Source organism: Struthio camelus, chromosome 6 (assembly GCF_040807025.1).
Source record: "Struthio camelus isolate bStrCam1 chromosome 6, bStrCam1.hap1, whole genome shotgun sequence".
Taxonomy (NCBI): domain Eukaryota; kingdom Metazoa; phylum Chordata; class Aves; order Struthioniformes; family Struthionidae; genus Struthio; species Struthio camelus.
The window spans coordinates 43,899,749-44,017,645 of record NC_090947.1 but is presented as its reverse complement, the minus strand read 5'-3'; the positions used below and the strand labels follow the sequence as shown (position 1 = coordinate 44,017,645).

Here is a 117,897-nt window from a genome sequence, read left to right as displayed (position 1 = left end):
TTATTATTACAGCACGTGATCCAGTGCAATGAGCGTTGCACTGGCTTCTGTGGGTGCTGACATGATGTGAAATATAGCTCTGTATTGAAACATAGGGCGTTAGAAACCACTATCCCAAAACCGAACATCATGTAGATTTTCTATCAAATTGTCTAAGCCTGGTCCGGACAGACTTGCTTGTCCATAAGACAGAAAAGGCTCATTAGGAAACAGGAGGTGGTCACCTGAAACTACTCATCAAAGACAAGGGCTACTTGTATATTAGTGCATCTCCATGCCAAGGTTTTAAATACCACATATCTATGCATCTAAGAAGAATCTACAGCAAGAGTAAAAGGCAGAGGTGTTTGAAAAGTTAGCGAAACAAAATGCCTCTTGTTTCAAGTTTCATTCAAACAAACTTGAAATTCGTAAGAATAGCAGCAGTCAAAAGTTGCAGAATAATTCTTTAAGTTGTTGCCATTTTATTTGTTAATTTTAACCCACTGTTTACATAGGGTTTTTAGTGTCTTTGAGGCTAAAAAATAGACACTGCAAGTCAGTTTATGAGCCTTCTTTTTAGAGCCAAGCTAACACTTTTAATAATGGTGATGATGTGCAAATGAAGAAACTAAGGAAAGAGAGAGAGAGCTTGACTGCTCTCATGACAAATAAAAATGTAAGTGAAAAGAGCTTAATTCTGAAGCGCAAAAGTTTGAATGAGTTACAAAAGAAAAATCAAAATAAACCAAGTCCAAGCTGTTGACTTTTGCCAGTTGGAGGTTAAGCGCAGTGAGTTGCAGACGTCTCCCTCTCGGTAGCATAACTCCATTTCATGTGTAACCAAATTAGATTCTGGATTTAAAAGAGAACCTGGGAGGGAACAAAGGTCATCTTATTAGAAAGTTTGCAAAACTTAATGGAAAACCACATAAATAAAAGTAAATGTCATCTAACCTTGGCAGGAAAGAATCACAGAGAAATGTAACACAAAAAAAATTCAGTGCTGCCAATTTAAAAGAAACTGAAGCAAAAACTACTCATGCAAATGAGAGCAGCTTTACAGTAGTTTTGTCGGAGGCTTTCCCGTCCATGTGTCCAAACGCGCCAGAGCAGTATTTTCCTAGTGAAAAGCTATGGAAATCATTAATCTTCATGCCCACCTCAGTTGATATCTAGGGCAAAACACCACCAAATGTTTTACTGGATAACCTCCTATAGCACTTACCAGCTTGTAAAGCTATTTATATCTTGAAATCATTCTTTCTTTCATCCCTGCAATGAAGGTCGGTGTTACTGGGGTCATTTAGCACGGCTTGGCTGCCTCCCGCGGTGTGGATGGCACATGTCTGGGTGGCTGGAGAAACCTCGTCCACACGGCAGTAATAAAACCCCAGGGAGACCCGTCATATGTTTCACTCCAGCTGCCCACATACCTGTGGCTGAAAGAAAACAAAATGCTCCAGTAGGGAGGAATTGGCTGTAATTCACTCAGATTTTACAGGACAGCGTTTTCAGACGTGCTGCACTTAAGAGCTCTTGCTTTTTACTACCCATCAGTTTTTCTGCTTTACTTCTAAGCTGGGAAAATTGTGATGAACTGACCAAAAGCTTTCAAAAGAATTCCACTGCTGAAAGCAAATTCTTGCCTGAGTGCACTTTTACTGCTAAACTCTTATAGCCCAAGTCCAGAATTCATCTTCAATGGGTTTGGCCTCACTCCAGTAGCTCCATGTCTCTCTTGTACAGGGAAGCCCAGAACTGGACCCAGTACTCCAGGTGGGGCCTCACCAGGGCTGAGTAGAGGGGCAGGATCACCCCCCTTGACCTGCTGGCAACACTCTGCCTAATGCACCCCAGGATCCCATTGGCCTTCTTGGCCACAAGGGCACATTGCTGGCTCATGGTCAACTTGTTGTCCACCAGGACACCCAGGTCCTTCTCTGCAGAGCTGCTTTGCAGCAGGTCAACCCCCAGCCTGTACTGCTGCATGGGGTTATTCCTCACTAGGTGCAGGAGCCTGCACTTGCCTTTGTTGAACTCCATGAGGTTCCTCTCTGCCCCTCTCTCTAGCCTGCCGAGGTTCCTCTGAATGGCAGCACAGCCCTCTAGTGTCTGCGTCTTCTTGCTGAAGCCAAGGTAATCAACATCCACTGCTCTCTCCTCATCTGCCCAGCCAGCCATTCCATCATAGAAGGCAATCAGGTTGGTTAAGCATGATTTCCCTTTGGTGAATCCATGCTGACTGCTCCTGATCACCTTCTTATCCTTCACATGCTTGGAGATGGCGTCCAGGATGAGCTGCTCCATCCCCTTTCCAGGGATGGAGGTGAGGCTGACTGGCTTGTAGTTCCCTGGGTCCTTCTTCTTGCCCTTTTCAAAGACTGGAGGGACATTCACTTTCTTCTAGTCCTCAGGCACCTCTCCTTTCAAAGATGATGGAGAGTGGCCTAGCAATGACATCCATCAGCTCCCTCAGTCTGCTTTTGGTATTGAAATATTTTTTTGCCTAAAGAAGAGAAAAGCTGCCTTTCCAGGGGCCAAGACTGGAAGGTTTTTAGCAGACTACGCTCTCCAGGGGCTTTTCTCCTGGGCCACGGAGGTGCCGTGCTACTAGGGCGCAATGCCTATTGCTCACCCAGGACATTATCACAGCACTGGGGATGTCACTAGAGCTAAGCAACGCCACTTGCGCCATGGTGGTATTATAAATCATTTAGCTAAGGACCATTTAAAGCCTTGCCCCTTTTAATCCTGGCCAGCATGTTCCTGCCAGTGCTGTGTCCCTCACTGCACCTCCAGGTCCTCCTTTGATCCTGGCTGTTCTTCTAAGCTATAAAAATACTCTCTGTAGACCGGTAATAGCTGCACTTTGACAATTCAGGTTTTATATGCCCAGGTTAGAGTCTGAGAGGTTAAAAGCTGAATGCATGCTTTTATGGGAGCAGATACACTCCAGACAAAAACGCATCTGAGTCTGCTGGAGAAGGGGAAGAAAAGGAATAAGCCTGTTGCAAGGAGAAAGACAGAATCAGGCCAGAAGCACAGCCTGGGACACAAGCCCTGGAGACACGTCTTCAAAAGCAAATACAACTTGCCACTGGACAGGCTGCAGCAGCCAAAGGGAAGGAATGGGTTGCTGGACAGGAACATAACTCCAAAGGCACTGGGCTTGCAAGTGTGGTTTCTCCTGATTCAGGGCCAACATGAAGTCCAAAGATTTATAAAAAAGGGGATTAGAAAATTACTTTCAGACCTAAGAGGAGGAGAGGAATGCTCCAAGCTCCAAGTATAGCTTATTTAATAACTCATTTGATGTTTCAAGGCAGCTCATAACTTGCGGACTGATTTGGACTGTCCACTCCTCTGGGTGCAGGTTTTACAAAATGGCATGAGAAACTATGGGAGCACTTCAAGTTACCTCCTAAGCCAAGGGACTACCTGCTGTGAGAATTCGTTGGTGCACGTTCTGCTCGGGGTATTTTGCGCCAGGCTATTCAACTATCTGAGATCCAGGGAGCACTGTAGCAGATCCAGTTATAACTTACAGAAAATGATAGTATTAGCCTTCACTTTCTGAATTAGCTCTTACCAGTCTAAAGCTACAGATGAGTTTTTCTTGGACAACGGGACAAAGTCATTCTCCTTACAGATGGGAAACAAAAGGAAAGAAAATCTCCTACTGCATTCAACAAGTAGTAATGTGCTCGTCTCAGAAAGCAGCATTTAGTGCTGTGAAAGAAGAGTGATACCTTCAGCTATTACAAGGAAGAAATAATCTGGTTAAATATATTTGAGAAAGATTTCCAGCAACAGCAGTCAGTCACTCTTTTGATGAATTAACTGAAGTAATTAGAAAAGTGCCACAATACACGGGAAAATATTGAAGACCCTCCAAGCAGCCTGCATATCTGGACCTCTTCGTCTGCTTCACAGTCAGACTTAACCTTCACGTTCAAATGTTAAAGTATGCACTGCTGTTCTACCCACTTCAGAGGTCTTGCCACCTACCTGCTGCACGGTTTCATGGCCATTATAGAAGATGCTGCATTTGCACAGTCCTGCTTCTCTTTCAAAGCTTCAGTCACGGCTGGAAAAAGGACAACTGTTTTCTCCCTTTCAGAACGGTTCAAATAAAATGATGGATTACCTGCGTTTGGGAGGCTTATAAATGTGCTGCATCAGTCAGGTTTCTTCAGCGATCTTGACTCGCTTCACACAACTTTGTGTGCTTACAAATGAGCCCACTGACATTAGCTTGAAGGTGAGGAAGGACTTTTGCAGAAATAACCTGGGGAGCAGAGGAGAGCTATAGGAAAGAAAATCTTAGACAAAATTTTAATCATATTTACAATAAATTAAGAGCAGGTAGAGGTTGCACTGAACTTTGTCCATATGACATTATTTTAAAATGAAGCCATCACATGAGAATCCTTTTAATGCTTAACTATTTTGCTGGTTTTACAAGAAAAATGTACAAAATCAGGAAAAGTGGAAATGTATTGCTTACAAAATTAAATACATATGGGAAACATAAAAGAACCAGACTGAATAATAAACTGTGTACTCTAGGATTAGCTCTAATTGCGCAGAGACACCGGCCATATGTGTCTAAAAATGAAGACCATATTTGATCAGAGCTCTTTGGTTTGTCCCGATTTTATAGGCTACTCCAACTGTCACAAGCCACATAATTAACTGAGAAAATATAACCTATATTTTAAAGCATATTGTTTCATTGTCAGTTCATTTATGAGGTGAAGTGGTAAATTTGTTAGAATTTACAGAATCCACTACCAATATTTACCGAGAGAAGATGAAAGAAGTTCAGTCACTAAGCAAAGAAGCCAAGATATTTTTGAAATGACTTAATTGTAAATACTCTCCTTTTGGGGTCCACTTCATGAGCCACCTTAAAGGGGATTTGATTTCTGAATGTGTTGAGCATTTAATTTCTAAAATAACACTTCTCACCCTTGGCACTCAAAATGATGAGTCACTTGTCAAATCTTGGCCCACACTGCAAAATGCTGCAGCAAATAACTGCTTAAGAGTGTTTGTGAAAGAGAAAAGGCCAAAGAAGTGGCCACAATTTGAAAGAAGATCATCCTTTTTTTTTCCTCCGGTTCTTTCTTGTGTTAAGTGATATATGGAGCCCCAGTTTCCAAAGCTAATTTCAGACAGAAAGGAACCAAATCTTAACCCAATGGTCACAATCACTCACAATGCTGTAAACAGTCCAGCAGCATTTTAGCAACTGCAGGTTTGGGCAAGTGTGTGAATGGTGCTCCCGAAGAGGAGGAGATGGGGAAACCCTGCTATTAAAAGATACCCAGACCCTTCCCGGCCCCTCAGTTCCCTGCACCCCCAGGTACAAACGGTGGTTTTTGGATACCCCTGTTATTCACTGTGCTTCCCTGACAATATAAGACCGTCGCTCAAACACTAAAATGTGGAAAAAGCAAATCTTGTGAAGGATGTTCTTCAAAACATGTCCCACCAAGCACCCCAGAACTGCAAAATTCCCTGTAACAACTTTACCGGAACAGTCATTGCATCTGATCATTGCACAGTGAATAATTTTCTTCAGGCTTTCCTTCATAATATCATTTTTTCCAAAACTAAATATAGGAAAAAGTAAATAAATATAATTAAAGCATGAAGAATCTCTCAAGAAGTCTGAAGCTTCAATAAAATAGGTTCATTGCTTCACATGCCAGAATGGACAGAATCTTATATTACTATGAAATAATAACCTAGCATATATACTGTATATAGCAAAAAAACACACCCACAAAAATAGAGCTGGAAACTCAGCAGGACATAGAGTGAAGGTCACCTCCAAAGTGTTGACAGCAAAGGTTAACAAGCCGATCGGCACTGGCTGGAGGTACTCGAATTAGTCTTCTTGAACAAGTAAGATGAACTCTACCAATATTCTGCCACAATTACCATTGCCATGAGTTGAATATATGCCTATGTAAGGAGAAAAATATAAAGGAAAGGACCAAGACTAGACAGGGCATTCAGAGGACTGAATCCATGGAAGAGGGAAAGCAAGAGAGCTGCAGTGGTCTGGACTTCCAGGGGCTCCCTGCTGCAGCATGCCCCAGCCGGGGCTGGGTTTGTCGCAGGAGCGCTCCAGGGAGACCCTCGCTGGCTCTAGCTATTTCGGGACCTGCTTGTGATTTCCCACTCAAAGAAATGGCTTTTATGGAAAAAACACTAGCCTGATTTTTTTTTTTTTCCACGGGAAAATGTCAATTCTGATTTAAAAAATATGATTGCCCTATTGCATGGGAAACTTTGAAACCGAAACGTTTGCCTCACTTTAAAATGCCGTCTCTGGGCTTTCAGTTCAAGCAACTTTAAGAAGCTGAAACATCAGCCAATAAAAGACTTTGCGATATGTTTCAAGGGTTTTTAAAACTATAAAAAATTCTAAGTCAAAGCAAACTGGCAGCTCCAATCCTGTGGTGAAATAGTGCCTCAAAAAGGTCAATGCTCTTTTTAATGCATCTTAATGCGGTTTTAACCCATTTGAAACTTATTGCATAAAACTGTTTTTTCCTCTAACAAAGAAAGTGACTGGAGATTTGCTTCCCTCTGTTTGTTAGGCGCTTGCCTTGGTTCTGCTGAGGAAGAATGAGCCTATGTTTAGGAGCAACCAGCAGGTCTGGGGCCTGCCAGGTTTCCTAGGTGACCTTGGGGAATTCGTGTAGAGCCCGATTTTTTGGTTTTGGAAATGAGCAGCCGCTTTTTTTTTGAGCACTAAATTCCCGTTGCTTAATTGTTTCGGGGAACGCTAGCAGGTGGCTGCGGTGATTTTAGCCATCCACCTCCTTTGGAAATCTCTTCCTACGCCTTTTTTGTCCCCCCTCCCCTTTGTTAAAACGGCGATAAACGGCTCTTTCACACGGTTTGCCCCCGGGACTTTGAGTGCCCAGAGCACCCAGAGGAGGCGGCAGGTCGGCAAGGCGCAGGTTCGGTCTGTGCACGAAACCCCCGTGCATCAGGCAGCGGTCCCAGGGCGGCCGGCAGAGTTACTGCAGCGGCCAGGTCTCGCCGGGCTCCGGGGGTGTTAATCACAGCACTGCTCCGGCCTCTGGTCTACGTCTTCGCTTAGCTTTTATTACACCTTTATACTTACATAAAGTAAGTTTGAATGGCAAGAACTTTTCAGCTGGGCTAGATTTCCTGGGGGTCTTTTATAAAATGAACGAGGCAAGAACAATTTCAGAAAGGATCCTGCAGCAACGGTGGCTTCGCTCCAAATTTTTGCACTTTATGTATTCAAGCTTGGAGCAATAAATGGTGCTATAAAAGCACGGTCATTCATGCAGAAATCTAAGCAGATAATCCTAATCAGGAGACACTCGTTAAACCCTGTTTAATATTGTTCATTCTATGGATAATTAATAATGCAGCCAGCTTAAAAAACCCGTATGTGGTATGGATGGTACGATACAAACAACTGCTTCTGCATGACCTGTTGAAGAAGGCCCTCCCTGCTGGAAAATGGTAAGGAAGCAATAAATACCGCTTATTTATGCGGAAAGTGGACAGCCAGCCACCAATAAGCAAAAAACTCTAGTGGTGCCTAGGGGCCCCGGTGTGCTGCGATCTGCACGAGCCCGGCCACGGAAATCGGTGGGCGCAGGAGCGAACCCTTCCAGGGAGGCGATGCCTTTGGTCCCGCCCGCGCATCTCCTGCACGGACAACGCCAGCGTCTTCAATGCGCTGCAGCGGAAACCTCCGCAAAGGAGGCGGCACGCAGCGGGCACAACGCAGCAACACGCAATTCGTTACATTAAATCCGGAGAGGATAATGAATCATGCTAAAATATGTGACTAAGGGCCAAGGTTCAGTTTCCACGGAAACCATAACATTGTATTCACTAACTTTTGTTATTCAAAACTGTTACCCAGGGTATCTCACTGCTGCTGGCCGGCTAAGGAAAACAGCGTGGATGGCCCCGCGTTGCTGCTCACGGGTTGGTGTTGGCTTTGGCAAGGATCCGTGCCCCGCAGCCTCGGAGGCCCACGCCGTAGAGCCAGCGTCCCGACGGCCGGGGCACGAACAGCACAGCCGGGTCCCCGCGGAGCGAGCGGCCTCCCATCGCATCTCACACAATGGAGCAGTCGGTCCACGTACCATCTGCTAGCTTCTTTGGGACTGCTGGGGAAAAGTAAGCGCCCTCAGCGCTGCTGCACTGACGAGACTGGTGTTTGTCAGGAGGCACTTCCACACATTTCATTTACATTTTCACTGTAGTCCAGTTGGGGTATAAATCAAATAGATATCAACATCTTTCATCCCTTGTGGGACATCTTAATGTGGCTATTGTCACAAAAAAGGACGTAAGTGCGGTGAGATTTGTGCCCCTCTGTCTACTTTTGCCTTGGAGAGCTAAAGAGTTGCATCATCCCTGAAGGAAATGTTAACATTCAGGGAATATATCTGGAAAAAAGGTTTTGCACAAGGTAATAAATTACCTAACCAGACCACTCATATTGTCTAGTCACAATTTTCTGTCTTTTATCTTCATGTCTTCAACTAGCTAGGGAATTTCAGGGCTTTTTACACACTATTCTTCAAAGAAGACAAACTATTTACGGTGGCCAAGCTTTACAAGAGGGAGCACAGCACAGTCTCTGCAGCATTTTTAATGGCCTGCAACGCTCAGACCCGTGCCTGAGGCTGTGCAGCTCATCCAAGTGGCATGAGCCAGCCAAGCGCGAGGCGGCCGCTCGTACCCTGCCACCTTTGCTCCATCAGATGCACCGTGTGCACCAGCTCATCCCCGCCGGGTGGGAAAGAAGCATCGCTGTGATTTTTCCTGTGCTGTGTAGATAAAGAAGTGCCTGGGGCCCAGGGCCGCAGCTCAGCGCCCGGGGCCGGCACACATCCCCGCAGGCGCTCGGGAACCAGGGTTTCGCTCCCCGCACCTGACAGAATAGAGGTTACCGTTTCCCCACTCCTTCTCAGCTGTGTTTTTCTCCTTGTCGAACAAGAAAAGGCCCCAACGACATGCGGAGCGGGAGCCTCGGCGGTGCGCTCGAGAACAGAAAATGAAGATAAAACAATGTAAACATTAAGTGACGGACTCATATATTGCCACTTATTTAATCAGTGTTTTACAAGAATGCATACAAATATTTTCCAGAGCTTTTACTAAGCTGTTTTATTTTATATATTTCGTCTGCTAAATATTGTGCTTGACCATAAAGGCGATCAGCTGGTTGCAGCTGTAAAAACTGTCCAATGCATCTATATGCAACAAAGCCCAGTAGCACTGAAAAAAGTGAGAGTATATTTAGCATTCATCATCAGTGCCTGTTATTTCTTAACAGGAAGGAAAATCATGTCACTCCCACAGTGGTGGAGGCCAGAGACAGCACTGTGATGTGGCAAGCGCAGCACAAGCTCCCAGGTCCCCGCCGCTGGGGAGGCCCCACTTGCTTTTGCGCTGGGTGAGTTCATGCCGCTGCAAGGGTCCTACTGGCATTTAAAATGCAGCATCTACATAACAGCCAAAATATAAAAGCTTAGAAAAGTAAGAAAAACTGCCCGAAGCAGAGCTGCTTGTTCCAGCAGTGTCGACGAGTATAACCTGCCAGTGGCGCGCCAGCGGTGCTCTCACTCCTGGAGGCCACAGTGCCCACGGGCGTCCATCCATCCATCCGTCCGTCTGTCTGTCGCCCTCAGCAGCACCTGCTTTGTCACTGCACAGCTGTAATTGCCATCAACGTTAACAGCACCGAGCTACCAATGCAACCTGTAATGGGAAAGTTGTTCATGTGTTTGGTTTTATTTTCAAGCTTTCTCCTTTTGTCCCTCTCTTTCAGTGGGAGAAAAATCTAGGTGTTTTCCCACCCATAGCTCCCACTAGCATCTGCCAACCAACTCCGCTGGGGGAAAACAAGCCCTCCATGCAGCGGGGCTCAGGAAGGATAGGGTTATTTTTCCAAGCAAAGGAGTAGACGAGCCATGTTGTGGTTTCCCTCTTTGTTTAGATGTCCTTTGTCCCACTGCGTTCTCATTCTACTCTCCCACCGGTCCTACAGGCCTTGGCAGCACTTTGCTGGAGATCAGCCGCTGTTTTTCTCTCCAGTGATCACCAGGGATTTCACCAGCATATGTCCTTAGAGACCTTCTGGTCCTCATTTTTGTTTTTTTGATTATAAACAGTTGTCTGGAAGCCTGAATCTGAACTCTCTGGGCTTAATGCTCTATCCCTGCATGCACAAAACTCCTAGATACATGGGGTAACTCCTTTACTTTAAATCAGTGTACATGGCAAACTGATATGAGAGAGGTTCGTGGCTGCCCTGTAGCTCCAACGAGTGACATAGCTTCACCTTGAATACCCTCTCTGCCCAGCCACCCTTCCTCTCCCACAGGAGGACCCAGTACCTGCCCGAGATGTTGCAGGGCTTGGAGATACAGGCAAGGAGGCAATGCATATCCTTTCATTCCACCTATTTCTTAACTGTCGCAAGACTAAGGGAGCAAAAGGTGTGTAAGAGCCATGCTGAGGTCATAATATCCCAAATTTTGGATCTGGAGGACTTCTAGTCACCCCAAACACATTGCCCCAGCAGTGCTGCTAGGGCAGTCCCAGCTGAACGGGTTCTGCACCTGCCCCGGCCTGGGGTATGCAAAGGCATGGGTGAGAAAGGGTGGCAAGGGTCATACGGGCTGTGTGTACAACTCAAAAAAAGGCAAAAAAGCAGAGGTTGCATGCTCCATGCTCCACCTACCAATTTGTACAGGCTTTTCTGCTTCCTTTGGAGGACCTGAAACTACCGCTGTCAGACAGAGAGAATGCACAGACTAGACAAACAACTCTCATGATTCAGTGTCACAATTCTTTCTTCTCTGTGCTTAGCTCAGAATTTAGCTCCTAAAACAGCTTTTTCCCATTCTTTCCTCATAAGCACTTCATGATGGTAGCCAAAAAAAAAAAAAAAACTTCCCATCCTCTTTAATAAATCCTCCCATGAGCTTTAATTCGTTTTCAATGCAGACATTTTGAAGGCATTAACCCAGTGTCCTGCATGCATTTCAGACATTCTTGCAATTTGTTTGCCACTGGATTTTACCATGGATCATTGGAAAGTTTTATTCAGAAAGCAATAAAAGTGCCTATCAGATGGAAAACACCTAAGCTGCCACAGAAAAGAGCAAGTGCCCAGTATCAGCACAACTATGTACACTCACAGTGTTTTGTGGCAGAGGAGTTCAAGTCAGTCTGACCCACGCTGCAAGTGGTTCTGCCTCCGAATCACAGCTGGTTCATCTTATTCTGCTTAGCTAGGAAATCAAGTCAAATTAGAAACTGAAAACTTAGCCCAAATTTTCAAACTGAGAACTGAATTACACAAGTATCAAATGCCTCTTTGGCATTTTTCAGGAACCTTGATCCGTGCTACTTTTTGTGGATATAGAGAGCTTGCACAACCCTTAACAAGGCCAGGCTGGTACCAGCGCGCAGCCAACTCTGCAGGGACAGGGATCGGCCCCGTTTCCTTTGAAGCCGACACGTATGTTCATTGCTTTCTGCAGACACAGACATAGGTGGTGTTCCTATGAGCTAGTATCTGCATTTAATTGGCTTGTTCCCTTTCTCTTGTCTCTGCCCATTTTTTCTTTCATGCCTCTTCTGCTGTCGTGTCACATCGTCCCCCTTTCTCCCTCATTTGTCACATCTCCCTAGGCCTGAATCCCCTCCACCTTTCATTGCCATTTCAAATGCCCCAAATTGTTTTACTTTTATTCTACAATGCCTCTCTTCCCTGAATATCCTCCCCTAGGAATAATGCCAGGGTCTCTTCTTTCATTCATATTGTCTTCTGCGCTTAGTTAAAAGAAATTGGACGTTAAACCTGCACAAAGCCAATGGTGCATTTATTTCTTTTTGATCTTGACAATCACCAGCCATAATAGATTCAGAATCAAAACATTCAAGAAATTTGGCACAGCAAGGACTTGGAAGAACCAGTTAAAAGGAAGATTTCTGGATTTTTTTTTTCCTTTTAAAATCAAGGTTTCAGAGAAATTTTGCTTTGAAATGATGTCTTGCATGTAAACCTATTCCTCTCGGCCATGATTTCCAGTTTCTTGTAATAAGAAAGCCAGGTACCGGAAACTTATAGAAAATTGAGCCTTATTTACCATCACTCTGCTCGTGTAACTGGGCTGGAAACCTAGGTGTCCTTTCATTACAGTGTTCCCTCCGCTCGAATACAAAACGCTTTTGGTCCGTAATCTTGGTGCTCCATGGTTTAACTTCGCTAGACTATTTGAGATAATGACGCATCAGTGGATGACGGGAATATCTCCCCACCGCCCGTTTTCGCGTTTGATGCTTTGGCAGCGTGTTTATTGCCTAGATCATCTCTCTCACCTGCCTTGCTTTTCACTCGGAGAGATGAAACAAAAGGATAGTAGCGGGAGAGGGATTATTTTCATTCTATTTTCATTTTCATTTGTTCGAGCTGTTTGCACATCGCTCGCAGTATGGGTTGCCTTCCAAACACGAGGAATTTTGTCTCCGTTTTAATGTGTCTAACGAGACCGCCTTGGCACAGGCAGTCTGCACGGCTTTCATTCCTGCGGTCTATTAACATATGCACTCTTCGAGCTGTTTACAGCGTGTGTCCAGAGATATTTTTCTGATTAACCACCAGCAGTTATTCAAATTTTGTTTGCCCACATGCACAGCTGGGAAGAGAAAACATCAAATATGCTGAGCTGGGTAGGGCTGTAGATGGGAACTCGCTGCGCTTCCAAGGGTGTGAGACGTCAGGCTCCCGGGAAGCGGCTCCCTCGCTGCTCCTTGGCGCTCTGCGTCCACGGAGGGCTGAAGATGATGTGATCCTGCCTTTCTTAGCTCTATTTCATCACTTCTTAATCTATTATTGTAAATGCTTTGAAGAAAAGAACGCCTTTGTATCTGCCCTGACACTGTGCCTATCTGATTTAAAGCAGCGATTACTGGATATTCCCGCAGTACAATCAAGTATTTATTAGCAGCTCATCCTTCTGCATGGAAAATTAGATATTAAAGGGCACTTAGCTGCAAAAATCAGCACACATTAAATAACTTTAATTTCAAGCCCAAAAATATTCTGCAACACCTACCTCCAAGGCATGTATATTTATGTGTGCGCACAGTATTTTACTTAGATCACTGGTGCTGTCATTAGAAGAACGAAGGCTACGTGGTAGAGTCCCTGGCAACCATTAACTTTTCATTTAAAACATGTCCCTTAGTAATAAGAACATCAGATAATGATCAAAAGCCTAGTTCTCCGTTCAATAAAACCTCACTTGTTTCAATTTAAACACTTGTCAGCCTTGGCAGAGTTCACGTTCGGAGAAGGGCAAGGCAGATCCACCTCGGAGCTCATACCCGCTTTGCCCCTGCTCCCCCTTAGTTTCTGAGTCAGCTCAAGTCTGCAGCACAACGGGGCAGATTCCCTCCATTTCACAAAGAGCTAAATAGTTAACAAAACACAGCAGTGGGAACGGGCTGCGTAGCTCGCAAAGATCCCTTCGGTAGTATTTGTGCACCTCCCTCTAGTGCTGATATGAAGTATGAATGTGAATTTTGAATAAACGCTACAACGCCTCCCCCACCCCAGGGAATTTAGGCTGATGCTCGGCTTCACAGATGAGCAGGCACTTACAGGCGCCGGGAGACTGCTTCGCTTCTCTCTCTTAGGCTAACACAATTTTCCTTTAAAAAAAAAAAAAGTTAGAGGAGAGGGGGAGAAAAACCAGCTCAGCCAGCACCGAGCAATTGCCGAGAGCAGGCTCCCTGCCTTCCCAAACACATCGGCTACAGCTCGGCGGGGTTGTGACAGGTAACCGCTGAACTTTCCTGTTTTATATCTGAGCCACATAAAACGAGTTGATCAAAAATATCTCCCACCTCCACATTTTTGGGACGTTCTCAACTGTCAGGTTTTACAACTTGCCGCTCCGGCGCGGCAGAGCAGCGCTGGGCCGGGCGGGAAACCTCGCCGGCTGTCCTTTGTCGGAGGCTCCCGCTCCCCCCCGCCGGGGACACAATACATTTCCCTAATCGAATGCAAGCCCAAAGAAAAGGGGGTCGAGGCGGCGGCGGCGGCGGGGGGGGACAGGGCAAGCAGGCATCTCATCAGCTGCCCAACCCTGTGCCAAGAGCCCAGCGAGATATATAGCTGCTGGCAAATCGCCGCCGCGGCTCGCCACCTGAGTCCCGGGCCCGCCGGGAACCGCCTCCCCTCCCACCCGCTGCTCCTTATTTACGGCGGGGATATTCCTCCAAGACGTCGTGCCCCCGGGAGAGCGTTGCGCCGGCGGAGCTTGGAGCAGGGGGGCTGCGCGTGCCAGCCCTCGAGCCATCGCGCGCCTCCGCGGCCCCGAAACCCCCCGGCAGCGCACGGCGCCCAGCCGGCGTCTCCTCGCACCCCCTGGTCGAGCTGAGAAACAGCCACTGCCGCCACCGAGGCGCGATTAGTGTGACTTTGGAAGGCAGCTCCGGCGTCCGCCTCTGCTCCTCTACCCGCGAACCCCTCGTCTTCCCTCCCCTGCCTTATATTCTGCAGGATCATAAAAAGCTTTTGTTTGAACCCTATTGAATGAAGCCCTGTTTTTTCATCCCAGGATAGAAACCACACGGACAGCACGAAAGACAGAATAATCTAAGAAAAGACAGATGAGTTGTATTCACCTTCCAGATAACGCAAGAACCAGGGACCAGCGAGTTATCCAAGGAGAGTTTTGCAGTAGTTGAGAAAAGGGACAATACATCTATTAGACACACACCAGAATCAAGAACTAACTTGTATACAAATGTCTTAATCACTTATCTTCTACCCTTTGCCCTTGTGCTAATACTCATCTTGGTCAGTGCAGCGGCTCTGATGTGTACTGCCATTTACAGATGAGTAATTTCTTGCTTCTCATTCCTTTAATGCAAAGTCTTGGCAGAACGAGCGGTGCAATAAACCGTGCGAGTTCTGCACCTGAGCGCCCATGACATACAAGCCGTGCATAAGTCTTGCAGACAGACCATGGCCTAACTGCAGTAATTGGTTTTTCCTTGCTCTAAAATCTTTCTACATTAACCAGATCAATATTACGAGCCAGTTTCCTGCTTACATATTTTACCTTAAGTGTAAATCTATCTTTTTCTATGCTCTAGGCGTTTTCAGTACAGTCACATGATCTGAGAAACGCTAGGACGTGTTTGCATGGTAAACACGCTCTCCACGCAGCGCTTTCGTTAGCCTTGGCCAAGCAAACGAAGCCCACGAGCGGCCCCAGGACCGCGCTGGCGAGCGCGGCAGCCGGCCAGCTCCTCGCCCACCGGGCAGGCTGCGAGAGGCGCAAAGGGAACAGCGCAGCGTTTCTCATCCAACGGGCTCATTAACGGAGACATATCCTGAGCTGAGCAAGCGGGAAAGAAAAAGGCAAAAAAAGCCCCAATGAACGAACATCAGCTTTGCCTGGAAGGGTTAGCGCAGCGGACTTGGAGGGGGACAACGGCAACAGCAGCGGAGCCGGGCCCGGCTCGGACGTGTGCCTGCTCTGGAGAGCAGGTAACGCAGCTCCTCCGCGGCGCAGGCAGGAGACTGAGCAGCCCGTTTTGCCTCCGCAAACGGGGCCACGTTAAACACACGGCACGAGGCTGCGCCAGCTGTTCCGGAGGCCAGTTTGCCGTCACATTAAACTGGGCTCGTAACACGAGTCCCAGGAGTTTGCACAGGTTCAATTTGCCCTACGGGGTTGATTTAAGTTCTTCGCTGAAGTTCAAACGCTGACCAGAAAACCCAGGCACGCGTCCCAGGTTGTGTTAATCGCCGAGACGAGAAGCAGACGTCCCTCATGCTGATGAGCAGCTGCAGCTCATACGGCATTGCCACCGCACGGGTTTTGTAGACAGAGCGTTCAAGCAACCTGGCATTAGCCTGCCATTTTAGCAGCTGATTGCTGCAAAGCGTTTTAGATCACTTCTGTAGTTATGACTGATTTATTCGTTTAGGGGAGGTGCCATACCCAGAGAGAGCAGAGAGAAGACAGGCATTGACTAGTTATATCTAATTGACCACTCATAACTAATTCAATGCTTTTCCAGCTGTAACAGCGTCTCCAAATTATGGCCTGGTTACACTACGATTTCCAAAGCTTTAACCTCCCACGCAGGTTCCAGCACTGCCAGAGGGAGATTTTGCAGAACTTTGGTTCTTGCAGGCAGAATTCAACCCATGATAAGCATTAAATAAAGGAAACCAACAGCAAACCTACTACTGCCCGCTGCCAGCATCTCTTCCCAAATACACGTTTCCTACATGAGTGACCAATACATATTAGCAAGAGCCACTAATTACAAGAAATAATATTTTAATTTCAACCTTGTGCTACAGCAGGGGATTGCCCTCTTTTCCCCCGTACAAAATTGCTCAGGTTCTTGCCTGGTGTAATTCAGCATCATTCCACTGCTATTTTTAGTAGCTCCATTTCCAGGGAGGATCTAGCCCCATTTTCTTTATTTAAGATTCTTGCTCTCACCCACTGCCCTCTACAAGCAGGAAAACAGCACCATAAAGAGGAAGTACTTCACTCCCGCAGCCGTTAAGAAATGTGAGTCATTTGTCATTGACGTGTCCGGTTGTAGCAATCTGGGCACCTTGGGAGGAAAACTATTGTTTCTACTGTTAGACAATGCATATTCTCTTACCCTATTTGCCATGTTTTCATTGATAAAAGACTAAAGCGTACAAAATTCATAGCTCATGCATAATGCACAGAACAGTGATTAACTTTTCACTGTGATACCCTGCCTCCTACCGCGGGGATGCTGACTGATTACCAACGGACTGCTGTCTCTGTCTCCAGTGAGCTCTGCCAATTGTAATTATTGATCATACATCTTGCACCAGTTTAGCTTTCAAAGCTGCTCAAAGTGTCTCTTTTTGTTTTCCCCTTCACTTGGCTGGCAGACACACATGGAAGTAACTATGTGTCTGATTGCATTACGATCTAAAACTGCAACACTTATTGTGGGCGCTGTTTGCAAATCTTACCACTGATGCACAGGCCTGGAAGCTGAATCTTGCGAGATCTAATTTTACAAGCCCAGGCCTCATCTCAGTTTCTTCCCCCTTCATTTCCAAACGCTGCTTCAGCAGTTAGATCCTTTGTTAAGGGTTGCCAAACTCTACAAACGTCTCCAGAGCATCCTGGTTGTGGACATCATCCCCTCTCAACCTCCCACTGACAATCTGCCGGGAGCAAGGGCTGCACCGGAGCCAGACCCTGCTGCGCCAGCTCGTCACTCCCTGCGGCCCGAAGAGAGACGCTTCAGCACAAACCAAGTATGCTCAGTGCAAACTCCGGTTTTTGGGACTCCAAGGCAAAATGAAATTATCCCTGTTTAACACCTTGCTGCATGCATTGACCAGCGGGAACTGATTCTTCCCAGGCAACACTTATGAGCTCAGTGATGTTAGCAGAGCTCTCTTATTTATCCACATATTGGCCTATCAAGTAGCAATAAAAGAGACTACCTCTGTGCATAAAGTCTATCTTTTACCATTCACTAGACATAACAAGAAGTGGCTGTTTAGATGTTGTGATTGTACTGCCAATGGTTAAGTGAAATCAATGAAATAAAACATTAATAATAATAACAGTAGTAACAGCAATAAGCTGTAGCAGTATCAGTATTCCTGCAATGTGAGAGCCCTCGGAGCCGGGCAAACCCTTCAGCAGCCTGAACCGAAGGGGTTCCCGCAGGTGGGGTTCACAGCGGTGGGACAGGGAGTCACTCAGCCAAGAAATGGAGATGGGACCCAAATCCCCAGGTCTGATGCCTTGTGGCATTTCAGATTTATTGAGCCTTTTCCCAGTATTTTCTTTTCAGTTGCTGATTTGAGCCCTCCCAGACAAACAAGTATTGAAAAAATAAGAGGTCCTTTCCTCAAAGCTTGGTAGCTAATGATCAAGCTACTTTTGATGTGGTGGTGGAAGTACCGCATGCGAGTACTGCCCTTGTAGGCTGAACATTTTATGGTTATAAAATGGACTTGTCCAATATACACGGACTTGTCCCATTACAGCTATTTCACAGGTTGGCAAAAATTTGATCTTCACTAGACATCAGAGGAAAAATTCAGAATTTTGAGAATCCTGGTCCAGCTCCCCTGTGACATCAAAAAACCACACTCCAGTTTGTTTTGTGAAAGGCTGCAATAATTGTAAATGGGAAGGTGATGAGGCCCCTTTCACTAGATTAGACCCAGATGGCCTGCACAGATCTGGAAATAGCCTTTGCGTTCTTTATGACGAATGCACAAATCCATTTTGCAGCTATCTGAACCGTCATGTTGTGAAATGTATGGTGATTGATTAAGAGAGTATTAACCTTGTCATTTGTAATAGGCTATCTGGTGATTTTATCACATTTTAATCCATATTTTAATCCATATTTTTTCATACCAAGCTCCTTCCTATGGAAAACATATACATGGAAGAGCAGTGGAGAGAAGGTGACAGACAGGGTCAGTGTTTAGAGACTTTGACAATAATTTTTTAATGCTTGCCTTTTCTAAGTCAATTTTTGGTAGCTCTTACGGTGGGGTAAGATGACCATTTTCCAAGATTTATGTGATCAAATTAGTGAGGTATATTTACTGATGACCGTGTATTCCCTATGTCCTTGAGGTGCTGTTTAGACTGACTGGACAGGTTTAAAAGAGCAGACTATAGGCAGTTAAGTTTTTAGGATCTATGTTCTACCTGAAGTTGTGTGTGTCCCCTTGAAGTCATGTGATTACTATGTCTATCTGAGGGTAAAATCTGACACAGATTTATTTTGTGTTTTGTGAGGACGGTTATCATGTCTGGTTTACTCACTGTCTTATTTTAAGTGCGTGACGATCTGTAAATACCTAAGATAGACATTTAACTAACGAAAAAACAATTTTTCTTCAGAATAGTTTTATAAGCCGGCACCTAGTGAGGCTTTTGAAAGCGCTGAATACCAAATTTCCCAATCAATACTCCTTCAAGAATACTTAAAATCTGCCCTTCTTTGCTATCTTCTAATCTGAGACAGTTCAGGTCCCCTTTGTTTCCTGCTGCAGGTGCTGGGTTTTGGTTGTTTGACCAGACATGAGACTGAGCAGTTTCCGTGTATTAGGTTTTCCTAGTCATGGCTATACGTCCCGACGTGGTGCTCAGCTGGAGGGAAGGATGTTACCTCAGTTACCTTTACATGTACTTTTCTGGGTTGCATTGTCTGAAAAGGATGAGTATGGGTCTCAGATGCAGTTTTGGTACAAGAAGCAATGGCTCAGCTGGAACACAACATAAAATATATTCTTCTGGCTGGTGGGGATAACTGAATTTATTTCTCCAGATTCAGACCTAGGTTGAAGATGGTGTTTGTTCTGCCTAGTTGGAATGATTTAGGTTTGTAGCAAAAAGAGAGTGAACTGGGACAACCATCAAGTTTAAATTGCTGTGTCACTTCATGATGAAATTAAATTCAGATTGGATGGCTTATTAGCTGGAATTGTAGCCTTATAAAGTGTTTAGAAAGGGGTCAAGCATGATGATTGGGATTTGATGAAAGAAATAATTTAAAAACATGAAGAAGTACATTTTAAAGACAGAACACTGAAAAAGAGGATGTGAACGATTTAAAACATCACTCTCCTCCCTTCCCTTTCTTCGTCCCACCTCCAACCTGAAAACACGTGCACCGAAATACTGTAAGGTGTTAGCTCCAGGTGGACCATGTACAGCAATGCTGAGCGAGGACAGCGCAGCGAGCGCCCACCACCACTCTGGCCCCAGCCTCTCTGCTAGAGCCCACCAGTGAAGGTGCTAATTACTGCCATGAAATAACCAGCAGAGGGAAACTCACTGCCCTGAGCTGGAGAGAAGATTGTCACAGGAAGGCAGACAGTTCCCCAACCTGTTATTAATTCGCTGAGCTATGGAAGAGGTTTTTAATGCCTGCCCACAGCTCATAACAGAGAGGAGACGCATCATGCAATTTGAGGCTCTGTCTCGTGGTCGCCTGGTTATTACTATTATTTGCTGCTTGCTTGGCATCTACTTTAGAAAGTGAAATGTGCTGAAATATCCCCAGAAGGTTACATTTGTAATTACTGATATCTGTATTCCTGTGTTGATGGGGACGTTTCCATCATATTATATCATACTGTGCGTGAAAAGCACCATCACGTAAACATGACAGTATTGTTTCTACAGTGCTTTCCAGGCATGGATCTCAAATTGTCTTTATGCCTTAGGTGCCAGGCCGAGAAGCAGTGTATACTGCCTCATTTTTACAGGTTAGAAAGTTGAGACATTCTGAGATTAGTGGATTTCCTCGAGCCCAGGGAGGAAGTTTGTGTTGATACGATAACACACTTCATCCGTTAATGTGCTGCAAAGTCTTCCTATGACTTAGATTACTCCCTCCTTGGAGCAGAGCTTAAGGGATTATGTTTCTCCTACAGTGAATTGTACCCTGCACAGCGAACCCGCAAAATCAGGGTAGAGCAGACCAGCCAGGATGGCCATCACATCACCCTGGTTCCTCCCTCCCTCCTATTTCCCTACCATAAAATCTCCCGGAGCCGGAGACAGCCTCCAGCTGGTCCTGCAGCGGCGAGGACACGTGCTGAGGCAGAGATATCAACCCCGCAATCATCCCACGCGCAGCCTCTCCTCTGCCAGCACTACGCGGGCAAGCAGCAACTCCAGCCCTGAGGAGCTGCACTAACCACTCAGTGCACATCTGACGTTCAAGAAATACCTTTTTGTGGTGCTCATACGCTATCAAAATGATTTCAGCTACTTTCCGTTCTGTGGAGAAGAGAGGCTCGCACCCTCACAGCAGTTAGATGAGGAGCTAAATTTACCTTCGGGGGAAAAGAAAATACCAGCTTCTTTTCACAGATGGAGTTATCTTGGGTAACCACATTTAACCCAGGCTTTCACTTTGATTCAGTTCAAACAACACTGAAAAAAATGGCAGGTATTTACATATTGTTTATTTTTAGGTTTAAGCTTAATAGAGAAACAGGAACACAAACAAAAAATGAGGGGAAGTGTGCAAACACGTATCTGAGACATGCCTGAACCTGCTGCCCCTCTTAATAAGATTTAGACAGATCAATATGTTGATAGAAAATTCTCTGGCCTTGACTGGAACAAATATTCAGAGGGGAAACTGGGCCAAGGACAGCTGCAGGCTGTTCTTGCCTGGAGATTACCGCTGTAGCATTAGAAGACATTTACATTCCAAAAAAAAGGACTGAAAGCTTATGCTTACGATGAAAATTGGGCACACTTCAGGAATTTCAAATCCTTGATGGGATAATAAACTTGTGATGCTCTCTCTCTGATACAGCATTTGCTCTTCCTAAAGGCAGTTTTCTCATTTTTGTGGGTTTTATGCACAAAACTGGGGCAAGGCAGGCTGTCAGTGTCCTTCTGCAGGCCAGCATGCTGCTGCATGTGGGGGCTTCATTTTGCTGCTTTGTAGCAGCTGGTAGGTTTAAATGGATTTTTTAGTAGATACCACAGTGAATGCCAAAGGTTTAACACTTCTTTGGAATAATGCGTTATATTAAATATACATGTACATGTATAAATGTACCTAATATACAAAAGATAAAAGGCCTCCTGATGGTTGCTTACTTATTCTAGGAAGATCTGTAGTAACCCTGACAAAATAAACGAGTAGGTGTGAGCAAGATCAGGATTAGGCACCTTCAGTTTGAATCATCACTACATCCTCAGTGGATCAATAGCCAGTGTACATTAGAAAGCTTAAACACAAGAAATGCTGTTCTCCCGAAATGGCTAGGAGAAATTTTAGCACTAAAGCTACTCTGCCACTATCACAACAATTGAAAGATGAATTCAACTCAAATGAGCGACATTATTTTTGGGTTATTAGCAATGCACTTTGTTGAACACATATATTTAGAAAATACTTTCCAAAATATTTACTTCTAAATATTTTTCAACAATTCTATACTATTTCACAAAAGGGTGAATTTATCCTTTTATTATTGTTTTCCAGTATAGACTGACTCAGACTTTGCTAGTGCTAAGTCTAAATTGCTGTTGGGTTGTGTTTTAAGGTGACTGTGCTCATCTGATTCACACGTTCATAGTGAAGATGGAGATGTTATTAGCTATTCCTGGAAATGTTTTTTTTTCAAATGCATTTCATTCAAATAATTTTTGATATAATACAGAAGGTAATTTGCCTGAAATTGAACTAAGAAACCACCACCTTTAGAGTCCAGTAGAAGATAGGACTGAAGGAAGCCATTTCTGGTGTTGTATCCTCATTATTATTTTTGGTACTTTTGGGATGGATTGTGAAAAAGAGATTTTTAACCTGGCAAATAGAGGTCAGCCAGCTCAGCAGAGCTCCCCCAGCACCCCAGCCATAACAATGCTTCTGCCTTTTCCATAAGCCCTTTGCCTGCATTGCCTCCTGAGCCTTTCTCAGCACTTTTGACCTAATAGAAATAATTGCCCTCATATGAGAATACTACAACTTATAAGGCACATTAGAAAGTCTAGAACTGGAAATCCTGGGGAAAAAAATATAATTTACTCTAATAATAGTAGCTTTAATGTTGAGATATGATAATTTGACCAATTGCACTTATTTTGGCAACGAATACATTTTGTCAAGCTAAAAGTAGTAGTCATAAAAATATACTTGTCATTTCATTGTCAACCAAATATAGCCTGAACAGTAAAGGAGATTAAAAAATAGTATGTTAACTGCTAGGTCCAATGAGCATGAATTCTCTGCTAATAATACAAGTGATACACCATGTGACTGCAGATGTCTCATGCTTTGAAACCATTTTGAATTAGGCTGAAAAGAGCTTATGATAGGAAATTACCCAGCACTGCTGCGCGGGAGCACTGCCCTAGTGGACCAAAGGGTCATCTTAATGAAGATCTCACATTCTACCAAAATGTTCATGCAGGCCTGGACAGCAGGATTTTCTAGATCTCAAAACTTGGGAAAAAATAATGAAGAGCCACTCATCTGTTAACATCATGAATTATTTAAATGTAGTTTTAGCTATTGTATTACTGCACTGTTTGGAACGCTGTCTGTTTGTGGATTAGTGGTAAAAACGGCTCATTTATCATAAAAAACTCTCTTCTTACGATATAGTCCTGCTTAGTGCTTCACATCTTTTTCTTTCCTGAGGATCCTATCCTACCTATTGGCTGTGCTACTGCATGTCCAGCCTCTAATGAACACCTGCTGGACTGTCCTCTCCGCAACTCCGTTCTAGCAAGAGATGTTGAGTTTTAGAGATCGGCTAAGAAAAGATGTGTCAGAAACAACTTGGGCATTGCCAATTTTCCTTTATGGCAAAGAATGGACTAGGTGACCTCTCAAAGTCCTTTGCCTTATGTTTCTGGTTTGCTGCAAAATGGATGAAATGGAGTTCATCTGAACATACAGTGCCTGTGCACTTATTATAACACTGTTATTTGTGCCTATCTGGTGATATGGTCACACTGCAGAAGGCCAGGCGCCGCATGGATTCAGCCTCCATGTAGGAAGTTAGCAAAATTGAAGGCTTTTGAAATTGGACCCCACACCTGCAAGTGATCAAGACAGGAAACCCAATCCAGGCATTTCTGACCTGCCCAAAACTAAGATCTGAATCTTAACCCAGGTTTGAAATCTGTGGCTTCAGTCCTTTCATGTTTGCTATAACAAAAATTGTTTGAAAAAAAGAACAAATAAACTTGTTAAGAGAGATGTTTAGGGTCACTGCACAAGGCTGTCACACTCAGTGAGCTCAGACATGTTATAAGGCATATTTGTAGTCTAGCATGAATCTAGAGGTTAGGACAAGGTACTTTGCAAGGAGTGATGGATGCTTAAATTTTTTCTTGAACCTAAATACAAACTAAGTTCATTAGAACTTAAAAATAACACAGCTAACAAAGGAAGAAATTGATACAGGAAACAGCTGAAATTTAGCTTTTAAAGAGTATATATTGGAGAGAAATAGATATATTGCCCAGCACTGTTACAGACAGTAACATTACAACAGTAACATTATGGCACTGATTGCTCCAGCCATTTTTCACTTCAGCCTTTCTCATCTGGAGCTGGCCTTTGTCAGGAGCTCAGAGCAGGGCTCGCACAGATGATCAGGCTCCCCTGGCATTGTACCCCATACCACCCGCCTACCCGGTAGCCCTGTCTCAGGTACGGCAGAGCACAGAGTATCCTCATAACACGCATCGACAGCAATCTCCGCACAGGAGATCTCAAGACCTAGGCTTACTCTCACTTAACACTCACACAAGTCAGGATCGAACTCCATAGAGTTAGCGGTGGAAAGGAGAGCAGAGACACATCTCGTTTTTCCAGTGCTCACTTCAATTCCCTTTTATTCAGCTTTTTGAAACTACTGCTTTTTTTCCCATTATTTTCTCATCTTGATGAGTCCACGTCCCATTACTGTTCCTGTCTCCAGTTACCATTTGTGAGCAATCTATATTCTTAACCTCATCATTAATTTGTGTCATTTCTTGAAAACTGCACAATCTTTTTCTAGCAACAGATGCTTCACTCTGATTCAGGAGTGCTTGAAATGCCTCCACGTGTGTGCACCAGCATTGGTGTGCACACACACCTGAGTGTCACCAGAGTGCCTGTCCCTTTCTTCTTTAGACAAACTTTTATGAAAAAGAGCCAGAAAACAGATCAGGGAGGCAGGACATTGGTGATGTGTTGGGTTAGATATGGTTGCTCCTCCCGCTTCAAGGTTTGCTCTTAGGCACATAGTGCAAAATTAGTAACCGACATAAACCTACAGACCCAACCACAACATATCCTTCCCTCCTTTACATCCCATAGCACTACACAAGCTGATTTGGCAATTTTCATCTAAACAAATTGTCAGTGGACTTTTGTTGCCCATAACGGTAACTATTTTTCATGAAATAAAATGTACAGTGTTTAATGGCATAGAAAAAAATTGAAATAATTTTCTTTTGGAAATTTTCCTTTTGGAAAAAAGTAATGCTTTCAAAATTTTTCTTTTTTGCCTTTCATGTGGAAGTTTGAAAATAACTGGTTTTATTTCAAATGGAATTGAAACAATTTTTGAAACATCAAAATTACCAGTAAAATAGACGTTGCAGACTTCATACAGCTCTGGATCCAGAAGGTCCTTAGAACAGTTAGGGGAATCCACTTTAGCGGCATTAAGCCAAGCGGACTACACTACTGCAAGTGGCAAAACAGGGACTTTCCTTGGGCATCTTTTTGCCTCCAAAGCCACAGTGTTTGCTAGGACACAGCAAACAATGGATCCATCAAATACAGAGCCCACTCTATACCTCTTTCGGTATTTCTCTTTCTAGAGCCTTCTCTATATCTCTTGGAGAAAGATGAAGGCAACCCTAATGGGCCTATGCCACCAGCAAATACAGTAAAGGAAGGGGAAAGTCTGTGCTGAGCTAAGCAAAATGAGCATATAAGTTGGAGAATCCGATTTTAGGTAAGTTTTACTGAAGAGCCGTTTCTGCAGAAAAACTTCAGTCTCCATTTGTACAATGGGGCACAGAACAATTTCTAAGGAAAAAGACCTCACTAGAAAGTACACAAGTTATTCATCTAGCTAAAAGAAGTACTAAAGGCTTCTGTCCCTCCTCTTCAAGAAATTCATATAAAATAGAAACAGAGGGGTGTGCTGCTGTCTTTGACACACATCCGTATGTGCCACATGCCTCTCACATTAGCATAATTAACTTAATTTGACTAACTGCATCAAGCAACAGGCACAGTTGTCTCAGAGCCTAGTCACTCTGTACGGTGAATACTCCTAAAACCATCAAACATGACAGAAGAACTGTGTCTAATTAACACTTCCTTAATACCTCAACAAATAACAAACCTGCTGTTGGGAAAAATAGTTTCACACTTCCTTATCAAATTAGGGCAAAATCACTCCTAATGAGCTAAAATCAATTAGTGCAACACTAAAATGAATGTATTTATGCTGTCAGCAAAACATATTTGCATAACAGTTTGCAAGGGCAAAGAAGATGCTATAGCTTTTTAGTGTTGCTAATGAGGAGCTGCTGCTGGAAGGTGTTACCAGAGAGAAAACTGGGTGTGGCAGAGATTTATGCTGGTGGCCACCTCAGGATAGCACCAGCTCGCACTCAGGGCCAGAAACATCAAAGGGGATTCTTTAGGATTTTATATTAAATAAAAAAACAGGTAAATAGGAGAAGCCCATATGCTCCCTTCCTACACAAATGAATGTGGAAGAAAACCAGCCTGTAGCCCCAAGAGAAAAAGGGACGCCAGGACCTCCTGCCACGCAGCAGGAGCCCAAGGGGATGATGGCCTGGAGCAGGGTGGCCGCTCTGGTCTGGAGGCTCCAAGCACAGAGGGGTTGGTTGCTGCATCCCCCCAAGGCTTGCTCACTCCTAACACGAAAGCCGTAGAGCCCACCTCTTGACTTGCTTGCATTTTCCCAGCCATATGTGATGAAGCATCCATTAAGTTCAGCCAACAGAGCTCAGAACTTTAAAAATACAAATATTCATTCTGAGGCATTTTTACTGCTTTAATTGAACCCATAAAGGCAAAAATAAACAGATGCAAGCGATACTCAACAAGACAAAAAACCTTAATGAAAATCAATCTTACTTTTTTGTTATTGTTGTTAAAACCTTTAATCAAACTAGAGGACTAGTTCACTAGCAAACAGAACAGAGATCGACGGCAATAGATTTTAATTGTATTTATATTTTAGAGCTACTTTGAACATTTTATTGCAATTCCAGCATACACAAATGTATTCTTGACCTTGGAATGAATCGCTTAAAAGCTTTACTTGATTACTATAACAATGTATATGTGTACATGTGTCTGTGCTCCTCTCTCTGTATCTCAATATCGGCATATTCATAAAAGTATAAATAAATGTATCAGACGGAGAATGACATAACATAGGTTGAAATAACTACATGTAAGCTCATGCAGCTGAAATCTTTACTGATAATGGAAGGACGGCAAAGAAACTTGTAGCTAATTAAATCATTTTAATTCTGAAATTGGAATATCAGGAAGACAATAGCTGGATGGAAGAATAACTTAGAGATTTTTTTCCTCAAACAAGGTCAAAAAAGTTGTAGGAAAAGACACAAGCTTTAGCTAACTGGATTTACCATTTCAAGTAAGATATTAGCAGCAGGCAGATAATTAACAGGGAAAGAAGATTTGCAAATAAGACTTGCAGTTAGAAAGTGTTGGGATAAGCACAGAATTAACTAAAGTCAAACTCACTTAGACTTTGCACTGAACAGTAAAACAAATAGCAAAAGCTGGTTTAGTCACACAGACGAGGAAATAAAAAATAAATAAAAGAAGAGTTTCATTGTGAAGTGAAATTGGACAGAAACTAAGAAGAATTCAGAAGTAGTCCCAAAACAGAACAAGTATTTTTGTTTCATGAAGGTTTTCATGAAGGCAGCACTGATGTGACACTAAAGGTGGGATAATGGATGGAAATAAACATAGGGAAAGAAAAATTCACATATCTGAAACAGAGACGAGTGTCAAGGACGTTAACACACTAGAAGTGGTGAGGGAGAAAAGGAATGAGCACAGACGTCCTGCATCTTTCTCTGTCAGGAAAAATGACGCATGAATCTGCCTGCAGAAAAAGAATACAAAGAGAGACAAATGCAGAAAGGTGCTAGTAGGCTATCGCAATATTAGGAGGCGAGCATATTTTATGAGACAAACCTAAAACACCGTAGCCTGCCTGCCCAAGCAGAGCAAGGACTTAGATTATTCTCAGTAACTACATCAGCAGCATAAACACCAGGGAATCGTGCTGCTTAGCAAAAGGGCAATGCTGGCACTGTAACAAATAGGCATAAACGCGCCAGGCACACAATGCAGCTGGAAACTACAACAGGCTCAACAACAGAATAGAGCTCCAAAATAAACACTTGGGAGTACACAAAGTGGAGGGGGGCACAGAAGAGGGGGACACAAAATGGCCCGCTAATTCCAACGAAGAGCTTGCAGAGCTGATGAACGGGGTTTTACAGCACGGGAGCGTGCAGCAGAAAGGGGCTGTAGTCCACTCGCGATCCAGACAGTGAAACCTACTCACTTTCACTGCCAGGAGGTTCTTCATGCGTGGAGGAGTCAGGCAGCAATTAATGGCCATAATATGCATTATATAGTATAATATAATGCCTATACTGCTCTTGTGTTAGCCATGGTTGCTACCATGCAGAAAAAAGGTCTAGTGTGTCTTCACAGCAACCTGCAGTATAACTTCTGAATGACTTCAGCATCTAACCAGTCCAATGTAGACAATATTAAGCAAGGAAAGCTAATCCCAAGAAACACTCCACATTTGGTACTTTCTGGAACCTCAGTGATTCTCCAAAAAGCATAAATTTCAGACAGCTACACTTTGAAGAAGCTAATCCACAAAAAAAAAAAAAAAACCAGAGTCAAGATGTATTTGTTTCTAAAATAGACTTTCATGGGGTTCCTGAATGGAAAAAAAGTCTAAAAGTGGCAGTCTGAAAGTGGTAAATCTACAACTCCAATGTACTTCAGTTTCCCCTGGCTGTAAAACGAGAGTTACAAAGACCTTACAAGGACTAACTTGTTGTAAGCCATCCTCATCCTTTGTTGAAAGACTTAATAGGATGCAATACCACTTAGACCAGGGACTGCAGTGATCAGGTGTCTGCACGAGCGGACGCTGACAAGGTCTAATATAAAATGCCATGTCACCTTTAAAAAGAAGAATCAAGTTCATCTCAGCTGAATCAAGCTGTTTTCAGCTGTAAGATCTATTTACTTTTTAATATGTTTTCTTCTTTAAAATACAAACGGCTGAGTCTACAACTTGGGAGAAACTAGTCAGTAAAGGAGAGGACTTTCTCCCTGTAAAATAAAAACAAGTTTTAAAATACTTGGGGGCAGTGTGATGCTCCGTGATGATCCTGAGCTTTTCAGATTTCCAAATACATTTTCCTAGGACATAAATATTTGTATTTACAGACAACCCACCAGGCACTCACTTTTTCGGATTCTCTTTTAGTATTCAGGCATTCACTGCTGGTTTCCTCAGAGTTCATTTTACTTAGTCTATTAAAAAAAGGTGTGGGGGGAGACCTTTTAATCTTGACGAACTGAAGGGAACAGTCCCCACTTATTTAATATCCTCAAAAAACAATAGGAAAGGTTAGTCAGGCTCTACAGCAGAAGACACACCCACATGGCCAGCTTTGTAAAAGCAACGGGATTCAGCACATTGGGCTGAAAATATACCTAAGCAAGAAACATTGCCTGGGTTGTGGGTACACTGCTTCAGTGCCGCTGGGCATTCATGAGCCCTGAACATCGACATACACTTCCCCCCGGCTCGGGGAGCAGTTTATTACAAAGCAGTATCGCACCCCTCCCTGTTTGGATTTGGCCAAAGTCCACCACAATCCACTGGAAACTGCAACCAACGGCCAGGGACCTCACAGTGGCCTTAAATCTCACCTCCTTTTTTACTCTATTTTCTGTAGTTTTCTCAACAAACAAAGGAAACATTTTATTGTACCAGCTGTACAGTTTCCAGGAGTGTTTCACATGCCTGCTCTTGCAAGGGTCTGCACATGGATCACTTAAGCACCAAACATTCATAGTGTGCTTGGACTGCAGACCATCCACTTAAAATATCTTCATGCATTCCCCATGTATCATACATCACTGCTCACTGCATTACCAACAATTTAAATGGCCTTACGGGAGTTACGCTGCTGAAAATGGCAAATCCTTTCTGCATCCAGGAAACACATTAATCACGCAGGAAGCACACAGATAATGGGCAGCAGATCAGAAAGCAGCAAGGGATGGTTCTGTGGCGTTCAAACAGCAAATGGCAAAACAAAAGCCTCAATATTTTAACTCCACTGGTTTCCAAGGTGCTAAGCACCGAATCTGTTTCTTATCTTTGCTTTTTATCTGGAGGTTGTGGTGAAAGCATTTACTAACACAATCAATGCACTCAGAAAATTTTTCAACAGACGTTCTGGCTTTCTGAAGAAAACATAAAGATTTTGTCACGTTTCATCAGAATCTGCAACTATGCACAGCATTGCGCACAAGTGCATTTGGGGAAATCATGAAATTATGGATTCTCATAAAAATGGCTAAAAAACTGACTGGCAGTTGCAGCTCTCATTAAAGATTTTTGGGCAAGAAGATGATGTCTGTGTCTGGGATATGTTGGCCAGGACCCCAGAAAGCACACACGCGGTAAAGCGGACACCACCGCACCGCACGGCTAGTCTGCATCTGAGCACTGAATACCAGTGATCAAACCTCACCGCACTTCCAGCACTCGAGTTTTGAAATGGATCTGTGTAAAGGCTGTGGATGTGTCCAAGACATCTAGCTCCATCTGGGCTATCATACAACTGGAGGATTTCGGAAAAAATGTGGAAAATCCTCAAACTCTTCATAAACAAAATTTTGAAATGGAAAAGGAGAAAGAAAGCCGAGTCCAAGAAAGCAAAAGCCTACGGTAGTTTATTTTAGGACTTTATGTAAAATAAAGAAAATTTGATGAAAACTGCTCTTCTCTCTCACATAACTTCCCAGTTTGTTGAAAGCTATTTTCCCCTGGAAAAAAAAAATGTTCTCATTATCATAGCTGAGTCTAGTGTATAATTTTTACATTACGACTGGGATCTTCAAAAGATCATCTGAAATAAGGTTACAATGTAATCTTCTGGAAATCGTGGGAGTCTGGAAGGACAGTGAGTAAATGAGGTGAGAGCATATAAGCAACTAATGAAGCAATCAAATATGAGCAAGAAGTGGAAGAAAATGAATGGGAAAATACCCAAATAAATCAAAGCAGAGAGTTAGGCAGCTCCGGTCGCCTGGGGCTCTGCTGTGGAGCAAAGCTCCCTGAAGCTATGGCTGGCACCATGCACTCTTGGGACATGCCTGTCTTTTGGGGGATCCTAGAAAATTTCCATTAGATGCTTCCCAGTGTTGCCCACACACCTTCAGAGTAATTTCGCTTTATATGCTGAAAAATTGGCAGAAGGCAGCTCCTTGGCTTGTGCAAATTAGTGTGGCTCCTGTGGATTTACCCAGGGCAGGACCTGATCACAGAATAAATAGCTGGAGAAATCACCGTGTTGTCTGAGACAATGTGATATTAATGGAAGTGAGCAGCTCGTGTTATAGAGGCATTACTTTCCACAGTAATTAATGCAGGGCAAGGATGTTGTGCTCTTGTAGGCGCAGTCATTCTTCAAATGAGTGGTTTATATGGGTAGGTTGAAGTATATTGCTTGTAATTTCTCACCTATTACCATCTGAAGAGAGCGCATTAACCTAGTTTACAAGGAAGTGCTAGATACCCCCTTATTAATAGTAGAATTTTTAGATTTTCAGTTGTTAAATAATTCTACAGAATTATTCTATAGAAATAGTCTATAAGTAAAAACAAGAGAAAACACTGTTGTCTTGTTTTCCAGTGACAGTGCTTTGAGATGGTGAGCATGTGCAATTTTTAATGATTTTATAATGCACATACCCATTTTTACAGAAAACTGCAAATATCTTCTCAAAACTCACAGCACTTTGAACATACTTTCAGTAAATACAGCTTTATTGTTAAAGATTAGGAATTTCTATAAAAGTTAATATCCACAGAAATGTAATCACAATAGGCTGGAAGCTGGATTGTTCCTCTGGTAGCTTAATGCTTTTTTCATTAATTTAATTTCTGTACATAGTTCTGAAGATGTTTGCATAAATGTTATTAACTTTTTCTGACAAGTCTACAAGTTTTAAAGATACTGCTTGGACCCATATTCTATTTGGATAAGAAGTTGAGGGCTACTTTGCACGATCTCAGAAATCCCACAATTGCCTGTACTACTGCAGTAAGGAAAGTAAACCAAAGGAGAAGAAATAAAACCTTGGACAACTTAAATGTTGAAGGAAAAGCTCAGCCAATCCATCAGCAAAGGCCAGGCTGCAGGTGACAGCAGCCAGCTTTTCTGTAACTAGAGGGAACATAGAAATGAAGGATAAATCCTGCTAACCCTTACGTAAATGTTCCCATCACAGAGGCCTGGGCAAGTGTCACCATCTCCCTGTTTGCAACACCCACGCGCCACCCCTGGCAATCGGCATGCAGTCCTGCGGCATTTGTCACTCCGCGTGTGCGGATCAGGGCTTGTGCCCCATTAGAAAGGTACTAGGTTATTAGATCAGTTTGGGGATCTGTCTATAACCACAAGCCAACTTTTGGCCCCATTAAAGCTAAAACTCCCACCGACTTAAATCACCTGGTTCCTATTTAGGCAAAGAGCATATGGTTAAGTTTAAGCCATCAGACAAAATGGGCACAAGATATCTCCTAGGAATTATTATTTTTCTGAACAACAAACTCGCCAGCAGCTCCATGAGCCCAGGTATTCGGTGCTACATTTTCCTAAACTTCACCTTGTTGAAACGCAAAGCACTCTGCAAGCATCACCCAGGGACACAGCGAAGCACGCAGACAAAGGGCAGGAAATGGGCCATAATTTCCAGCTGACACCAGCTAAGATACATTCAGACAGCCTGGGGGAGGTCACAGCCTCATGGCTTTCGCTTTTCAGGGTGCCTGCAAATACCAATGTGCTTTTGTGGAAATGGAATCATTCTGGCACTTTTTGACAGAGGAAGTCACCTTGACACTCCCACGTGCACCCTTTCCTCTTGGAAAGCTCATCTGCACTTTGTTTATTCAGCTAAGAGTTAATTTAGTTTAATTTATCTTAGGACAGTACATCATGTCTGCCCATACCCAGATGTTCTCATATTCAGTCATGTCGCTTTATCTTTCCCTCCACTGTTCCTCTGGGTAAGGAGCTGGTGCCTATGGAAGGGTGTCCTGTCTTCTTTGGGTCTCCAGCTGCTGGAAAGAGGCTGTTTTCCTCTCCTTGGTGCAAGCTGGGGAGCAGGGGAGATCACTGGCAGCTTGGTGAGGGGCACCAATGACGGTGGTGGGGCAGGGAGCAGACAGAAGACGCTGAGCCGTCCTGCTGGCTGTACCCATGCGCCGGCAGGATCAGCAACGCTACTCCCGGGCAGGAGAGCCCTGAGTCGCTAGTGGGTCATTGTCACGGACGTACTTGGCCAGGGCTGCAAGGAAAACCAACTGCTCCTCCTCCACCGTCCCCTTCCTCTTTCCAAGCAGTGGAGACATGAAGATTCCCAGGAGAGGAGGAGAGGTGAAACTCTGCTGCAGGCTGGGAACGCTCCAGCAGAAGAAGTCACCAGTGACTCTGTAACACGGGGATATGTGACATAACAAAAAATCAAACTGCTCTGTTCTTGTCTCTTCTCTCCTTACATAGATTACTCAAAGGCTCATTATATAGGCACCACACTATTTTTCCCCACAACTTAGGCCCTTTTTCAATGAAAAGCATTAATCTGGAGTCCACTGTACATTTACCCAAGGTCCCTACCTGTTTTCCTTTGACTGTGTCAAGAGTGCTCCTGTACCTATTAATTCTGCACAGATAATTCTATAGTCTATTGTTTCAGCCTCCTGTCATTCCTATGGCTGTTCAAAAAAATCTGAATTTCTGACATACGGTGAAACAGAACATTCTATTTTGATCAGCCTTATGAGTCTGTGATGCGCAGCAGCAGTCATGGTTATGGTCAAAGGGGATCATGAACCCCTAAAGTGTCAAGAAACAAGTACAATGTGACTAAGTCTTAGCCCCAGAGGGAAGAAGGAAGAAGAAACGTAATTGCAGCTATACACCCCACGTTCAGTTTTGGGGAAAGGCTTTTTTTCTCACCAGCTCTAAAAGAGAACTGAGTCAGTACAAATGCTATGTCTACAAAACAGAAGGACACGGAGGACCCAAGTCAGAATCTGAGTCAGAGTAACTAGTAAATATATTTAATATTACTCATTAACATCTACTTGCCAACACTGCAGCCTCAGAGAGGTATCGCATTTGTTATATTGATGCACATTCAGAATGAGAACAACAGAACGAGGCAAAATGTTACTTTTGATGAGCTTTCTGCTTTTCTAAGCTCTTGGGAAATATAGCAGTGAAGCTCCTTTAAGAAGTTGCAATCTTACATCACATTGAAATGTCATGGACTACCACAGGACAAATATATCTTTTGTACAATTTAAATGGCAATCAGGGAGCTATTTTTTCTGATTAATATAGGGAAAGTTGGCGGTCACAGCAGGGGACTGATGAGGCTAATCCGTCAATGTCCTTGATAGTTGTACGCTTGATTGCTTCAAGTCAGTGGAAGTGCATAATCATGAGAAAACCCAGTGATCAGAAGGAGAACACACAAGCAATTGTTCTTAAGTCATTTGGATGTTTGTGCCTCATCCACCACTATGTGTGATATTTGGATGGCATCTCAAGAGGGCACTGCTAATGAAATTAGAAGCAGGAAAAGATCTACATTCATGGGAGATCAGATGCAGTTCAGAAACCTGAGAAACAAAATGTATGATACTTACATATCTTTAGTAACACCTCTCTGTATGACCCAGAGACGGACCTAAAGAACCTGAAAAGCCAAACAGCTCTCCAGATGAACTTGTCACTTTGCTACATTTGCGGCAGCTACCTGCCACAACCAAGTAATCAGAATTAACTCCATAAGCAACTGACCTCCTCCACTATTCTCTTATCAGAGAATCCAAACCTTCATTGAGAAGGAGGAGAGGGAGTTTTGAAATGTCACCACCTACTGCCTTCATGGGGCAGTACTACTAGTACTGCCTTCTTACGCTTCATGGGGGCTGGCGCTCATGGTCCAAAGCAGCGTTCGCCCGCTGCCAGGCCCGGAGCTGGCAGAGCGCGGCAGTACAGTGTGCCAGCGCACAGCAATAGCTGCTCACAGGAAGAGGCAAACCCTGTCTCAGGGCCTAACTTGTATTTTGTTCCCTTCATTTGAAGCTAGTCTCATTTCCTATACGGTCTTCCCCGTTCTTGTAAAGGTATCAACAGCGCATGCAAGATAGTTTTGCTCAGTTTTGGGAAGCAGGACACATACGTGCAGTCTCTGCACCATGACAGTGGTATGTAGACACTCACGGAGGCACCTCAACAAGAGAAAGCCCACTGGGAGATGTCCCCGCAGTACGTCATGCTGCAATTGCCCATCGCACTGGTACTGCGCAATGAGAAATTTCACGGCTTATTGAACACTGCAAATAGTCACAGCAGAGAAGACACAGCACAAAATATTCAATATATTTTTAATTGTTATGCATTGAGAAATTCAAATTGTTCAACAGTCTACAAACCCATACGTGTTTTGCTCTTCTAGGAAATACATCTGGCTCAGTGCTTCGTGTTGATTTTAAACAAACACCAAGGCTTCCCATGCCTACAAACCAGCACTGCAATACAGCTGACTCGGCCTGTAACTCCCGAAAGTTTCCTCACCTTAAATTTCAAAAGATATATACATATGTCCTATCATTTGTAGGTTTGCTTGCCTACTCTTTTTTTTTACCCCCTTTATAAAGGCAGGGATTCGGCCCACAGTTTCTTTAAGGTAGCACTTAATATTGCTGCATTAGTAGTATGTATGATGGATGTATCCATGTTACTTCCCAGAGGGTGGAGAGAAGGAATCGTAACTAAAAGAGGGCTACTGCTAATTTTTGCTCTTTATAACGTAAAACTTTTGTTCACAAATATTCTCACTTCTGCTTTACATTCTGACTGCCTAAGAGCAAGTCAGACACGTTCAGATTATGTTCTCTTTTTACGGACTGTATAAACAAGTGAGGAGCAGTCAACCTTGAACGAATCCTGATTTTGAGCTCACTAAGAGCTAGATAATAAATTCAAATGACTTCAGCTAACTTGTGTAAAATTTCTACTGTTTGAAATAATATGTAGCAAGTAATTACAGCAATGCAACAAATAGTAATGATGTGATTCAATCTCATTTTCTCTTTAGAAAATAGAATGTTTCAGGATTCAGACATCTGACCTGCTCTGGTGAGCACATGAGAGGGAGTGAAGGGAAAGCAACTGCCCTCAAGTGCATCCAGGCAGCCTGACAGACATTAAAGCAGCTTGGCTGCAATTTTAAACTAATTTTCCAGTGTTGCATTGAAATGATGCAATTCAATTCAATTTTTCAGCAACTAAGATTGCAAGATGATTATTGGGAAATCGGTCGTGACTAATGGCGTCGCCTCCCCTATCTCCACAGCATAGCACCACTGACTTTGTGTTGGACCTGGCTGCATAGCTTGCTATGAATGAACAGCAAGTGCATTTCCCCTAAGCGGCGGGGAGGCCGGGGAGGCCGTGCCAGCAGCCCCCGCACCCCACGCTTCCCACGTGCCCGCCTCCCCAGCCCTGCTTTTTGTGGCCTCTTGCTGCACCCGCAGGATGCCAGAAGGAGTCCACAGGATGCCAGAAGGAGTGAGCAACCAGTGGCATAGCCCTCCCAGGGCCTGCTGGAAAGGGTCTGGGGTGGCGGGGGGACACTCTGCTACTGAGTTACAACAGCACAACATCCCTCGAACTGCAGGGCAGGCAGGAACTCCCATCTGAATATGGCACATGCCAAAAGTTAGGCCTGCACGGCTGGGGTGTGAGGCACAGTCCAGTTATTTGCCAGCTCTGAATGATTCAAAGGGAGCCACAAATCTGTAATGACTTGAATATTTCAATACTAGCATATTTCTAACTGGTACAGGCCAATTTGCTTTCATTTTTCTTCTCTCTATGAGGCTCAGCCTTCTTTACAAGACAAATCATCGCTATGATTAAACACGCTTGGTCCCTTTGGATTGCACAAGAACCAACAGTAGGACTTGGGCTCCACCTGCCACCTTAAGATAGCTCCAGAAAGTTGCAGACTCACGCCAGCAAAGCCAGATCCCCGAAACCGCTCCGCATGCACTGCCGCTGCGCCTTCCCCCTGCCTGGCTGAGCCTCATTAAGATGTGCACCGCTGCACACCCATCAGCTGGTTTCTGCCTGCAAATTATAACAAGGAGCTTTCTACTGGCGGGGGGACCTCTTCCCCAGCACGCCCCAAGCAGGCACTCTTGGTGGAGCGCAGAGGAGCGGCGATAACCTGGCAGAGGGGAGGCAAACCACTGCCACCGCTCACTGCCGGCCAGCTTTGAGCGCACGGCATTTCCTTGCTGCCTCGTCACCCCAAATACACCCAGCCTTGTCTCAGCCCCCTGTGATTTCACATCTTTTAGATGGCAATTTTCCTCAAACACTATCATTTGCTCTGCGCGTTCCCAGTGCTGGGCAGAGCGGACTGACACCGGCGCGACCTTTCCTTCCTAACCAAGCATCAACGGTGAATAATGGCAAGTGGTGAATAATGCAGCCCAGGGGAGAGGAATACGGCAATATAGCTATATTAACTATTAAAAGCCAAATCCTCCCGTCCCTCCCCAGCCGTGGAAGAGGCTGGAGCGCAGGGAGGGGTACTTATTTCTGCAGCCGTGAGTCATTGTAAAATATGTGCGAGCAAGCTGAGAAGGTCACGCGTGACTCCTCACCCCGCTGCTCAATCAAGAAATAAAAAGTAGTTACCAAGTTACTGTATCATAGGAACTGTCAAACCACATGTATTTATGCCTCCTCAGAGATACCAACGCCTTCTCTGAGGTGGAGCACAGTATGGCATGCCAGCTGCAGCACTGCACAGTTAAAAAGGGGTTTTACAAGGAAAATGTACCGCTGTGTGCTGGCCCACCTCACCCGGGCGAGTGTTTTGTTTCCCCGCTTGGAGTTGGCCAGGACGTGGTGTGGGGCAGAGCCGCCGGGGTGTGCAGAGCCAGTGCGCGGCCGGGCGCTGCCGGGCCCTGCTGTGCCGTCAGAGCCCAGGCAGTCCCCAGGGCGGTTTGTGCCCGAATCCTGCCCTTCGCCCAGCTCCTCCTGTGCACACCACACAGACACCTTTTTTACTGCTTCTCTACAATTTTCCTACCTGCAGCTCTCCCATGAGCACAGACAGGGGACATGGCCACAGTGGGAGTGTTTCAGTATCCCACGGGCTCTCCATGGAGATGCTGGCATTTTATGGGGCATGGGCAAGACCTCCTTTAGTCACTGTATTCAAGAGCTGTGAATCTGCACTGATTTCATAGATGCCAACAGATATCCATCAAGGTACTAAAGAGTTGGCACAGGTCAACTAGATAAATAAAGCCTGAGAGAAGACAGAACCGGGGTGGAAGTTTATCAGGAGAAAGGAAAGAGCAAGAGAGTGGAAAAAGCTTTTATCGGGCGAGCAGTACAGCACAGAATAAACAGGAATACACTGGCCAGGGACACCCTGGCTGGCGGAGGAGGAGTTCTGGCGCGGCATCCCAACAGCAACAGCCCCACACAATGATCCTTGTCCTGTCGGTCCTGATCTTTAGCACTCGTTGCAGTAGGGCAGCCACTGCCCCATCAGTACATAACTACTGTTACCATTTTAAAAAGACAGGAAATTCGTATGCTTGTGGTACCTGTGGATTTGCCTTTTACTCATGGTGCTGTTATTGTCGATGTCCAGAAGCCCACCAAACTGTCTGTATCTGTATTTATTTCTTGAATTCTACCCCTCGGCTTCAAACTAGAGCCACGGTAAGGAAAGCCACCCCGTGCAGCGCCTCTGGCAGTTGGGGCAGGGCAGAGGTGACCACAGCATGTGTCACACCTGGACTGAGAAGAAATGAAGTTGCTGGTCCAGGCACTAATTCTCTGAGCCAGAGTCCTTTTCCTTCTGTGAGGGCACAGCTGAGCCAAATAGCAAGCAGGTGACAGATCATACAAAATCGAAAGACCACTAAGACTCTCAAGGTCATTGAGGTATTGTGCGCAGGTAAGTGCAGTGTCCTCAGACAGCCGCCGATCCTTCAAACAAAGCGCAGAGCTCCTGCAGCGTTCCCATTTAATGCAGCATGATAGGGCGCTGTGAGCTGTAATGGATCACAGCACAGGATGGGGCATCTGTGCTGCCGAGAGCCTTATATAGACTCCTAAATCATTGCAAAAGGCTAAAAACTTTAAATGATCTATTTCTTTCTACTTCTCTGCTCTTAGCAGAAGTCTGAATAAAGGATGTTGCACTAATCTGTTCAGTCGTATAGCCTGGACAGACATCAGGTCAGCAAGCAGTGCTAACACAACTTGCATGGTATTGCTAAATAAGCTCTTACTGAATTATTGCTGCCTTTAAGCTACAGTGGTTTAACAGGACCTTCACTTCTGAGCATTTTTCAAAGCTCCCTTTTTTCTCCTCTGTAGTTGTGCTCTGAAGGGCACGCAGCCACCTCCAGAAAGGCAGCCGCACCGTGGGAGCCCTGCTTTTCCGTGCACGACCTCCCCAGCCGCCAGCAGACTCGCCCACCGGGACTAGCAGAAGGAAATCTTTCCCGAGGAAAAACCCCGCTTGAGCGCCCCAGGCAGAGCCTGCAACGGCCTTAAAGGAAAATGGCTGCTAGTCTCTGCAGATGGCAGTGTCCTTAGAGTTTCAAGCTGTAATATAAGAAACAGTCGTAATCGCTCTGTAGACCATAAATATGAGCCTAAGGAGCCATAATTAAGCATATGACTGATCAGAAAATATTTAATGCTTGCAACAGGTTTTCCTTCTCAGCTCCATTAGATAAAGAGATACGGGTGGGAAAATTCAGGGAGGCTATTACTTGAGTTCAGCAAAAGGGCTAATGAGATGGCAAACAATGTTCCTTTTAGGCCTTGGGCTTCAGGAGTCCCAAATTCCCAACATTAGAGCTAACACATTTTAAATTACTTCCCAAGTCCCAGCACTGAAGTATGTTTACATTTTGGAGAGCAGCCAAGAGGTAGCTTAATGTTTGTAACAAATACATGCTGAAATACTATACCTTCCTCGCGGAGCTGCCCAGGGGGTTATACGCTGGTGCTCCAACCCATACGCGAGAGCTAGCAGGGCAATAAGCTCTGCCGCTCGAATACTCAAAACCGGCTGGCCGTTTCCCCTGCAGTGAATACCTGCCACGGATATCCAGGCAACCCATGCTCTTGACACCAGCACGCTCGTAAAACGGATGCAGGGCATAATAAAACAGCGCATCAAGTGCCTTAGGAGAGGCCACAGTCCTTCAAACAGAGACACGTAAGGAGGCAAACAAGGGCATACGGCAGGGGCTGCTGCTGAAAGATTGCTATGCTCCTCAGGAAGGTCCTGCCTATGCAGGTGAAAATTAAATACAAGTTTGGGGGTTGATCATTTTTTCCCTAGAGGAGTTTATGATCAGCAAATCTTTCCCTCACTGATGGTGGTGAAATCTGACTGCACTGAGAACTAAGTTAGGTCACCTTCACAATCACATCGTCTCGTCTAAGGAAGAGAATGAAGATGCTGGTAATACCTTCAGAAACAGAGCAAGAGAAAATCCAGTCAAAAAAGTGGGGAAAAAGCTCCACACACAAAATAATTCAAATTGATGGAGTTCCTTCCATTTTCCACATATTCCTGACATTTTAATCCCCTTTATGGATATTTTATCAGAATATGAATTTGGATCATTTTGAGTACTTACAGAAATGCTTTGTTTATTAAACCACATTTTTACTGGTGGCCAAGTAAATGATAACTAGAAACCTTGCTAAAATTGCAGGTGAGATATAGACAAAAATATGGCAGAAATTCTTGCAATTCACCAAACGTAAAGGTCATTTTTGTAGAAAAATGTCCAATGACTATTTAACAAAACCAAGATTGCATACAAAAAATTCAGCTCTGAACACTGTGGAAACCCTAAAAGCAAATGCGTTGGTGGAAGTTGTGCCTGCTGCTCTTTGGCTTCTCACATTGCATTTTTGCTTCCGACTGAATTCTGCAAGCCCGTAAGATGAGAGGCTCCAAGTGGAACCCTTAACAACAGTTGATGCATCCTGCCAATCACCTCCCCAACCACGCAGATCGGACTCCAGTTATAACTGGCACCATAATCCATACTGATGCAAAATTTACATAGGTTTCCACCATGGACCCCAGGTTGTCAGAACGGCACCCTGAAACGTAACAGCTTCAGAAAACAAAATTGTCAATGCGTTGCATAACGAAGGGAATTGATCAAACCGCTGTGAGGCTGGAAGCAGTATGTATTCCTTCAGGGCTGCAGGGTGACAAGGAGCAGGGAATGGCAGACCCTGCCATCTCGCTGAGGTCCTGGGGGAAATGGCGTGCCTTTGAAGCAATCTGCTAGTGCACCTACCCTCCGCCTCCATCGCACAGCTCAGAGTAGCTGCGTCAGCTCCCCTGCACCCCGGGGAGCACTGAAACCCCTGGTGCAGCAGCCCGCTGCAGGGTGCTGTTTAATATCACCACTCGTGCCAGGCGCAAGGCACGCGGGGCAAGCCGCCCGGACAGGATGCAGGGCAGGGCTGGCAGGTGGCCCCACTCCTGGCACTGTGGGTTGCATGCTCCATACAAAGCCGTGTTTCTGTCTTAGCACAGAGCCTCCCAGCTGACTGCCTTTTTGGAGGGATGAGCAAGGCAACAATTAACTTGTAGCATGCTAAGAAGAATTTGGCTGATTTTTTTTGCTCCTGTCTACCTTTGTGCCTTTGCTAATCCAGTTCTGAACAGCAGCAGGGGGCAAGGACTGAGCTCTCAAGGAACTCTGTTGTTTTACAGGTTTGTCACTGAACAACATAGGGTGACAAACTGGTCCTCACGTTGGTATGGATGACATGGAATAAGAGGAAGAGCTCACACACCTTTTTATATACATCCCCTGAAAGGGACTTGGTCAAATGTTTAGATCACATGGCAAAGCCGAATGCTTTTAGGGAATGCCATATTTCCAGACCAGATCATGTTGCTGCTGCTGCCAGTTTCAGCTGCTCTTCTGCAGCTCCACCAAAAGTTGTGCTGGCCATTTCAGAGAAAAGAAAAAATAAAATAAGTAATCCTTTAGCTACTACTGCAAAGCACATCCATGAGAAAATATCCATCAGGGGTCCTGACGAGTTATGAGCTGTTGTCATCAATTCAGAAGTGAATTCTGAAGTTTACCTGAAGAAGTCTGAAGAAGTTTACCCTAATGTGACCCTGAGGCTGAGTCTAAACCTTTCTAAACCACCAGGCAGTGATTAGGGCACATGCAATCTGCGTCTAGCCTTGGCCAGTCCTTGCATATTCCCTACGTTTTCCCTGTTTAAGGGAGGGATTCTCCCCAGTGACCCTTTCTGGGTAACTCCTTCAGCTGCAGCCAGAAACGGGGCTGCCTTAGCACAGCCCTGACTTCATTCATAATAGGGTGTCCTACATACCTCAATTTCTTTTTCCAGGTAACACCAGAGATAAAGCAACTGCTGGACCCCAACAAATCCTGGCACTTCTTAGAAATCCTGTCCATTTCACACATCGTCGTTTTCCAAGGTATCTGTTTCTGAAGGCTTGCAGACCTCTGTTGGGTTTGTGGTGCCTTTCCAGTTTTTTGATTTCACATATAAAGATAGAAATAAGGAGGACTGACAGTCAAGATTCATCATTCGGTCCTCAAGACGTAGAGGATCTATTAACGAACCTTCTTTAAGCCGGTAAATGCAATTGCCATTTTGCCAATTCACAGCACTATTTCTTTTGCCATGGGATTGTGCACCGCTGGCAAGCAATGCAAATTGATTCCATTCTCAGTTCCTCACACAGTTCCACATACCCTCCTGCACCCAGTATTGATTTCTGTGACCTAAACCACAGAGTATCTGAAATCTATTCAATTTGAAATTTCTGTTCTAATATGTGGTCTCTCGATCTTTTACATCAATTTTCTTGTGTTTCTGTCTGAGGAAGGAGAGCTGCTTCTCACGAACCTTATCAGCTGCCACACACTTAAATAATGGTCGTGGCCAATGTCAGTTTTTCAATAGGCTTTGACACCTCTTCAATCCACATTTCCTTTTGATACACAGAGGTTCATATGTTTTCAACACAAGAATTTATGTATTATCTTTGTGCAGAAACATTGTTCCAGCATTTACTTACCGCAGCAACACGCACAGTTTAACCAGCTGCTCACTGTTTGCACCTTGGGAATTGGGGCCACATCACCCATCACTTTTATACTTCACTGTTCTTAATTCTCTTCTTCATGTACAGTAGCTCAGACAAAGCATGAAGCAAATGGCTATGTCGGGGCTTCCTGTGCATAGGCCATCTCTTGCACTGCAAGCCACAACTAATGCTTCTGCCTCCAAGAGGCATCGCTCCTTCCCTCCTGACTTTGTGTGTGGCTTTGTTCTTATTCTTGAACCACTTTTTATCAGCTTCAGCCGCTGACATTTGCTTACTCCAGGGATTTCAAGCTTTTAAGCCTTTTGTCACTGCATAGCTTCTGTTCATGCAGCCATTGCCGTTAGCTTGCTTGTGGGCCTTGCTTCACACGCAGCAGAAACTGCTCCAGGTCTCGGCATGCCAATGGCTTTCAACAAGAATCTGCTAAGAGCAAGCCCACTACTTAGACTCTGCAACTTGACTTTTTCATGAAGAAAAAAAATGTTGTATGGCTCAAGCCCTGTCCTGGATGACTGCTGGACAGCCTTTCCGTTTAATCCCTGCCTCTGACCCATTACGGCTCCTACCAAGGGTAAAGCTGCCCCTGCCCTGCCTCATTAGGTAGCTGAGAAGCAGCAGCTCTCCCTCCACAGCAAGCAGAGCTCTCAAGGATGCTATGGGATTATCATCACTTTCAAAGTTATTCAATTACAGTGCCTTTTTCTGTAGCTCTCCAAAACAGCTAATTCCGCATGCCGATGTGACAGCATGCTGCAAGACCAACTGGCTGCTCTTAGCATCCAAAGAAACAGCAGCATTTCTGGAAGAGCTTGGAGGAGAGATCGCTGCCTGCAGTGCTACCTGAGCTGATTGAGTCTGCGCTGTTCTCCAGAGTGGCATTTCACAGGAACTTGCCTGCACACAAATCAGATTAAAAAAGAGGTTTCCTCCAGACCTGAGTTATGTTTCAGCTTTCTTCCTTATGTATTCAGCATGTATTAAAGAAGGTATTTGTTTACTTTTGTTCTATGGTCTTGTTTTCACCAGTGGATATCAGCAGTAAATCCACTGAGTTCAGGTCACTCAGAGGAGTGTTTTAGGCTGTTTTTAAACAAGAGAACTAAAAGGTCTATATATTTGTCATTCAAGGTTCTCATCAGAGACATCAAAATATCTTCTCAAATGTATTTAAAAAAAACTTAGTATCTAGAAGGTATATAGGTACACTTCCAAAGCCTCACATGGAACTTAGAGAGAAAAAGGTACATGTTAGCAGCTATTTTTTTCCTGGACAATTCAGGGTAAAAGAGTTTGTTAAGATTCAGTATGAATCTCCAGGACAGGAAGCTGACAGAGCAATGTGAAATCTCATACTTTAGAGAATTAGGTCATCTAATTCATTCCTGCTGTCAGTGCAGAATGGCTTCTTATATTTTTGAGTGCTTCCTCCAGTGTACCACTAAATAATTCTGTTAATTGAGGCTGTATGCAAAGATATCAGGGAGCCGGTTTTGGGACATTCATAAGCGAGAATAATTTCTCCCTTCTCTCACACTTACTGATAAAAGACTAGTTTCTAGGCACCAGAATGAAAGGTACCCTCTATCCCACCAACTCACCATCAACGGATATAGACATCTTTTCATTTACATCTCATAACTGAATTTATGTCCTGGGTATTTCAGATTTAATGATTCTTTTGGGGCCAAATCCTGCAAACAATAGAAAGATTCCTGTTGCCTACATCACTTTATACTTATCTACAATATCTAAGATGATCTTTAGTATCTCTGAACATTTCCTGGGTAGCAAAATGGAGGGGCATTCACATGCTGGACCCTTTTTTCTTGACATTTGCTGGCATGTATACAGAACTTTGTTAGTTCTACTTTATGTTTTTGATCTTATGATGTTTATCCTTGGCTTTGATTACCCAATAACACTGGAAATTATTTTGAAGGTTATAAGGGAGCTCTTCATAAATAAGAAGTCTGCCATCTGATACTCATTATTCTACAATTCCTTCTGCAGAGCCTCCTTTTACATATGCAGAACATAAAATATAAAGGGGAAAACAACACAAGAAACAATGTCATTCAGACAAATATACATGTCTGATTTGACTTTCATGTATGAGAACTATGATAGTCTTCAGATGTGTACAACAGCTTTGCATGCAGAACTGTTAAAGCACGCTGACTTGATCAATAGAGCTATTAATCTTTTACAGGCTGATTTCTTTCATAGCCACTCAACAAATAAAACTCACAGTATAGTCAGCCCCCTGTAAAAAAAACAGCAGATACACTTAAAATCTTAGAAAGCTTTTAGTGGAGTAGATAGGAGGGGGGAACTAGACAAAAGGCAAGCAGTGAATGACACACGAATGCACCAGGGCCTGTACAGCTTCTCCTTCGCCCCGTGAAAGCGGCAGGAAAGGCAGAAGGAGATTTCCTATGCAGACTGAGCCCCTACAAGCTCTGCTGCTGGTGGAATAAGTTTATTTTGTGCTGCCTTGCAGACCAGGGAAGTTACTGGGAAGGCACAGCAGGGAGAACTCTCCTCTCCTGAGCGCAGTGAATGAAACCTCTCGTGCATGGTGTGTGCCCTTCCCTGAATGGCTGCACAGACTCTCAAAAGAGCTTTAGTAACTTCACTAGCATTTTATTAAATTTATATGTTAATGTATTTCTAATACAGTCTAAATCCACTAATGTATTTGTCGCACAGGAAACAGAGCTAATGAGCTGGAGCAGAGTGCTTCAGCAACCATGCCTGCAACTTCAGAGGAAGATGTTGCAACACAAGTGTAAGTGAACGACAAAGCTTTTACAATCTAATTTGTCAGTTACATTAGCACACTAACGATAGCAATTACTGTATATCATGTTCTCTGAGCATTATTATAAGTGTTACTAAAGAGACAGGATATCCACAGAAAGATTCCCATCTCCCAGACGAGATCACTGTAAACTGAGGGGAAAAAACACTAAGTAGAAGTGATTTTATTTAATACTCTTAAGATTTAATGAAACAGTGAAACATGTAGAAGAAGAAAGAAAAGGGCGCAGTCATCAAACTAAAGGCAAAAAGGAGATAAGTAAACAAACCTGGAATCTCTCAGGAGAAATAATTCAGAATAAATATGTGCTATTTTGATCGTTTATGATAGTGATGATATGGGAACTTCTTTCAAATAAAATAAGTACTAAGTTCTTAATGGCAAAACTGTCATCTCACAACTTTTGAATCAAAAGTCAATTAGAAAATAAAATAATCCTTCATGTTTATGACAGCAAAGTGTTTGAGCTATAGCTATATAGGTACTTGGCAAGCCAAGCAGAACCAAAGACCTGCATCGCAGCTGATGACCCTTCCTGGAGAGCCAGACAAGGCAGGGATGTTTTAAACCTGAAGTGTGATCAGTTTTTCCAACGAGTAGTAACTAAAGAGAAAGGCAAGGCAAATGCACTTGAATTGGTGACTAAGATTCACGTTCCGTGAAGGCTTAAATTATACCTGCTATAAAGCAGAACGAGGGGTAAGCCCTCATGTGCGACCGAAGCAGTCAATTCCCATAAAGTGACACCACAAATAGAATAAATCTCTGGAGAGGTGGCAATTCCAGTAACCCCCAGCTGGCACTTTTATTTATAATGCTCTTGTGTTGAATTCTCATCTGTCCAACCAGTAAATCTCTGGGACAGGAGCAGGTCTGCAGCCAGCGGCTGCCAATGCTCTGCCCAGAGGCCAGGCTTGGGCGCAACATCTGAATGTGAAAGGCTTTCAAGCCACTCCAGCGAGCCCTTGGAGATGGGACTCCCTACGTGAGCATGCAGGCATAGCAAAAAGGGAGAGGACCACAATCTCCCTGTGAGACGAGGCGGGTGCCGGACAGAGGCGAAAGGTATGAAGTGGGAATGGGATCACCCGAGGCCACTTTTATAACCACTAAGGCCCCCCAAGAGCTCCAACAGAAATGGGCTTCAAATAACATCCTGAACTTTCTTCGCATTTTTTAACACCAGGACTTGTCAAATCATGGTGTTCCTCTTTTAGTGCCATTTCATCAAAATGCACAGTCAGCTAAAACTTCTGCTCCCTGAGCCTGCCCAGTTGGACAGGCTGGATCGCTACGGGGGAAGCTTCAGGTATGGCTGGGCTTTCTCCTTGCTGCTAATCTGAAAAACTGGGAGCGGCAATCATTTCCAAAGAATTACTTAATTCTTTAATACATTTTTTCTTCATGAAAATGAAGTATCAAAACAAATATGGGGGGTCATCATAGTTCCTTTTTGCCATTTTAGGATTAAAATAGGCAAACAAAATTCTTTCTTAAAACAAAACCCAGAATGATGCTCTTGGGAAATGCTGAAATGAAATTTATAGGGTTCTTTTCAGCCAAAAAAAATCTCGGTGAGTTACAGAAGAATTTGCAAATAATGTTGATAGATCTGATTTTATATTTTCTCTGAGAATGAAGCATTTGACCAACATATTTCATGCAGCTCTACTTGGGAACAGACTAAGACCATGGTTCAAAGCTCAGTGAAGACACATTACAACCCCTTAGCAGGCCACCTACTGCAGATAGGAACAAAAGCTGAAGGCAATGATACACAGATACTTACCTTTCAATCAGTCCAGACACCCTCTGTGTATTAAAATCAATCCATTCGTTTTTCCACTGAGGACACTGAAAACCTGTGTTAAGCAAATGAACGATGAGGTGTCCTTAGTCCTTCTTCGTATTAGCACAGGCATTGGCATTAGGGCGGATCCCCCCGAAAACACACTTATGGCAACACTACCTGTGATGGTGCATGGATTCTTTTCAAAAAAGTAAAATGATCTTTTCCTTAGAAATGCTTTGAAAACTACCCCTGTAGACCACAGGAGGTCCCAACCTGAATTTTCCCCCATGCGCACTCTTCCTTGGAGCTGAACTGCCTCAGCAGCAGCTGCAATCCCAGCAGGGCCGGGCAACATGGCACCCACAGGCTCTCGCATCAGCACCCATGGCAGAGGGGGCTGGGAGAGGGGCTTTTGCAAGAAGAATTTTCCCTTGGGTGAGAAATACTTCATATCGTCTTTTCTGGAGGTTTTATCCTCCTTACTGACTCCCTTTAAAAAACTGCCAGCAGGAACATTCATGTTGTGTATATGCAAACAACAATCGGTATTTTCACTGCTGGAAGTATCAGCCACTTTTGTATTTACAATGTTCAGCAGTAAATGTTTATAAATAGTGGAAGCTAAAAGAAAATGTACATCATATGTGCAGCAGTATTTCACAGAACATGCTAGCAAATAATTAGCCATTAGGACTTATAAGAAATGTTGATTACTTAATTTTAAACACAGAACAAAAAAATACGGGTGTAGTACGACAGTATTAACTAAAAAAGGATGATTGTTCAGCAGGATGGAATAGCACTACCTCGAGTAATAAGAGCAAGCCTGTTTGAAGGTAAAGAGAGACTTGTTTGCAAATATACTAAAGGTTATGGATTTGCATACTGCTGTGATTTTACTATCACACTTAGGTTAGGAAAAAAACTAGCAACATCCAAGGGCACCACTCCAGGCTTAGGGCTTTGGCTGAACTGCCCCTCGTTCTTGCTGAAATAGTCTATTATTTGCAATTGGCTGTATTCATTGCTGAGCTTTTTAAACCATATTTCCTATTGTCACACAGTCTCTGTCTGGGCTTTTTCAGCGGCACAGCTATATTGATTCTCCTGTTATGCACCCCCTTCAGTCGCTCCTTCAAACAAAAGGGCTCATTTTATGCCCAGCTGGATTTGCTATGAGGAGGCCATTCCTAATGGGCTCCCTAGGGTTAGACACACACCACCTCCAACTTTATTTCTGGAAAATAAAATAATTTGCAATATATTTAGTCATTAAACCTGTAAAACAGCTCTAGCCTATCTGTGACTTTTCTTTAAAAAAAGGGTTTCAATAGTTTTGGAAATCCTATTGGATAATCTTATTGTAATATTTTAATGGAACAATAAGTCCCGCCCTCCCAATCGTGAATAAACTAGATGTCTATTCATATGTGCTCAGAGAATTGCAGATCAGTGTCTTTGTCAGTGTGAGCCATGATGGTCAAGATATGTTGGAAATGATCAAATAACAAAAGTGATTTAATTTGCTTCTTAGGAAAGAAATTAGCCCAGAGCTTGTCAGCTAATGTCCAGGAGGAAAATGGTTAGCATAGTTTTTTGGGTAGAGTGAATAAGTATCTCTGGCATCCCAGCCCCTGTAGCCCTATTTGGCAGTCACAGGCTTGCTGGTTGTACATTTTTATTGTCTTTTGTCCTCAAATAGGCTTGAAAAGCACTGTTTTAAATTTTTTAAAAATGCATTGCCCTAAGGAAAGTTTCCTTATTCAGGCGCATCATTTCTGTTCAAGCATCTGCTGCCTCACCCGCAGGATGCACATACAGCACTAAACCCAGCTTTCTTTTTCTATGCTAGCAAGTCTCGCCGCCGCTCTTGGAAAAGCTTTTCTCTTATTCAAAGGAGCACCTCTGCTCCAGCTATTTCCGATCACCCTTTCGTACGGCCTGGCTCTCCACCGCCTTGTGCCCTCCAAACCTTTTACATCCAGGCCAAATCACGCAAAATGCTAGCAGCAGTGCCTGGGCTGGAGAGCAGCGCAGGGGGAGCAGAGGCATTGTGTGAGAGTAGCTTTCCCGGCGCCACGCCATGCAATGAGTCCCCAGGAGGGCATGCCCCAGTGTGCAGGGTCTGCAGCACAGACTGCAGCACAACGGTTCAGCGGGCTGCTCCGGACGGAGACAGCATTGGAGCAAATGTAGTGGCTTTAGCTTCCGTCTGAAAAATGATCTGCAACATGGGGCACAATTACCAGAAATAAGATTTTTTTTTTTTTGCCCAGTGTGCTCAAAAGAAATTTGGGGAGGTGAATTGCAAAAAAATCACTTTGAGCAGTGACAAAGCAGGAATCAGGACGGGTCAGGATGCACCACAAACTGTAATTTTTAAATTTATGAGAAATTTCCATTCAATTTCACCTGGTTCGATTACTTTCTACAGAAACTAGCACATCCATTCCTATTAATTATAGCCAAGTATCTCCAGTCAAGTGAGCTGAAGTGTTGGATTGCAAAGGGTGAAATACCTTCCACGTGGAAGTGCGCTGGCTTAACTCGGGGCCAGTGAGGGGTGGAAGCGTGTGTCCCCATAGGGACATATGGCTCTCACACACCTGGGAGCACAGAATTGCCTGCCACCCTCCCCACTGCATCCATCGGACCTCTGCCGCCCTTCCCCAGCCCATCTGTCCTGCCCCTCTGCAGGGTCTGTACAGGCAGGCCATGAACCCGGGATGAAGGCCACAGATGAGGAGGAGGCAGGATTTCCTTCAAAGGCCCACTTAAACCTTTGCTTTATTGGTGAGACGCATGCACAAGTTGAGAGCTAGACAGCTGGAAACAGGGAACTCGGATAGAATTTGGGTTTCTTATGGCGGGGCCAAAGATGGAGCTGCCTGCGCAAACGGTGACAGTTCCCATGAGCGTGACGTATGCTCACTCCATATCGCTGCAGGATCTGGGCTGGAAACACGCCTGCGTTGCCCATGTGGAGCCTGTGGCAAATGTGGGATGAGGCCACTGGGGCTCCCCACCAGTGCCCGAAAGCCACAGAACCAGGCTTCAGTAGAAAAATCACCACGTAGTATCACAGGGGAAAAAGAATGGGTTAATAATGCCCTTCAAAAAAATCATTATTTTTTACTTCTGAAATAAAGTGCCTGTGTTAATTAAGCAAGGCTGCAAATTACCATGTTGTGCTGTACTTTGACCTTTCCTGTATTGCTTCCTTGGAGTGGCTCAGCATTCCCGGCGCTCCCCGGCAGCTCACCTTGCACGGGGGGCAGCGAGGGGCACGTCGAGCACTGCACCGTGAAAGGTCAATTCACTGAATACGTTAGAATGAAATTAAAACTGTTCCTGCAAATGTCAACAGAAAAATCAAAGCAGACAAGACATTATCAGCACTGGCACAAATGAGAGATTATCACATTTCTGCTGCAATAACCGAAAGATAAAAGTAAAAATTCAAAGCAAGCATACATTTTATTTTGCTGTACGAGAACTCAGTGCTGAATAAATTCATCTTCCACAATGACATATGAACTGAGGCATGACCTCCAGACTATCCAAATGCTTATAACAACACAAGGACACTGATGAATTTGAAGCAGACGTCACTTTGACATATGAGAAAATCCAACAGATTCTGATTACAATATCCTGTGAAGCCATAATTAAGGCCTTTATGGCAACAAAGAAAATTGGATTACATTATTTCAGTGCTAAACAGCCAAAAGATTGTAGGAAAACCAAGAGTATAGAGCATAACAAGCCATAGAAGTCTTTGACAGAAAACAAAGACACCAGCAATTGCAGAATATTTTTAAGCGGTCTTAATTTCTCAAAATGATATAGGACAAAAACACAAGCTGCAGTAGGGGAAAGTGTCCCTTAATTTTCTCATGGTCTCCTCATAAGTAGTATGTATTATGTAAATCAGACGAACTTTAAATGCAATCCACATTGTATTCTACTTTCCTTCAATGCCTTGGAAGAACAAAGTTTTTCATCGCTGCTATACTGAAATGAATACATCATTCATATCACAACACAGAGAAGGAATGCCAAAAAGTCCTGATACGTACCAAAACCATATGAACGTTCGGTCCCTTCAAGCACTGGCAACAAAGCAATGAGAGCACTTTAAGGCTTAGAATTGCCTAAATTAAAATAGCAAATGAAAAGCAGGTGTGGAGCAGTGGATAAGTATCAGGCATCGCTCAAACCCTTTGAGTTGCATTAATAATAAACAGAATTAGTATGACACTGAAGGGTACGTGAGAATCTGCCACATACAGTATCTATCTGTAGCATCTTCTCTGCGACATGGACCTGAATGTCCCGCTTCCTTCCCTCGGGGAGTTTGCACTAACTTTGGCATAAGCTTTCCTAACCCGACTCCAAGCCGAAGGAGACCTACTGGACTACACAGTCAAGTGTCCCCTTCACTGTGTTTTTCCAAAAGGCAAAGCTGTAACTGCTTTCCTCTCCTTCCTTTCAAAGAAGGTGGTCCACAATCAGCAGTTTCTCCTCTCTGACTTGCAGTGGTCTGAAAGAATTGTTATTTTGCTCTGGTTTGTATGACCTTGCTCGGAATGAAAAATCAAAACTCAGAGTAAAACTCAGCCAAAACCGCTGATTTTGTTTGTTTCTTTGTCAAAGCCTGGTCAAATTTTACCAATATTTTGTCAAAAATTCTTCCTAAACCTTGTCAAAATGTTGGCTGATTTTAGTGCAAAATGTTAAATTAGAAAATGATCTTAATTTATGCAAAATGTTTCAAACTGTTCTGAGGCACACATTTTTGAAACAAAGCTCTACAATAGTCAAGCTTTGGGCAATGTGGTGTCACCACAATTTAAACTCTTACAGAACAACATTTTATTTTTCTGCCATGGTCCCCTGACCCAGATGATTGTGTTATTCAGCATATATTGATTATTCTCAGTTGACAAGCTTTCTTTCCAAGTTTGAATAGAAAAAAGTTTACAAAGAATGCTTTTCAAACTCTGCCAAATTTGGATTTTAACGAATCAGTGTTTTCCAACTTGAAGCTGTTTCGTTAAAAATGCTTAGCCAGCACTGGTGTCGGAAATTATGTTCAATATACTCTGTACCCAGCTGTACATGCAGCTCGCTCCACTGAGAAATGCAGATTTTCAAAGCATTACAACGCATTTTCACTAGAGGTCCAATTACCTCTTTTACAAAGTTTGAGTTACCTAAGTGAAATAAAATGAAGTATTCTCAGGCCAGAGAATAAAAATCATCTTACTGTTTGTTATACTATGGAATCACTATGCACTTCATAAAACATGAATATCATTTGTTTCAATAAAAGGAAATCCACCAGAGAGCTGGTTTCATCTTGGCTCTCTATATATCATTTTGCATTTTACTTTTTTCTCGGTTTCTCAACTGCCATTAGGTCAGTCACATCGTATCATATCACAAACAAATGTGTCAGTGTCCTTTAATATTATTTTTTCAGTATTCTCCATCCTCTCATACCCTTTCATAAAAAAATATGAACGTGTCAAAGATTTTCCAAATTTATACTGATTTGCCACAGATCACAAATATTCTATATTGTTCATTTTTCTTTACTGAGCAAAAAGAGCTGTGATAAATTTCATTGCTACCTTGCGTTTTTCTCAACATGGTTAGTGATGTGGTACCTAATGAATATCCAGGTCAGAAATAATGTCTGAAATACATTATCAAAAATATGTGAATTTTATCAGGTTATTTCAGTGGACGGTCCTGTCAAAGTTCGTATTTTAACACAGAGTTTATGTTGCTATATTTCTCGTTTGTTTGCTTTTCTAAATGAGACTCCGATAGAGTTCATATCTGTGTGGATATGGAAAGGGGGGAAAGTGTGCCAAATCTCTAGACCATCCTTGTGCCATGAGCAATCACACTGAACGCCTAGGCTGAGGGGACAGAGGATGGGGACCTCATCGATACTGCCACTGCTGAAAGATTCAGAAATGAAAAGAACGTTTTCCAGTAATTTGCCTTCTGGTTTTAAGGCATAACAGTTTGAATTTGGAACATTTTTTCTTTTTCTCTTTTTTTTCAATTACAACCACAATGCCAAGGGGTTCTTCTCCAGGACCATCATGTAAAAAGAGTAGACAGAAGCACTCCGAGGAAAACAGGGAATGTTTTGCTCCTCACAGAAAGACAACTGCTGGCAATACTGTGACAGCGCCAGGCACCTGCACAGGGAGGCAGGGCAAGCGAGCAGCACAGAGAAACATGTGTGCAGTCCCACCACTTCTCCATCACCTGCTCCACAGCCTGGCCCTGCCCCAGGACCCACGCTCAACTCCACGGAGTTGTGAGTTAATAGTGATGAATTTGAGGAGTAGAAGTGGAATGAGGCAAAACTGTGGGGATTACCCAGCCCTCAGCGCACACACAACCTCAGTCTCATCCCCCTCCTTCAGCTAGAACAGGAGCAGATGTCGTTCCAGGCACTCACCTGCCATCAGATGTACTGACTCGGAAAGCTGTTTTATGATCATCATACGGAAGTGGACCTACCACAATTATCCTAAAATACCAAGAGTTTGACTACAGCCAAGCAGTAAATGCTCTTGTTACAGGACGAGCAGTGCAGCACCACGGCAGGCAGAAATTAGGCAGCCTCTCAGCGCTTGAGCTCTATTTAGATACACAAGGAGCGTGCCTTTATACCTCCCGGGGCTGCAAAAAGATCTGGCAATTTTGCTGAAACAAGGTCGGATAAAATATTCCCCACACTCAGGAGAAGGATAGTGTTGTGCAAAGTGGTCAGCACTGGTCTGGTGAGGTTTAAGACTTAAGTTTTAGCAAGCCAGGACTTCTGGACACGCAGAGGTAAAACACAGCTCAGTCAACATGCTAGTGCAATTGTTTGGACAGTTATCCATACAGAATACGACCTAACTGTACTCTTTTTAAAATTCAACCGAGATGTTTTTAGGTGCTCATGAATACTGCCATCAGATTTTGTTACCCTGTAATTAATTCTGAACCCTTTTTTCACGGGGGGAGGGATAGGAGAGGTGAAAAAAAGGCAAGCAACAAATGCATGGTACATGGCAAGTCACTATTCGGCTGATGGATGTGTAAGTCTGAGTAAGTAAATCTACTGACTGAGGGCAATATTTTGAGTATGCTGTGAATCATTTCTTACTTTAGGCAGAGATATTTCACTGATTTGCAGCAAACTGGCTTCAAGGATTCTTCAGCTGAGACCTCAGCAGTTGCTTGCTATCATGAGAAGAGCGTCTCCTAATGATGGGCCATTACGCATGATAAAGAAGAAAACCTTATTTGAATGCCATAAAATCTGTCACCAGTGACAGGGGGAAATGAGAAGCTCATGCCAAAATCTGCCTGAGAATTACAACATGGAAAATATAAGCATTATGTTTGTGTGTCCAGACTCCCGAGGGATGCATTAAATTTGGCTTCCTGTCACATATAAGTCTGTGCACCGTCCAAACACTCTGTCAGCCCCAATTACTGTGCAGGTCCATGCCTTTGTCACCCCCAGCCCTCTCCTTTCTGATGGGGAGGCCCACAAGAAGCAGAAGTCCCTGCCAGATGAAGAAGATTGAGGGTAGGCCTCACACTTCAGCCTGCAAAATGTCACTCCGCCTCTCTTTGGGTGGGGGTCTGCATCAGCTTCCCGAGACAGGCTGTCAGTTTGATTTCTGGCATGCTCAAGCAGCAACGGGGAAAGGTCTTGCACCAGACGGGGAGAAAAGACCGTGCTCCCACCGAACCCTGCAGTCGTGGGGAGGGATGGAGGCGCCTCGGCTCCCTTTCGGAATAGCAATAATTGGAGTACACACTCGGCACACAGACACCGACAGGCTCCCCTCCTCTCTCCAAAAACTGCAGGGCAAACCCCAGCAATGAGCTGAGAGGGAAGGAATGGCAAATTAATACATTGAACTGAGATAAAGTCTTGGAAAACGAAATCAAGCTGTTGGTGGCTTGTGCCAGAGAAAAAATCTATTTACTCTGGCCCTGTTGAAAACACTAGCATCGTACACACCACAAAATGGGAACAAGTGTTGCTCTGTACATTTATTTAGGTTTTTACGGTTTAATTTTTTGACTTGCACTGAATATTTCCGAAGACCCAATCAGCGATTACCTGTGATGTCCACCGTTCCACCCCTCGAACTAAGGAGGATTTTTCTGCCCTGCAAGGATCTGGTTGTGTTGCGTGCTACACAAAGGCTGAATAAAATCATGTAAATAACAGTCTCACTGTTTTCTGCACTCCCCATTTGCAGGTTTACATTTGCTGTTTTTTGCTTTTAGCTATGTTACACCTAGGGCTGATAGAACAGCATAACTGGAGACTCCTTCCACAGCAAGGGCTCCTCAGTACTCCTGCAGTAAAAACAGTCCTAAACAAATAACATATGGAGCGATGTACACATGTTTTGCTGTAGCTTTAACGGTATTTAACCTGCCTGTGAGCCCATTAATGCACAAGTATGGCAAAAGTCACGAGATTATACTGAACCTAGGACAAGGTACAAGTACTGCTATATTTTCTTTTCCTTTTGTCATGAAATGATTGGGGGTAACAAGATACCACAGTCAGATCTTGGCAGATAAACAGCTGGTATGCTGTGCTCACAAACCTTCCCAGGAAAAGCATCACACAATAAAGCATTCGCAGACTACTTGGGGCAAGGTTAATCAATGGGTGACCTCTGATTCCTGTCTGGAATGGGAGTATATCTTGTCCAGACCCCTCACCAAGACCTCCAATCTCTGCTCACGCAGGTCACACCAATATTTCTTTCTGATTTCCCAGGGTGCCAGCACCGTTCCTAGCTCTGAGGATGATGTTTGCCAGCTGAACAGTGGTAAACACAGTCGGTAAACTCTGCAGCTTTTTCCCAGTGCTCTAACTCCTAGGTCGTGGTACAAATTAACTGAAATCCTGTTGTTTCCACTTGTTTCCTTATGTGGAGCATAAATTCAGAGACTGATGAAAAACTACCAGCAGAACAGAGTTTTGGGAGGCTCAAAATGATCCATGAATTCTGGCTGAATTCAGCAATGTGTTTTGGCTTTAAAAGGAGGGAAATGTCAAAATCCTTCAGAAATGCCAGAAGTTTCCTTCTGACTTTCCATTTCAAAATGGGAAAATTGACTCACATGAAAAAGAGAAGAGATTAAACAATGAGATTAAATAACCCCCAAACTGTGTAAAGCGTATATATCATCTGGCATATAATGAGATGCTTTGGGTTGACCCTAAGTAATGCTTTTCTCTTACAAAAAGAAAAAAATAATTGTCTATACTTGAATGAACTTTCTTGTGGTTTAGCTAGTACATTGAAAAAAATACAAAAACATTATCCATTCAGCTTTAATTACACTCTCAGGTATCAGCTTGAGTAAACCCAAGTTACCTGGAAATCTAATGTTTTTAAATGCTTGGAAGCCATGAATTTTTATGGTGTAGCAAATTTTAGGGCGATATAAACTCCCCCGCAAAACCATCAACAACAGAAAAACAAAGCATAGCCTAGAGTGCTGATTTGGAAGTCAAATAGCTTTTAGAAAATAGCATATGAAATCAAATCAGAAGTAATGTTAGGATATCAAATGTGTACCTCAAGCTATATTTGAGTCAATTAAAGAAAAAAATCTACTTTGGGCTTATTAGATTCCTGAGAAATGTCATAGCTGAACTTGCTGGATACATATACTGCACGTGTTAAAGAACATTGAACAAAACAGCCTTGGATATTCACGTGTTATAAAAATACCTTCCTTAATATCCATAAAATAAAGCAATGGGTATTTTTCTCTTTTGCTCTTTCTAGGTAGCCCATTTAGTCCTGATCCTTCAGATTTAAACTTCAGACTGTAGCTTACCACCCTCAGTAGCAACATCTGGCGTTCCTGTAGCACCAGTTCTACGCCCCGTAGCAAGAGATGCAACATCAGCTATTTAGACTCACTCCCTGAATGGGTCAGATTAGCGTTTGGGATGATGAACAGTGAATGTTAACGCTCTTTTTACCCTGCCAGCACACCGCATTATTACCCAGTTTAAAATAGAGGAGCCTGAAGCGGGCAGACGACCCACAACCTCAGAGAAGTCTTCTGGTCACTGCTAGAATACTGGTATACCCTACTTCATCCTATTGCAAGAATCTAAGGCTGCCAGAGGTTTCTCTAACACTGAGTACTCCTCTACTTAAATTAGCTTTACACTTTTGGAGAATCCGGCCAGTAGTCCCTAATTCAGTTCGTTGTTGCTACTAGTTAATGTTACTATTTTTTGTTACTAGCTAGTACTTAATGTCATTAAGTACATCCTTCCACCTCCTCCTCCACATAGCACTGACCACGAGGTGAATTGGGACTGAAAGATTTGACAGAATAATTACAAACTTCCTCCACCATTCCATGTTCATGTTCCTTACGTGGAGAGCTCTTCCAGTCTGTCCTCTGCCTTATAACATTTTCTAATCTGTTAGCAGTGCTGCACACAAAATGGTCGTCTTCGGAATCAATAGCTTCTTGCAAGTTAGTTGACCCAAGTATGTTAAATCCTGGATAAGATTCTCCCAAAGAGAAAGAAGGTAATTGCCATCGCTTTATAATTCAATTAATTATTTTGTGTTATTATAATGGCTATATTTGACTCCTACAAATCTGACTCACATTGCACACAAAATTATTAACTCATAAAAAGACAATATATCCTCTGTAATTAAAATTAAAATGCAAGATTTTTTTTTGATTCTCGTCAGATATTCTGCTCTCAGTAAGGATTAAAACAAGCTAAATATTAACAGAAGCCATACTCTGCAGCTAGCAAAATACTTCTCAAAGACTGAAGTTTTAGGTTTTGAGTGTAGCTGACTCAAACCTCCCTATTGCCAGTTCATATTTAGCAGAAGTGCTTCATTTTGAGCAAAGCCCTCCAACGTCCTCAGTTGCAGCAGGCCTTTTCTGTAGACTGCCATAAGGAATAAAATCTGAAACTCTGCCGGACTCGTTGCTCAGCTGGAGACGAGGGCCGCGGCTACGTGGGGGGCTCCTCTGCAAGGCTGCAGCTCGTGCCCCGCTCCATGGCTACCCTCCCTCCTCATCTCACACGAAATAGCCTTCATCTATCAGCATTAATAGCACGCCTTACAATACATCTTTTTGCAAGGACTGTTAAAGAAGTGAACGTTAGGAGACTAGTAGGGTTTTTTGATATGTAAATATTTATCAAAGGCATCTGTATATGCTTAAAGAAGGAAAAAATGATCAGCCGTGGCTTTCCTGGAGATAATAAATATGTTAAAGCCTGCTCTCTTTTAGCTGTCTTGAATAATGAGTAAATATTACTTCACTGCATCCTGTTCCAACATTGAGAGTGTCCCTTGTTCTTTTACATGGACTCAAAAGAAAAACCTCAGACATCTTAGCTTAAGCACAATGGAATGCATAAACATAAATAAGCCATTCTTCATGCAACTACAAGATCATGATTCTTTACTATAAAATACATTATTTTCATCCGTAGAGAAGAAGGGGGCATCACATCTGCGTGAGATATCAGTGACTAGGCGGAAAATGAGGGATTTACATGGAAAGACAGGTCATTGGCAAGAGGATTATTCCCTTTCTGCAGCTTCATAGGTATTTGCATCACAGGACAGTAATTCCACCTCCTCTCTCTCTCTTGCAGTTGGAGTTATTCTCTGTTCATACTGCAAATAGGAATTTCTTAGAGGCAAATATTCCTGTTGAAACCAAAACTTCTTCCAGGAACGTTCCAGTTGTGGCTATTTCTTTGCCAATACTGTCCCAGAACAAATCACAGCCAGCAGCAGGCTGCGAAAGCAGGGAGATGGCCCAGGGCAGCCGCCCAGGGCATGAGAGGGCAGTGGTGGGGCAGCCCTGGGAACAGGTGTCCTGTGTCTCACCCGACTGCTCTGACCACTGAACTACTCTCACCTCTCTTGCTTCAGTCTCATTTTCATCTTGATGCCAAAAAATTTTGCAGGACTAGAAACTTATTAACCACCAACTGAAAATGTTTGCAGCAGCATTCAGAGCTGTCCCTCTCCTATTTGAAGTACTGGTTGTTTGTATTTTGCTCTAACTTTGCATGATTAAAAGAGTATAGGAGTTTTCTTTTCTACAGAGACACACTATTCAAAGAGTAATAAAGAACAGCGATAAGAATGATTCAAAGCAAATAGCAGGCTCTTCTCAAGTTTCCCTTAACCTTTCCTTGCAGGAGGCTTTGAGGAGATTGCTCGGGGAGGAAGATGTTTGGGGAGGGGAGACAGTTGCATTTGCTTGCAAATTATTTTTCTTTCTATCTCAGAACCATTTTCAGGAATCCTTCTGTTTACAACTTAAACCTTTTCAAGGTAGTAAGAGATTAGTTTGACTTTTATTACTTCAGTTACTCAGTATTGTTATTCCCCTTCCTGTTATTTCTAACCTCAGCTTTTCAACACCATATTTGTAACTTCTGCTTCTGAAGACCTTCTGTGTGCACGTGCAAGGAGTGAGCAGCCCTCTCCGGGCCCACTTTGACAGGGTGTTAAAGCAGGCCACAGGAACAGGCATTTGTTTTCTTAGTGCAGAACTGATCTGAGAGGTACGTTACTATATAAATACATCAGGTGCAACAGGAGCTGAGCTGGGGCAGAGGGTTTGGTTGCCATCACAGCACCACCGCAGGGATGCCACCAAAACCGAAGGGCAGTCAGGAAAGCCCCCGCAGAGCATCTTCAGGGACAGGCCAAACCCTCTGCCAGTGACCACAGCAGGCTCAAAGAGCCATTTTTCAATAGCAAGGCTGAAAAAACCTGACAAGGCAAAACTAATAATGAATTGAGCACACCGTCTGTGCAGCCCTTCCTCAATCCATCTGCATGAAAAATGTCATTCAGAGTCCCTCTATTTTACACTTGCTTTGTGTCTTCAATAACAGGTGAGCTGAAAAGATGACAAATGAGAGGAATCATTTTTCTTCCTCTTTTTTTTCGATAAATTTCTTTATAAATTGGCCACATGTGTAAATGTTCCTTTGGGATGTCAGACTGATTGAGCTTATGCATGAACACAAAGAAAAATAACATTGCTGCATTTGGCACCATCTGTGCAAGGTGCCAGATTTAATTCGACTGGGTCCAGACAATAGTAAGTATTTTCTCATTTCTAGCTTAGCACAAATCACTACTATCTACTGTGTGAGTTATTTAAAATAACGACTCTGTCCAGGCATTGCAGGTAGTGCAAGTACCTTTCTCAGTCAGGCAAGAGCTGTGAGATTTTGTATGTTACGATTAAAATTGTGGCCAGTCCCAAGGTGGCAAAGCGAGTGGTGCAGAGACACTCTCAGACCTACTACCCTGGCTGAATGACACAAGAGAAGGATAACAAGGAGGATATAAAGCAGTGCAGATTATATGCCAAAAAAACAAAAGAAGGTGTAAGTCAAGATTTTTAAGCTTATTCATAACACAGGCTACAACTTCAGAGAAAGACTATTTTATAGTCTGTCCTCCGATCCTTCTGGCAGGTGAATACTATCCCTCTAGCAGCTGTAGCAATTGCTTCCATGGAAGAGTAATATTAGGAAAGCATTGATGTATTTTAACTGCTTTTAATATAGCATTGCAAAAGTTTGGCTCAAGTGCGAGAAGTCAACAATGGATGACCAGAGGCTTTGTATTAGCCATTCCATGTGACCCCACAGACCACGGAAATCCCCTGTAAAATAAAGAAGCAGTGATCTTTCTAAATGTATACTCTTTACATCCTGCTTTATCCTGCATCCTCTCCTACAGACGCAGGGGGCCAAACCATACAGTGAGCCAGATGCTGAACTCAGATCTGTTCAGAGGGAATTTTCAGTCACCCAAGGACACGTTTGTACTAGCAATTTATGAAGAAAGATGAATCCAAGGTATGCAAGTTGTACATTACATGGTGGAATTTAAAATGAAATAGCATACCCATAAAAATGGAAGAAAATGAAGCTAAAAATTACCTTGTAAATTTATTAAACTTCCTAGTGATTTTGGCCCACCAAAAGAATTGGATTTGATTTAGAAGAAGCCAGTGGCATTAACTGGTGGTACAAATAATAGGATGGAGTTATCCTGCTTTATTCCCACTGAAAATCTAGCCTTAGATCTTACATTTATATTTCATTTTCCAATCCTACTATATAGCATGCAGCAATTTCTGGGTAGGTCTGTATCAAGAGCTATAGGGCAGCAATTGCGCTCCCTTAATCTCCCAAGAAAGTTGTTCCACAAGAATACTGAGTAATACGAGTAGATCGTATGCTTTATTCAGCTACACGGTTTTAATCTGGTGCACTATTGTGCAATCACGGTACTGGCATAAAAAAGATGCCTGTACTGCTCAGGAGTATCTTACCAGGAAGCAGATAACAGAGTTCTCTCTTCACCGCAAGAATGCTTGCTTTGCCCAAGAATCACTTTTCTTACTTACAGACAAAAGCCACAGTAATGCCAGCTGAAAGGGGGAAATGAGAAAAAAAAAAAAAAAAAACACGTAGCAGTCATTATCTAGCACGACATTGGCATACTGTAACTAAATCCCAGACAGAGGATGCAAAGCCTGGCCATCAGTCTTTGTGTAAGTTATCCATGTTATATAGTAGTGTCATTATTATTCATTTTTATAAAATGCTAAATTAGTCACTTAAACACCACCATAAACATAACACCAGTATGCCTAATAGAAGCAAAATAAATTCCTATTTCCAAAATCTCTAGACAGGACACAAGCTTCCAGGGCTGTGAAATTTTCTCGAATGTATATCTACAAAGTAAACCCAGCAAAGCACGCTGTCTACATGACTTAAGGCTCAGTACAAATTGAAAATCACTAATGGAATATTGTGCAGTTTGTTCCTATTAGGAGCAGTCAAAAATCATACATAATGTAACAATGTACATGCAACAGCAGGCTCACACAAGATAATTTAACCATGAGGAAATGGTCTTTGAAGTAGTCCCTGATGAGATTTTGCTTGTTCCTAAGAGAATCCAGATGTATTCCAGAACAGCATTTTAAAACCACTTTCTAAAATTACACCCCCTCCCAGTCATTACAGTGCATTATAGTGACACTCTGCAGTTGGAATTTTATGGGGAAAATTACTTCCGAGTTGTATTTTTATGTTAAATGCTCCCCCTATATTATTTGAATTCCCACTTTGACAACTCAAGGCATTTCATTACTTAACATCCCCTAGTCTTTGTATTTTGTAAAATACACACTGCGGGCCAAATTCTGCCTTATTTTATTCCTGCAAAGCACATTAAAGGCTATTAATCTTGGCTTCATCAAGGTTACAGTAAAGTAACTTAGGGTAGGAATTGGCCTGAATAGTCATGGTTTTACCCCAAAATGTTAACTTACAGTTTTTCCAATCACAGCAGCCAAGGAAAACCAAGTACCTTTCCTTTCTTATGCTTCCTTAGCATGGCCTCAAAAGTCACAGTGGACAAACAGTAGCTTCTTCTGTCAGTTTGCGTCTCGGTGCTGTTAATTTTCCTCTTGTGGGACGTCTGCATAGCAGATTAGTCTCTGCTCGGGATACATGATTTTTGCAGGGATCGCTCTGCCTAGGCTGATAAAGCTGCCTGCCTTATCCATCACTTTTCCACCATTTTCTCTCCTTGCAAAACCTCGCCTTCAGGTGCCAGGGGACTTATAAAGTCATACTAATTCACTTCTTCATGTTATATCTACATCCCTCGGAGTGTGCGTTGCCATGAGATCATGAAGGTGCCCAAGTTGAGATTGTCCCTTTCTCCCTCCCGCAGCAGCTGGTACGACGAGATCATACAACCCAAAAGCTGACAGTGCTTAAAAATAAACAGGGACTGTACAGCAGCACGGCCACAACCTGCCAGTACGATCTCATACCTGTGGTCATTACTGTCAAGAGTTAAAGCCTGCCTCCCCCACCGAGCCTGATAGCAAATACTGCCCTGATACTACCGTCATAAGATGCTACTAGTGACAGTAATGCAGGTAGGCTTGAGGCAGGCAGGTGATGCCAGATACAGTTATCACTCAGTGGGTATACCAGCCTATGCATACCTTCAACATTCATTTAAACATTCATTTAAAAGGCTGGCTGAAATTACACCTCTCTTGCACCTGTGTATCTGTTCCTGTATGCTTATAAATAGAAAAAGCCATGCAAATTCCCTAGGGATGTGATAAGAAACTATTCCATCTAAATGACCTAAAGAGTGGACAGGTTGTAATTCTTACTGCAAGAAAGCTCTTATTATCAAGCAGACAGCTCAGAAGGTTTACAAGCAAGGAATATATATTTTTGATATTTATTCTTTATGTTGCTTCGTCTCAAAAGCAAGAGAAACAATATGCTTGGATGTACTAGCTGGCTTGAACTGTGTAAGTCAAGGATACCATAGCTAAAACAGAAAGATAACCAAATAATCACTGTCTAAATAGGGCCCAATTTACTCTGGTCCAGGATACAATTAGGTTCCTTGTTAGTATTTTAAAAGAGACACAAACATAAACTCCTCATACATATAATTAAGACCTGCAATCTTAACCTACCATAACAGGGTTTAAGAAAGAGCCTTGCTGTCACTCTAAATGCAGCTTCCCATTGCGAACGTAATTACAGTTTTTATTGGTACTTCAGACTGTCTCCCTCCTGAAGAGATAACACTGTGTATTATTAAAAGTTGAGGGGGCTTGTTATACTGCGCTCACCCCCACAACACACTGCTCGCGGCCACGCTTCCTGCTCTCTTGCACACTGCTATTCTCCAAGCAATAAACAAAGTCTAACAAATCAGAATAATTTTTACGGAACTCCTGGTTCATGTTCTCCAAAGCGCTGAGGCACCTCTCCCACCTGCTCTGACATGCCCTTGCTCAGAACATACCATCGTCCCTTCATAAAAAATGGGGAGACCAAAAACCTACAAACAAACTGGCACGATACCATCCAATTCCCCCCCCCCCAATCTCAGCTAGAAGGCTGCAAACAAAAGTTCAAATTAGCTAGCACAGTCTGCAGCCATTAAAGTCACAGAGCACATCATAGCTAACATCAGGGAGGTAGCGGGGCTTTTCTACAGGCTCTCCAAGAGGAGAGAGAGAATTATACAGGAAAATAGCACCATGCATTCAGAGCTCTCTTTATGAAGAAGTCAGATGACCTCTTGGGGTTTTTTTGTTTTTTTTTTTTTTTTTGCTTAAGATTTGACCTTCAGAAGGCAATTCACAGGAAACACTAACAATAACTTATTTCCCCCATCTATGTTAAGTGCTGGGGGAAAGCTATCAGGCAAAGGAAATTGATTTCCTTTCAGAGACAGAAACAGACCCTGAGAGGGATTTTATTTCTCTGTAAGATTATTATATTCAATGTTAACATTATTTAAACTGCTTTCAATGGATCTGTACTCTGCAACATCTCATTATGGTTCAAAATCATCTTAACGACTAAGCTCCACCAAAAAATACTGCTTTATGGCATGCTTTCATTACCATTAGAGATGTTCTCTATCTGGGAATGATGTGCATCTATCACAGAGGCTTTGTGAGTATGGGAAAGAAAAGGAGAATGTTGCAGTGCAATAACGTTACTGTTTCTGTCTGCAAAACCCTCAAAGTTGTAATGATTCAGTTAAAAGACGTAAGATTTTACATTCTCATGCAGTACTACTTAACACTAGAAATCTTAGGAGAGATAGATACATTAAACAGATTCTGTGCTTAATCGTTTGTATTGGCTGTTTCCTTTCCATACGGTATCTGTCAGGAGCATAATTTTAAAATAAGCGAAAATGTGGTCCTTTATTTTCACACTGTACTACTATGTACATGAACAGCACTTATCACTTAGTAACACACCTGCAGTACTGGAACTTGCATTTGTGGAACTAAGCACAATTTGTAGGAGGGAATAAGAAACACACTCTTACAGTTTTTCTTATTCTTAGCCAGTAAAGCTGTTTCAAACTAATTTTTTTTCTGAAAAAGTCTCCTGAGAAAATTAAATAAATTTAGGTTTTATAAAATTGTTTGGAAATATTTGCATTTTCAGGGAAAACTCCAAGTCCTTTGCTCAAACAATGCAAGTAACCAAAAACAGAGAGGCTGGAAAAATGTTTCGACAAAATACAACGTTTTTCGTTAAAGGCATATGCTTCTCCTTCCAAAGCAGCATTTAATCAAAAGCCATATTTTTCCTATTCAAAACAATTCTAACAGGAAATATCTGACAGCTGAGATGGGGTCTTGAGAACCTGTACCAGCTGCAGAGGCTGTGGAGGAAATGCCAACCTTGCCTCCTCAGCGCAAGCACCCAGGCAGCGGCGGGCTTGCTCCAGGGACAAGGCTGAAAGAGCAGGCTCCTGCAGGGCTGCCGGGGCACGGTGTAGTGCAAGGTGCTCACTCGCCCTCCAGGCTTTGCCCAGCTCCCCTGTGCTCACAGCGCTCTTCGGATGGGACCTGCAAGGAGCCTGGCTCAGCCAGACAAAGAGCACCCAGCTCTTGGGGTTCCTCTGATGCAAGCCTGAAAGCTGTCCTTTCCTTATGCAGACGTGATGGACAAGGTGGATGAGATCCATGGAGCGTTACATTCCTAGGCAGCAGCTAGGCTGAGGATCTTGCCTGTGAGCATTAGCAGTAACTGATTTGAAAAAATGAACTGAGATGTGTTGGAGGTTCCCACCTCCCTCAGGCACTGTGTATCTGTGGGCACCGCTGACTACACATTTGGCAAAACTGGGCAAAGCTGAAATCTCCAGAATGGAGGGGTGCAAACAGAGCTGTGGGTGGAAACCTCCAAAATGTGCCGCTTGCCAAAGCCTGTTGCTCACCCCGACAGAGGTTTCACTCCGATCTCGTGTTTCAAGCACAAGGCAGCCACTACTGTTGCAATAAGGTCTCTTAAAAGAGAAGACAAGGTACATTGTCACAGACAATAATCAGTTTATTATTGAAACACTAGTTCCTTACAGCCCTGTCCAGCAATACCTTATCCTGCACATGGTTCATTGACCTCAGGGAGCCCCACCCTCCCCAGCAGGTTTCCCAGGATGTACAGTAGCCATATCAACAGGAAATTTCAAACCCAAAACTTTCTGCCAGCACCTCACACACACATACAGAAATATGTCTCCACTCCAAGGTGAATTTTTTGGTGAGCGAGCAAGAGCATCTCACCTCTACACAAACTGAAGGCTGTGCCTATGTTGCTAATTTGTTGTATAATTATCCCTCCTCCCTTCCCACTTAGTACTTACTAGGCCCAGAGAAAAGGTCTGCTTCTTCTGCAATGTTAGATATTGATACGCTCTAAAGAGTTAAGGGATCCACACTGCACTGGCTAATTTGAATCTCTACTTGCAGTTCTCCAAATTGAATGGCAGGAATTAGATGGGTTTCATTTCATTTGGTGTATGGGGGATTGGTGAAGAAAAAACATGATTCTATGCTACCTGCCCAGCATAAAGATTTCTTGGGATAACCTAGAAAACACATTCTTCAAGAGTTACCACAGCTATTTAGCTTGCTAACTTGTCAAGCTCGCAGATAACAAGCTTGCTTGGAGGACTGATATGTAAAGAGGATGAATCATCCATTCAGAAGTCCTTCACTCACTCAGTAAGCTTAGCACAAGTTAACAATAGTCACTTCAATACAGGACACTCAGACACAGGCATCTAGAAATCAGGCCACATAAGATATGCAAAAGGACCAGATAAGGAGGTACAACCTATACCAATTAGCAGTGACTCTGAAGAACTTTTGCACCGCATCAGGACACAGGGTGAACACAAGAGCCCACTGCGTGTTTGTGGCTAAAAGGATTAGCACAATTCCTGGATGCATAAACAGCGTTAATGTGTGGGAGGTATGAAAATTATTACCTTGGCACTTAAACTTTGCAAAACTGCTACAAGATAAATTATTAAAGCTCCCTGCTTTTGGAGCCAAGAATACAAGCAAGCATGCTGGTTGGTACACTGAAAAAGTTCAGGGGATACACTCAGAGGACAGTGCAAAATACATTTAAATAGTGAAAGACTTAAGCTAAATAGATTAATCTTCTCATTAAGGAAAAGATTTACTTGGTCATAATCTATAAGCACATATATGGTGCTCGGAAACCTAGTAAGAGAGTGCTCTTCAATCTAATGGACAAAGTTATCAAAAGACACTATAGCTGGAAGCTGCAATTTAGTCTAGTATCCCTTTCTTTAAACTGATTCATTTCCAGCCTTAGGGCCACTTAATAAGGGGAACAATCTACATAGGATCGTGGTACATTCTCCATCACAGAAGAAAATCTTAATCTAAGATTTTCCCTCTCCGATGCGAATGCCTGATATATGAACCCATTGAAAATGGTAGTTCTTTAAGCGTTAGACAGACAATCCTGTAATGCCCCTCCAAAAGGGCAAGCAGAAGGAGGTCTGCCCAAGGCTTTAAGCCAGCCACTACAGAGCTATGTGATCTCCAAGCCCCCCCCCTCCATAATTAAGCAGCTGGGGGATACGTCTACATTATAACAACCTCATGCTAACCTCTTGGCATTGCCTTATGAGTGCATCATTCCCCAATAGCTTGGGCTGTGACCCTGACCATGCCGTACTCTCACTGCCTGTACATCCCATGCAGCACGAATCATGCGGTAGGTCTGGGTCAGCCTTCTTGAGTAATTGAGGCAGAGCCCTCTAGCCCTTCTAATCACAAAAATTCCTGGTTCTCTAAGCTTTTTCCTAGTAATTAAATCCTATTTAATGCAAACATGCCTATAATTTGCAAAGAACAGGGGAAATATTTGTGTACAGTCATTGGTACTTAGTGGAAATACAGTTCTGCATTGGATTGCAACTAGTAATTCAAATGCATTCCTTGCATGGGTGTTTTACAGCCCTCAGAAGGAATAAGTCCAGTGTACCGTGGCTCTACACAACCCTCAGATGATCATACCTCCACATAGACACGCGGCAGCGAGGGAAACCCCATCCATCAGACTTTGAAGTGTGTGTTTCAGCCTTGGTGCTTTCCCTCCCCCTGAACCTCTGGGTTTCCTTGCTCTGCTTCACAAGCAAAGAGCTGCCTCAAGCAAAGGGAAAAACAGCTCCCATTCTAAAGCATTTTGCAAATAGAGATTTTTTTAACTCTTTTCCCCTAGTCTCCTATTAATGTGGCCATAGGAAGAGAGAAAAACTGGGTAAGGAGAGGGCAGAGGATTCTTGCTCTTCTGAAATGCTGCTGTCCTGCCAGCAGCCTGGCACTCCACCTTTGAGATTGATGAGGCTGCTGCTTGCTTAGAAGAGGAACCAGTGGGCCAATCTGCAATTCCATTCAAAGCCCATGTTTAATATTTATAGCTAGGTTAGAGCATCGGAAGGCTAAATCACACAAGGGTTTTGAATTACTTTCTCGTTTTCCCCACTCTGTCCTCTTCACCTCAATCAGCAGCAGTAGTATCTCCATATGGAAACATCCCATCTAGTCACCCAGCCAGACTTGCAGACAGAAAGCAATTTGCCAGTCAACATAAGCATTAACAAGAAAATCCCCCAGGCAAAATTCCTACATGAGATTCGATGAGCTGTAGCTATCTTAACGGAGTCCCCCAGCTCTCCAATGACTGACTGGCTTTTAATAAATTTAATAACCTCAATACTGTGAGCTCAAGTTAAAGATTAGTTTTGTAGTTTTCATTGTACTTATTGGGGTCTGGGCATGTTTTGAATAGCTTGTGAGCAGCTTTAGTTGTTTTCTTTGTCAGAATGTTGGCCCTGGGCTTGAAGTGAGATGCTCATCTCAATTGTTTCAGTTCAACAACTTCTTCATTTTCCTAACTGCCTTAGCTTTTAAGATAGCCCTAAATTACAAGCAGGAAGAAAGAGAAAAAGGCTTTCCTTGGGTTTTTCAGGGACATTTAAGGTACATAAGAAGGAAGGTCCCCTCTGACAAACACTAGAGCATATGCTCATATGCAGGCATAACTAGAAAGCCATTTTCAACCTCTTAATGACTCCACATGGGGAGAGGGAACTTATCAGACATCTCAATCCCTTATACGGCTTTCACAGATATATCCAATGTTGCTGAAAATGACACAAAGGATAAAAATGAGAAGATATGATCCCATATCTCTATGAGCCATAGGAGACTCCAGACTTCATAAGGCTGACAAAATAGGCCTGTTTCTGCAAAGAGAGTTAACGTAGGACTGTAAGTTTATGGACAACCTCACCCGGGATGATCAGATCCTACAGCGCTTAATAATACTCCTATGATTAATGAACAAACTAATTCAATGAGGCTATTCAGGATCACAGAGGTCTGGAGTCCTAAGTCTCAGGGGCATGGATAAGTGTGTACAAACCACACTGTGCCAGCTGCAGGACAAATCCTCTCCTCATCCTGTTCTCCATTTCGTCCTCTCTGCTACCAGCACAGCCTCATCTCCATTGCCCTTTACCGCTCTACCCTTTCCTCCTCGGAGGAAGTAAACATGTTAGGAAGATGGAATCTTGACATCTTGCACTTAACAAAATGTCAGAAGAATTTATTAACTGGTACTAGCAGCCTCTAAATTTGTTAACATCTCTTAATTTGCAAATCTAACAGCCAGAGAGGTCAGTCACTTCAGATCCATCTTCGTAAGGGAAAGATACAGGACTTTGGCCTTGTCTCTGATGGAAGTAGTACAACGTACTTACACAGCAGCAAACTCTTGATGTTGACATTTTGCACTGCTGTGAAAAGAATGGTGTATCTAGCTGTGCTGTTGCAAATCACAGGGCACCCCATCCTCCGCATTTAGAGTGCAATGATGCTTTCTCACATACAGTTGTACTTTTGCAAGAAACTCATTGCATACTAAAGAATTTTTCCTTCTGAATTCCCTCCCCAGAGCTAACTGCACAGCCTATTTCTAACACACCTTTTCTACTGTTACTGTTACAAATGTTATTAGCTTTTAAGGAATTGCATCACATACTCGTATGGCACACAGTACCTAGGGGCAGAAATAGACAAAGCACAAGTAAGACAGGAAAAAATCTCTCTTTTTGGAGACTGTAGCCTGCTAAAAAAGTAGAAATCAATGAAACAGGCGGCTGAAGTGGAGAGAGTTATGCCAAATTAGATCAGATCAGGGTCTCTAGCTCAGCCCAGACATTTGCCTCTGTATAGAGAAATTCGAGGAAAAAACTCAGACGTTTTGGATAGCTCTGCATTCCCCTCATAGGGTGGCTAAGAGAAGAAAACATACTTTTCCTCTCATCACAGATATCAGTATTCCTGAGATCTGTTCTTTGCCTATGACTGCTATAGCAGTGAGTAATCTTCTAAAAAGTGATTTATTCGCAGCTGAACTTGTGACAGACTTTCCAGTGTGATCTGCCTCTATTTGGTTTTCAGGATCAATGGCAGAACCCATTCTTCATCTGCTAACCATGATGCTTTCCTTTTCCTTACTCTCCTCTGTAACTCCCTCTAGCCAGGGAGTCCAATAGTTTGATTAGTAACATTCTAAATGATCTTTTTTTTTTATTCCACTGTGCATTTCCAATAGGTACTGTAAAAGGTAGTCTTGAAGCAATTGCCACCTTTTGCAGCAACAAAGTGGTATGAAATAAGTGCGCTGTCCACCAGTGGAAACACTTTGGAATAAAGATAAGGACACTAAGACCACCACAGAACTTGCCACCCTGCTGCAGTGCTGAGCGACAGCATTTAAGAGTATTAGAAATGCCTCAGAAGTGCCAAGTCCATTGAGTTAAGATCACTGACAAGAAAATTGGATTTCCTTTGCACAATCAATGCTGCAGAATTGCTGGAGAAAGCCAGACCCAAGTTAAAAATGAACTCATATTGAGAACAGGGATGTTCCTTTCACAGGACCAGATTTTTTATTTTGCTATACCAAGTTACTGCCTTGTCTCTGCAGTAAAAATAAAGAACTGTGTGTGACAGTTCCCCTCCTCAAATGACGGGATCCAGAACGGAATTAGAAAAAGACTAGCTTTCCAGACATATAAGTGTGTCACCAAAGGAATAAATATCCTGAAAATCTTATGCCCAAGAAGCTACTTCACTGGCAACTTCTAGAGGCATTTCTTTTCTGGCTTTCACCCCCTAATAGCCATCTCCTTGCCCCCACGTCACCCTAGAACACTTCTTACTCAGGAGGATCATCACGATATGAGACCCAAATGTCCTCAGATTGTAGAAAGCAGCTTGCTTTCATCTCACCAACACATACAGGTCAGTCCACAAGTTCCCAAGCTTTTTCATGCAAAACTCCCTTTGATTTGAGTGACCGTTTTATTTCTAGAGCGGTACAACGCTCAGAGCCTACCTGCCTATGTTTTTATTCTAGCCGAGATTCAAACCAGAGTTAGAATGAGGTGCTTTAGGTCAGATTTGTTATGAGAAGTCTGGGCAAAGTAGAAGTTCTAACTCTGTAGCATGTTTCATTTCAAGTAGGTGGCTATGCTCTAACTGAAACTATGGTCACATAGGCCACTTTTTGCTTTAAGGTCAGAAATAATTTCCCACAGATGAACTAAAGCTTTGTGAGTTTCTATTTACATGTTCCTAGACTTGAAAACGAAGACAGGAGCGAAGCAGTAAGGAAGCAGTCATGTTCTCATTAAAACATCCTGAATCACTCTTGGCACACGTGTACTCCTGGGTGCCAAGCACCTCTCTTATTAAATCAAATCATACAGCACTACAATGCTCTGGCTTTCATCTTAAGTTTCACTTTTTCCCACCAATGAAACCACGATGAGAAAGCGGGAAAGAACAATTCCCATTCAGTAACTGTTTCCATAGAAACACAGAAATTAAGAGATACAAAGGACTTTTAACAACATCCAGTCCATACACCTGCCAGCACAGCAGTCAGCAACAGTCCTGGAGTTTAATGCAGTACCTCTTTTCCATTAAGGTTTATATTTAGCAGGCTTTCCAAAGCCCGCAAGGACACTGCTCTGCTCTCTCTCATATACAAAGTCAGTCACTCACTTCTGTGAGTTAAAACAAAGCTTTTGACACTGCAGAATTTGGGTGTGCATGCAAGAAGGGCCAAATTAAATGCTTTACATGGTCCCTATACCTCCTCTTCTAACAAAAGAAGTTAGAAGTGCAGTATCGCACTTCTTCTATTTCTTGGTATTTTATCATCAGCATTTCTTGCATAGAAGTCTTTAAAGTAAAAAAAGAGACTATTCTGGAAATTGAAGAGATTTATATATATAGATCACATTAGCTTCTATTGCCTATTCCAGTAGTGTAGTGTAATGGCCAGCTAGGAGAGTAAAGATTACTCTTCTGTCCCCAGTGGTAGCAGGGCAAAAGCATAAACATACCATGAAAGGAGAGGAAAGTGGGAGATGGCACTGTCAACATCAAAGGCTCCAGTGATGGCCTCAAGTTGGTCAGACTGAAGGTTCCTAGGACACTAGGCTTGGCCCAACACCGCAAAGGAAAGTAAAAAATAACAATAAAAAAAAATGTCCAAGATATTTGTCTCTATGACCTGGGAAGAACTTCTGCCTGACCCTAGATCTGGAGACCTGTTTATACCCAAGCTCATGAAACACACTAGCCAAGCCCCTGAGTTTTCTTCATACCTCTGAGAGCACCAGGCCACCCTCGTCAGCACACCATCTTTCTCTCTGATTTGTTTTATTAGACTAAATAAGCCGAGATCTCTTAATCTTCTTTCTGCATTCCTTATGTCACCCTTTCAGCCCTTCTGTGTCCTTACTTAAGTGTATCTTCTTACAATTGGTGATTATAGTATGCAATATTCTAATTAAATTCCACCAGTGCCTCATAAATAAGTACTAAAACCATTCCGTGTCCCTACTGAAAATACCATCCCCTGAGAATCTCAGCCTTAGCCCCAGCCCTTTTCATGCCTGGTTTTGCACTGGGGATCACATCCAGACTGAGAAGGGGAAGATAATGCGATCTTATGTCGATCACTGTGTTTCATCCTTTTAGAGTGAAAGGCAAGGATTTAGAAAAGATTAAAATGTACATGTACAAATAGCTGTAGACTAATCCCATGATAATTTTACAAACTTAATCACAATACTGATTTGAGACCCATTCTGAATGGAGTTCTACATTGCTGTGATTTAATCACCGAGTAAACACTATATGTTACCATTTCCCAAGGATATTCCTCAGACTACAAGAAATTAGTGACAGGCATGAGATGCGCTCACACTCAGTTCTTGCATTAGAGGACTTTGTATATATTTAACTGACAAGACACAAAAAAAATCACTGAGTAACGTGAACATGGGAATTATTTAGGCAGGCTTAGCAGGTTCACAGTATCCAGATGGAATACACAACTCTTCCAAGAATCTGAATATCATCTTTTTTTGAGCAAATTAATATGGGCCATGAGCCAAACAGTGTCATCAGGAATATGCACATAAGGAAAGCGATCACACTGTGGCCCTTTATCCTAATATACCATGGTAATATTTCCTGTTGCTCCTGGTTTTGGAGGTGGAGCAAACTGAAAAAGTAAACTATCAGCCTGCTATTTGACAGCAAGATCCTGGGATTCCCATGGTTATGGCAATAAATATATATTCCAATGATGGTGAGGAATGAGGAATTTCATATTCTCCTTTGACTCTTATATGAACACTTGGAAATGAATACATATGCACCAAGAAACCCCTGAAGCATTAATGAAAATTCGATGCTACTTCTTGTTACTTTTTAAGTGTGATATATAACAGGAACACTGAAAAGTGTGCAAAGGAATGTTCTCTTTCCCTCCACTCAATGACAACAAACTTTTCTCTAGTAGTTTACAACACCATCTCTGTTCCATAAAAGTACAAAAAAAATCAGTGAGAAAACATTAGAAGAGATTGACAGAGTAAAATAGGAACAAAGTATAAAACTGAAAGCATCAAGGGTAAGCTCTTAACTCTCTTCTTCCTAATCTTCCCAATGATCTTCTCTACTGCTCTGTTTTTTTTAACCTCTCAGAAGGGTTTTAGCTTTAATATATATTGGAATTACTGGGGAAAGGAAACATTTTAAACATTCAGGCATCCTAACTCTTTCGAGAGCAGTTTCTTAACCTTTAATCCTCACTCCTTTACCCGCAAGCCATGCAATATGAAAGGCAAAAGGTCAATAAAGTAGACGAAGCCAATAGTCTGAATCTAACCCAAACTTCTTTTATCTGTGCTATCTGCAGTCGGCTCACAAAACATGTCACTGACGGTCCTCCATTCTTGCTTTTGAATTTTAAGACCCATTTTGAACATCCCAAGCAAGATCCTGAGCTACTGCAGATCACTGTAACTCTACAAAGAATGTGAAACAGTGGATTCAAATAATACAGAAAATTCAAATAAAACTGAATTTAACTTACTGGAATCTACCGCAGAACTTGTTTTTCTCTTACTTCGGTTCTAAACAATTCTGAAAATCTTATGTATTTGAGGTTGGACATAGGTCATTATGTTATTCATAAAAAACCCAGGCAGGATCCTTATATTGAAGGACAATTTTATGACAAAAACTAGTTCAGGTCTATAGATTTCATTGGAGATGCACAGCATTCAACCACGCTGAAGATCTGGCCCTTCCCTTTTTAACATCTCCTGGGACACTTTTTCCTGACAACCCTAGCTCAGGCACATGCTGGCTTCATCACACACAAATACACTTGGATGTAAACAATTAGCATTGCTCCCGATTTACAGAGCAGTGCAGAGCCAGGCAGAGCTCAGTGGTGCAAGGCTGGCACTGATCCCCGGTACAGGGGACTCAGCCCACCAGGATGCGAGCAGCTTTGCCAACTCATAGATGTTAACTGTGAGTGGCAGCGGTGCAGTGAGAAAGAAGTCAAATCTCCCAGGAAATTCTCAGCCAAATCTGGCCAAAACAAGCACTGCTGCAAAACAAAACTCCTTACCACCTGCAGGCAGGCAATGAACAGCACTTGGAGTTACACCTGCCCTTTCTGCTTCTCATTCACATCAGAAGGTGCAGGCTGATGTGCTCAGATCTGTATTCTCACAATTATTTAAACGAGTCGAAATCTATACACAGTCAAACTGAAGAGAAGCTGGGCATACCTGATCAGGGGAGGGACAGTAGTACTGACAGTAGACTGCATAGAGACAAATCCTTCCCCCAAGAGCTTACAGTTTGCAAATTAGATTCTCAGCCAGCATAAATTGCTCCTGCTCCCTAGCTGTACTTTGGAGGCTTCTTGTGGGTGGTTAGTCTATCTGTCATCAGCTCTGCTGTGCAGTCTCTATCCCCAGAGCTGTTGACTAGGTTTATTTGGGGCAAAATCTGTCACAAATGTAACAACGGACATGGGGTCTTTGCTAATGTCTGCAATGGCCCCCTGTCACTACTGTGCACTGAAACATTTCATCTACATTTTCGGATGTTTCCTCTCATGCATTTTCTACAGTAAATATCAGAAGTAAAATCAATTCCAGACCTCGGAAGGCTGGGCAGCTTGATAGAAATGCTTAGCACTTCCCTGGTAAATATTCAAGAGCAGCTCCAGGGAACAGATCTTTCATTTCCTTTGCCCTCTCGCTAGAAGGATGACAGTTCTGGCCACTCAGTACTGCCCTGCACAAACTATGGAGACTTTCTGTACATCATTGGGAAGACCATAGGGACAGGCAAGCTCCAAAGGAGTCTGCCAAGCAATAATGTGCTACAAAAGAGAGATGCGCACAGTGTAGCTGCCCCATCTCCATGATTTTTCAAAATACATTCATTTTATCTGAGTTGAGGTTGGAATGGTTGTGGTTAGAAGGGACCTCTGGAGATTATCTAGTCCAACCCCCCCTGCTCAAGCAGGGTCACCTAGCGCACATTGCACAGGATCGTGTCCAGATGGCTTTTGAATATCTCCAGGGAAGGAGACTCCACAACCTCTCTGGGCAGCCTGCTCCAATGCTCAGTCACCCTCACAGGAAAGAAGTTTTCCCTCATGCTCAGATGGAACTTCCTGTGTTTCGGTTTGTGCCCGTTGCCTCTTGTCCTATTGCTGGGCACCACCGAGAGGAGTCTGGCCTCATCCTCTTGACACTCTCCCTTCAGATACTTGTACACATTGGTAAGATCCCCCCTCAGCATTCTCATCTCCAGGCTGAAGAGTCCAGCTCCCTCAGTCTTTCCTCACATGAGAGATGGTCCAGTCCCTTCATCATCTTAGTAGCCTTTTGCTGGACTCGCAGGGTAGAGACGATGGGCTCACACTGGCAAGCTCATAGCTTGAAAGGCTTCTATTCCAGTCTTTGCCACATACCTCCCCTGTGAAGCTGGTGTCAAACCCACAATGTATCTCAGGCATCACATTTCAGTTACAGGTGGAGAACAGGAGTGGGAGCACAAGTCTCCATTCTCCTTTTTCTCAAGCTATACATTGCTATATAGGTTGATCAGAACGGGCTGTGAGCAGCTGAGCTGTGTTTGCTCCCACAGGACGCTGCAGATTAGTTTCACCACCGTGAAACTATGATCTTACCATGACAAAATGGGAGTTCTTTGTCCGTCTATGGAGAACCCGATAATGAGCTCATAGCTCGTATAGTTTATCACCATACTTGGTGAGGAATAATTTTGGAAATGTTCTAGGCAGATGAATAAAGATGCAAGTTTAAATATTCAAATATACAGAAATATGTTTGATGACGCCTTTTGTTAGACAACCCAGTCACTGATTTATATGCTCTGTCAAAATGAAGTTAAAGATAGCATTCTGAAGACAGTGTAAAATGTTGGGTCTGCTGTTCAAGAAAACTGTACGCATGTTGATGTGTCTCTAGTTCACATAGTTCATCTCTAAGTTTTGAACAAATTTTCATTCAACTCAAGCTGCGTTCAAATGATACTTCAGCCACCAATTCTACACCTACACCAGCAAAAGCTGTGGCTGTCCAAGTTGTATATCTACAGTGTCTTTAGCCTGTTTGTGAAGTAATTGGAGATGCAATTATAGATTCCACAGGGAATCAGTAATATGTACGAGGAATGATCACTTCCAAACTAACCTTGCAATTTCATCCCTGCTAGACTCATTTCTTCCGATCAGTATTTCTCCAAGAGGAGAATAAGATCAACTGAACACTTATGCTATTGATTTTCTTTTTTCAGGAGCTTTAAATATGCTGACCAATTAAAATACAACAAGATCTGTGTTAAGAAATTTTTAAGCTGCTCTTTGCAAGTTTAAATTTGAAATGCAGCACAGATTCCATAACATTTTACAGTTTTCATCATACGAGCATGGCATTTTCACCTAACTGTAGTCTTCCTTTGATCTCATCTGTTCATACCATAACTTTTGAAAAGGACATCTGATGTTCTCTTCTGAAGTTCACGTAAGGAAGTAAAGAGTCTTTATTTTAGGTTACCTTTAAAAAGGAAGAGACTGACACATGCAAAATGCAGTTTTCAGGCATTTGTTCTAGCCATTACAACAAGAAAAAAGGAATCTGTCAGCAGCAAATTAGTAGGTGTTTGTTATTCCTAAACTGGTAAAAGAGAATGTTAGACCTACCAGGAACATGTTATGAAAATTATACAATTTCTTACTCTTTCTAAAGCATAAATAGATGTTGTGTCATGGAACTATGCCAAAAATACCATAGCAGAATAGCAAAGTAGGAATGAGAGTCTGGTGACAGAAATATGCAATAGCTCCTAAGCAGATTTGTCAGCAGAAGTATGTTGCTCTGCTCTTAACAAAAAAGATGCTCTTCAAGTCAGTAGGTTTAGCTACAGATATATTACAAGGCAGAATGTACTAAAGCAGTCACGTAATTAGCATTACTCTTAATTTAACTGTTTCTACTCAACCCTATTCTATAGGGCCAATTTTACCCTCTAAGTACAAGACTGAAACTGTGGAGCACAGGCACATGTAGATTCTGTCTCACTCACCCATGATAGGAAATATTTTGGGAATTACTAGTATGTGACTTACCTTAATGTCTGTATTTTATTCTAATTTTCACTGAAGTCATTGGAAGGTCTCCTGTTGACTTTAACAGGCTCTGAATCTGGGCAAAGAAAACATAGGGTGAGACTTTCTATGAAAGTTTTCTGGATGGATCCCTGAAATTCTGGACTCTGCTTATCTTCCTCTCTGCAAAATTCGGTCATGGATACGCTCACACAGCAGCAGAACAAAAGAGGCCAGCCTTTTAAATATTCCTGCTATTGCATGGCATGGCATGAAGTATGCTTCATAGTGACTGATTTCCTCGAGCTTCCAGCCAGGAGGTTTAGTTAAGCTCAGTAAATTTTTATAGAAAGGGCTTCCAACTGTCCTGTCTTACATGTCAAAAGATGTACTTTATGACAACATCCATCATATTTCCCATCTCCTCAAAGTGGGAAGTTTTGTGATATCTGGTTTTACATACTGCCAGATGCGGGGCTCTTTCATTCCCTGCCAGACAGAAACAGAGTCTAATAACTCATAGGCAATACATAATACCATAAACCTTCTTGTGAGACATACTTCATAACCATGAGGGTTAAAAAGTATGAACTCACATATTTAAAAAACAATAAATGAGGAATCTCATGCACTACGTAGTCTATTAGTGATGGCACTCTGTTTAAGCATGAATTTTGACTTCTCCGATTTTCCGAGAGAATACTTCTCAGATGGAGAAGTAAAGATTTACCAAAATAGAAGCGTCCAATGAAAACACTGATTTTGATAATAGTTCTGATGTGAAGCTGTCTTATTACCTGCCAGTTCACCACCTAGCACATCTGGCACACGGACCCTGAGCAAAGTGCCTGAAGACCACAGTCTAAAACAGATATGCGGCTGAGGACCCAAGAGCTGGGACTGAGACTGCTTCCAGCCTGCTCAGCCCTCTGTATTTCCCACTGTGAGAAAGAGGCAAAAAGCTCCATCTCCTCCCTCCTCCTCTCAGATTTCTCCACCCAAGAAAGGCACTCCTGGGATAAGTGGACTTTAGTCGAGCAAAACAGCAGTGCACTGGAGGAGTCCTGATTTGAAATACTCCCTTTTCAAGTTCCAGTTCAGTATGGATCAAATTCACATTACACAAAAGCTACTTCTGGCATCCAATTTTGGTGCTGTTCTAGGCACTGAAAGTCTAATACCTAAACTCCCTACTCAGCCTCCACAAAGAGACAGATTCAGAAGGGGAGCAGCATCCCTTAGTTGTAAATGTAATTACCTCCTAAAACATCAAGCCTGAGAACATCCCCCAGTTCCATTTTCCAGGCTTCCCAGCTATGTTGCATTGCAGTAGTGTCCTAGAGGTGCCCGTGACTGCAGGACATGATACCTGGAGGAAAAGGGGAAGGGAATCCCTCCACTCCCCACATGTGAGCGGGGAGGTTTGAAACTGTTCTGGATTTTTCTAGAGACACTCTGAAACAGTGGATTTTATGATACGTCTTTGTCTTAGACTACAAAGTCCTTTACATTTGGATAACCACACATCAGGTTTGTTATTCGAAGGAGATCTCCATATTTTGAAACTACCAATCCCAGGTTAATATGGTTGATACATTTCTTCCCTTTGGTAAAAAAGTACACTGGCAGTTTACAGATCCAGGGGAGTGTGCGCTGAGAGATCTCCAGCAAAGCTCCCTCAAATCCAGCAGAGTTGGATCCCAGTCCATTGTCAGTTGTTCACTTCCACCTTCTGTTCACTTTGGAGGTGCATTCTAACAGCCAGGAGAGCTGAATGAGATAAAGACCAAAGTCCCAGAGATAAAGAAGGAAATCCCTTTCAGATTTACGGAAATAAATCTGGGGGATGTCTTTCCAACCAAAAAAAAAAAAAAACAAAAAACAAAATATGATAAGACTTATCTTGTTCATTTGCACCACTTAACAAAACCCCTATTTTCCCAGTGGTAGTGAATAAATCTACTTGCAGCCTAGTATCTGGAGACACCAGAAGAAAAAAAGATTGCTCATATAAACACATACATTTCCAGGGGAAGTTTGCTCTTCCTATAGCCAGAGGATGTTTACATTTCTAGAGAAAGAGTATGTTAAAACCTTTCTTCCCCTCTGCTTCATCACCATTTCACTAGCACTTAGACATCGACATTCCTCATTTCAAACACAACGGTTTAGCAGGTCAAGCAAAGGCGAAGCAGCAATTGTATATTCAAGCAGAAAATTAATGCAGAGAATGAAACGAATAAAAAAACAAGGGCAAGTTGGAGCTCAACGTTCAGAAGTTCCCCAACCGCAGCAGTGACACATGCAGCCAAAGCAAAAGGATACCCAAAGTCTGTCAATTCAAAAACACTAGTACAGGGCTGAGCCCTTGCAAGTCAGATTCTTGGCGCTTCTAAATATCAGGGGGGCCCACAGGCTGAGACCCTTCTCCCTCTTTCCTTTGCTTACTAAGCACATTTGAACTACAGGGAATGCGACTGGCATGCTATGAGATCCAGATGTTATTTAGCATAATCAGTGATTTGCTGTGAACAGGTTTTAGAGACCAAAAATCAATGTCAGTGATCTTAATTTCAGTTTAACTAAGTCCTAATGAAGTTTAATGGATGCTGTTAGGTAAATTGCAAACATCAGCACTATTAATCATTGCATAGAAATGGAGATACCTCAAAAAATGTTTTAAAAATTCTTCTATAAGTATGACTGAAATAAAGAATATCTCATTATTTTTATGACCACTTAACAAGCCCCTACGATATTAAATTAAGCACCTACAAGCCAAAACACACCACTCAATCAGGTACAATTCCACTGTCTTCAGATGAATTACATCTGATTATCTGCAAAGTGAATTTGGCCATCTACAGATAATACAAGCAGCAAAGACCCACAATAAGAAGGAAACCCTGCCTTCAGGAAAACAAGCGAGAGTTGCACCTCTGATGCTCACTGAAAAATCACAAAAGCCTCTATTTGGACAGGCTTAAAAATTTTTTACCATTCAGCTAGCAAATAAAAATGAAGCCAAAGAGCTTTTGTTTAAGGCCTCGTTCCTGCAAAAAGTGAAGAGAGCAGCAAAAATCCTTGGGGCTGGGCTTATGCAGTAGTCTACACATTTCAGAAAACACCACGTTTCTCAGCAGAAAGGCAAGCTTCCCCTTATACTGAGCAAGACAAATCTGTCATTCATGATGCACATAAACACGATTAGGACAGCAGTGCCATGGAGCTGAAGAGATACTGAAGCACACCACATCTACCTGAATGAATACAGATGCTGGCTAACACTCAGAAAGGGGGTATTTTCTAGTCATAACCACACTCACCTTTATATGGTCCACTTCCATTCCCAGCTCCTTATTCGCAGGGTGTTCAGTTCAACATCAGCTTCTTGTTTGCTACTAGCAAGAGCGGAGTCCCTTCACCTCATCCAGTAATGCTGGTGAAGCTGGTGAAGGCGTAACACTCAACTAAATGTTTTCTCTGTCTGAACGGCTCAGTTAGTAATTTTTAAAGACTATTTCTGACCCATTTTCAAGTGTCAGGAAGCATTCTATATGTGTGTGAGAAGAATCCAGAGATTTTCATGAAAACAGAAGCATCTGACCACAGGAAAAGCTACATTTCCACATGGTACCTCATGAAGAAGACGACTATGACATGAGACACATCAGACAGCCCTTGTGAACTTCTGCCAGCTCGTGTGACTGTTTCAACCACAAACTCACAGACTAGTTCAGGTGGGAAGAAAGTTCTGGAGATCTCTGGTCCAGCCTCCAGATCAGGTGCTCAGGGCCTCATCCCCTTGAGTTCTGAATATCTCCAAGGATGGACTTTCCACAGCTTCTCCGGGCCCTTCTTCCAGTGTTTGACCACCCTTATGGTAAAAACTATTTTCCTAATATCTGATCAGAATTTCCCTTGTTCTAACTTGTGCCTCCTGCTTTTGTGCTTCCACTGTGCACGTCCAAGGAGAGTCTGGGTATGTCCTCTCTATGCCCTCCTAGCAGGTAGTTGCAGATAACTAAGATCTCTCCTTGGCCTTTGCTGCTCCCAAATAAACAGACCCAGCCCTCTCAGCTTCTCCTTGAACATCCTGTGCTCCAGCCCCCAGCCAGGCTGGTGGCCTCCACCAGACTCGCTCCAGCACGTCAGTGTGTCTTCCACTGGGGAGCCCAAAACTGGACACTTCACTCCAGACGTGCTCTCACAAGTGCCAGAGAGAAGGGAAGGATCACCTCCCTTGATCTGCTGCCTTCCCTCCTACTAATACAGCCCAGCATGCGGCTGGCTTCTCTGCAGCAAGGGCTCACTGCTGACTCCCGTTCAACTTGTTGTCCACTGGTACTCCCAGGTCCCTTGTGACACAGCTGCTCCGCAGTCAGTAGGCCCCAACCTGGCCTGTGGCAGGAGGCTACTCCAGCCTGGGGCAGGACTTAGTATTTGCCTTGGCTGAACTTCGGGAGGCTCCTGACAGCTCACTTCCCCAGCCTGCCAAGGTGCCTGTAACTAGCAGCTTGCCCTACAACCTATCAGCTGCTCCCCACAACTTGGTATCACATGCCAAGTTGCTGCAAGTACAATCTATCCTGTATCTATATCATTGATGAAGATGCTAAACAGTGCCAGTATTGACCCTTGAGGAACACCAGTAGTACCCAGTCACTAGTTGTGCTCCGTATTGCTGATGACAGCTTTGAACTTGGCAGTCCAGCCAATTTTCCACCCACGTTGCGCAATAAAGTACAGGTCAGCTGAAAGGCATCTAGAGAGAGCTGGGGTGGATACAAGAGTTCAGGAAATGAAAAGCAGGGTACGAAACAGCTGAAAATTTACACTGTGCTTGTCTTAGACACCAACGTTATTTTTGCAGAGGCATCTCTGGCTCCATGGCTCACAGACTAATGGAATCCAGCAAGTCTGGAGATGATGAAGGAAAACAGTAATCAGGGTTTAGAGTTAAGTTTTTGGGCAGAGGGAAGCGATGACTGGGAAAGTTCATGTTCACATCCCTGTCACTTCGATGTTTCTGCCCCTGCTCAGACTCCTTCCCATGCTGCATCCAGTACAAACTACCAAGAGGAAGCCACTATCACTAAAGGGTGACTGACAAGGAAAAAGAGCATCTTAGTAACATAACAGGAAAACAGAGCTTTTGCACTTCACATTTTAATGTGAAAATCACTACAGGTTCCTGGACAGAGACCGAGTTTCTTCCATTTTTATGTCTTGCCCCCTTGGCCTACTGCAGCAATGTCATGTGCAGTCCCAAATTCTGCAGCAATATAGACCCAGGCTTGTCTGGTGCGAGATGACTTTTCTGCAAAGAGTCCACATATTACTGAACACAGGCTCATCAGGAATGTTTCTGCACCTCATCAGTGCTCTGACATAGTCTTACTTTCAAAAGGATCAGTGAACTGAACCTATATGTATTTTTCAAAAAAGATTTTAAAGCGAGGAATTAGGTATCATCTTGTATGCATTTGCTCTCCCAAACCGAGGGAAGTACTCTCCGAGGGAAGAATTTAATCAAAGCCAGCTGCTAATTACTTTCCTGACACCAGGGGAGAAGAATGTTGGCATCAGAAAGATCTGGAAGATTTTCATGATTAATATTTGATAAATCTGTAATTAGATCATTTGATTTTGCAGTCTCTTTTGAATAGAGGTAGTAACTTCGTTGAAATTAATGTTTATGAATTCAGGCCACAAACTTCAGGGGATGATAACTCATTGATTGATTTAAATATCCTGAAGTGCTAACCCTGGAGTGAAGATAAATTGGGATTGCCTAAGGACAAGTTAATATAGACTGAATGTAATCTAGAGTGCACTCCTATTAGAGGAAAACAAATTACATTCTTTAAAGAGTTAAGTTGCATTTCTCCAGTCTTTTTTGCTGAAGTTCAGAGATTCAACATGAATATTTAATGTAAAGGTAATTGAGAACTAGGTATACTAAAATGGAATTAATAAAGTAGTTAAGAGTAACACAATAGTGAGCAAATAGTCTTATTAAAAAAAAATCTGAAAATGGAAATAGCAACATTATAAATATCAATTATATTTTATTGTTTAGAATTGAATATAAGAATTTTCTCTTTCTCCGACTAAAATCAATCAGATATTCTATTAAATTCAATAGGAACATTGTTTTGCCTCAAAGACTTCATAACCTAAATTAAATCACAGTATTGAAAAAAGACAGAAAAAGCTACCTGAAAACAAAATACCGAGTCTTTAGCCACCTATAAAGATTTTTTCCTTCCCCTTTCCATTGCTGCCAAGTAGATTGGTATTGTAAAACAAGCTGAATGATAGATTTATGAGGAGGCAAGAGATAGAGGATGATTACCTATGCTAGGCACACAAAAGAGTAAACTTGAAGATAAAGACAATGAGGTTGTTCAGTACAGTGTTTGTGGAAGGCTATTTCAGACAGGCCAAAAAAGAAAAGCTCTCAGAATTAGAAAATTGATAGTTTTATTAGAAAAAACAGAAAAATGTAGCACACGACGAGTCATGGAGTTGACACATATGGCATGATGGATAAGGTAAAGTGTTTGAACTAGACGTGGAAAAAGCAAATACAAAGGTGAAAAAGAAGGAGCTAAAAAGATCCTTCTTAGTAATACACTTCAGGCCAGAGAGGACAAATGTGTCATGTTCCAGGTGGCAGATTTAAAAAAAAAAGGATGAAAATCTGAACAGAGATTATGATATTGTGAAGATATAAAAGATTTCAGAGACATTAAAGGAAAAGCAGTAGAATTCTTTGAAAGAAGTGTACACAGATTGGGCATTGGAATTGGTATTCTAACTAAGCATGATTGACACAGAACGTCTATTCGATATGTATTCTGTCAATGGGAGATCAGTAAAATATCTATGGTCAACAGTAACCATAAGATATCATTGTAGCTCCCCTTTTTATTGGGGCAAAAAGGACCCACTCATAAACACAGCTTGAAGCACCTTCAACCACAGGCTGAGTACCAGGGAGTAAAACTGTCCCTCCTTCTCTTTATCACAGAGCACTGGAGAGCACCTCCTCCTGTAGCAGGGCTTCCAGCAGACTTGTAGCACCAAGCTGCTTAGAACGCAGAGACAAATGTGTTCAACGTGTACATATGTATTTGCGTTAATAACTTTGGCAGTTAATTTTATATAGCAGCAAGTAAATAAATTAACAAAACTTTAAAAACGCAGCCCACGGAATTACCTCAGCACACATCTAGCTCAGAATGGAAAAGCTGATTTAATTTAAAAGTTTGCTTTTCAAGCCAAGCTCACTCCAGATCCCAAAACAGGACCAGGGAAGAAAGGCAGATTACCAAATAAAGCAGAAGAAGAAAAGACTTTGGTCCGCTAAAGAAGGATTTCGTTCTATTCTGTAAAGCAGTTATTTGAAGAAATTACATACCACACTTTGAGGACTATTTCCATTAGCAGAAATAGCGTTTATGCTCCTAGTTCTCCTTGACTTTCAAGGAAAGCTCCACACCCAGTGGCCTTCTGGGTCCCTGAAAACCTCTTCCTTTATTCTCTTTAATAATAATGCCTACTTTCATTTTCTCCTTCATTCTATTTCTGAATCCTAGAAATGCCCTAACCAAGTGTTTTGGTTTATGCCTGCATGTGCACATCTGCACACACAAACACACATTTCGCATTAAGTTACTGACATCTGGTGCTTCTAAAGAGTACTGCACCACTCAATAATAAACACGGATAAACATGCACTCATGCTTTTGTACCCAAATCCCAAGTAACTCCAACAACAAACTTTGTAAGTTGTAGTGATGAACACCCTTAGCTCTGCCAAGAAAATAAGCTGTGACTGGAACATAAGCGTCCTTCAAATATAACAGGAATTGCACCGAGACAGTTTGCAATCCCTACCTGCATAACAATTACAAAAAAAAGAACAACTTACCACCTTAAAGAGGAAAGTCTCCTTACTTGGAGCAGGCATATTTAGGTGTGCAGACTGCACTGGGGAGTCCCCATGACGTGGAAGACCTTGTTTATCATCAGACCTGAGCTGGGAAACAAGAGATTTCCAGGAAGCTAGTTCAGAGAAACCAGGCTCTCACAGTAACAGATAAAGCTACTCGTATTTACTAGTTTAAGCTAATAAAACAGTACAGATAAGGCATGTGGAAGTAACACATGACTGAATTATAACATATCAAATTTAGGATAGCCACGATCAGAACGACTAAGAATCATGCAAGAAGAGAATATAGCTTTGATTCAAAACTCAGCTTTATTCTGAAGAGCACAAACAGAAAACTACCTAGAGAACAGACCTTCCCTAAAAAACTTCAGGGACGGAACGTCACAGATTTCAGAGCGCATACGAGAACGCCAACGCCAGAGAAACAGAGCCTAGGAGCGACAACCGTATCTTGCTACTGATACCAAGGGACTTTCTCCAGCCCAGTTATAAAAACATCATTACCAAGCTATTATTACTAAATTATCTCAAATCACCTCTGAGGGGACAAGTACGTTAACTCGCAGCGCCACCTGCGCTCTGATGCACCGCCCCCCACACGCCCGCGCGCAGCCGCCTCCAACGGCTTTAACGGGCGCGGCGCGGCGCGGCGCGGCGCGGCGCGGCGCGGCGCGGCGCGGCGCGGCGCCCCGCCCCGCCCCGCCCCCCAACGTCGGCGGGTCCGCGCCCGCCTGGGCCACCGCCCCTCAGCACCCGCCGTCCCCGCTCCCCATCCTAGCTCTCAGACCCAAGCAACCAATCGCCGGTTGAGGGTGATGGATTGCCTTTACTGGCTGCCCAGCCCCGCTAATCGATGTGTCAGTAGATCGACTGCTTAGGAGTGCAGGCGGGCTGGACACCGCCCTCACGGGTGCGCCGTGGGACGGCTCCCGGCGCCATTTTGCAGGAAGAGCCGAGACAGGTAGGGGTAGCGCTGTGCCGTCCCGGGCTCTCCCTCAGGAGCGGCTGCGGCTGCCTTCCGTTCCCGGCCCACCAGCTTCGGCGGGCGGGCATCGCCTCGTGAGGCCGTTGTCGGGGAAACGGGGCGGGAAGAGGGCGGTCCTGAGGGGAGCCCGGCGGCCGTTACCGGGCGGCGGCCCGGTGGGGCGAGGGGCGGCGGGAAGGAGGAAGGCGAGGCCTGGCAGCGGCGGCGGTGCCTCAGCGATGCGCTCGCTTCTCTTCCAGGGGGAGCCGAGTGTTTAAGCGAGAGGGAGCCTGCCGCCTGCCATGGCCACCGTGAGTAACGGCGCGGGCCGGGGGTCAGCGCCGCGGCGCCCGTAAAGCCGCCCCTGCGCCTCGTCTGCGCGAGAAGGCGAGGCAGCGCCGCTGGAGGAGGGCGCTGCTTGATGTTCCCCTTCTCTGCTTCTGTGCAGTTTCTAAATTTTAGTGCTCGTGCGGGGGTCGCTCACAAAAAGCTTTGTTGCACCATAAACGCTTCTAGCAGCAAGTAAGCCATCGGGAAGAGGATCGCTTTTCCTTCTTCCACTTCAGCTTCGGAAGGCAAATGCTGTGGAAATAATCTAACTGTGGGTTCAGTAAAATCTCATGTTTTAGTCTCATCGGTTTAAAACGTAGCGTTAAAGTTTACCACCACACGATCAACCCAGGGTATTTCAGACTGAAAAATAAAACCTGCCTTATTGATTTAATCTTGCCACAGGGACGTGAATAGTTTGTTGTTTTCAGTGGTGTTTTTCACTTGTGTAATGTTAGGTGTGTAAATATTTGCAGAACTGAGCTTTGTCCACGTGAATACAGTTAGAATCTATAATTAACTTTTAACGTGTCCACGTGAAGTGAGAGAGTATACAAAAATTCTTTTTAATTGTTGTATTTACAAATGTCAGCTGTAAGTCAGTTTTCATCCATTTCATCTGTATTGTGTATAATGATTATGTTAAACTTTGTTTCAGTAGTGCTTTTATGTAGTAGAAAAAAAAACATTGAAGTGGAATCAGCAGATTGTGTTCACTCTTTCAGGAGCCCTTTAAACCTAGTGCTGTTTTGGGACTAGGCAGCCTAAGGCCTCAACTGTTAAATACTTAGCATAAGTCAGTAAATCAAATGCGTGCATATGTATTTGAGTCTTCGTGATGTCAGCGTGACTTATCAGATGTTGTTTGTTGGTGCACAGATGATATATTGGTAGCTGATATTTACTGGCCTAGGTCCTGATGTTTCAAAGACAGTCTTTACCCTTAAGCATTTGAGTGGTACCGTTTTCTCACTTTGAGCAACCTTGTTTCTTACCTGTTTTAATGGCAAACACATGCCTAAACTTGTGTAGGCTCAAGAATACAACTATGTTAGTTTTGCAAAGGGTTCTTTTTTCCGTCATCTGGGAAATTAAGTCTTGCAAAAGCACATATGTTGTGGTGGGTGGGATTTATATTTTGAGGCACTATGTGGTTCTGTGACACTGCAGTCAAGAGTATTAATAATTCTGGGCTAGATTTAGGTAACCTTTCATTTTTTAATTACATTTTAACACTACATTTTGAGTGTATGATAGATTATTTTCGTTTATTTTGTGTACTTAGCTGCATCGTGGAAGTTGCCAACCTATTTTTGAAATATGAAAAATAGTTTGGGCTTTCAGTTTAATCACTGAATATTTTTTGTGAAAAGCAGTCATTGGTAGTTAATCATTACTGTTTAAGGCATCATCATTAGGCTTCAGAGTTGATCCTTGTGATCTGAAGCTACTAGCCCTTTGGAGCATATTGTTGAGACCATTTGCATGCTCAGGAAAGTAGCATTGCATCATTTTCTGTTTACTGAATGGCTGAATTAAGTTTTGAAAGAATGATCCTTAGCAGTTGAAAGCTATGTTGACAGCACAATTATGTGGCGTGAAGCAGATTTTTCTGGTGTGTTCCAAGACTATAAAATTCATAAAGGTTCTGTGCTTTGCTGGCAGTTTGCCCACGATCCTGATTTGTTTGCAGCAGTATTCATTTATAAATATGTAAATATATCAAGCTTACAAATCTAAATAGTGCTGCTTGCACTAACTTATTAAGTTTTGCACATGATAAATATTTATGGTACTTCAAATGCAAAATAGAGCAGCTGAATTTGCCATACCCACCTGTTTTGATACGTATGTCCCCTTTATAGTTCAGAGCTGTTGATATGTTTACTTTACTGGCAAAGAAATATGTGTGCTCACATGTATGTGTGCTTCTAGAAGAAAGCTACAAGATGTGTCTGTAATATTACTATTTTTTTTTTTTTAGTCTTGTGATTCTTCCGAAAAGTGGGAGCATGGGCTAAAATTTGTGCTAGTTTTCAGGTCAGAGACCTTAGATGTCAGTGTTTACTTACCTAAGAATATTTCTAGGTATTTTTTATAATTAACTTCAAGGATTTATTGAATTATGACAATCATGGGAATAGTACAGGCTGCATTATTTTTCCTCATCCATAGCTTAGACTGTGGTGTTTCAGTAATGCTATTTAAACTTTTCTGCTTTCTTCCTCAAATGAGGAGGCTTTTTAGTGTGTGGCTTTGAGGTTCTTCCTTAGTAAAATATAAAAATAATAACAAATGCTTTAGAATTGGTTTAAAAAAACCACAACTGATGATAAATAAATGTCAATCTTAATTATGAAGTGAGGCTTTATCCTGTATTCTGCAAAGCTGTACTTAAACTATTTTGCTTGCGGTATGTAATGCTTGCTTTTGTGTGTGTTTGTTTTTTTTTCTTCTCAGGTGCTCTATAATAGAGCAAGATTGGTCACCTACCTACCAGGGTTTTATTCCTTAGTCAAAAGAGTTGTAAATCCCAAGGCTTTTTCTACAGCAGGTTCCTCTGGCTCAGATGAGCCTCATGTTGCAGCAACACCTCCTGATTTATGTAAGAAAAAGCAAATTCACTTTCTTTGCATTCATGTGGTGTCAGAACTTTGCACCTCATATAAATCTGGGGATTCTGAAATGTACTTTTTATACCTTAATTTTAGTTATGTGTTGTGGTTACTTTGATCATAATCACATAAAAAAACAATATCTGTATTTGAGTGGGGAGAGACTTTTTTCTTTCTGTTTCTGTGACTAATGTAAGCCCTTGACTTTTACAGGTCCAAGAACTGTATGGCCAGATGAAGTAATGGGTCCATTTGGCCCTCAGGACCAGAGATTCCAGTTGCCTGGTAATATTGGTTTTGACTGTCACCTAAATGGCACCGCTTCTCAGAAGAAAATCCAAGTTCATAAAAGTCTGCCTGACATATTAGCAGAGCCTTCACCAAGTGAAAGACATGAATGTGTAATGGCACAATACATAAATGAGTTTCAGGTAAGAACAGGCATTTCCTATGTGAAGGTGATATTTCTTGTCCAGAGCAAACAAACATAATTAGTCCCTTTCTCCTGAAAAAGGATATTGATGATGATTTAGATGGTTTTGAAAGATGAGTCTTAAGTGAGTTGAGGGAGAGATTATATAGAACTGTCTTTTCTTTCAGGTGGAAAAAATTTTTTCTTTTTTTTGACTGTACATCTAAGCATAGTGAAATAGCATTTTAACAGTTACTTGTTTATATGGATATATGAAAAGAAAACTTCAGTTTCAAAACTTACCGTTGACCAACTCTCACTGACCAGCTTTTATCAGATAGTGCTGGTAGTTTCTTACCTAACTTCATTTAATGGATCTGTTCTTAAGGGAGTTAGACAATGACCTTTAGATCGAACTGTTCAATTCTGACACCATTGAGTTAATACATGCAAAACAGACCAACATAGCCCAAGTGCGGTGTTCGAGACTACGTTTTGGGAGTGACAAAGCTTGCAGTGAGTCAGATTCCTTATTAACAATAGTCAGCTTGATGATCGCTAGCTTGGCTTGCATAATCATAATGTTTTCAACAAATGTTTATTACCACTAACTGCTAACTCAACTTTCCAGTCAGTCTGAATTTGTGGCATGCTCAGACTTTGGAAATTAACTGAGAAATCTCCATTGTAAAAATGCTGTATAGTGTTTTTCTTTGTAAATGTAACATCTGTATTTCAGTGTTCAGAACACGTAATCTTAGGGTGAACTTCCTAAATTCTGTTTTCAACTTCTGCAAACCGTACCTTCCATTAAAAGCCCAACAGCGTATTCCAGTCTCTTGTTTATTTAATGTAAACCAGGTGTGCTTAATGCACATCTCTTTTTCAGCAAGATCACTTACATAATAAAATGCCCAGTGCATCTGCTGCCCTTCCAAGTGGAAGGGAGAAACTGGCAAGAGCAAAGCTAAGTTTTTCCGCTGGTCTTCAAAAGGTAGTCAAGAAGAGTCAACTCAGTTTCACAACACTGCTGTTTAGGAAGCCCTGAAAAAGATACAGCTAATGAAAATACTAAAACTACTCACCTTAGGAAAGGATCCAAATTTGGATGTTGGCATCAGTTGAGTGCAGAATCCCTTATGCATTGCAGCACCGTGCGAGAGAAAAGTCCGTGGCTGCTGAAGCTCTGGCACTCATCCTTGAACCAGTCAGAGCAATGTCAGATCTATCTGACCTCTGTATGCTTGAGATTGGTATATTGGTTTTATCTGAGCAGGGTAAATGGATTTAGTAGCCTATCAGTATGAAAAGTTTTGATCCATGGAAAATGGCTAAAGAGTCTTGATGAATAGATGCCTGGGTAGCTTATATATTATGTAAGTGGATGTTTAGCCAGATAGAATAGGAACGGCAGATGAGAAAACTAAGAGAAATCACAGTGAAGTACCATACTTAGTAAGAGAAGCATCTTATAATTAGGAAGAAAAGGGGAGCATACAAGGCTTATAATATGAGAGAACAGATACTTTTAAATGCGAATGGCATAGCAGCAGCAAGTGTTTTCACCAAAGATGTTTAAATTTAGGCTTCTATTAAGTTTTGATGAAATTCTCAAGTGGTATGCGTAGCAATGTTGCAAGCTAGCAGTATACTTTCTCCCTGTGGAACAGCAAATTCGCTGGGGAAAGGAATCAAATTAACAAGATATTGCAAAATAACCGTCATAAGTCCAACAAAGCAGTAGAGTAAAGATACTAATTGGTCTCTTGCGGTGACTTTGTGGTCATAATGCAAGATACATGTGGAAACATACCTATTCAGACTGTGTTTAATATCTCTTGTGTTTACTTCTTGCTGCTTTTGATTGTTAACTTCTAGAATAAAAGTGCTAGCCACACAGTGTCTTTTCAGTGGAATAGTTTTCCGTATGGAGGTTTGTGTGAAAACAGCTATTAGGTAGGACTGAGTATACTACTTATTGCTGTAATTTCACTTAGAGAAACTTACTGAAATTCATTTTAAGTTATGATATAACTAGAGCTAGAAAAGTTACATTTAGAGATTCTGCCCCTATGTTACATAACAGTTGCTATCCCAAAGACAGCTGTTATCTTCTTAGGGGCATTTTAAGCTTAAATGCTATATATCTAACTTGCAGATTCTCCATGTGTAAGGTACCCAAAATATATTTTTTAGAAGCTCTAGAACAAAAAAGCTATAAAGAACAAAAGTGATATTATTGAAGAAGTTCTATTTTGAAGCTAAAACAGCTAATATGGAAAATGCTGAAAATAGGGTGCTTAGAACTGTTTTGCCACTTCCTGAAGTTTTGTTGTGACTCAGGTAATAGATTTTTGTACCTAAATACATCAATTGCTATGGTTTTGAATACTTAAAAGCTATTGTTTCAAAAGAATATTTTTCAGAAATTTCTGTATTAAGGTTATGGGATAATGGTTACAATGCAATATAAGGAAGTTTGGCATTTCTATATCGGTTTAAGCAATAGTAGGTTATACCTATATCTGTTCCAATTTTAATATTTTAGAATGTGAATTTGAAATCTTACTGCATGTCATCTTTTGTGAAACTACTTCAGTGTGTCTGTTGGACACTTAGTCAAAAAAACCCATGATGCATGAGATTATTCTTGTTATATATTAACAAATGTTACCAATTTTATTTTTCTCAGGGTTCTGATGTTCCACATAAGCAGCAAATAAATAGTGCTGAAACTTACTTTGAGAATGCAAAGGTAGAATGTGCAGTACAAGCTTGTCCTGAACTGTTACGAAAAGGTACATCTTCAATTTTTTGACAGTTAAAAAAATAAACTTTTGAAAAATAAAAACAGGCAAATAAAGGCTCTGATATAATTAATGACACAGAATACATGCTAGAAAAGAGTTAACGTTTTACAAAATAAAACGTATTGTAAAGTGAAAAATAAATATTTTGCTGTTGACAATACACTATTTATTATAAAATTTAATGCCATTTAAGTTCAACATGAACTTATCTGTAGAGGGTGGGAGGAAGTACGTTTTGGCTGCTGCTTTAGTATCAAGTAGATTCTGGGACTAACTGGCTATCCAGAAACCACCCTGTGAGGAAAATCCAGCCTTCTGTCCTGCTTCTTAGGAAAATAGCAGATTGAAATTACAAAACCATTCAAAGAATTGGTATTGTATCTTTCTTTGATTTATGCAAGAAGGGAATGCTTCGAGTTAAATTGGGTTAAAAACTTCTGACTTTTATTTAAAAAAAACCCTTATCTTAAAAAAATCTTATCTTAAAATCTTATCTTATTATGAATTTCCAAAAGAGACTGAAATCTGGCTGAAGTCGTAGTCTAGGAGCTGAAGAGATGAGACTGTTTGGAGAGCAAGAAAGAACGAACCCTTGGACATTTAATTCTAGAAAGTTTCTTTTTCTCAAACTGAAAACAAAGGTCCTTATGCTAATAAAGCCTAATTGCAATTTTGCTGCTTCATATGCATTTGTATTTTTATTCCAAAATACAATGCAGAGATAGAAGCATGGTGATTCTGGTTTTGGCCCTTCTCTGCCCCGGGGGAAGAATTGTCACAAGTAATGTCTGGAGTACAGTACCAACGTTCTGAGTCTGCTGTCACATCCTAGGAATGTTCTCTTTGAAGGAGATCTGAGAAACTTCTGCTGAAAAACTTAGTCTAAAATAAGTGTGCATAAATAATATGGCTTAATCAGAAAGTATGAATCGCCTCGTCTGTGCAGAAGAATTGTTGTTCATTTTGAAATACTAAAGTATTACTGTCCTTAGTGTTATATCTTTGCAAGGAAGGATACTTGTTTGTGAATTCTAAAATGTGCAGAATAGTATGGCTTTTATCATCCAGTCCGTAAGTCTCTTCTGAGAGGACCTGACCGAAGTGTGTTACTTTTTCACAAAAGCAACATGAGTGCTTCCAGCAAGCATGCTATTTGCCCGATTACTTACACACATGCACGTGCGTGCACACGCGCACACACACGCACACACACACGCCTCTATTTAAATGAAATTGAAGGCTCTGAAGCAGGGTGAATAATTTGTCTAAAGCAGAAAAATTTCAAGTGAAATGTAAAATGAACCTATTGAAATGCTGATTTCACTTTCTTTAGACTTTGAGTCGATGTTTCCAGACGTGACTGCCAATCGTTTAACAGTATTAACTGTTACCCAGAAAACTAAAAATGATATGACTGTATGGAGTCAAGAAGTGGAGGATGAGAGAGAAATGCTGTTAGAAAACGTAAGTAGTTGACAAAAGTGTGAGCTTATTTGCAGATGAAACTTCTGTGACTTGTTTGTATTTTTGATCCATTTCAAGTTCTGGTACTGACTTACTGTATTCCTTTTAAAAGCATTTCTGAGCTAATCCATGCCTATATTCTCTTCCTGATGAAAATGGAGATAGTTTTTTTTTTCCATCTTTGTACCTTTTATTGATCTACTTGAAATGTCTCACAGAACCATTAAATTCTTTATAGTAGAGTGAGTCAGGAGCAGAGTGAGTCAGGAGTATGTCAGAACGATTTTAAAATAGTACAGTAAACTTTTAATTTTTAAAAAATTTTTAAATTTTTTTATCCTGTTGCAGTTCTTAAGGAACAGCAACTATTTTCTCTTATTTCAGCTGTAGCATAATGCATTTTGTAAGATTTCACTGCTCCCTGTTTTTTCTGTATGGTAATTGAGATTCCACTGCCATGTCTGTTAATGTATGCATTCTTAGTTGTAAGAAGTGGTTGCTCTTGTTTCTTTGTTCTGCCAATTGCTTTGGCTAATGCTTTCAGCCTGGATACCAGTGATATTTAATACATGTTAATCTTCTTCCAGAACTCTGGCATCTTGTTCTGTTGCCACTAGAGGTCTCTTTGAAAATAGCCTTATTTCACGTTCTTCAGATTTCTTAGTATCTGATCCAGCAGATGTCGCTGTTTACCACTGCTGGTATTTCTTTCCTTAGCATCTTAACATTATGTAAAATTTTTATGTTTTATTACAACTTTTCTAAAACTAGTAAAAATCAGCCTGTGGGAATTTAATCTGTGTAATAAGAGTCAAGTTTATGCTTGCAAATAGTTTGATAATGTCCTTTTCATTCTTGTAAATTGCAAATGTCATCTATATAAGTAAAGGCAAAGTAAGGATTACTGCAGAAAAAGCAGCAGTCTGAAAGATCAACATAAAGATTACACACAAATTAAAATTCCCTTCATTTTAGTGTGTTCTTCTCTTTGAATTATTTATGGTCTGTTGGTCTTTGGCATTGTAATCTGGTCTAATTATATGTTAATTGGTATCTTTCTTCCTTGTGCACCTCCTTGTCAAGTCTAATATAGTCACCGTAGGGGTGTTAGGATGTTAGATGTAACCTCCCGGCTTAAAGGTTACTAACAGCAAATTCACGATAAAATGGACTGTTTGTTTGCTTCATAGATGGTTAGAACTAATCTTAGAAAAACTAATTTAATGTGAGAGGCTTGTGCTCAAGTAATGAGGGTTATTTACAGCTGAACCCAAGTGTTTACAGTAGATCTCAAGTGTTTATTAACATCACTCTAAGGGCTTGCTGCAGGGTTGTTACAACAGTGGATCAAAGGATCTAGTGTATATAAAAGTGTGTGCCTTAAACGCTGCCTTCAGGTGGCTTGCTTACATTTGTGACTTAATTTAAGGTTGAAACATAGTTCATCTTCAGATCCATTGAACATCAAAATAGAGCACTGAAGAGCACATTACTGTTAAGGGTAAATTGCTTATTTTGTGCCATTGAGGGACTGAGGCTGAATAGTTATCTTTCTATAAATCAAACCACGAGCTGCTCAGGGCACTAATTCTAGAGAACAGTGCAATTCTTATACTTGAAGGTAAATAAAGCTTTTTTTTTTTTTTTAATTTTTGAAGTTAGACAGAGATGCTTCTTTTTACGTGCCTAAGGAATTTCCTTTATGTTTAGAGATAACTAAGTGAATTACATTAGTGCTTTACTCTAGATAACTACATTAAGCAGTTGAGATTTTTGCACCCAGACGTGTTTTCCTCAGAATGCATGAATGGTCTTAGGAACATCACATCATCCAGATTTTTGGGGTGGTTTGTTTTTTTTTTCTCGCTTACCTTTGCAGACTTCCTTAGCAGTTTTCCACGGACCCCTGCTGGCCCACATAATATGGGTTGAAACCTGCTGATTTAGGTGATGGAAAGCACATAACTGAACTCTCCTGTTCTTGCTGATTTATATGTGGAAAAAATTGTGTTATATAATCTGTAGATCATGTAATTTTTTGTCTTGTGTTGTAACGTCAGAATACAGAAGCACAGCACTCTTATTGGAGTTAATGCAATGTCTCGTCTGCTCGGTGTGTGTCACAGCTTTAATTGTACCTTAATTTTGTGATTGATTTTTCTTCTCTATCTGACAAACAGATGCCTGCTGTTCAACACCAGGGAGAGAACTTTTGCTTAATACTGCAGATTAGCTAATGTGAGGAAGTTGCTATAAAAATACAGATTCTATAAACTGTCTCCTCAGAGAGAAGAGAATAGGAAACTTCTTGGCATGTTGTGTAATTTAAAATAGTGTTTTAGGGAACATCAGCCAGTGTTCTCCAGCATAACTGAAACATGACCTCCAACTTTGATTGTCAAGTAGTGGAAGAGTTTGAAATCATCGTCCATCCTGACCATCAGTCAAATGACAACATGAAAATTGGTGTAGATTGTTGAAGTCAAATGCTTATGGAACCGTTTGATATGATGCTAAACTAAAATGTTCTTTAAAATCGTTTGCATTTAGACACTTGTAGTGTAAGAGGAACTTCGTAATACTGTCCTATTTACCATGATAAGATCTTACAGCAAAATTGTAATTTTCTTATTTCCGTTATATTTAATGCCACATTTAATGTCAAATTTGTGGAGTTTAGATTATACCTGTAAATTTGTGGAAATAGTACTGAGAAATGTCTGAAGTAATGGTTGACTTCTTAAAGAGGATAACTGCAGTCTGCTTAAATAATCAGAGCAATTACATTACTCCTTGTACAAACTGCTAATCCATTATTGACTGGCACAAGGAACACTTCAAAATCTTATTGTAGTAGCCTAATATATACCATTAATTTTAGTCCTCTTAATACCATTCTTAGTATTTTTATTTAAAGTATGTTGAATTTCCCATTTTCAGTAGAGTCTTTAAAAAATCTGTGCTAGTTCACTTTCAAAATGTTTTATATGCATTCTGATGTGTACATACTTACCAAAAATTTTTTTTTTTTTTAAGTTCATTAATGGTGCCAAGGAGATTTGTTACGCAATTTGTTCTGAAGGCTATTGGGCTGACTTCATTGATCCATCCTCAGGACTGGCAGTAAGTTACTGTGCTGCATGGAATAGGCAATGGGTACTGCTACATACTGACAGTTGTATCTGTGTACTTTCAAATGGGTCAAATCCAGCTTTTTCAGATTGACCAAAAGCTGTTAGCCCAGGATAATTCCTCTCCTAAATTAAGGAGATAGGGAAGTGACCCTAATCAAGTTCCCATACTGTGTTATCTGTCACTGCAGTTGGCACTTCAAAGAAGCAATGAAGCTGAACTTGAGATAAGTGTAGGAGCTGTATACCAAAAAGCTCTTGTTCACTGTACCAGTATGACTTCCAAAGATAACTTGGGAGTCCTGATACCTGTTTGTGGCAATTGAAGTTTTAAAAATCTCTTTGCACTAGTTAGTAAGACCACTGTTATGTAGAAAAGGGGAATGTATTGTTCCTATTAAACAAGGTTGGCTCTCATTGTCAGATTAAACCAAATCTCTGCAGGAGCTGAAAGTTTTTCGCCAAGACATCTGTGAAATGCAACATATAGAGTCTTCAAATCTGTAAGAGAGAATTGAGAGAATCTCTGTCGAGGCATGAATGCATATGTTTTGTTTTGTTTTTTTTTTTGTCTGAGAACCAATCTTTAAAACCTCATCACAGTTGAATATAATCATGGTAGAGCTCAATTTAGTGGTGTTACTTGATTAAAATAACTGTGAAAGGCAATTATTGTGGCATCACAGGCAAACAGGTTTAACAGGGATTGTTTATAATCTGAACACAATTGAAGGTGTATGTGTTGTTTAAAACCTTCCCTGAAAATTCCATGCATTTAAGGAAGAGTTACAGATTAATAAAAGCAGGATTCTGTCTATGGGCTCCAATCCAGTAGTAACATCCTTACTTATAAGCTATTCATCAGGAACAGGCTTTTGTGTCAGTATTAAGCTGCTGCTGCTTTTGTGTGAAGCACCTGGAATAACTTATTCCAATTTACATACACTCTCCTCTTCAAAGTGTCTTTCTTCATGGGGAGGACTTGCTGAAAGCATACATGTTTTAATTTTGCCACCTAACACCTGTTCTATCTGTAATGCCTAATAGAAGTTTTCGAAACCACTTCAGATTTTTTATGTATTTAACTGATTAGACGCTCAAACACACTGATATGCCTTCAGCTAACTGTCAGCAATAAAGGGGGATATTTAAATATGAGCTATTCACTTCATTATCAGTATAACAGAGGTCCTCTGCTTTAATTTTCCTATATAGTTTTCCTGAACCAAAGTTATACATAAAACTTCTACCAAAAGATGTAATTAGTACTTCTGGACTTTTTCTTTTAAAAAGAGATCATTCTGACACTTTTAAAACATAAATGCTTTGTTTTAAACACATTTTAAAACTTAAAATGCTTTGTTACTGGGCTATTAGCCCTTATAGTCTGGAATGTTCTTGGAAATGTGAAAATTTCTCTTCTTTTCCACCTAGTTTTTTGGACCATATACAAACAACACTCTGTTTGAAACAGATGAACGCTACCGCCACTTGGGATTCTGCATTGATGATCTTGGCTGCTGCAAAGTTATTCGTCATATCATCTGGGGTACTCACGTGGTTGTAGGAAGTATTTTTACTAATGCTGAACCTGACAGCCCAATCATGAGAAAACTGAGTGGAAACTAGCATCCAACAGAGTTTCACAAGTTCATGTATGACCTCTGCATTCTTTTACTTGGTGATTCTCTATAAGCATTGTCAGGAAATGCCATGCTTTGAAGTATTCTTACATAGATTAAATAAAGTGTCTGTTATTTATTTTAGTCTTTGTGAAATATGTATTCACCACGTGTGACTTAGAATATTGACAGTGTTTTAACAGATACCTACATCTGTCACGTGAATTTTAAGCTGTGAGTTTTCTTCATCTTGAATGAGTTTTAAAAAGTATGTACATAGCTCCCTGTGTATCCTTTTTAAATACTATATCGCAAACCACCCGTAAGTGATTATTTCATCTGTCAGTGTCTCTGACAAATCCATGTTCTTTGCATTAAAAATCCTGATGCTGTTAATGTTTTTAAGGAATTTTGCCATTTACAGGAATAAGGCTAAAGTTTCGTCTGTTCCCCCAAAATGTGAAACTCAAATTGCAGCAGTGAGTGTTGGACTAATCACTCATTCACTGCTCTGAAAGGAGAATAACGAGATAAGCTCTGTGATCTGTAACTATGAGTAATACTTAAGTAGGAAAACGTTCACTTGATTGCTACATCAAGACACTCTTGGTAAAAAGTCTTAAATTATTCTAGAATCAGTCATCTCAATGTTTTTTGTCTTCATGGTGCTTGAGATTTTATTTTCTCAGCGTTAGAGCTAAATATGTATAATTTGCTTATATATTCAAATGCAATTTAAAGATATTTTTGTAACTTTCTTAGGTAATTAAATACATTGTTTTCAAAAAAAGATAATTGTCAGGGCAATAGTTAGATATCATCGACGTGTTTTTCCTGTACTTGGATCTACTTGAGATTTTTCTCTAATTTTGAAATGCCTGAGCAAATGGCAATTATGATCAATTATAAAAGTATTTCAGTAGGAAGGCTTCAGTAAACAAGTCAGTCTAGGCATTATAAAAACCATCACGTCAATTCAAGTTACTGGAGAAAGAACAAGAACTGGAGAAGGAACAAGAAAATTCAAGGTGTCTGAAATTCCAACACTCTTTGTCAGCTGCCTCACTACAGAAACTAAGTAACAAACTAGATTTTAATCTCTCAGTCAATTATCAGGGCCATTTGTTAATACCCAACTGCTGTAGCTATGCCAGTTGATGCAACAATGGGAATCCTTTAGTCTTGATTCAGTCAAAACGTAATGCAACTCTTGTCTGGGTAATGGCTGCATAAGAAGATACTTGGAGATTTAGCTTCCTTTCAAGAAGCTAGGGGTTTTATGCATCATATCTTTTTCCAGTATTGACAATTACATATTTAAAACTCTTTTCCTGGGTTTGTATACTACTTCTAATCCCTACTCAGGGTCTAACCCACTTATCACCACAGTCTTTTTGTTGGCTTTAATGGATTTAGAGCCAGCTCCCTTACTAAGTGCCTGTATATGTCCCTGTTAATGATTGCTGCAAGCTCATGACTTTCCTCCGTTGTGGAGATGGCAGTGGTGAAGAATCTCTCCCCTGGAAAACTGAGTGCTGTCTGCTTTAAATTCACTGTCACAAAGCCTCCAGTTCAGAGTTTACATTGCTTTTACCTACCATCGTTGTCGTTGCTGTTGGTTCCAGGCTGCACACATTCCAAGGCTGAAGCATACGGGTGCCGAGGCAGGATTTGTTTATCACTTTGTCATGGACCTGGTGCTGTTTTTTGCCAGAGCCCCGGTTCTCTATTGTCCAAGAAGTTTGGTGGGATTTTTTTCTTTTTTGGACTTCATCCTCAAGAGAAAGATCCCCAAAATAGTAGAGCGGGCTTTTCATGAGGTGTTGTCTGTTTGCAAAGCCAAGTGAAACAGTCATTTTGCAGAAAGCAGGTTACCTCGTTTGATAAAAGATGGTTAGTGTCTTGGTACACAATAGAAATACACTGTTGTAGAAGACTTCATTGGATAAATATTAGAAAAATAAATTCTGTGAAATGGTTCATATGTATATATTTTAACTCCCTTGGAGACGCTTAATACTGTCTTTTTTTCAAGTGACTTTGCTGTACTTTTCTATGTTTTGTAATGCAAAAAATAATGTTTCAGGCAGGTATCCAAATAAACTTGGGACATTAGGTTTTGAATTCATACCCTTTAAAGTTTCATGCTGGAAAGCCATACAGTGGCTTTTAAAATGGTTTCAACTTGCTGCAGAACCTTGTCCTCACTGAAGATAGTGGAAGTTTTGTCTTGACTTCACTGACACTAATATTTCAGGCCAGAATTTGAGGGGAGGTAAGATTTCCTGCTATTTTACTAAATGATAACTTTTTCTGCTACATACATGTTTACTGAAATTCTCAAAAGAGGCTAGTACTGATCAAGTTCTACTTCCCTCATAACAAAATAAATACATTGTATGTTAACTTGCTTCTATGAAATAAAAGTTCTTGAATACAGTGTGATTAACTTTACTTTTGATAATAAAAGTCAAAACATTTTTATTGTTACAAAGTGATTTTCTTTCTGTGGTAAAGAAAAACGAGCACATGAGAAGAGCTATTGTATGTAAGGCCACATCTCTCTTAGCAAAGATTACTGTTCTGTGGGAAATACTATTTCTCTTAATTTGAAGATGCTATTAACTTCTAAAAGTCATTCATTCATTTAAAATATACCAGGTTTTTGGGGGTTTTTTTGTTTTTTTTTTTTTTTTGCAGTAAAGTCCAGAAAAAGTTATTTCTAGTGATGATGCTGGCCATCACAATTATGATATTACTATTGTGTACTTAAACTTATAAACACACTAATATACATAATGAATATGCTTTAAATGATGCTAATCTATAAATTATTTGTATTAATCAGAAGGCTGAAGAACTTTAATATATAAAATGTTTGTTGGTTAGGTGCTTTAAGGTAATGAAGAAATGACTAAGCATGAGTTTCACAGAATTTCTGTTAAAGGTGAGAAAAAACAGATTACTGGAAAAAAGTTTAGCTACTGATTTGACCTCAGTTACTGTTTCTTGCTTGGTGCCACTGCTCTTACAAAGCTTATGCTTAGGGCAAATAAATGCTTAATTGGAGTGTATGTTAGAACTTTTTTTGGTTTTAGGGTTTTTTTATTTTTCTTTCCTAAAATAAATTCATACCAAGTCTGATGTGAGCCATTGACTTGATTAAATTCTCCAGCAATGTAGTCCTAAAGAGCTGATGGCATTGCTGCTGATGGCAGTTGTGTTGACAGGATTTTAGTTCTAAATTACAAAAATAAATTTGTAACCAGGCTTAAAAGTTGAATAGTGAGTGAATACCCAGAAGAAGATAGTGAGAGACCTGGTCACTTCACAGTTGGAAAGAGGTGTGTTTCTTTTCTGTAGAAGACAGAAGCCCTCACTACCTGTTTTGAGCTGCGAGCAAAATGGGAAGATGTTGCTTGATTCTGAAGACTCAGATCCTGAAGTCTAGACTCAGTGGTAGTTTTTACACAGGCTCTAGTAGACCTGCAGATGTAGCACATGCCAAAGAAGTATCTGCTCCCTGAAGAGTTACTTGCCAAAGACTTCAGTAAGCAGAAAGCTTGAGCAGTTCGCAATGCCATGAATGTTCCTATGTAACTTGTGCTGCAGTGAGAGCTAATTGTAAAATGCATGCAGCTGGCTAAATAGCACTAGATGATTTTGTGGTGGGTTAGAAAAAAACAGTATTTTAATAGATTGAGGATTGTGTACAGAAGAGTTGAATTCAAATCTTTCACTCGGCCACTTTTGCTCAGTTCAGTGGATTGGGCTGACACGTTCATGATACATCCCGCATGTATCGCTGCAGATATTAGTACTTATCTTCGTATTAACTATGCTTAACTTTGAGAGAACAAATTATTTTAAACTAGTCCTTCTCCAATTGACTAAGTTAAAAATGATTTTTATACAGCATATCATGTGGAAGGAATGAGTAAAAATACTATTGGCAGTGATGTAGACCTGAAATAGTAAAATAACTATGTCACCTGCCTCATATGCCCTGTGCTCTCAAAGCTTCCTTTTATTAAGGGTCATTTTCACACCTTCTATTTTTATGCTGGATCCTCATAATTATCTATCAAACTAGTGTTCTCTGTGCATACCTTTAGAGAGCATGGGAAAAATAAGCCAAATAATCAAACAGTCCTCCTTTATAAAAGCATAAACAGTAAAGAATCTTATTCTCTTTCCACCAACAGCCACCTGGATGAGGAAAAGCTATCGAAATAATCCTCAAGGTCAAAGGTATCTCTTCAGGGAGAAGGTCCCTTTTCTTTGACTGCCATCTTGACTGCAGGCCTGCTGCCCTTTCTTGCTAAGCGAGGTGTCATTCAACAAGAGATATTCTGGCTAATAAACCTTCAAGAAAGGAACGTTGTAACTTTAGACAGCTCCGAGTACCTGATCCAGAAAGGTGAGGCCTCCGAATAAAACTACTTTGTCAAGGTAACGTTTACAGAGTTTGCTCTATGAGCTTGTCTTACTCTAAAAGCTTCTGTCAGTCAGGCTAAACTAACTGCTGAAATCTTGCGTGCTGAAAAACTTGCGTGCATTTGGAGGAAGGCTGAATATGTATGCTGTGTGTGTTGATACTATTCAAACCATTTGAAGTAAGTATGGAGCAGCAATACGATTTGTATACACTCAGTAAGTATAATTCAAGACTAGAGCACACTTTGCAAGCTCTTTTTTTGTCAGCCCTGCCTTAGACAGCTGTAGAGCAGCTCTCCATGCAGTTTACCTGCTGGACTGAAAGAACTGTGGAGGTTCTGATGGTTCAAAATACGTATGGGAAAATGCCTTAATGTTATTTCTGAGTCTGTGAAATCACATTCTGAGTGCTTATAAAGGCAACACTGGATGCCTGGCCTATCAAAACTTCTGAAATGTCTGATGGATGTAGGGAGGAGGTTACATTATCATGACATCGTATTACAAGATACCCAGCATATGTGTTTCTGAAATCATCTACTTCAGAAATTAGTTAACTTCTTAAACCACAGTGTTAGCACTTCACAAAACTGCTCAAGTGACCCTGTGCATTAAGCAAATTCCTTCTCTTGCTCTCAGGCAAGTTCTTACTGATAACTCTTACTTTTGATATGAAATGAATGACAGAGATATTGAAGATTGACTGATGAGGGAGAATGAGGCATACCTATGTAAATAACTGGAAGTCCTGGTGAGTGGATAATACAGGGCTGAAACATCTCATATACAGATACTTTCATGTATTCATTTTTCTAGCAAAGTAGGACATTTTCCTGCAAAAAAAATATTTCAAAGTAAAATACACTTTTTCTCTTACACAAAGCCAAAATACATATACAATTACTAATATTCTCTCTGAGGTAGCTTTTTTGCCACACATGCATCAGCTTTTTTTTTTTTTCCTACTTGAAATGTCCCTGTGTTCCTAAAAGTAATGGTGGACTATAAGGTTCCCTTTTAAACTGGTGGATTTTATGCTGGTTTGTTAGGCTCCACTAGGAAATCCATAGAGATAACCCAAAGCTTGAAAAGTTGCATTTCCATAGCTTGCATGTACATCTCCATGGCTCTTGATGATGTCTTCCTGAGTAGGTTAAAAGCTCAAGCAGTGTCAGTATTCTTAACCCGAGTTAGCCAACTCGGATCAAAAACAAGGTGTATTCACAGAGCTTCAACTGGTTTTTAACTCAAGCTAACACTAAGACATTAATTCAAGTTAATGTATCTGAATTATTTCGTAATGAAGACAAGGCAGAATGCATTAACGCTTCTACTCCAGTGTCCCTCCAGGGGGAAAAAAGATAGACTCAAATGTATTTACTAGTAGGGCTATGTTCACGTAGCCCTGATGTTTTCTGCACGAATTACTGTGTATGTTTTGCCAAGTTTTCATACGAGTCTTTTGAGGACAGGCATCATCGATTCAGCAAGATTTGCAGTCCCTCAGCCTTCTGAGTAAATGTTTTCAGGACATGATGGTAATAGAGTAAACCCAGCCTGTTCATTCGCAGCACTAACAACTCTTTGTAGTCTTTGACAGTTCCACTGAATAGCCCATTCTTAATCATTTCATTTAATCCTGAAGTGGTAAAGTACTCAGCTTATGACCAAAAAGAAACTAATCTGTCGTTCAGTTGGAATTCAGCATTCTGTTGCTTTCTGATACTTTTTAAGGGGAAAATAGCAGTTGGAATAGAAAGTAGAAAGTAGGCTAAGAAATGAAAGAACGAGCTCTGTAGACAAGAACACAGATCAAGTAGTGCTACTGCCGTAAAATTGAAGATGACAGCACATGAAAACAGCCTTGAACTTGAGGCTACATTAAACACACATACGTATAATTTCACTTTGGACTTTTCAGAATCCTAGAACTTCAAGCATTGGTGGCTATGTTGTTTTGCCTTTTAATGTAAATATTTCATTTTATGTCATTTTGTGTTCTAAGAGGCTGTGACTTATTTCTTGATCCTTTTAGCTTCAAAAAGCATCAGATGGGCAGGTACTGTTTATAGATAGGTCTACTGTAAAAACAAAGAGGATGGTAGCTCTAAAAAAAAAGTATCATCTATTCAATTGTAGTATCAGGTACGAGCACTGAGGTTGTTCAGTATTTTCAAGCAGAGGAACATAATTATGGAAAAGATATTAATATACAGTAAAACTCCTGCAGTTTATTATTTTAAGTAATAACCTTTCCTTAGCTTTTGAAGCATAACTTAAGCAGGGCTAACTATCTAATGTTAATAGCAACGGTGAAGTAGTGAAGTTTTGACCCTGTTATATAAACCGTTGGCCAAAGAACTTCCATCAACATTCAAAGACCTCTACTACCCTTGAGCACTAATTACTGCCATTAATATGAACTTTTTTTTTTTTTAGCTTTTGGGGGTGGGTCATCAGCTGCTTTAAATCATTTTGTTGAAGCCAGCAGACCTATTCTAATGCCACCAAATGAAAATGCCTCGTATTTAAATACATAAGGAAAGTTAAGCATTTCCGTGCATGAGTGCTATCTTGCTTGCTATTCCAAGACAGTTAGTTGGAGCCTTTTGTGCTCTTAAGTTTTTGTGCAGGCTGACACTGGCATAGGGGAAATTTTCCATAAATCTGGAAATTGTCCAGGAGCTACATGCACATATGCACACTCACACATCCACGCACTCAAAGCTTGGAGCAGCTGCTTGATGCCGACAATAATATCTTGTATCAGCTGCAAGAATAAGTTATGTGTTGGCTTTTTCATCGGATCTCCTCTGTTATAATTCTCTTTGTTTCCGAGAGAATAATGGCATCTGACAGCGTTCTTTGTTAGAAGCAAATCCTTGCAAGGGGACGCATGCAGCACTGATTATATATACCACTTAGATCTGTTTCAGAATTGCAGTGTTTACATTTGGCATGTGAGGGTTTGCTGTGCCCTGTTAATACGCAGGGTCTAACCTTAATGTATGTGTGCTAACGTGCCTTAATCAGGTGACTAAGACTGAATCGTTTGTTCTTGATCACATCCTAAACATTACCTACCGGAACACAAAAACTCTTAAAATGACAAATTCTAGCAGCAGCACAGTGAAGCTGGATTTGCAGCAAGACACTGAAAAAAACCTGTTTTCTAGTTAAACAAAAACCCTTCCCTCTCCTGCTCGTTACCACAAGGTCCCCGCAGTATTTCAGGTGGGTAATCAGGGGTCAAGCACAGCACGGCAGCTGGTTCCTCTGAGCTGTTTGGTAGCTGCTCCACACTGAAGTCCTGCTCTGCTTGTGTTCCTGGAGCATGGATCTGCTGTGGGACCTTTTTATCTGAGCCGGTAAACTAATCCTGTCTCTATAGAGATTATATGGTTGATACAATGGTGTTGTCTCAATTTAGATAAGTTTTGTTCAGTTCTGAATCCTGTGAAGTCTGAAAGACGCCTTAAGTTGCTGTATGAACACTTGGTTTTCAAGGAAGTGAAGACTGTGTGAATGTGGAGGGACTGTAGGTAGCTATAGCAGTACTGAACAGCCCCTGGCGGGTGAGTTCATCTGTGCTCGTCTTTACATGCTGTGCTGGGGGGAGGATGAGACTTAGAAGAGGGGCAGTCCAGGCTTTCAGCATAAATTCCTGCTTGGTCTGCAAATGGTTGCAAGCCTCATTCGTCTCTGTCTGAGCAGCAGTTTGAGGAAAGAGACTCGGGCATGAAATCTGATGCAGTATTTGCTGAGTAGCTGATACGGTGAGGGGAGAAAAAGCCTGAAGACATTCGGTGAAGTTTTGTGTTGCTGATATACTTGGGTAGTTTTGTACCAGCTGGAATTTCCTGAGGGCTGATTTTGCTGCATAAACCATGTGGCTGCTGATGAGCCAGATATCATGCAGCTTATAAACTATAATGGTGCCTTTACTTCAGACAGCCTTAAATTGAAAAATCTTAAACCAAGTTCTTTACTAAATTGAACAGAACTTACAACCTCAGAGTGGAGCTAACAAGCTCAAATAAGCATAGCTATTTAGTAATTTTCAAGAGTGCTTTGTTTACTTCCAGGAGTTACATAGGTCTGTGGGGTTTTTTGTTTGCTTTTTTTTTTTTTCCCTTTAATTTTGTCCAGTGATCTTTGCTCCCTCTAGCTAAGCGGCAGTGTTTGTGCAACTAATGTATGTAAAAATGAGAAGTGCATAAAGTTTCAGGAGTATCAAAAAATAGAGGATAGCAAGACAGCGATGAGGATGATGAACAGTAAACCAAGAAGACCTAGAGATGCAAGAGAGGTATATTTGTAAAGAAATGTGAAAAAGGAAGTTTGGTGTTAGGGTTTGAGGGGGAGAGCAGTATCCTTGCTAATTTGATACTCTTTCATATTTGGTCAGCCCACTAAAGCATGAGGAGTCGGGGAGAGAGGAGAGAAAGAGAAGATCAGAAAAGTTCAGAATTTTGAGACATAGAAAGGAATAAACATTATTATCGTTGTATTATTATATTAGTAATTCTTACAGACAGCAGTCAACTAGCATAAGAATCAAATCAATCCCAATTAGTTAACTCCATCCTGTTATTTATGAAAGGTTCAGAGCAATGCCTGATTTTCAGTTCAGTGGCGTTTACTGCAGTATGACGTCCTTCCTGGTTCTGCCCTATAAAATTCAGATGAACAAGACCTGCTGTTCATGCGCAGTTTTCATACTAGTGCTCTTTCTTACAATAATCATCAATATGCAATGTGAAAATGGGATTCCTAACATAGCTCAGTGAGGAAAATCACTGATTACACAGACTTGATTGTTCCCTTGCGAAGAGCGAGTTACCATTTTGGGAGCGTCCCATTTGATGACCCACGTATTCTATAGAAACTTGAACAAACATATAGGTTGGCCCACCAGGGTTTTGATCTTAGCAGTCCTCCAAGGCCACTGCTCTTCCAGTTAATCTTGTTAAAGAATGTGCAATGCCTGTGGCAGGATGAGATTAGGAATCCAAACATATTTATGTTCTCCAGCCCAGCCACAGAGCTCATGTTGCCTTTGCCAATTTTTTTTTTTTTTTTTAACAAAACCACAATTATCGTGGGCTGATTCTGACAGATATTTAATACCCTTAGGGGAAAAAGAGGGAGGAGACTGAGTGGAAAGCTTATGTAGTCTGTCTGCCAGAAACAACAGGGAAGTGAATAGCACAGTCTGTGTGCAGCAGATACAGGCATTTTCAGATCGGGCTGCTTTGTCAGTCTAATCAGATTTTATGCCCCCCTCCCTTTTTTTTTATGATTCATCAAATTAAATTCTTTTGTTCAGTCTACTGTTTAATGGTAAATAACTGATTAAAAAAAAAATCACCACCAATGTAGTTGTTCTGCTTTGTAGTAGTTCTTTTGTCATTATTCTACTTATTTGGCATTTAATGCCATGGTTCCTACCCTTTTCGGACAGCAGCTTTTGACTAAAGACGCTGCATATCCAGCAACTACCTGTGGTCAACTTGTTTGTCTCCACCATATGGAAGTCCTGTCCCTTTTTTTTTTTTCTTTTTTCTTTTTTTCCCCCTTCCCTGAAGCAGTATATGGGTAGTATATGGCACATACTGTGTATAAATATGTATGGTATTTACAGATAGATGAGTAGCAATGTGCCTGTCTGGCTCATATACAATTTGAGGATTTACGTGCGTGCACAGAAGTCAAAGACTACAAATCTGTTTTTGAACACAGAAACGTTTTCTCCTTTATAAAGGCAATTTTCTTCGATGCACGCTTTCACTTTGTAACGCGAGTTATTTCCCCAGGCACTTTTAGTGTGGACTGGCTCGCGTATGCTACCTCTTCTAGGAGAACTGGCATTCTGTCAAGAACAGTTCAGACAAGAAGTCAAAATATGGATATTTTCACGAAGGAGAATAATTGATTAGGCTAACTGATACGGTACACTCAATTTCAGAATGTTTCCTCTCTACGTCAGCCTTTTTTTATTGTTGAGCTTTTTACTGTGTCAGATGTTGAAGAGCTGTTTGTAGACTCACTGAGGAGTTGAGTTTGGAAGGGACCTCTGGAGGGCATCTGGTCCAAACCCCCTGCTCAGTGCAGGGTCATCTAGAAATGTCAGTTCACTGAAATGTCAATAAGCAAAATGCCTGTAATAAAAACCAATCCCTCCTATCCTTCCTCCCACCTACCACTTGGGAAAAAAATGTTTCTGAAAACCTGTTGTATACCTGTGAGAATAACAGAGCTGGTCAACAGTTAAATCTACTACTGACTAGGGTAACAAATGAGGCGGTCTTCTCCTAGCCACCAGTACGCACAGCAAGGATAAGAAATATCTCAGTTTTATGTTCTGGACAAGTATTCATCTGTGGAATTTGCTCTGTCATCTCCCATTAAAGCAGGACACGTGGCCTCCCCTGGCTGAAAGCCACGGGCCGGTGGCAGGTCTCTGCGACTGACACACAAACCTGCAATCCGCACAGGACCCCGGGCTAAATAATGGTTGCAAACTGATTATGGCTTATAGCTTCCATGAATTGCTGCGGTGCCTTTAAAGTAACCGTGTTTCACCTTGGCCATGGCAATTCTCCTCTCATTTTTTAAGTAAGAGTTAGAATACTGTTTCAGGAGTTGCACAAATACAAAGGTCTAATCTCTGTGGATTCTTACAAGGGAAAACTAACAGGATTATGAGACTGAAATTTCATGCAGCTGGGTGTTATGCTTCACTGAGAAAGTAGTCTCTGCCACTAAAACTGCAGAGTCCAACAGATAGGAAAAGCTTTAAGGGAGGGTTCTTGTTTTTTAATTAATACTATATTGTTTCAGTAAAGTTATTCATGGTATAATTAATGCCATATTGTTTTAAAACAAGGATATTTATATCGAGCCACAAAAAGAGGTGGTTTTCTGTTTGCTTAACAAAAGCAACATAACCTCTCAAAGAGCAGGACCGATCTTTCATCGGACTTTGGAAAGCTATACATTTCAGTCGGGCCTCAGCTGAATGAGGTATATAAGCATGTCCTTAGCTTTAAACACATGGCTTTGACTTCAGCTGTTGATCAAAATTAAGCTACTGCAGCAGAATAGAAAGTGTGGATATAATCTGTGCTTTATTAGCATCTTGACTGAAAACCTGGCTACGTTATATGAAAGGGAAAATATACAGACTCAAGGATCACCCTTTAGAAGAAATGGAAAGCATAATACTACGGGGAGGTATTAGTTTGAATGGTAATAGCAAACTTCATATTTAGCTTGTGAAATATTTTGTCAGAAAACTAAATAACTGAGACAGACCTTATTCCTTGTGATTTAACTTTTGAATGCTGTAGTGCTATTTAATCTTCCTGTAAAAGTCTTCCTAGAAATGAGAAGAGTGACGTGTTGCTCAGGGATTTGGCTGAGTGTCAAGCTATTTTAAATCACCCGTTATTATTGTTTCGCCCCAGAAGCTTGCTCAGCTCAGGAAAAACTGAAATTAAATTTCACAGCTATTCTGGAAGGCAAACATTGCTGTTCTCTGAAATCATTTCCCCGGTTGATGTCCTGAGTCTACAGCAGAGCAGGGATAAATCTGTAATCGTGAGCCCGTTTTCCTCACACAACAGTGTTTTAGGATTATTTCTAGTATATTTTAATAGAGGTGAGTGCTAGTTACATCTCATCACAGCCCATTATATTCAGGACATGGACTTTCACTGATTTTAGCCTTTTGGATAAAGGTCTCAAAGAGAAACAGAGCTATCTGTTAAAGACTACGTGATGACCGGTAGAAAATGTCAGCTGTTGAGAAATACTGAGCTAGAACTTGTTGGAATATATCTTCCCTGGAGGAAAGACTCAACATTTCTTTGAGCAGAACGCTTTCAGATGGCAACCAGTCATTTGGGCCGTGAAACGCTGCGTATGGGTGCAGGTGTTGCACCGGCAGCACCTTGTGCTCTGCCTGCCGTGACATTGAGACATAAGTGTTCACTAAGCACTTGACAGAAAAAGCTTTTTATTTTCTCAAATAGATGGGGTCCTATGTGTCACGTCCACCTCATTTTCCAATTCTTGTCCCTTTCTGCTGATGCCCAGATTAATCCCCTTTCAAGCTCTTGAGGGTGAAGTTATTGGGGGGGGGGGGGGGCGCATGTGTGTGCGTTTGCACTCCCTTTTCCCCTTGCTCTTGGGGGCAGAGCAGGGGAAGCAGAGGTTTTTACAGAAATGCTAATTCAGTCGAGAAGGTAGTTTTCCTAATGTGTGCCCTGTCTTCATCAAACTCTTTCTCTAATTACCCTTAGTTGAGTATGAACAGGAAGAAACACCAATTTCAGCTTGTCTGCTGCCTGGTTAGAAAAAAATCCAATCCACGTCTATCTTTTTTATTTTCTGTACCCCCAGCCCAAATTGACATGGGCTCTAGGTGCGTGTCTTTTACTTGGCTGTACAGATACTGTATTACATAGCACACAACCTCACAGCAGGAGAATTGCTTGCTTACTTACACTCACATTTTTACAGGAGAAACCCTAGGAAGTTACCCACTTCAAGTAGGTTATGTGCATCAGGTCTTCCTTCAATCCGATTACAGGTACCTTTTTATGTACATATTAGATGTTTTTCAGTGCAAGGTTAGATGATAGGGGATGGGGGAAGGGGAAAATAATACTTTTGAATTTTTTTTTTTCCCCCCCATGCACAAATCCACTTTTAAAAAAATGTATTCTCTTCTTTGCTGCTGAGTGCTGTGCTGCCAATTAGGAATTTAAGCTTATTAACGTGATATGAGAAAGCTCTGAGGACATGTGTGCTATGGATGGCAAAATTTTCTTGTGCTGGATATGAAGTGTGATTTTTTTTTTTTTTTTTTTTTTTTAAACCACGATAATAGCATAAAGAGTATCTATCTCGCCTAAGTTGCGTGTATGGCTGTCAGAATTCTCCTTCCCTTCTGCGTTCCCAGCTGCCTGCCCCGCCGCTTTGTGCGGGAGGGAGCCACGCCGCCTCGCGTACTGGTACCATGCGGTCGAAGTGACTTGGCTTACAGCCTCCACGAGACCCTTCCCAATCGCAGCTTGCTCGGGCAGGAGGCTGGGTTTAGTAACTCCTAAGACATTCGGACTGACGGGTTGGATTTCACTTCCCTTCAGCGGAGCTTACTAGGAACATCTGTAGCGTAACTAAAACCTATGTATCTATCTCAATTTTACGTTGGAGAGTAGTGACATATTTATGGTAAAGCTGGCTCTTCCAGGTTGCTTTGGTCAGTCTCTGAAAAGTGTACTGGGGCAATTTGGGTTTTTTTTTGATAGTGTGGTGTGCCTTGCTTTGTTTTTTCCAGTATCAGATGTGTGTTAGATTTTGTTGCGTTTATACCAGATAGGCTCAATCATGCTGAAGACATCCTGCTATTTTTAGCCTAAAACATGCAGGTTACAGCTCCCTGTGATGAAGTTTGTGAATGTTACATGTTTAACACCTGATGAAATCTTAATAATGGAAAAAATAAAACCCTTAAACCTCATAAATACATATGACTTGAAATAGATATATTGCAAATGCTTTCAAATATATAAAGTCAATGATTAATGGAATGTGATATTACTAGATCAGTCTGTGAAATGGCTGGCTCTTAAGGAGGCTCTAAGTGGATTTAGGGATTAATTTAAGGACATTAAATTTGTTCTGTTCACTTAGAAAAGAGCAAAGAATAATAGGGCATTTGATTGTTTTTTGTACCAAATGAGGGTCGCATTGTAGAGCATATATTAGCAAACCAGAGCAAAAATTGGATGGGCGTTTTGATGTGGAGCTGGATGTACAGCAGTGCGGGGTGTACGAGGAGAAGGCAAGGAGGAAGAGCGAGCGGGGCTGGGAGGAAGGTGGTGTCCTCTGCCTCGCGTGCTGAGGGATTCATACCTGCGGGAAAGCTCACGGGCATATAGCCTGGCCCAGCTGCCCTTGAGGCAACTGGTGGTAGAGGTGCTGATTTAGAGGGTTAGTTGCCATACTCTTAAAACAAACAAGCAACAACAAAAAAATGCACTTCAGGTCAAACCCACCACAAAGAAAGGAGTTTCTGAAAAGATGCTGTTTCTGACTGACTGCTCGTAATCCCGGCAGTGATAACGTACATTAACTGCAGCCTGGAAGGTGGCAGCGCGAGTACCCAGCTGAGACGGGGGAGACCGAGGTCAGTTTTCTCCTCTGTCTGAAGTCTGGCATCCGTATGCCCAAACTCATTGGCCAGGCTGTATTCTAGCACAGAGTCAATACTTCAGGGCAAAAAAAAAAAAAAAAAAAGGGCTTACATAAATCTGGTCTGTTCATGGGCATAATCACCACATCTGGTGGCTAATTTCAGGATTGCTGGGTTCTTTTGGCTGCCGTAAATTAACAGGTAAATCCTAGGACTAGCAAGAACTGAAACTGTAAAAGGCAAGATTGCAAGTGGCAAGGTACAACTACTGACCAAAAAAAAAAACCAAAACCAAACCCCCAAATCATCAGTTTGGCATTCTAGGTCAAATGAGCAAGGCAGAGTTGCATGCAGTGGTATATGGTGAGGTGGGCTGGGCCCCTGGATGATTTGTCTCAGAAAGCACACAGAGCCGTTGTGTAGTGACGGCTAAGACGAGGCGACGTGACCTGTGTCAGTCATAAAGCTGAATTGCCTTTATTGGCAATGAACTCAAATGCATTGCAGAAATGAAAGCAAAGCATTTGGGAACTAACATCTGCCTTCAGCTCACTAGGCTATTAACACAGAAAAGCTGTAACTTAAGAAATGAGCTAGAGTTAAGTAAGTGCTGTAAGGCTGGGGGGGGGGGGGGGGAATGCACTAAGGCTTAACCTGTCCTCAGGTAGGTGTGTGTGTGTGTGTGTGCTTTTTGTTGTGAAGGGCTGCCTTGAGCTTGACCAATACCATTAGGCTTGTGGGGGGAGATGTATCCCCTCTGAGATATATCCTTGTCACATTATCCACAACACTGTAACTAATGAAAGGAGTCTGACAAAGTTAAGTTGTTTACATCAAAAAAAAAAAAAAAGTCTTGGTCTTAGAAGTGTGAATTAGAAATAGCTGCATGAAAACAATCAGAATTATGTTGGGATTATATTAGTGTGACAGCAGAGTTATGGAAAACTTAAAGCTTGTTAAGCAAAGATGAGGGAAAGGAAGCTTCATGGGTCACGTGCAAGACAGCAACTACCTCAGACGTTTGCTGTAAAACAACTCGTAACAGCACCAGCATCCCCACCTGCCTGCGTGGCAGGGTGGTTCACAAAGCTGTGGTTTCTGTAGCCCTCACGCTTAAGGGCATGCAAAAGACCTAGCCGACATACCTGCTAGAAGGCTATGGCCTTCAGCTACTTTCCTGAAACGCAAGGTCAGAAGTGTTGTCAAGAGACAGTCAAGGCCATGTGCATATCCACACACGTGTTCTTGCTTCTCAGCTACCGATGTCGGTTATCCCCTACCGTGGAAGCTGAATAGGAGGGAACCTAGTCCAGCTCCCTCTGCAATCTAGGGAAACACTCATTAGCTGCAGCAGGACCTTAAACAACAGACGTGGAAATACTCTAAATACAGCTCGCTCTTGTCTTCTTTTGCTAACGAGGCATTACAGAAACTAAAAGGGGATGAAGGGAAGGAGACAATTGTTTTCCAGTGTAGGAGGAGGGGAACGACAGCTCGCAGGAGAGCAGGACTGGTGAAGGCCTTGTAAATCTGCATTGTTACCGGACGCAGCACACCTCATTTGAATATTTAAAACATTTATTTATACAAATGTACATCATTTACAATAGTTTAAAAAATTAGACATTTAAAAGAAATATTATATAGCGCCTACAAATAAATATGGCGCAGCTCAGCATTTATATTTAAAAAAAAAAAAACAACACACAAACCACCACAGTAAATGCACAGGCAAACTGGGGCCGCCGACACTCTGCAACACACAGAGAATCATGTGCAGGTTCCCTACTTGCTTTCAGTTAACTTAAGTTGTTCATAGTCCACCTACGACAGAGCAGATACTTGGACAGCTGCTTGCCTTGCTGGACACTGTGACAGGGCTGGAGCTGGAGGTGGCAGCCTTGCTTGGCAGTGCTAGTGGCTTTTGTGAAGGGCATAATTCTGGCACACCCGTGGGCTCAGGCGGGGAGATGGACCTGCAAAGTAGAAATACCGAGACACGCTCTGTCTGCAGCAATATCGTATTAGTTCAGAGCAATGCTTGCGACATGCTTAGGAATGGCTCCTGCTCAGCCATTTTTCAAAGACGTAGTTATGCCAAGACCAGTAGCTGGCAAATACCTTAGGTGGGATGTAGCATTTACAGCCAAGCTGGTTTATCTAGGCACTTCTATCATGTGCCAGAGCTGACGTAATTTAGCCATCTACCTTAGCATACAGTGGCCCACAGCTCTGAAGTACTGGGATCAGCTGAGTCCCAGTGTCTGTAGGTAGAGAGCACTGCTGGGTGCAGAGGTCTCTGGGCTGCCTGAGGTTGGTCAAACACAATACAAAGGCAGCTCCCCAGTAGGCGTTCTTGTCTGTTAGCGCACACACAAACTGTGAGATAGCATTTGACCACATGTCATCTAGCTGTAGGTACCACACCTTTCTGTGGTGGTAGTAGTACCAAAAGTCTAATCTTTCCTTATTAGGAAAACTAGCCATTTCTGCCGCTTAATCCATGTGGTTATACATATCTAGCTCAAAGTTATCATACCACAGGTTACAGTTAGTTAGATATGTTAAAGTATCCTGCTGTTAAATAACAACTAAATTGTCAAGTACATGGGGAGACAGAGGGAGCCCATAGGCAGAGACGTCTGAGGGGAAACAGAACACGCAAGCAAAAACCTGACTGTAAACTATTGACTAGTCAGTGTAGTTCAGCAGGTAATTTCTGCTTGTTGTTGGTTATGAACCTTATTGGCTGACCCTTCAGTGCACGCGGTTTACAGTAGGGCCCAAAGTCCGAAATGTAAATCCTTACATGTCCAACTCAGCTGCCGTAACCACCACGTAAGCTTGGAGGAACTCGTGGAGCTCTGCTGCTAAATGCTTACAACTGGCCACGTGCAGTATGGACTAAGCCTCAAGCGCAGCAAAGGGTAACAAAGAGGTCATAGACAAGCAAGACATACCTGAGTATTCACAAATGTCACATGCTTCTGTCATGCAGGCTTTCTGACAAGCGCTCTCAGAGCATGCCTCCTGGCTCAGGCCCCAGGGCAGCAACCTGTGTGGCAATGCTAACCTGCTTCTGCAGGATAGCTCTGTGCCCCAAAACGCCGCAAATGTAGAAAAACTAGGTTTAAGCCCTACCCCAGG

General features: G+C 42.0%; 1 protein-coding gene and 1 long non-coding RNA gene across 9 annotated transcripts; one reads left to right on the top strand and one right to left on the bottom strand.

Moving 5' to 3' along the window:
- Positions 1–435: 435 nt before the first annotated feature.
- Positions 436–87,467, bottom strand: LOC104138737 (uncharacterized). 7 transcript variants are annotated; one of them, XR_011142010.1, is made up of 6 exons: positions 87,298–87,444; positions 86,738–86,845; positions 78,820–78,895; positions 4,130–4,270; positions 1,208–1,421; positions 436–852 (listed from the first exon to the last, which is right to left on the bottom strand). It is a non-coding gene; the product is annotated as an uncharacterized lncRNA (long non-coding RNA). The 7 variants fall into 7 exon arrangements; XR_011142006.1 differs by lacking the exons at positions 436–852; positions 1,208–1,421; positions 4,130–4,270 and adding exons at positions 8,951–9,759; positions 11,205–11,297; positions 62,193–62,291 and having other exon boundaries at positions 87,298–87,457; XR_011142008.1 differs by lacking the exons at positions 436–852; positions 1,208–1,421; positions 4,130–4,270 and adding exons at positions 50,522–50,814; positions 50,945–51,113; positions 62,193–62,291 and having other exon boundaries at positions 87,298–87,457.
- An 11-nt stretch (positions 87,468–87,478) lies between these two features.
- On the top strand, positions 87,479–100,248 carry MMADHC (metabolism of cobalamin associated D). Of its 2 annotated transcripts, none has more exons than XM_068949368.1 (8): positions 87,479–87,722; positions 87,986–88,036; positions 90,516–90,660; positions 90,884–91,101; positions 93,775–93,880; positions 95,226–95,356; positions 98,393–98,479; positions 99,922–100,248. In XM_068949368.1, exons 2-8 carry the CDS (start codon positions 88,028–88,030, stop codon positions 100,114–100,116), a joined length of 891 nt encoding a protein of 296 aa, XP_068805469.1. In that variant the 5' UTR covers positions 87,479–87,722; positions 87,986–88,027; the 3' UTR covers positions 100,117–100,248. The 2 variants fall into 2 exon arrangements, with proteins under 2 accessions (XP_068805469.1, XP_068805470.1); XM_068949369.1 differs by having other exon boundaries at positions 87,716–87,820.
- The last annotated feature ends 17,649 nt before the right edge of the window (positions 100,249–117,897 follow it).

Coding starts and splice junctions, on each gene's coding strand:
- MMADHC (XM_068949368.1), top strand. Junction 93,881..95,225: donor TCCTGAACTGTTACGAAAAG/GTACATCTTCAA, acceptor CACTTTCTTTAG/ACTTTGAGTCGATGTTTCCA. Junction 98,480..99,921: donor ATCCATCCTCAGGACTGGCA/GTAAGTTACTGT, acceptor TTTTCCACCTAG/TTTTTTGGACCATATACAAA.